Source organism: Chelmon rostratus, chromosome 18, assembly GCF_017976325.1.
Source record: "Chelmon rostratus isolate fCheRos1 chromosome 18, fCheRos1.pri, whole genome shotgun sequence".
Classification (NCBI taxonomy): domain Eukaryota; kingdom Metazoa; phylum Chordata; class Actinopteri; order Chaetodontiformes; family Chaetodontidae; genus Chelmon; species Chelmon rostratus.
Genome location: NC_055675.1, coordinates 6,163,977 through 6,308,155, shown reverse-complemented (window position 1 = coordinate 6,308,155; position 144,179 = coordinate 6,163,977). Strand labels below are relative to the sequence as shown.

At 43.6% G+C, this 144,179-nt stretch overlaps 6 protein-coding genes across 7 annotated transcripts; 4 read left to right on the top strand and 2 right to left on the bottom strand.

Moving 5' to 3' along the window:
- Window positions 1-50,115: 50,115 nt before the first annotated feature.
- kcnk13b (potassium channel, subfamily K, member 13b) lies at window positions 50,116-57,947 on the top strand. Of its 2 annotated transcripts, XM_041959238.1 has the most exons (4): window positions 50,116-50,452; window positions 54,390-54,605; window positions 54,639-55,177; window positions 57,792-57,947. In XM_041959238.1, exons 1-4 carry the CDS (start codon window positions 50,116-50,118, stop codon window positions 57,945-57,947), a joined length of 1,248 nt encoding a protein of 415 aa, XP_041815172.1. The 2 variants fall into 2 exon arrangements, with proteins under 2 accessions (XP_041815172.1, XP_041815171.1); XM_041959237.1 differs by having other exon boundaries at window positions 54,390-55,177.
- A 4,302-nt stretch (window positions 57,948-62,249) lies between these two features.
- LOC121621607 (26S proteasome regulatory subunit 4) lies at window positions 62,250-71,685 on the top strand. Its single transcript, XM_041958103.1, has 11 exons — window positions 62,250-62,270; window positions 62,802-62,855; window positions 63,175-63,271; window positions 63,445-63,569; window positions 63,668-63,853; window positions 64,113-64,241; window positions 64,897-64,993; window positions 68,520-68,709; window positions 69,539-69,690; window positions 69,978-70,132; window positions 71,354-71,685. Exons 1-11 carry the CDS (start codon window positions 62,268-62,270, stop codon window positions 71,486-71,488), a joined length of 1,323 nt encoding a protein of 440 aa, XP_041814037.1. The 5' UTR covers window positions 62,250-62,267; the 3' UTR covers window positions 71,489-71,685.
- A 4,716-nt stretch (window positions 71,686-76,401) lies between these two features.
- LOC121622130 (calmodulin-1) lies at window positions 76,402-88,547 on the top strand. The gene is made up of 6 exons (XM_041958992.1): window positions 76,402-76,537; window positions 81,492-81,522; window positions 82,347-82,490; window positions 86,204-86,310; window positions 86,556-86,691; window positions 87,461-88,547. Exons 1-6 carry the CDS (start codon window positions 76,535-76,537, stop codon window positions 87,487-87,489), a joined length of 450 nt encoding a protein of 149 aa, XP_041814926.1. The 5' UTR covers window positions 76,402-76,534; the 3' UTR covers window positions 87,490-88,547.
- A 28,139-nt stretch (window positions 88,548-116,686) lies between these two features.
- LOC121621749 (breast cancer metastasis-suppressor 1-like protein-A) lies at window positions 116,687-122,600 on the bottom strand. Its single transcript, XM_041958353.1, has 10 exons — window positions 121,435-122,600; window positions 121,104-121,194; window positions 120,497-120,624; window positions 120,174-120,253; window positions 119,903-119,999; window positions 118,974-119,063; window positions 118,763-118,827; window positions 118,624-118,663; window positions 118,219-118,348; window positions 116,687-116,936 (listed from the first exon to the last, which is right to left on the bottom strand). Exons 1-10 carry the CDS (start codon window positions 121,568-121,570, stop codon window positions 116,819-116,821), a joined length of 975 nt encoding a protein of 324 aa, XP_041814287.1. The 5' UTR covers window positions 121,571-122,600; the 3' UTR covers window positions 116,687-116,818.
- An 8,499-nt stretch (window positions 122,601-131,099) lies between these two features.
- On the top strand, window positions 131,100-133,552 carry LOC121621730 (NF-kappa-B inhibitor alpha-like). Its single transcript, XM_041958317.1, has 6 exons — window positions 131,100-131,401; window positions 132,011-132,116; window positions 132,248-132,455; window positions 132,566-132,654; window positions 132,759-133,019; window positions 133,126-133,552. Exons 1-6 carry the CDS (start codon window positions 131,169-131,171, stop codon window positions 133,153-133,155), a joined length of 927 nt encoding a protein of 308 aa, XP_041814251.1. The 5' UTR covers window positions 131,100-131,168; the 3' UTR covers window positions 133,156-133,552.
- Window positions 133,553-135,728: 2,176 nt separating this feature from the next.
- On the bottom strand, window positions 135,729-139,569 carry LOC121621770 (proteasome subunit alpha type-6). Its single transcript, XM_041958388.1, has 7 exons — window positions 139,401-139,569; window positions 138,340-138,434; window positions 137,568-137,649; window positions 137,010-137,165; window positions 136,705-136,883; window positions 136,444-136,538; window positions 135,729-135,941 (listed from the first exon to the last, which is right to left on the bottom strand). Exons 1-7 carry the CDS (start codon window positions 139,474-139,476, stop codon window positions 135,884-135,886), a joined length of 741 nt encoding a protein of 246 aa, XP_041814322.1. The 5' UTR covers window positions 139,477-139,569; the 3' UTR covers window positions 135,729-135,883.
- Between the last annotated feature and the right edge of the window lie 4,610 nt (window positions 139,570-144,179).

The window sequence follows — 144,179 nt, the reverse complement described above, 5'->3', positions numbered from 1 at the left end:
TAAATGAAAGGATGCTTTGCAGTCACTTCATCTTTACGAGTTAACGTTAGCTAGCCATAGACTGGAGGGAAAAGAATTCACTCCACTGTCAAAGGCTACCAGCAACTTTTAAGGCTGAGTGACGACGTTCAGCCTGGTCCAGTTCTGGACGTCTACAGATGACCAGAACCATTTGAAGATGGACGTTAACACAGGCCACAATCTGAACGTCTATATGACAGCCAGATTTAGTTGAAACATGACACTGACTGGTGATGTTCAGCCTCGCTGGTTGTGACAACACGCTGGAGAGATTTTATCTCTCGGCTGGCCTGGGAACGCCTTGGGATTCCCCCGGAAGAGCTGGCGGAAGTGGCTGGGGAGAGGGCTGTCTGGGTTTCCTTGCTGAGGCTGCTGCCCCCGCGACCCAGATAAGCAGAAGAAGACGGATGGATGGACGGAGAAAAAGACATTCAAGCAGACCTGTCTGTTAAGACAGATAGTTGATAGCTGAGAAAGAGGCCCTGTTAGTTACTGGTAGCAATATGTTATATAGGCCTATACCAGGCATGTCCAAACTATTAAATCAAGGGCCATGTGGCTGTTTGGACATGGCTGGCCTATGTCCTTTATCCATGTGTAGATTTGAAGGTCATACAGTATGAGGAACAACTGAAATCCTTAGAAGACATGGAGGAAAACACTGTGGCTAGACTTCAAACTAAATCTTAAATCTTAAAATTGGGTGTTCAAAACTTGATTCAAAATTTGATCCTGATCTTACAAAAACAGGATATGGATTTGATCAACTAATCCTAGCCAGAATTTAGATCAGATATTTCATAACTCCAAGGCGCAGGTCAGGTTGATTTTGATGCTAAAACTGAGGTTAATCCCAATCTCACTGGAACTGATTCAACAAATCTGATCCAGATAAAGCGTTTTGAATTGCTAGGCCCTAGGGATTCCCCTTATTTTCCCTCAGGACAATTACTGACTTGTTCTAGTCCTTGAACTGCTACCAGGTCTAAATCAAGTCAATTCAATGTAACCCAATATCTCAAAGAAAGAAAAAATATTTCAAAGCAATATACAACGTCCAGAAAACTTTCACTCTGGCCACTCTGAAGACATCTTCTGGAGGTACAGAAAAGACTTTTTAACATTTTCTGGACCACTTTTTGCTCAGTGGGAGTGTCCTCTTTTAATCTCAAGTTTATGGTCGTAAATTTTTTTTTAAACTTTAGAGGTGATTTGTTATTTTAAACTCTGCAGAAAAAACAGCATGTCAGTTAGTTGTACAGCTCATTGTAGCCATGCTCATTCAAACTGAGTCAACAGCAAAGCAGAAACAGAGCTTAAACTGAAGGATCCAGCACTTTCCAGCGAAACATGACTACTATTTATAGAAAGATCAACAGGTGCGGACAATGCCCCAATCAACACAAGTGTGAATCATTAAACTAATGACATCAGACTGAACAAAGAAAGAAGCTAATGAGCAAGGACGTCAAAGCAAAGAAGAAAACTGTGCTCCAATACAAGAAAAGGTGGCTTAAACAAATTCTGTTTTCAGACAAATTATTGCACGAGCAGTTATTTCCTCGGATTGACGTTGCTGCATCCAAAACTTCTGTAATTCTATTCTGTTGGATAACTCACTCTCTCTCTCACACACTCACTCACACACACACACACACGAATCCAAGGTGTCCAAGGTGTACATTTGCACTCATTTCTCCCTGCACTTATTCAAACATGCATTCCTCATTTTGGTACGTTTGTGTCAGTTTGAGCACACATTATCTGGAGCATTTCAATTGATCTTTAATTTCTAAGCAGCAGCTCTGGGTCATTCACTTATCTAATTAGTGCAGGACAGTGGTAGTTTATTGTTGCTTATATTACTATATTACATATAAGTTAGTCAATGCATGAGATGTGTCAGTAAAGAGAACTACTTATACAAGTTGTTCTTACTTAATTTTAATTTTTGATATTCAATGTCCTGAAAGTGGCATTATTTACCTCATGTAGGACATCTTCTGGATGTCTGATTGTGTATTTAAAATGTGACAAAATGTCATGACATCAAAAGACGTCCAAAAGAGACGTCTTCACCACATCCAGGAAAGGCATATAAAAAGCTTTCATTCTGGCCCATCTGAAGACGTCAGAGACGTCGCACTTTTTGTTCAGTGGGATGGAGGATGAAATGAAAGTGATGGAAGGAAAGCTGTATACCACATCACAGGTCATGGCCCTGAAGGAGAGGGCGTCCTGGACAAGTGACCGACAGCAGCTTCCTGTTGAAAACAAGAAGCTGCAGGAGAAGCTGCCTGTCGTGGAAGCAGAGAACAAACAGTTGAAGGTCGACCTCCAGAAGGCAAAGGATGAGACTGGACGTAGGGAAGAAGAGGTCGGCCCTCTTCACCGCCATCGCTCTGCCCTCCAGAAAAAAAACCATGCAACCACAGTTGCCTGGAGACAGTTGAAGAAAGGAGGACATTAAAAAGAGAGACGAACAGATCACGTCTCTGCGTGAGAGCCTCAATGTCCAGAAAGAGGAAACTGAGAAGACAAAAGCCTCTTTCACCAGCGGGTTGAAGAGCACGGAGGAGAGGTGGCAGAGGGAGGTGAGCCAGCTTAAGGAGCTCCTCACTGAAAAAGAAAAACAGGTCAGCAAGTCCAATAAAAAAAGACAAGCTCGTACGGATGCTCACATCGACACCGCAGCCCTGCTAAATGAGCGCCAGTTGTTGGAACCACATGGCATATTTTTTCAACCTTTTTATTTTGACTGATTTCATGCACAGTGTGTGCTGTTCATAATATAGTACAGTACAGTACACTTTAGTTTAATCACACATAGTTTAGTATAATATAGAAGAGCATTGTACAGTACAGTACAAACAGTTTAGTAAAGTGTAGTTTAGTATCGTACAGTACAGTACAAGAGTAGTACTATTAGCAGAGATTGGACACATCACGTCTTCTCTTCTATCCATCATGTCTTTTTTCATATTTCTTTTTTTCTCTTTTTTGCAGTTAGCACTCAAACAGCTTCACGTGATCTGATAATGAAATGTAGAGCAGATGAGAGTGTTGACTCTTCAGTCTCAACATCCATTCAGTAAACTGTGACAGCAATGTCTACATCTGGTTCTTTCATGACTGTCGCAGTTTGGTTATTAGCTGATATTAAGGACATCAATTGACAAATTACAATCACAATTGATGTAAAACTGCAAAGAATTTGTTGATTTCATTGTCTGCAGAGCATAATGTCATTAAAAGATTCAGAGAATCTGAAGAATACACTGGCTGGCTGTGATCTTCAGGCCCTCAGCAGCTCTGCACTGAAAACAGACGGGACTCTGTGGTGTGTAGTGAACAAAGCTTGAAATTCTTTTTGGGAATCATGGACGCCGCGTCCTCTGGGCTGAAGAGGAGAGGGAACATCTGGCTGGCTATCAGCGCACAGTTCAAAAGCCAGCATCCATGACGGCGTGGGGGTGCATTAGTGCACAGGGCACATGGGTGACCTGCACATTTGTGAAGGCTGATATGCTGAACCATATACACAGGTTCATTCTGCATGCTACAACAGCATGGCTGCGTAGTCAAAGAGTCCAGGTGTTAAACTGTCCTGCCCGCAGTCCTGACTTGTCACCCACTGAAAACATTTGGCGCATTATGAAACATAAACTATGACGAAGGAAAGTCTGAACTGTTGAGCAGCTGAAATCAGACTTCAAGCAAGAACAGGAAAACATTCCCAAACGCTTCCAGAGTGCAGTTAAAAGAAGAGGTGATGCAGCAGAGTGCGAAACAGGAGCCCGACCAACTGTTTTTGAAACGTGTTGCTGGCATCAAATTCTAAATGAGGACATAATTTTTTTTTTTTTTTTTTTGCTGTCTAAAAGCTCCTGAGGCAAATATCTGGCTCTTTAGCTGCTAAAATCTCCAGCTAGCCTCTTTGTCTGACTGTTGTTTGGTGCTGGGCAGGTAGCATACAGTGGATACTGAGAGCTATACCCTCTGAAAACAGCTGCCCGCTGCAGCCGAAAAACAACACTGCAAGAGCAGCAAGAGTGAAAACAATAAAGCTGCAGCCGGACAGCTGAACAATGAGCTGATCCTCACTGTAGAGCTCTGAAGCTGAGAGGAGCAGATAGTAATACTGCATATTTTTCAACATTAACTCCCATAAAGTACTATCCAAAACCAGTGTTGGACAGTATTCTGTTCCTTTACTTACTTATGTTGTATGTTGAATTTGCATCTGATATTAATTAGCCTTATTCTTATTTAAATTTAGCCCACATTGTGATCAAGTTAGTTAGGCAGGGCTGCTGCTTCAACAAACACGGTGCATTTTCAGGTCAAGGGAAGCGATTGAAGACGCTCAGCTACAATGTGCAAGGTGAGGCAGAGACATCAAAAGACATCTGCATGCTACTTTTCAGCAGCCTTGCTAACTTGGCTAACGTTGCTTTTAATGTAAAAATGTCACCAGTGCCAGTGGAAAAGCATTGTAGTGCCGGTGCTGGCCCTGTCAGTCACTTATCGTGATCCATATCTTGCGCAATGTGGCCATCCATGAAGGGACTGACACACATTTAAGTGGTTTTGTCAAGATAGTAAAGCAAGCAGTAAACACAGCGTACCTCAGAGGCCGCTCGTTGTTTCCTGCTTGTGGCCCCATTCCAGTTTGTCTCATGACTGCATCTTTAAAGGAAAAGGCTCGAGAGGATCTTGAAGTAAATCTGTAATTGCCACTTGTTGACACAGTGGTCACTGCTCAGCAAAAGTTGTTGTACAACCGCAAATATCTTTGAAAGTATATTGATGTGCACCAAAAGCTGACCCTGCCTGCAGACTGATTTTTCAAGCAGCAGTTTATTAGCCGGGTCCTTATAACTTGGAGATAGATGTGTGATAGTTCAGCACTAACTGCAGTTTGATTACCTCATCATAATTTGGCTCGCTGGTGTCACTCTGGACAGACAGAGCGCCAAAGTACTTGATGTGTGTCTATGTGTGTGTTTGCATGTGAGTTTTTGGCCTTGACCGAACTGCGTTTGCGTGCATGAGTCTGAGGGTTCCAGCAGAGGTGTGTGTGCTTGTGCGTGTGTGTGTTTTGGCTGAGTCACAGTGGCTCTGGCAGGGTCGAGGCGGGCTGGGCTGTGATGGGTAGAGCTTGGACGAGGTGGAGGAGCGGACGTGGGAACCCTCTCTCCTGTTCTCCCATCTGTTCTTCTTGGTGGAGGTGCAAGAGGTGATAGTGGTGCTGAGAGTGCGTGTGTGTGTGTGTGTGTGTGTGTGTGTGAAGGGACTTACAGGGACACAAAATCACACAGGCATGTACAGAGGTATACAGGTATGAAGGGGAACACATAAACACACACACACACACACACACACACAGAGCTAATAACTCATGCATGAGGAACTGTTTTTACATGGCTGCATGCACACACATTTGCAATAATTGTAGTATGCACACACACACACATACATGCAAACTCACTTATCAACCAAGTAAAACCACAAAAACTATTTCCCTTATACACACAAGATACACACATTCCTATACACGCGTGCACATACACACACACACACATCTCTGAGCCACAGATGGTAGAGTGAAGGGGTTAGGGCTTCCTGAGGTCTGTGCCTGAGCATCCTGTGGGCAACATCTCTAGAGCCAAATTTCATCTTCCTCCCCCTCCTCTTCACCTCCTCCTCCCGTTCCCCTTCCCTCCTGACATGACACTCATTCATCACCTGCAGGCAGGGATTCTGCGTTGCAGCCATTAGGATGCAGGTGGTGCATCACTCTAACCTTGGCCGAAGGTCCAACTCCTTCAGTGGCACTTTGCCGTCTCTGAGGTTCTGATGTGGTGATGAGTGAACCTTGCTCTGCCATTTTCACCTGTTTAGGCCCTTTATTTAGCCTTAGAGAGTAAGACATTTTAAGGAAAATTCAACTTAGATTCACAGTTTTGGCCTCTATCACTTATGAGTACGTAGAGCTCTCAAAGCTAATTGCTGAGATGAGAGGAAATGGCATTGCAACAGCAAACTCTGACAGGGCAAGAAACACGAGCAGTCAAACGATCAGACAGGTTGTAAACAAGCCAACAGTTTAGCAAGATTATCTAAACCCATGGATAGATTACGGCACAGGCATACTTGGCACAGGCCCAGAGACCAAAGGGGTTCATCAGCCCCAAAACCAGGGCTTCTGTTTGAAGTGACTGTCACTTGGATGTTGTGTTGGAAAGTCAAAAGAGCTCATTCAAATGGAGGAATACTCTGATCACCTTTTTTGCCCCTGTGAATATGAGTCCACATACAAAAATAGTGATTTAAATATGTTTTGCAGCAGCTCTGTTTAAGGAAACTTTAACCTGTATCACAGGTTTTCTCGTGTTTGCTGTTAAGTTTGTGTATAATTCGAGGATCTGCTGAGTCAGCTTTGGAAAGGTAAAGTGTTGAGATCCTTTATTTGAAGTGGAAACAGACAACTTTTGAACTGCTCTAGCGTTTCCAGTTGGCATTATTGTTGGCACAACTGTTAAAGACATGCAGATGACTTTCCATTTTCCTCAGAGCTCAGCAACTGCCAAAAACACAGGATACACTACATTTGTTTCCAAATTAATGTGGCAGGATAGAGACCTGTGGGTGAGCCTGCCTAATTGGCAACATCACAGCCAACCACTAGGGGCGCACCGTTCTATAAAAGGGGTCGATCCCTCCCGGCCAGTTCTCTCTTGCTGCTCCTGACGGTGACGTCATTTCCGGGTCGGACCTTTGCGCGTGGACAGAGCGGCTGACTTGGGGCTTCCAGAGACTCCTGTGTGTGTGTCACCTAGATGGCCTGCTGCGGTACACGCCAGTAGCTGCGCGATTATCTCCTTCTTTCTTTGGTGTGTCATATCCAGCCAACCCTGCTAACGATCCCAGCTGCCCAAGACTGTATGGGCGTCGTTTGCCGAACCATGCGCGAGTGACTTCGGCATCAGCTGATCGTGTGCGCCAGAGTTAAAGGGACACATCGCCACAGCTACAGGGGGCTACTGCTGTTTTGTCTTCGTACCACGCTTTGTCTTACTGCTTTGTCTCCACTCTTTTTGTCTGCAGCTGTGACCACTGCTTTGTTTGCAGCTCTGTTTTCCTTATTTTATGTGTTGCTTTTGGTGCAATGCTTTCTGTTTTGCACCAAGGTTTTAATTGGCATTTAACGCACCTATTTTAATGTAGTGACTGAATAGTGGGGTTAGATCCTCTCTACATTTTCTTTCATTTTTGTGTTCATTACTTTATTCATTTTCTGTTTGCTTACTTAGTTATTTAATTTCTTTGGTTTTGATATTTTGGTTGGGCAAAGGGCTATTCTTCTAGTATTTGTCCTTATTTCTTTCATTTGTGGTTGGTAGTTTGTATTGTTTAGTTGCTGATTTGTATATAAGTTTTGGATATTTCTGTTCATTGAATTTTGTTGTGACCCCACTAATTTCCTTTTGTTTTCCTCTTTAGTTGCTGAGGTCCGGTGGTGGTGGTGGTATCCTGGTGGCGGGGTCCCCCCGTCTCGTGTGCTGTGCTTCCCTGGGTTCTGGGTCTCCTCACTGAGTGTATGCTGTGTGTGGCTGTCACGTGTGCCTGGGTGTTTATATTTTTGGTTGGGGATTCTCTGCACCAGTCAGTAGCCCACGCACCCCGGTAAGCCTCAGCTTTGAATTAGTTCCCCCTGTTGATTTGTCCTCGTGTGAGTGGTGTTTTAAGTGTTTTAAATTTGTCAAAATAAAGAACATGTATGTCTGATTGGAACGTGTCTGCCGTTTTGAGTAAAACGAACTGCGTGCCTTAAAGGTGAGCTTTGTCGAAACTTACTTCCTGGGGTGAAATTCCCCAGGTGGCGTTGTCGGTTTAGTGTACAATCTGACCAGAAACTCTTATACTTCCACTCCAACCCAATCCCGTGTCACCCTCACTCGCCACAATCTGGCGTCGTCGGCAGGATTTACTCATTTAACAGTAGAGACACGTGTTCCTCTGTTTTGTGTTTTTTTTTTTTTTCTCTGTGCCCTAACAATATTTTTCTTTTAGGCACATTGGAGCAGTGGTGTTTACGGAGACAAAGCAGCAGTGGGTCCCCGTCATCCCTTGCGTAGGTTTTGGTGAGAACCCTTCCACACACTTCGCTTGTCAGCCCTATAGCCACGCATACTTATTAGTCTCTTGGGTTTTGCTGTAGTCATGGAGACTGAGCTGCAGGAACTCAAGGAATTGGTCGCCCAGTTAAAAGCTGACAATGAGCGTTTGCGACGTGAACAGGTTGACCCTAGTGCTGTTCCATCCACTTCATCCGCCCCACCTGTCCCTGTAACAGAGAGACTAGTTTTTGTGCCCCGAGATAGGAAGTGTCCCATCTTCAGGGGAAGGACAGGCATAGGGTTGGGTGAGTGGGTTGAAGAAATACAGGCATGCATGAGGGCCCGACATTTATCCCGGTCTGATCAGGCGTTTTTCATATTCGATCACCTAGAGGGAGAAGCTAGAGAGGAGATTAAGTATCGCTCCAGTGCAGAGAGGGGAGATCCTGACACAGTATTGGCCATTTTACAGGAGCTGTATGGGTGCTCTGAGTCGTATGTTGCTCTGCAGGAGGCTTTCTTCTCCAGGAGGCAGCAAGAGGGAGAAACTCTTCAGGAGTTCTCCCTAGCCTTGATGGGCCTCATGGAGAAAGTGAAGCAGCGTGCGCCTAGTCACATGCCAAATTCAGCAGCTCTGTTGAGAGACCAATTCGTTGAGCATGTGCTAGATAGCTCCCTGCGTCGTGAGTTGAAGCAGTTGGTGCGCAGACAGCCTGATTATACCTTGCTTGATGTCCGGGCAGAGGCGATCCGGTGGGAGCGTGAGGGTTTGCCTGGTGGTGCGAGGGGTCGCAGTCACTCCGTCCCCTCTGTGTTTGGTGTTCAGTACGGTGTTCATGTTGGCCCACAGGAAACTGTTGCTTCACCCCCAGTGTCTGAGATGGCTGAGCTGAGAGAGATGCTCAAGCGTCAGCAAGAGCAACTCAGTCAGCTCACTCAAAGCATTGCTCTCCTGCAGACCTCTCACCAGCATAGTCGTCCACCCCGAAATGGTCCAGTAATATGCCGGCGCTGTTACCAGCCTGGTCACTTTGCGAGGGACTGTCGATTGCATGTTCCTCCTCCTTCCCTGTCCCATTCACAGCCTCCATCCAATTCTGCTGGGCGATCTCGTTCTGCGTCAGTGTCGGAAAACTAGTGCCCACCAAACTGCAGAGCCACAGTTTGGGTGGGGCTGCTACTGGCTCACAGGTTGCTTCAGCTAGTTTAGAAGCTTCTAAACTGATTTCCTCTTGTCCCCATTTAGATGTGGACATGGGTGGAGTAAGGGTGCCCTGTTTAGTTGATACTGGTTCCATGGTGTCTACTATCTCTGAGAGCTTTTTCCACCAGCACTTTGAGCCTTGGGGTCAGGAGCGCCTTCAGTCATGCCACTGGTTGCAGCTTAGGGCTGCTAATGGCCTGGAGATCCCTTATATTGGCTATCTAGAGCTAGAGGTACATCTTTGCAGCAAGTCGATGTCACACTGTGGAGTGTTGGTTGTGAGGGACCCCCCTGGTGGTGTGCCTTCACAGGTGCCTGGCGTTTTGGGAATGAACATCATCCATAAGTGCTACCAAGAACTGTTTGGGCAGCATGGCGTAGCTTTGTTTTCCCAGCCCTCTGTCTGTGGGTCCCCAGAGCCTGTTGTGCGGGCACTGCAGCAGTGCCATCGTGCTAGCACTAAGGCCCCACAGGACAGTCCAGGGAAGGTAAAAGTCAGGGGTAAGAGAGCTTGGCGCATTCCTGGTGGTGTCATGAAGATTGTGGCAGCCACGTGTTCCGAGGCATTTTCAGAGTCCACTGTATTGTTCGAGCCATTGGACTCCGGGTTGCCTGCTGGTCTGCTTGCATCCCCTGCTGTGGTTCGAGTGAGCCGGGGAACCGCATACATACCAGTTGTCAATGTGGGTTCAACAGATGTGCTGTTGTACCCCCGCACTGTTGTCGGCACATTAGACACGGTAAATGTCATCAGCCTTCCATCCGGTGTCACCGAGGTTCCGTCAGGGGTGGCCACTGTCTCGTCTCACACTGTATTCCCCACAGTGCAGCAGCAGGTGGACGACATAGACCTGTCCTCATTGTCATCTGAGGAGCAGGGTCAGGTGCGGTCCCTGCTGAGGCAGTACACCTGTGTGTTTTCAGCCCACGATGGAGACTTGGGCTGTACCAACCTGATCTCTCATGACATCCCACTGGTTGATGATGTTCCTGTTCGCCAACGCTATCGGCGCATTCCCCCCTCTGAATATGAGGCAGTGAAAGAACACATCAACCAGCTGTTATCATCACAAGTCATTCGAGAGAGCAGTAGTCCCTATGCGTCTCCTATTGTGTTGGTTAGGAAAAAGGACGGTAGCCTCCGCATGTGTGTCGATTACAGACAGTTAAACAGCAAAACCAGAAAGGACGCCTTCCCTTTGCCACGCATTGAGGAGTCTTTGGACGCGTTGTCTGGTGCCCGCTGGTTTTCGACTCTGGACCTGGCTAGTGGCTACAACCAGGTACCAGTGACTGAGACAGACCGACCAAAGACTGCTTTCTGTACGCCATTTGGCTTGTTCGAATGGAACAGGATGCCCTTCGGTCTTTGTAACGCCCCTAGTACCTTCCAGAGGCTAATGCAGCGCATTTTTGGAGATCAACAGTGTCAGTCCTTGTTATTGTATTTGGATGACATTGTTGTATTTTCATCAACTGTGGAGCAACACTTGGAGAGACTGGAGGTTGTGCTACGCAGACTCCAACATGAAGGCCTCAAGGCCAAGCTCAGCAAATGCTCCTTTTTCCAGCAGGAGGTGCGTTACTTGGGCCACGTTATCTCTGGCGATGGTGTTTCCACTGACCCGAGTAAGATCGAGGTGGTTGCTAACTGGCCGACTCCCACTACAGCCTCAGACTTGCGGTCTTTCCTTGGGTTTGCCAGCTATTACAGGCGGTTTGTGGAGGGTTTCGCCAAGTTGGCAGCCCCTCTGCATAAGGCTGTGGCTGAGTGGGGCCGTGCAAGAACTGGCAGGTCTGGGCATGGTGTCCTTAGCTGTTGGACCACTCAGTGTCAGGAGAGTTTTCAGGCACTGAAGGCCAGGCTCACCACCGCTCCAGTACTGGCTTATGCCGACTTCTCACTTCCGTTTATTTTGGAAGTAGATGCAAGCCATAGTGGCTTGGGTGCCGTGCTCTCCCAGGAGCAATCAGGTAAGGTGAGGCCAGTAGCCTACGCGAGCCGAGGTCTGCGGCCCACCGAGAGGAACATGGCAAACTATAGCTCCATGAAGCTGGAGTTTTTGGCTCTTAAGTGGGCTCTGACGGAAAAGTTCAGGGAGTACTTGTTGGGTCATAAGTGTGTTGTATACACTGACAACAACCCATTGAGTCATCTGTCCTCCGCTAAATTGGCCGCCACCGAGCAGCGGTGGGCCGCCCAGCTTGCTGCATTTGACTTTGAAATAAAGTACCGGTCGGGGAGGAGTAATAAAAATGCAGACGCCCTCTCCCGTCAGCACCCACCTGGCCCCCAGGATGTGGGAGCTATGCTCTCAGGTACTGTCATTCCAACCGCGTTGCAACAAGCGTTGGCATCAAAAGCGCTTGAGGTAAGTCTAAATGCAATTTCTGCCTTACCACAACACACTCCTTCTGACATTCGTGCTCTTCAGCAGGCTGACCCCATCATTGAGGAGCTGTTGAGGTTTTGGAGTAGAAGGCAACGTCCCAGCCATAAGGAGCGGCAACAGTTGTCTCCACCTGTGCTGGCTCTGCTCCGGCAGTGGGACCGCTTTGTTGAGAAGGATGGTGTTCTTTATCGGCAGGTGTTTCGTTCAGACGGTGGTGAACCTGTGTTACAGTTATTGCTACCAATGGCACTGACCGATGAGGTTTTGACTCAGCTTCACCAGGAGCACGGCCATCAGGGAGTGGAGCGAACGCTGGCTCTCTTGCGGGCCAGGTGTTATTGGCCTGGCATATCCTCTGCTGTTGCTCAGTGGTGCCAGACCTGCGAGCGATGTCAGGTTGCAAAGGATGTTCACCCAACAGCTCGCAGCTTTTTGGGGCATCTGTTGGCATCACGCCCAAATGAGATCCTGGCAGTTGATTATACCTGTCTTGAGCCTGCCCAGAACGGCATGGAAAACATCTTGGTGATGACAGATGTTTTTAGCAAGTATACCGTAGCTGTCCCCACCCGCGACCAGCGTGCCTCCACTGTGGCCAAGGTCCTTGTGTCTGAGTGGTTTTATAAGTTTGGCGTACCTGCTCGATTACACTCTGACCAAGGTCGTAACTTCGAGAGCGCTTTGATACAACAACTCTGCAGCCTGTATGGTATTGTTAAATCACGCACTACCCCGTACCACCCAGCTGGCAATGGCCAGTGTGAGCGATTTAACCGCACCCTCCACAACTTGCTGCGCACTTTACCAGTCTCCCGGAAAAGGGACTGGAACTCGTGTTTGCCTCAGGTTCTGTATTGTTACAATACCACTCCCCATCAGAGCACTGGAGAGTCACCCTTCCTCCTGATGTTCGGCCAGGAACCAAGGCTCCCAGTGGACTTTCTCTTGGGTCGAGTTGAGAATCCGGTGAGTGGCACTGTTCATGAGTGGGTCCAGGAGCATCAGGCCCGCTTGCAGGTGGCCTTTGATGGGGCCAGAGGACACTTGCAACAGGCAGCTGATCGTAGAAAGAGAAACCACGATCAGCATGTGAAGGATGTGCCTCTGAGTGAGGGTCAGCTGGTGTACCTGCGTGATTTCGGTGCACGAGGTCCCCATAAAATCCGGGACCGGTGGGGCTCTGCAAGGTACCAGGTGTTGAAGGCTCCTAGGGGAGGTGGTGTTGTATACACCATTGTGCAGGTGGATGATGAAACCAAGGTCAGACAGGTTCATCGCTCAATGCTGAAGGCTGTGGTTGGGGTGGATCCACCCATCTCTGCCTCCGGCCAGATTTCACCACCTGCCAGAGAGTCACTCTCCGAGGATGGCAGTTTGAATGGTGACTTGATGGTTTTGAGGCAAGAGACCATCAGTCCCCCACCTGTCATGCCCTCCACTCGACCAACTGCGGTGACCCCGACAACACCCCCAGCACTCGTGTCACCATCCGACCGAGACACGACAGAGTGTGGCCCGTTGACAGTACCATCATCTGGGTCATCTGCGCCTTTAGCCACCCCTCCAGTCAGCCACGCTGGGCCCAGTGGTGTCCTGCGCAGGACTGCAAGGTCCACTGCCGGTCACCATCCTAATCCCCACCATCTCCCACAGTCAGTTAGACAGGAGGCTGTTGCTCCTCCTGCGGTTGTGTTAAATGCGGCTTCTGCTTTGTTTCGGCCTTGGAGTTAGTGACTGATGCTGGCATCAATTTGTCCATCGTCGGGGCGACGATGCAAGGAGGAGGGGTAGAATGTGGCAGGATAGAGACCTGTGGGTGAGCCTGCCTAATTGGCAACATCACAGCCAACCACTAGGGGCGCACCGTTCTATAAAAGGGGTCGATCCCTCCCGGCCAGTTCTCTCTTGCTGCTCCTGACGGTGACGTCATTTCCGGGTCGGACCTTTGCGCGTGGACAGAGCGGCTGACTTGGGGCTTCCAGAGACTCCTGTGTGTGTGTCACCTAGATGGCCTGCTGCGGTAAACGCCAGTAGCTGCGCGATTATCTCCTTCTTTCTTTGGTGTGTCATATCCAGCCAACCCTGCTAACGATCCCAGCTGCCCAAGACTGTATGGGCGTCGTTTGCCGAACCATGCGCGAGTGACTTCGGCATCAGCTGATCGTGTGCGCCAGAGTTAAAGGGACACATCGCCACAGCTACAGGGGGCTACTGCTGTTTTGTCTTCGTACCACGCTTTGTCTTACTGCTTTGTCTCCACTCTTTTTGTCTGCAGCTGTGACCACTGCTTTGTTTGCAGCTCTGTTTTCCTTATTTTATGTGTTGCTTTTGGTGCAATGCTTTCTGTTTTGCACCAAGGTTTTAATTGGCATTTAACGCATCTATTTTAATGTAGTGACTGAATAGTGGGGTTAGATCCTCTCTACATTTTCTTTCATTTTTGTGTTCATTACTTTATTCATTTTCTGTTTGCTTACTTAGTTATTTAATTTCTTTGGTTTTGATATTTTGGTTGGGCAAAGGGCTATTCTTCTAGTATTTGTCCTTATTTCTTTCATTTGTGGTTGGTAGTTTGTATTGTTTAGTTGCTGATTTGTATATAAGTTTTGGATATTTCTGTTCATTGAATTTTGTTGTGACCCCACTAATTTCCTTTTGTTTTCCTCTTTAGTTGCTGAGGTCCGGTGGTGGTGGTGGTATCCTGGTGGCGGGGTCCCCCCCTTCTCGTGTGCTGTGCTTCCCTGGGTTCTGGGTCTCCTCACTGAGTGTATGCTGTGTGTGGCTGTCACGTGTGCCTGGGTGTTTATATTTTTGGTTGGGGATTCTCTGCACCAGTCAGTAGCCCACGCACCCCGGTAAGCCTCAGCTTTGAATTAGTTCCCCCTGTTGATTTGTCCTCGTGTGAGTGGTGTTTTAAGTGTTTTAAATTTGTCAAAATAAAGAACATGTATGTCTGATTGGAACGTGTCTGCCGTTTTGAGTAAAACGAACTGCGTGCCTTAAAGGTGAGCTTTGTCGAAACTTACTTCCTGGGGTGAAATTCCCCAGGTGGCGTTGTCGGTTTAGTGTACAATCTGACCAGAAACTCTTATACTTCCACTCCAACCCAATCCCGTGTCACCCTCACTCGCCACATTAAGAAACGATCAGCACCACTTTGGAAATAAGAGAGAAGAAAGAAGCATGTTCGCTGAAGAGGTACAGTGAAATTGTCATAATTCTACATGGAGTGATAATAGTGTGAGCATTGCTTTGTCCAAACAAGTAACTACAGCAGGGGTTGGCGCAGAAGAAGACATTATTGGAAAAAGTGTGACTTTATTTGTTTAATCTATAATTTGGAGACACAAAGGCATATAGAGATGGTGCCAGCTGGTCTGGATTGCCAGCCAGCCTTCATTTCCTGGGACATCTTACCCGGTGGCAGACAAAATTACATAGTGAAAGCGAGGAATCTAAGGAACCAATCTAAACGCAGATGGTGTCATTATTGTATAGTCATTAAATTGTGCAATCAACATTTACTTCATAATGATATGTTAAAACAAACAAACAAAAAAAAACGTGTTTGTTGCCATCTTGATCAAAAGTAGCAACATCACTCTGTGGAAAAGTCCTGCAGTCATAACCTCACTGAAAGGTCCAGTGTGTAGGGTTTAGTGGTGAGTTTCGTGAGGTTGCAGGTTGTAACCTGCCTCACCCCTTCCCTGCGGTGGCTGCTAAAATCTGCAAGATGTGAGAAAGTTGCTCTCTTAGCTAATGTTTGGTTTGTCCGTTCTGGGCTACTGTAGAAACATGGTGGACACCATGGACGAGGACCTGCTCCCTCTGTAATGATCTCCATATTTGGAGATCATTACAGAGGGATACAAAGGATGAGAAAATAGCAGGCATCACGGCTGTCTCTATGGCACGGGGACTGACTTGCTGTGGGGTGAGGGGGTCTTTTACATTCCTGTGACCGGGTTTTCATTCCCAGAGCGCCAAATACCGCCGCTTTCTCACACCCCTCAGTATCTTATACAGACACACAAAGTGCCCTTTGAACCCTCTGCATGAGACGTGCTGGGCTTTCAAGTAACAAGCTCAGAGCAGCTAGCTCAGGGCTGTCTAACACATTCTCATCCCAGCGACGCACAAAGCCTTCCTGCCTGAAAGCCTCTCTCACACATGCTTAATGTTGAGAAACGGTCGCAGTTCAGGCTTAGGCTTCAAACTACTTGGTTAGGTTCACTTTCGCTTCCTCATGGGACACGAACCCCGGTCTCTTTCCTCCATTTGCAGATTTTTCTTGCTCTTCATGATTGTCACCTTGTTCTGAGCGTCTCACATTATCACGGATGAGTTTACAATGAAGTCAGCTACCAATGGTTTGACAGAGGAGTGAAAGACGCCATCTATGTCAAACTGGAACCACCGTCGCTGAACAGAGGAGGCGGTCTACGACACCACTTATCAGCCACTTACAATGCAGTCCTGAGCCATTCACACCATGACTCATGTGACCCTAACGACTCACGTGACGGATCTGTGTGACCCCAACGACTCTCAAGGTGTGAACGATCCTGCAAGAGGATAAATGCCTTGGACTCCCCCGCCAGTCAGTCAGAAGTGAAGAAGCCTCTTGGCTGAGAGGCGAAACGTCTTCTGGAAGCTCCAACAAGTCTAGTTGTCTTTTAAAGCACTCAGAAGTCCCACGAGTCAGCTAGTGACACTCTGGGAATGAGACCAGGTTCTCTGTCCATGTGTAAACCATTTTTTTAAGGTAAAACCTCCTTGGGAGCCCCAGAGTATTGGTAATTATCCATCATGGCCTTCAATCTCTCCTCCACTTGGTTTGTCTAACGCTGTATCATCTTCTGATTGCTGATGTTTCTTGACCTGTCTGCATTGTGTTTGGTGATGGCACCAGACCTCAGTAATTAATCAGGTGCAGAAATTATGAGTTATCCTTTACAGGAACGCCAAGCTTGCAGAATAGATTGTTATTGGGATGAACATCGTATGCTATTCTAAAATATTTAGTTGGTCCAGTAGGAAAGGTTGCTCATCCGTTTTGTAGGTCAGATAAAGCAACCCCACCACCTGACAAGGACAACAATACTGGACGATTCTGCAAAACCCTGGATTACATCCAATGCCACGCATGTCTCACTTTCTACAACATCTGCACACCAAACGAGCCCTAACCCTGTAAAGTCGAGGTTGAATTTAAAGATGACACTGGTTAGACACTGCATATCCCTACTTGTAGTATGTTGTAGTGATGTTGAGTGCATCTGTCCATTTTCCACATTCAGCGTCAGAAAAGATAAAACTTTCATGAGCAGTTGGGAGAATTGAGTTGTTGCAGCTGAGAAAAATTGGATATACTGTTCAAAAGCAGCACACATCCAGATATTTGAGGATAATATATGAAAGAACTGCAACGAAAATATATGGAGGATGATACAATAAATTAAAGGAGGCTGCATCTTCTCCTTAGAGAGTCTCGTTATGCTTACTATAAACACATTTACAGGATGGCAGCTGTACAGGCAACATATAGAATCACATTAAACACACATACATGAATCCAACTGTGACTTGATAGAATGACAGACCACATGTCTCGCGAAATTCACCTCCATACCCCCCTCCCACGCACACATACATACCCTCCTCCCCATAATCCCGCCTCCCCTGAGTCTCTCCAAACAGGTGACATCCTGTGCTGTATCTGGTTTGAAATAATCTCATACAACAGATGGGTCCTCTTCCCCGAGCCTGCCAGCCAGCCCCGCACTGCACCGCGGGCACTCGTGGCAGCGAAAACACGAAAGCTACCCACGCCAAGAGAGTGGTCCAATTCTCATCGCAGTGCCCACCAATGCCGCCGCCGCCGCCGTACACGCCACTCCACCGGTACAGGTTTCTTTCCGCAAATACCAGTGGGCGTTTGTTTCACTTCCTGTGCCCTTCTGGGCTGAGGCATTAGTGCATGTGTGTGTTTTTTGATTGTGGTGTGTGCAGCGGGACTCAGAAGAGCTGAGGGTGCGATGTGTGGGGCTGCAGCGACAGGTAGGCAGCAATTTGGCTGCACAATGTAGAAATGGGCTGTAGGCCAACGGATGGGGAAGGAAGGCAGTCAGTATTGTGTGAAAGCAGGTATGTGTCTTGAGTGCAGCTTAATTCATTTTTCCCCTTGGGTTTGCCCAATCAGCTGAGCCCCAATCTGCCTTCACTAACACCATAAGGAAGAAGATAACGAGGAAACTGAGAAACAGAGAGAGAGAAATAGATGGAGATGTCAACTTTAAAGGAATAGTTTGACATTCTGGGAAATATGCTCATCAGCTTTCTCACAAAAGCCTGTTGAAAAAAAAAATGGAGATACTGACGATGGTTAATGAATGGTATGAAAAAGGAAATCTCATTGTTGTCCATAGCCTGTTAATAAACCATAACTTTCGAACATTTCTAACAATTAAGGTACAATGTGTTAATTACTTAACTTTAGAGGTTCTGGTAGGTGAAATTTTGATGTCCACGGTGCCCAAAGGATGATCCCGGTGAATTTGCTCACTTTTCCTCAAGTGCCACCATGTTTTTCATTGTTAAATCTTGACAGCAATTGAAGGTGTTACCATGAAATTTGATGCTCACCAGCATCAATTAATGGTAACTTTGGTGATCTCTTCCATCTGCCATCCTTTTTTCCCCCCATTACTTTGGTTTCTGTTGTTGGTTTTGCTAGTTTAGTGCTAATTATGTTAGCACATTAACAGGCTAAACTCGGCTGGTGAACATTATACCTTGCTTATGCTTTATATGCTTAAAATAAGCACGTTAGCTCTGTCATTGTGAGCATGCTAATGTTAGCATTTAGCTCAAAGCACTGCCGTGCCTAAGAAGACCATCACAAAGCTAGTGCAGGTGGAGACCCTTAGTCTTGTATATCTTTGGAAAGGTTAAGTGTTTGCAGTTTGTGTGTGTGAGTGTGTGTGTGTGAAAGAGAGAGACACTAAGCTAACTATCCCTTCGCTATAGGGTCATATTTAATGGACAGTCGCTGCACGCCTGTATCAACCTTCTCATCTACAGTAACTCTGGGCGAGATAGCAAGTAAGCGCATTTATTGAGCCGCTTTATTTTGATTTGAATAGCATCTCTACTTGTGGGTGCAGCTGTGCCCTTTTGATAAGCCTGAACTGAGGTTTTCATTATGTCATGTTGATACCCACCTGTCAGACCGGATGGATACTGAATAAGGATAAATTCCAGTTGGAAAGGCCATTTCTGTACAACTACTACCTCCATTCAGATGCTGGTGTGTGAGTTTGCGTGGGAGCGTGTGTGTGCGTGCGCGCGCGTGTGTGTGCACGCTGGCCAAAAAAGCTCAGTGCATCCTAAATTAATCACGCCACTTTAACATCTATGTGCTCTCTGCTGAGCCAGCTCTTAAGTTGGAGTGAGTGTGTGCGAGAGAAAGAATGCTAAGCAGCTTCCCAAACTCTTAGCATCACAATGGAAATTCACAGTTAGCGTAGCACTCCTCCTTGTCCCCTTCTTCTTTTGTGTCCCTCCATATTCTTCCCTGAGCCAACCGCCTCCTCTCTTCACCTGCACCTCCTCATCTCACCAACTTTTATATTTCACCATCAATCCTCTGTCCTCCTCCTCCTCGTATCCCGCCTCCGTTGCTTCATTAATATCGCCACAAGTCCTCCCTCCTTCCCAATACTTTCCATTCTCCGCCTCCTCCCCCTATCCTCCCCTGTCCTCCACCCGCATCCTCCTCCCCTGTCCTCCCCTCTCCATGCCCTCTGAGCACTGTTCTGTTACAGCTCAGCTGGCGACGGCGTGCCAGGAGACTGCTCCTTTTGTGCCCCGGCTGAAAAGGACCCGTAGCTTGTGAGTGTGTGAGAGTCTGTGTGTGTGTGTGAATGAAATGGGCGGGGGGGGGGGGTCAGAAAGATTGACATGGGCATCCATCAACAGCGAGTGTGCGGCGTGCCTATCGCTGTCACAGAGATTTCACTCGAGCTTGTCCGCATCAATTATCTGTGGTAGATAACTGGGACATAACTCTACACACACACACACACACACCTACTACAACTGCCCCCTTCCCATGCCAAACACCACCTACTGCAGCTTCCCTTAAATTATATTGATGCCAGCCTCCCTCTCAGCAACACACACACACACACACACACAAAAGCTCAACAACCTCAAACTCATCTCTTTCAGCACCGGCCATGATAAAGACACAAAAGAGGGCTGCGTGTTTTGAAGCCCAGTAGAGCATGACACTGAAGAGGAGAAGCAGCCTTGTTAAAAGCTCCAGCAACTCTGTCTTCTTCTGTGTCTCCCACTAATGGATGGGTAAATTTAGAAGTATAGTCAAAAGAGAGGAGAGGAGAGGGGCGGAAAATGTTTCAGCCGGAGGAATCTTCTTTTCTTCTTTTTCAGTTGAGGATTGTAAAGAGCTTTCCTTAATACGCTGAAAAGGAGTTTAAAAAGAACAACCTGCCCAAAGTGTTTTAATCCAGAGGCGAAGACGCACACTTTTCCTCAACACCGTGTCCTCTGTTGTCATGCAAGAACAATACCTGCTTTAAGTTTAAGCCTGCATGGCAAAATGGCGGCGTGATGTTCCCTATAAAATATGATGAAAATGACAGAAGAAAGAGAGGACCTGTGGGGGGTGATATGATCATAATGATATTCATCCTAATGCACCATCTGGAGTAATGGCTTTTGGATGGTCCTTTGACCAAGCCCCGAGCTACAGTGATTTAATGATTTATTGACAGTGGCATGCCTTATGGCTTTGCGACTAAATAAAAGCTTATAATCACTCAATTCCAAAATCATTATTTCATGCACATGCAATGTAGACGGTCTGGACGGAAAAATGTGGCGTAAAAACTCTGTCCTCGGTCCTGACCGTCGCGCTACATATCGCAGTCCTGGATGACCATCTCCCATAACTCTGACATTTCAGTGTTTGATCGGCTCATAGAAACTCTTTACTGGAAGAATGTTGAAAGCTGCAACTGCTGTGACACAGCTCATAGGTGCAGTTAATTACGTAAAGTAGCAAAGTGAACTGATTTTTGAGGTGTATTCAGACAGGAAGCAAAGCTAATTTTTGCATCTTTTTCACAGATCTGACTACTGCACAGTTTTATCCACTCCAAACAGCCAACGCACTCACTGTCCAGACATTAGCTGTAAGCTTGCTGACAATAGACGCACATTTTTCTCACTACCAAACAAGAGACAAAAGGTTTTGTCCAGCTGTGTGACAAAAAGCTGTGCCTTTATAAATTTATTTGAATAAACCGCAAAATAAATGAGGGAAGAAAATCACAATTTGGATCTTTAAAGCAAAAAACATGTGAAAGGGGAAAAGAGGGGAATGGCTCACCAAGTCTGCATTTTCCATGAGCATGTTTTGCACAGCCAGAGAGATGTCCCTGCAGGACAAGTCACAGCTCACAGATAGCTGAGGCTCATTTTTGATCGGCCCTGTGCTGCACCCGTTTCTTGAGTCTGACCACTGAACGGTCGTCGGAGAGAAAATCCTCCCTACAAAAGCACTTGAGCCTGGCACACTGAGGACAAATGAGCTAATCCTGAACGTATTGATCAAGCTGGCTTCCCCTGGGTTTTTGGAAAATTGCCACAGACATCTCAACGGTGGGTTTTGCGGTGTCCTGTCAAAAGTCTTCATAGAGTTGGTCCACACTGTCTCTGTCAATTTGAGGGCAGCCGCCGGTGAAGGTGAGAACTTCTGATCAGTTTCTGGTTCAGTTTCCTGTCAGTTTTCCTCCATGAACAAATGAGAATTCCTGATGACATAACGGGCTTAAGCTGTCTTGTTGCTTCCACTTTGTTGTTGTGGCTGCAAAGCCCTTTTTCTTTGCATGTTTATTGCAGTAATTGGTGCATTTACACTACACATACAGCTGATGCAGAAGTGGCCTGTGATTGGATGACAGGTGTTCTCAGCCGTGGCGTGATCAGCACATGATCTGCTACTGCTGTTGTTTAGATCTAGGATCTGTAAGAGTGCTGGTTGGTGGCTAGAGGAGAGCAGAGTAGCAGTCAATATACAGAACAAGGCAGGTCCCCTATGGGACAAACAAATTTAGCCCAATATACGGGACATCCAAGCTAATACGGGACAGTTGGCAACCCTAGTTGGAGTGTGGAGGGGCTGGGGGGACAAGGAAAACCCCTGCTTTGAAGTAATATTTAGACATTTTGGGAAACACGCTTATTTGCATGTCTTACTGAGAGTTACATGAGAACATTGATAGAGATAAAGCCTGCAGCTAGTTAGCTTAGCCAGCCTAGTGCAGAAAATGTGTAAAAAAAAAAAGTGTAAAAGTTAGTACTTCCAGCCAAGAAATAGCCCACCACATAACCCCCATATATGTATATATATATACTGTATATTCATAAACCACTGAATGGTGGATGACTGAGTGGTTCAGCTTCCAGGAGATGGCCACCCAGGACCACAGACACAGTAGTGACGGCCGTGGATCAGTGCTAGAAAACTCCTCGAGCTGCACACAGCTGCTCAAACTTTGGAGAAGTGAGCTCACGGAGAATAAGTGGAAGGTTTGACTGTTTGGAAAAATCACTGAACACGTTCTCTCCTCTCTGTGCAGCTAGCGCACAGGTACCCTTGACCAAGGCATCTGTGCCAGGAACTGCTCCAGCGGAGTCGCTCAAGGTCCGCAGGGGCTGTGGCAGGTATGTTCACTCCTGCTACTGAATGAGGACATGCAGGTGTGTTTTCGTCAACCCCGCTGCAGGCCAGAAAAAGGTCTCAAAAACTCAGAGCCTGGCATCCGCAGCATTTTCCACACAGTTTAAAAATCTAAAAAACAAGGCTCTCCTTTGTGTGCATGATCCAAAACTAAAATATGTCACATCTGTGAAAAAGGTAAACGTGGCATGTTTCGATTCATTCCCAATGAAATGTTCCAGCGCGATTGTTATGGTCTCAGCGACAGCCGGCGCACACGTCTCCTGCCTGCCATAAGACACTCCGGCACAAAGACGCACGCCACAGCCATGCAAACAGGATTTTTACACTCCCAGACAAAATGAGATTATTTTTTGCCATTGAGATTATTCCAGGCGAGCGTTCGTGTTGTGTCTCAGCCCCGCTCAGGCGCATATTGCACTTCTGTACATCCAAGAAAAAAATAAAAATCACAATATAATAAGGACGGGAGTCAGTTGGCTGGTTTCACCTACAGGGCAGAGGGCTTCCTCATTATTCACATTATTCATTCTCCCCACGAACGTGTTTTTTTGTGAAAGGAGAAATGAATTCTCTGCTGGGCTGTAGTTTGAAATAAACAAACAGCCTTTTCAGTCCATTTCTAAGTCAGACGTGGTAAGCCCTGGCAGCGGCCACTTTTGCCTGTGGTTGATAAGTGGTTATTGTGGGCAGGGGATGATGCAGTGATGGCGAATGAATGGCTGCAGACAACATCCCATCCTCCCGGCCCCATCACAAACACAACGCTTCATCTCCTTAACATCCCTCCTGGTGAACGTGAACAAATTAACCACCGACTGCGGTTTGCTCTAACTTTGTTCTCCATTTTTTTATTGACCTCCATGCACAGATTTCATCCCAGACAATCTGCACTTCAACCCTCAGAATGCGCAGACAGGACAGAAACACACACTCTTTTTGGTTTGGATGGCAAAAAAGTAAATAAGTGTCACTTTGGTGCATTATCTAAATATCTCGTCCGGTGTTTTTTTAATTTCTTATTTCAGAATCTTTGATCTAAAGTTTCTATGGGCCTCACTAATTAAAAGATCAACATCTAACAGGTATGCCTAGTGGAGACAGCAGCGCAGACACTGTAGTAGTTAATTTCCCATACTACTCCTGTGTGGCTTCAAATTGCAGCAATTGGATTTTAATCTGTGTACCACTGATTAGTCATTTGGCTCCCCAGCCGCTGTGTAATTTGTTCCACAACAGAGAGCGGAACAGGCACGTGTGCACACACATACAGTACACACAGTTAACACACACACACACACACATGCGAGGATGCAAGGAGACATACACACAGATGGTGAGAAAGATGGACACATGAGAGAGACAGAAATGATTGAGAGAGAGAGAGAGAGAGAGAGAGACAAGCAGGAAAGGAAAGTCGCTCAGAGACATGGCGAGGCAAAGAGGAGCAAGAGCAAACAGCAGTTCCTTCCGAGAGATTCGAGAGTATCTCAGCCCCCTCTCGTGGTGACTCGGTGCACTGCCCGCATTTAAAAAGCAGGATTGATTGTCGACACTGAGTGAGCGTGCAGATGTCCAGAGGGGATGGACAAGGTCGTTCACTCGAGTCAATCCGTTTGGACTGTCACAGCAAAGTGGCTGGGACTCCTCCAGCCGCGGGTCAAGAGCCTAGCAGGGAGCCACAATGGACGAGGAAAGAGTTATTTCACCTGACGGACAAGGACATGCGTGTGTGTTTCTGTGTGTGTGTGTGTGTGTGTGTGTGTGTGTGTGTGTGTGAGAGAGAGAGAGAGAGAGAGGGAGGGAGACTGACTTATTGAACGCAACTGACCTTTTATCTTCTTTGTTGGACCAGGAGACAAACCATGTATTTGACAGTTTCACCTAAACAGCTTCAAATTGAGCTTGAAATTATTCATTTTCTTCTTTAAAGCAGTGATTGGCAAATAAGTTGCAGGACGGTTTGAAGTGAGACCACACATAGATTTTCACCCTGCATTAATGCACAAGTTCCAGCATGCTGTAGTTTTTTTATACTTTTAAAACATAAAGTTTCAAATATAAATGACTTTTTGTTCTTTTAGAATTTAGTTTTGGGCCTGTAATTTTCATTGATTCAGAGTTCTGCAAGCAGAAAATATATAAACCAGAAACGTTTCATATGTTCATGACCAACTACTTTCCACTCTCCAAAAGTGGCAGCTAGATAATGTCTTACAGGGAACCTATACTTGTTTTTCCACTCTTGAATCTATTTATTTTTAACAAAGTACTTAAGTTTTCAGATTAGTATTACTATTGATGCCCTGTCTCAGTCAGCATTTTATAAAAATGTTTTTGCTTTTGGATGTGAACTTTGTAATTTGATGAATTAAAGTAAAACAACAACAACAACAACAAAGCAATGGTAAAACTAATGTGAGATAACAATAGAATATGGGCATGATTTCAGAGAAGAAAAAAATGTGAAGATAAGGGAATGTCTTTTGCTGATTTTCATTGCTATTATTAAAGGTGTACTGCACATCTTTAGCCACTAGATGGCAACAGTAATCTAATTTATGCACACTTGTGTTTCTACAGATGTCTGGCATATTATTAGAATTGATTTTTGGTGATTAATACACTCCCCTGGTCTCAAAATGTCAATAATAATTAAATAATATTACATTTACTTTATGAAATAATAAACTTTATGAATTATTACAAAACCACAAAAGGCAATATAAAAAACATGTTATCCAAGTTGCAGTTATTTATAAGTAAAATGTCAAAATGCTAGAGCAACAGGTGGAACTCAAAGTGCTGCTACATGCATGCCTGGAGGTGCTGCTACATTCTTTATTAAACTTGCAATAACTGATTTTGGACCCTTGAGGGCTGCAGAAACAAATTGTAAACACAACATTAACACATGATTGCCTTTAAGTTGATATGGTGCATGTTTAAGCAAACAGTTGTTCATTTACACATTTGGCCAGTCATTTTGAGTCGTTTTTCTGGCCACCTGAACATTAAGCCAATCGCAACCGAGTTTGCTGATGACTGACGCTTCGAATATCCAATGAAATTCTGAACACGCTGACATGCCACTTATTTACAGTTCAGATCATCATCAAGGATTTCTGCGCTAATAGGAATATTACACCCAGTTTGAAGTGATAAATATAATAAATTGCCTCATTATAAATATATATAGGCAAAATATAGGCACAGATACCTTAAATATGAATATAGGAGGCCAAAATTCGAGTTCATGAATATTTAAGAAATTTCAAGAAAAGATTTAAGAAGCAAAATACAGAATATCAGACAATCAGTCTTTTTCAAAACATCACTGTGAAATCAGCAGCTGTTTTATGTTTAAATATTTTTATGTCAGAAATAGATAAGGGACCATTGGTTGCAGCCTACACGACTCCACTCAGCGGCCCTGCTGCAGTGAGAACAATGTAGACGATGATCATTGAGAGTGTGTGTAGCACTTAGCTGCACTACACGATCGTCCGATGTTTTTGTCACTGACACTGACAAATTATCTGACTAACACAGGATTACTAGTTATGTGTCAGGAGAGGTCCTCTACATTGTTCTTGTAGTTCAAGGACTTCATACAAGCTGCTGGTGGAGGGGGACATCCTTACTGAACTGATCAGCATATCAGCAGTCATTGCTGACTGTCACTGTTAATTTGCACCAGGAATTAAACTATATGATGGCATCTGTTGTAGATATGCCAGTTAAATGATAAAATGAATGATAATGAATGATAAAACGTCTTCCCCACAAATGACACCCTGCGAGCCAATAATCAGCATCATCCCTCCAGTTGAACCGTTTATAAAGCAGTTACGGTCTTCCAAAGTTTGAAACTTGGCCAAAGTGCATAACCCCGTCAGGTTTCATCAGAACTGGAACAGTGGTATCCAAGGTATCAAATTTGACTTTACAATTTCGACCTTTAATTGTACAGTCATGTGGAGCTAGCAAGGTTTTTAATCTGTCAGAGTTTGATAGAAAATAGCGGCTTTCGGAGACAGGAATTTTTGACCTTTAATCATGTGCAGTGACATTTTTAAATATTGGAACACAGTGTGTGCGACACACTAAAACCAGGGCAACCACGTCGACAATATCACACAGATAGACGGACAGCCTGATCCATAATGTTCCACTGCATAAGGGACACTGAGAAAGCTGTAAAGGAGCCTGAAGAGTGTGGGCACTTTCGGCGTCACCTGGACGCTGACAGTCAACTGGATATAGTCCATTACTCCTCACACCGTGCATTCCTCTAATGAAACCTGGAATCATATCAGTGTGATTCTAGAGGAATCTCATAAAAACACACGTGTAATTTCCCCAGAGTCTCTCACGAGGGCCCCTCAAGATCACATGATGTTGACACATCATCAGGTTGGGAGGCTGACAACACGCTGCCCTGCTAACCTCTGCCTCTCTGATTGGTGCAAAGTGGTTTGTACATAGCTGGAGTCCAAACCAAGCATGGACATGCAGAATGGAGATTGCACTTCACCATCTTGTATTTCCTTCTCTGTTTCCTTCTTCATTCCTTTTTAAAATAGTTACTAACCTTTTAGTTTCCGTTGTTTCATGCCATATTTCCTGTTTAATGCGTTTAATGCACTATGTAGTGCACTTTAAATTGCCTTTGTGTTTCAAATACCTTGCCATAGCAATTCATTGTGATGCCTGTAGAACACAAAAAGAGAGCATATTAGCACTCAACCTGTCACATTGATTTGTCATTTGTAGAAACCATTGCTTGCATTTCTTCTTCTTCTTTCTACAAGATACAGACTAAAAAGAAAGTTTATCACGTGATAGAAATATTGATATGAATATGATGGAGCTGCACCGCGATCACTCTGAACTAATAAATCTAATTATCTTAGCTGACACTATGCTTGATTATGTCCCCCTAAAGGAATAGTTCAGTGTTTTGGCAAATACTCTCTGCATGGCTGTGCCATAAGTCAAACCTCGAGCTTGGAGGCGATTAGCTTTGCTTAGCATAAAGACTTGTATCAGGGGAAACCGTCAACCTGGCTCTCTGCAGAGTTAAAAAACACACCTCCCAATGTGTAATATGTAGTTTTTTCTCCATTATGTCAACAAAAACGGGCAATTAGGGCACTTTTATCACTTCATCGCATCCTTCACTGAGTCATTATTTACAACCCAGTTTCTGATGCCAGTATATTAGACAGCCTTTTCTTCGTCCAGTGCACATTCACTCACCCATTTCATCAAAGATGTGGTCCCTCTGTCTGCACTCACACAACCTCCTTCTGAATTATTCTTTCATCTTCACCCACGTCATTTTCTCCAACCTTGTGGTATTTCCCTTTGCTGTCAAACTGACCTTTGACATTTTTCTCCAGTTTTCCCTTTTTTGGTTCGCATATGACTCACACAGAGCCACGTACACGAGCAGCCCAGGGATATCATGCACACAGCCACTTTTCTGCTGTTGGCCTAATAGCAACGTAATTGGTTGATCTAGCATTATTTTTTTTTTATTAATTTTTTTATTTCCGTTTCTTTTATGAACTTACTTTATCTAATTTCTTTCCATATCGGGATTCACAGTTATTTGGGGGGGGTTTGAACTGGCAGCCTTTCTAGTCTCAGCTCATCTACACATTCACACACACACACTGGCACACACACTGTAAGGCCAGGATGTTAAATCAGTATACAATCAGTCCCCACTGCCCATTCTTGAGATGCTCAAAAGCTCTGTTAAGACACTCCAGACTCCCTAAGCCAATCACAAGCTTTGTTTTCTCTCACGATGTCACAAGAAGATGTTAATTAGGCAGGCGGTCGAGGTGAATTCCTAAAAATAGCGATGACACGGTAACACCGTTGCCAAAATGTGCTGGGCTTACATCTGGTCTCCTTCAGGAATAGAGGATTTGGGGTATAAGAAGATCGAAATAGCACTCAAGGGCCGAACGTGAACTGCCTCAAACATTCAATCACACGCACACACACACACACACATTTCTATCAGCAATAAGAGCAATTTTTTGTCCTTCAGAGACTCATTTCTCTGGCGCAAGAGTCATTTACGTCTGTCTGTAAGCTCTTTCTCATCATCGTCTCTCGTTATCTTGTTCAATCCAGTTTCTGATCATCATTCATCTGTCTGGCTTCTTTTCAGCTCCTTGCTATATTTCCGCTGTCAAATCCCTAACTTTGTACCTTTGTGCAACTTCCTCCTGGACATGAACTGTCTGAGTAACACGCCAGCTGATATTGATTGCCAAAGAGCCGATTTGTGTTTCAGTAAGCCGAGCTGAAGACAGCGGGGGTGCTGCACATGAGAAGGAATCCTCTTCCTTTCTCTTCTCACTGAACTGCTTTTATTGCTGAACTGTGCATTCATGATTATGGTAGAGTAAATTCAGTATCTTTCCGTTGTTCTTGACACTTTTCTCCTGACCTAGCCCCACCTTCAAACCTGCTGACCTTAATATCACAGGACGGTTACCATGACGCCCTTGAAAAAAAAGCTCAATCAGTGCTTGAGTTCATCTTCAGAGGCCTGCGGAAAGCACCGCCCCCTCCCCTTCTTAACATAGATGTGTCCTCACCTTTGGCCCCACCCCCGCCACAGGGTTGCCAGGCAATGGTGACTCCTTGAAGTTGTGTGGGTGGACAACAGGACAAGTGGAGGGGTGGATGGAGATAGCGGAGCGAGGTGGGGGGTGATGAAGAGCCTCTAGCGCTCAACTCTTTACTCTGCTTCTCTTTTTAATCTTCTTGCAGGCCCTATTGGCAGTTAGACACTGCGTGAGCCCAATTAGACTTCGGCTTTTTCTCACATCACAGGAACTGATGGCTTTGTACCTGTTTGCTATTATGTGGCGGTGCAGAATGTGAGATGTTCTTTGTACATGTTCATGCAGCATTGTTGTGTTCAGAATCAAGCTAATGAGCCACTTGGTGTAAATTCACTTGGTGTTTGTGTGCTTTGCAAAACAAAACAGAGTAGTTCTGCCCGTGTGAAGGAGTAGAGTCATGAACCACCAACAGTGACAGGCTGAAAGGCTCATTCCCCACAGCTGCCACTGTGTATAAATTATAGGCACTTATACTGTAAGCCACACTGGGTAGTATCGTCTTCATATTACCATTCTGTCACTAGCTCCACCCCTGCAGCAAAGCGTGAACACAGCACTTTTTAGCATACGAAAAGCAGGCTCAGAAGTCCCCTTAACATTAACAGTGAGAGATTAATTGGCTCATACATTAAGATATCGAACAAGCTCGTATTCAAAGCTGCTCCGATCAATATTTCTATATTAATGATAGATCAAATTAGTGTGTGCATTGTGAAAGGGGCCACTCCTCAATTGACCACCTGCTGTCCTCTTGAGCCTTAAGGAGCATTTTACAACTTTCAGCTCATTGCTTTTATTTTCCTTTGATTTTCCAACCCGCAACTTTACTGTTTACTGACCATGAGCATCATTTTTTGCTGTAGTAGGCAGCTTTTTCAGTACAAAAGCTTGAAAAGCCACCAGTACCCAACATGCCAAGCACTAAACTACAGGCAGACAAAAGTTTAGGGGCCTTTAAGAGCAAGATATTATCCTCAGGAGTTGGTGGAGACCAAAACAGAGGCCAAAGGGGAGTGAAAAGCGCATTTTGTCAGGTGACTGTAGGGACACGGCTTCAAATGAATACTAATGATGCTCTGAGTCATGTGGTTGTGTAAATAGGCGACTGCTTGCTAACATGTTGGCCATAACTTTGTAACGTTATTTTATATCAACGTTGTGTTCACAGCTTGTTCTGCTGCCCCCAGGTGTTCAAGAAAAGTAAGTAATACAGGTTTAGGCTCATTTCTACCAACTTTTCAACATTTTTTCCCATTAACCCTTCAGTTCCACTACAATGCCAGTGTTCTGCTCACTGAGCGTGCTTACCCCATGAACCATTTGGTGTACATCACTGTCAATCAACCCATCAATAGTTCTGAAATGCCAAACTGATTAGTGACATGTTTGATTTGAGTCAAAGTTGAGTCGAAGCTGCTTTGAGTGAAAGTTTGTTGTTACACTTTATCAGTTTTCACCTGTTCTTAATCGGTTAAGATGCTGTTGTAACCAACAGTTTCTGTCAGTTACACCAAAAAACCTCACATGTTTCACTGACAGTGGGATTACTGCTTTGTAATGGGCCATTATGTTAGATACTTTCAAAATGCATTTTGTCATTTGATTCTTTTAGGTGCATCTACATTTAGAAAAATACAATGATTCACCATACATAGCTGTTTACATCAAATATTTCTTCATTTTTGGCATAGATGTAATGCATTTGCATTTAAAGCAAATAGAAAGACAAAGTATTTGGCAAAGTCCTTACAGCACATTGGAATATTGGGAAATATGCTTATTTGCATTCTTGCTGAAAAGATCAAACCCACGCTCATGTCGGTGCACTGAACATGAAGCTACAGACAGCAGGCAATTAGCTTATCTTAGCATAAAGACTGGTAACAGCTTGCTTGGCTCTGTCCAGAGTTGAAAAAATCTGCCTACCAGTATCTCTAAAGCTCTCTAATTAGCACATTATACCTTCTTTGTTTAATCAGTACACAAAGTCTCTGCTGGTTGCCAGGCTTCCAGACTCAACAAAGTTTCAAGGAAGACTGCTTCCAGTCTCTTTACTAAGCTCACTGCTTGCTGGCTCTTGCTTCATAGCGTATGTGCCACACTTAAGAGGCATCAATCTTCTCATCTGAATGTATAGCATTTCCTTTAAAATGTCACTAAAAGCATGAACACCTGCTAAAATACTGTATTTATATAGCAAATGTTCATGTTATAACCTCTAGCAGTCACTGGTTGCACAAGTGACTGCACTAGAACAACTTTTCTAAAAACCTCAAGTTTGTTCACATCCATTGCACAAATACAAACGATAGAGATCCGGGCACATGAGCGAGGGCAGAAAGACATACCCACATTGTCATGACTATACAGTTTGGGAGCTCGCTCATTTTGCAGTATCAGTCCAATAGCTTTAGATCCCTGAGTCCCCGAGAAGGTTTGTTACAGCGCCGTGCTGGTGGCTAACTGCTGACAGGCTGGATGAGGAAGGGAGGAGTGCTCATTTACAGCTGTTGCCGTGACAGCACAATCAGTGGGGCTGGGAGAGGACATTAATTGCTTCCATTCCAGCTGGATGTTGTGATGATGGTGATGATGATGATGATGGTGGTGGTGATGATGATCATGATGGTTGGTTGGTTAGTTAGCATGTGTAAAGTTAATAACACAGCGTGGGACTGTAATTGAGTTTTTAGTGTTTAATTAGTTGTTTATCATTCAGGAAATGGCTGCTTGAGGCACAGCCAAGCTGCTGTTTGATTAATACATCAAACAATGTTTCCACACCACGTCGTTTAAAATCTCTTTTTGAATGCATAGACGTTCTCTGTCTAACGCTGTTTTTGTGGATCATTTTTAATGCAGCTTGTAATGACGTGTCTTATTGTGCAGGTCAGGTGTGCTATATGCCCAAATCAAATTCTGTATGCATGAAAAAACACCATGTTGTTCTCCTTATAGTCATTGCATCCCACTTGGCATTCACACAACATGTTCATAATTCCTGCTGAACAACACTTGTTCAGCAGTCGTCCCTCCAGGCCTCCATTCTAACAATAAGCGTACATGCGTACGACATCTCTGGGGACTTCTCCTCTTCCTCTCACCTCATCCAGTGTGTCGGAGGGCACTGCAAGGCTTGTTGTTGACTTATACCAGATTGCTGCACAAGCTTTACTCGCACACACGGATGCGTCACTGTCTGAAAAGCTAACAGTGGAAGGCAGGTAAGCATTTTTTATTTTTGTATTTCGATAACAAACAGGAATAGTTTGGTTTCTCTTCAGTGTTGTTCTCACTGGCTGTGTGTTAACTTCACCATGTACCACTGGGGTGTTTTGACCCAGTGCTGGTGTTATTTTTACATTACTGTTGGGTTACTGGATCAAAATAACCCTTCTGGTGTGTGGAAAAATTAACCCCTGTCGTTGCTGTATTGACCCACACTGGATCAAATGAACCCACTGATTTGTGGAGGAAAACTCAGAGGATCACAAAAGTCATTCGTCCTCCAAGGACCAAAAAATGCCTGACTGCCTGACATTGTCATTATTGTAATAAAATAATGAAGAAGCAGTGAAGAAACTATTCTTCTTAGGGTCAGTTTGCCCACTTTATATGTATAAAAAAGACAATTTTTTGCACAGCGTCTGGTACACTGATTCCTTTTGCATGCATAAAAATGACAAACACAGGTAGTCACTGCAATCAGCTCTGAACTGCATGAACCGCGACAGTACAGCAACAAGAGTGTCTGATATTGTTGGTGGAAAGCCAATCCCTCTGAGCATTTTGTTTGATATTGGTCCCCTGTTTGTCAGTCTCTCTCTTCATGTCTGTGGTTGCATTGTGGTCTCTCAAGAGACACTAACGTTACTGACAAACTGCTCGTCTTTGACACACAATGAATGACACGTGTGACAATGCGTGCAAAATGTGGACAAGAATCAGAAGTGCAGAAATACATGCCATGCCCATGTGCACGTACACAAACAAGATGTGCAAACCCACACACACACTCACTGGTAACTGCTCTGATGAAGTGTTCATATTGCGCTGACTTTCACGCTGTTCATTGAAAAAAAGAACCATCTGCTACCACGAAATGATGAGAAAACGAACAGCATCAGTTTTCAACACTTCCTCTGAAACACAGCAACTTTTCAACACCTCCTACTGCGTATGATCTGTACCCTGAAACCATGGTGATAGTATTTATTATTGGGATGCTGTGTCAAATGTTAGATTGCCAATAGCATAACTGTTGCTAATATTTCTGGATCCAGAAGTGATACTGTTTATTTCTTTTAAGACCAAATTGCCCCCTCTTCTCATGGTTACTATTCACCTACACTGAAGCTCAGGCTATAACAGCTCTCTCTGCCTCTCACCCCCCATCGTTCACTCTGACAGCCAGTTCCACCCACAGTCCACCTGTCAAAGGTGGAAACCAAAGCTGGACAAGGTCTACCTTTCTATCAGTAAATTCTTTCAGGATTTTTGTCCAACAAAAGCCAGACAATGACAATTTAATGACTTGTTTTTGTCAATAGAAGCTTGACTAATTTGGCAAAGCTCTTGTGTGATTTCTTCCTTTGAGAGACAACTCATCATAAAGACGCGCTCCCAGAATGCATCTTCAAATTTGCTCAGCGAAACACAATTTGCATACATGTGATTGAAAAGCTCGAATCGGCCCCATATTAATGACTTGATTCCCAGAAGGGTGCCGCGGCTAGATGAAACGTCAGAAGACCGGTGTCAGAACTAATTGGTTGACCAAAGTGAGCAGTGTGGTACAACATGGGCGGGAAAAGCTGCTCTGACACATCAAAGGGAAAGCCACTGGAAATAGCCATGGCAACCGGTCTGCCTCACCATGGCATCGCCACAGAGGGCAAGATGACTGTGTGTGGTCTTTTCGGATGTTTTATGATATGTCTGATTCACTGGGACGCAGAAACGATAAGGAAAAGAAGAAGGAGGTGTTGCGCATCAAACCCTTTGAACTTGAACTTTGTTTGATCTCATGGAAAATGCTGACTTCATATTAGGATAGCAGCACCACAAATGGTCATCAGGAGAGATGCTTGCTTTTTTTCCCCTGGTGCTTTCAGTGACAGAAAATCATTGTCCTCACAACTAATACTAGTATTACAAATTGGAAAAAAAGGGTCTCTGAATTTTGCCATTTCTTAAATCTAATGCTAAGAACTCAGTGTACAAAATCATGTAATACAAAAAAGACCTTCTGGAAAGAAGAGCAGTCCTTCAAATACCAGAAATTGTGCTCCTGTGTCTGCAAGTGTCCGCCATGCTCAAGTTTCTTTGTGTGAAATCAGCAGCAAAGATGCAATGATTAGTGTAGAGAAGACTCTGTGGTACTGAAAGGAAAGAAGCATAGCAGCATTGCCCAAGGTAAGTGCTTTAGTGCCGGACATGCTGAAGCAAGAAATATGTTCACAGCATGTTGCCCACATACTTTTTTCTGCCGATAAGGTTCTTCAACAACTCAAGCAAAGCCGTAAGTGCATTTAAAGACACTCAGGCATTTAACACTTGAGGATTAGGTCACTGTTTGTCAGTCGACCAATGTAAACGTAAGAAATAAATATATAATTTCCATATTTTATTGTGAAATTAATGAAGAAAGACAAGAGGGAAACTGATTTTAACGGCTATGGTTTGGAAAATGGCTGAAAGTATTTTAACATACTGGGTTTTTTTTTTAAATAAAAAGACAAAAAAACACCAACTGGGTTCCTGAAGCATAAATACAGAGCAGCACTTAAATTTGCTCTAAATGGGAATGTCTGCTAAAATTCAGTCACATGAATGTAAAACATATTTTAAGGTCTGTGCACGCCTCCCCCCACTGCAGCAATCACTGACTGAATCATTTGCACAGTGTAATTGCTTCATTATATGATCAGCATGTAAGGCATCATGCAAGTCGTTGTGTCTGTGTGCTTGTTGAAAGGTGAGTTTGTTAATAGCGCTGCCTTTTTTCGATCACATATCTGGGATGCGTTGGGATCCACGCTGAGCAGCAGCCACTGTAAAAATCCTTGAGGGCAATGATGATTCAACCTGCCAGCAGGAGCAATTTGCGAGCCTGTTTTGGAGAGGATGTTGAGAAGCATGAGAAGAGTGATTTCTTTGGAACACGTTCTTCATCTGATAAACCGTTCGTGAGAGGAACACTTTGAACTATCTCAAAAGTTTAGAAGGAAAAGGCCCTGGGAGTTTTCTCTGATGACAACATTCATCAGATTTCCATCTGATTAAAGTGCTATAGAACAGAAGAGCAGTGAAACCTCAAAACAACAAAAGCCTGCTGCATCCAACACATGAGACACTGAGGCGGGATTCATAATCGAGGTCAAGAGGAGTCCAGCTGTAGATGCCTACAGTGTGCAGCAGGTTTGGAGTTATAGTTGAAAGTCAAATCACCCTTTGATAGCACCACAGCAACGCTAGACTCATGTACTATAAATGATCAGACTGTATTGTGCTTTCATTATATTCCCACAGATGTTACTTATGAAACAACTGAGAGTCTTTTTCCAGCTTCCTTCCCAATAATCTCCACTGGCATCAGAAACTTGTAGGAGAAAAGCCAAGCAGCCGATGCTGACCAGTCACAGTTCTTGGGGTCTTCATGCGGCATCTCCGTCGCCACCGTAGCCCAGGCAAATATTTCCAGAGGAGCTTGCTAACATTAGCCGCGTTTATAACAGTGCTTTTTATGTGCATTTTGAAGTACCTCAACAGAAAAGGTTGGTGGAAGTTACAAAACTCAAGACAACGTTTTTGTGTTTGCTTGAGGTGATTTTCGCCTTTTTTCAGAAGAGTTAGTGCATCTAATGGGAGAAAGAAACACTCACCGAACATTTAACTCTGATGACTGATCAGCTGTTCACATCGAGAGAAAAAGAAACTGATTCCATTTTTCTCTCTCTGGGCGACTGTGGCTCAGGAGAAGGACCAGTTGTCCACCTCTCAGAAGGTCGGTGGTTTGATCCCTGGTACCAGCAGCCTACATGTTGAAGTATCCTTGGAAACGCACATACATCGCATTTTCTTTGTCGCGACATTCCTTGCTTTGACAATTCGATGAAAAAACATGCTAGCATACACATGACAACAATGTTAACAGACTGATGTCAAACAGGTACTTGTAATGTTGACCATGTTCATCATCTTGATTTAGCATGTTAGCACGTTGTTTGCAGTATAGTTCTGTCTGTAGTAGTCACAGCAAGGCATGCTGGTCCTATACGAGATACTTGTTCAAGATTCACGGTTCAGTTCCTTCTTTCGCAATTTCAATTAAGAAAAAGTGAAGTCTCAAGCAGAGGTGGGAGACGTTTGATCAGCCGGGGTGACGGCCTGTCATCACCTTTCAAGGGATACTGTCACAATTCGGGACTCAGAGGCTCAGGTGCAGACACAAAACTCGGCAGACACAAGAAGGGCAATATATCAAGGATTTATTTTCAACACAAAACGCTATGCAGGCCAGGCATAGGAAAAAAACAAAATACAATCAACTGAAAACCTACACAGTCCTCTAACAGGCTGGTGGATAACTATAGCGGTGAACTACCTAACACAATACTAACCTAACCAGAACGGAGATACTAAATAACTAACACAAAATCTCTAACCTAAGTTTATTGTAAGGACGAACAGAAATGGTAAGGCACAAGCACACTTAGCAACAGAGCCGGAGACGACGGACTGAATGGAGGGCAGGAAAAACTCCTGGATGTCGGAGGGTGAGGGTAGATGAAGGTGGAACAGGAGCCAGTAGAAGCAGCAGAGCAGGTTGTGGAATGGCAGGAGATGAGATGCAGCACGGACGAGGATATCTGGATCACAAACAAATCAAGGTTAGAGCAGAACCATTCACAAGCCAGAGGACAAAAAGTGCTAGGCATATGCAGACAGACTGACAAAAGAACTTTTATGATCCGGCGTCGAGTCGTGGTCAGCTGGCTTCTTATAAAGTAGGTTGCAGTGTGAACAATGGAAGGCCACTCCTCGCCGCAGCTGTGATCATCAGATGATTCCGGATTGGAAACAGGTGCGCCCCCAGCAGTGAGAATGAGCAGGAACAGGATAACATCTCCACTAGATGGAGCCCGAAGTGGAGGGCATGACAGATTTGATATTGTTGATAGCATGCGGCCAGAATGATGGGCAGGCCTTTCCAGTTAAGCTTTGCTTTTATGCCTCTACGCCTCTTCTGTTTCTGTGGCCGATCACTCCTCAAATGGAAAGCTCATTATCCCTGCTCGACCAATTACAGAGGTGCTAAGAGGCTGTGGTTTGTACTGGCTTTGGACAGGAAAGTACCACAGTGCTAACCCCCCTGGGTTTCACAAAAGACAAAGCTGTGGGCATCAAAGACACTGGAGATGAAGGCCTTCCACACACTCACCAACATTTATACTTGCACACAGTGACGCACACACGCACACACACATACACACACTCCCTCAAAGAAAACCTCTCATGAATACACTAACACACATAAATGTGTAAAGACATTAATGGAGCTACATATGCATCTGTGCTTTTCCCCTCAGAGACATGCACATACAGAAAGCTGCCACAGAATCTGAAGCAGCTAATTGGCTCAAAACTAATCCCAGCTGTGTGTGTCTGCTGATACAGCTCTCGTGGAACAGAGAGGAGGCCTACTGCTTTTGTCAAACACAGTGGACTAGGCAGCAAGGACTGAGTCCTTCCGACATTCAGCCCCTTACACAGTGCTGGGAAAGCTACTTGGAAGGTGTAGTGAGCTAAGCTGCCAGTTACTGACAAATGAAGCTTCACTACACTGAAGCTACCCCCAGAGAAACGCTGCAAGCTGCACAGCAACATGGCAAAAGCATTCTTACGTTTGTGGTAGATGTCTTGGAAGTTGACAGCAGCTGCTTCTTGGGGTTGCACAGTCAGCACCTGAACACATCATTTTTCTCTGCTCTTCCTCTGTTATAAGCTCACGCGTCATAGAAAAGTGCTTCTGTCATCCACACATACTTGTCTGTGAATGGTGGTGTCGTCACTTCCTGATCTTCTGCTGCTTGCGCTACAGAAATGCTTGGGGAAAAGTTTTGTGTGTGGATGCTACTGTACTACTTGATCAAGCTACTGAAAAGCTATCAGATTAGTGGAGTGGCTGCAACCACGCTACTCAGAAATGTAATCAAACTAGCAGCAACGCCACCACCCAACATTGCATTTACATGAGAAGAAGTGAAACTGAGGAGAAATTCAAGTCGTCACCTGGAGCCACAGCAAATGTCAAAAGGGGAAGAATTGTCTCATGCTCCAGCTGCAGTCTGTTAGCTGATCAAGACCAACACATGTTCTTCTTAAATCAATAATTTTCATGCATTTAATATAACCTTTGTCCGTTTTTGCTAACTTGGGTGAACTGGCAAAACCTGCAGTATGTTTTAGAAAATAAGCATCTTTCCATCATTATAGAATGGGAGGCTTAGTCTGGTGTTATTCTACATGTATTTTCCCAAAAGCACCAGAAGCAACAATCCATTATCCTGTCTCTGAGTACTTTCTGATTTACTACTTTCCTGTCTGGGCTATCCAAGCCCATTGGTTCCATGTAAATCTTTAAAATAAAGTCACAAATGCATAGTCATTTTGAAGGAGGACAGTTTACTTTCCTAAAGCAGCTGATCACTGTAGTCTTTAGTCAACACAAGTAAAAAAGAGTACGTAGTGCATTTGTTAGGAACTATTTTCAGCTGTGAATTAATACACACTTGGTGCTCTTGTGAGTAGTTACAGCAGGACAGTGTATGCAGGATGGACTACAGTGCTCATATTAGTGGTAATGAAGGAAATGTGACCCAGTGAAACGCTGTGGCTCATTGGTCAGTTCAGTGGCACTCCATTATGGAGACCCAGTCTCTTCAATATCAACAGTTCAGTGACACTTTACAATAAGGTACACAAAAATGTGAGTAGTTAGTAAGGAAGGAGTGAGGAATGAATCAGGAATTACCTGGAAATGAATTAATCATTGATGTGTACTTCCTGAACAGCTGGTTCGAGGACTGTATTCAGATAATGATGAGTTACTAGAGAACAGACTGGGAGCTGCTATCTTAATAACGCATTAAGTAATGATTAGTTCAGAAATATCTCTGACTCTACATACTGATATATATGTATATATATTCACATCCAAGACATATTGCCTGAAAATAAATGTCTGCTGCCACAGACCTTGCTTTGAACCCGCCACCGGGGCCACCCTGCTGCTACTCTCTTGCCACCCTCTTTTCCGAGATCAAAACAACACGTTTAAAAGTCATTTATTCTGACTTGCATGGAAATATAAGATCAACAGCTGTTGCTTCTGTTAAATCTGTGATTTCCCCTCATTTGCATATTTTGTGACTTGCTGCAGGGGCTGGGAGAGAGCCTGCAACTGTGTTTGTACTGAGTGTGCCCTCTGCTACTCTTATACACATAATGGTATTCAATTGTCATTTGTAGTAGTCTTGTGTACTTTTATTGAAAAGCTGAGTTGAATGGGAGGCATAAAATCTTTTTTTTTTCTGAAGAGATGCTTATATATACATGTAAACTCAAGGGCGAGACATCTAGTGAAAACATTTCATTTTGTTTCACTGAATATAAATTTTACTTATTCATTGCTTAAAGTTTTGCTCTTGGATTTGTACATACATGTGTACAAATACATGTGTAACTACTGTAAGGGCACACAGTCTGTGTGTGTGTGTGTGTGTGCGTGTGTGTGTGCGTGTCATGACCGTGCCCTCTCTACTTCTCTGGATAATAAATGTGCTGATCCGTATTCCTGCTGTGAATGGTGGTGTTCTTCAGCCTGTGAGCAACCACACTACAGCTGCTCCATTAAACTAATAACTGTAACTGTCGTTCACGTGAGCGAGGTCCATGAGGCGCACAAACTCCCCTTTGACAAAATCAGACTGACTTTTTTAAGTTGCGCCACAGTGAGGGCAGAAGGAACTGCCTGTGAGCTCCCAGGAAAAATAACGAGGGACTACTCAGTATGATCAACAACTGAAGTAGTAATAAATGAGTCGCCACTAGTTTGGGCCTCTCAGCTGCTGGTTCAGAGTTAATCAGGCTCACAAAGAAAGTGATCTCAATGTTGATTCATAAATATTAATGGACGATTAGGTAGCTAATTCTTTATTAAAATAGTATATACAGCCTGTTCTCTCGTACTTCATCCTTATCTACAAAGTAGTCTGTGAATCACAATTGTTTAGGAATTACTCATTAATGATGATGTCCTTTTTTCCTTTTTCCTGGGTCCTCAGACTCATCAGTGTGAGTACATTTAGGTAAATAAGTGACAGATGGGGGAATGATGCGTCTCACTATATTTTAACATTTTTAAATGGACATTTTGCCACATGTAGTATGTATGCCACCAGCTGACCCAAATGAGCCCTTAATGAAGTCCATGTGAATGACTGCATGACTGAAAGGCGTGAAATGTTCCTCCCTTATACCTGAAATTACCATTAGACTCTGATATAGCACATTTTAAATTTTTCCAGTTTTGCAGCATATTTCATTTCATTTCATCTCAGCGTGTGCATAAGATCACTGGGGCAGTACTGTTCTGAAGTACAAGAGGTGAATAGAGTATCATGACCACCTGTAGAGTCGTATACATGGGCCCTACACTGTGTTTGACACAGGCATTTCTTTTAACAGTACACACTGAACACTTCAGGAATGGCATAGAGCAATTATATATATATTATATATTAGGTTTACTGATACAATGCAGCTGAATCCTGTTGAATCAAACTGAGTGTGTGTGTTGGAAAGTCAGATCCAGACCAGAGACGACGTGAGGGAGACATGGCAGCCCCTCAGATACAGACACATATCCTGACAAACAAAGCCTTTGGTATTGTGTGCTTGATATTCACCGTGCCTCTCTCGAGCATCTTGTTGATAGAATATCGACTGTCTGACACAGTGCACTGTACGCTCCTGTGTGCTTTACTGTTGTTTATATACAGTACTTTATAACCTAGTTTCTAGTTACTATGGTTACCCCGTGCTCAGTGCATAGATGTCTCCCTATCAGACAGAGAAAGAGAGAGAGAATAAGATGTGCTGTGCTGTGAATATTGTCACCAAAACATGATTGAATCTTGAGATTCAACTGAATCGGAATAAGAATTTAATTTTCTTTATTGCTGTTCAGTTAAAGAAAAGAAATAGCAAAACACAATCATGCTGACAAAACACAAAGCTGGGCAGATAGGGAAGTACCAGTGGTGCAGAATACTGGCGCCAGAGGATAGTGGTATTGTTCAAATTTTCATAGTTCATAGCTAAAACCATGACAAACACTGTGTTTAACATGTCTAAAAACAGCAAAGATGGCAGTAGATCACATTATACATTATAGTCTACTTGGCTCAGGTGAAAGCTTTGCTCGGACTGAGGACTGTCACACTCAACTGGACAAGTTTCTTAGACGCAGGACTACATGCTTTAGTAAGAGTCTACCATGTTTAGCACAGCTATAGGCTACTTGTACACAGCAGTGATTTCAGCTATATGCCAACATCACCAGGCTAAAGTAAATGCTAACATGCAGATTTTTATAATATGTAATGTTTACCATGTTCACCATTGCATGTAAAATTAAGAGTACAGCTGAAGCTGATGAGATGCCATTAGTTTTGCAGGTGTTGGGTCATTAACACAAGTAGATATTTGACATATCTGATAATGCTAGTTAGACAGTAAAGGGTTGGACTCATGGCACAAGATGAAAATTCAGGGGATTACCAAAATGGGCAGGTTTAATCCTTTGTGAACATCAATCTCCGTAACAAATTTCAATAGATCCAGTAATTGTTGAGATAATTCAGCGTGGACCAACGGCCGCACAGCCGCTGCCATAGAGCTGCGCTGCTAGCATGGCTAGAATCAGGCCAAGTTCCCACGTAAAATGAGGCATCATCTTGTTATGCATCATGATACGTTGGGTTATGTACTCAAACTGCAGAAGCATGGCATGACCTGGTTCAAGTGATGGGGTGATGACGTAACAATAGTCCAACATGTGGTGAGATAGCACAGCTACACCTGGATCTCTCATAGCGAAAATTTGTGTTAGAAATTTTCAAGACAGCCTGCTGAATCCAACAAGCATTTCTCTTTTTTTCTTGCCACTCTCCACAGGGAGGTCAAAGGTCAGGATCCAGTACAGAACAGCTACCCTGCAGCTGCAGGAGTTCTCCAGCTCCAGTGATTTGCTTGCAGACAATTCAGCAGTGTGGACACTTCTGGACCCAAGAGCTTAAAGCAGGATCCCGCTTTAGTCCTCTTTTATACACATGTGCATGTGTGTGTGTGTGTGTTTCTGTGCAAATCATTAGAGCACAAGCCTAATGATGCTGCTTATGAACCAGAGCAAAATGAGGTGAAGTGCCCACTTAGAGATTTAGAGGCTGATGACAAATGGCTGTGACCTTGGCAGACTACACGGTAATGGTGGAGTCACAGTCGCCAGTGCGGAAGCTGCAACAGTGTCATCACATCTACTAAATACATGTGCATTGTGAACAAAAAAGCCAAAGAAGATTGCTAGCCACCAGGTTATAGCAGGTCTGCCACTCTGCTTTCAAAATAGCTTAATGCTCAGCTCATAAATAACCCTCATTTGAATATTCCTAATATATTTCCATGGAAACAAATGTCATCCACCAGAAAAAACTACAGCAAATTACATAAAGTGATTACATGCTTCAGTGTCCTATATAATGAATATACCAAGTACTTCTCACAGACTTAGTTCTTTGAACATTTTTTTAACACATTAATCACCGCATATAAGTCATGAAAAACTCACTTTCCCCATAGGATGTGTAACTAAAACCAGAATTAAGAGAGTGACTGTATCTTTCCTTTGCCTTCTAGTAGAGTTTTAAAACCCTTTGTTAGCCAGGTTTCCACTGTAACATGAATTTTAACCGAATTTCCAGAAAATATGCAAAAGAAAATATAAAGGCTGTTTTGTGAATATTAGGAGTGACGGAGGGCGTCACTAACTGTCCAGTTGGTGTCTTTAAACCACATCACCACAGACCCGTCGCATCAGAGACACAACCTGCTCAAACTTGTCCCCTCTGGTGGGCACTACAGAGCACTGTACGCCAAACCGATGAGACGCAAGAGCAATTTCTTCCCGCAGGGCATCACTCCGGTCAACACTTAAATCTGTCATACAGAGTCAGTGGCCCTCTAACACCAAAACATCCATTTACCTCCACTATGGACATATATTTTAAAAGATAATATTTTTTTACGCTCTGGAAAGTGCAATTTTTAACTGCACATGTGCACATGCACGTCATTGTCGATATAAATTCTGCACATGCATAATGTACACAGACATGTGTTCATGCATGTGCTGTGCTTAATCACCTGCTTCGTGTACTTATATTCATTAAACATTTCTTTGAAATAATTGTATTGTTTACAACTTAGAATTCGTGACTTGCATACAGTATAGACTAATTTGTGTTGTTGGTCATTGGTGATGTATACAATGTATGTATACAATGATGTATACAATATACAGTGGCTATTCATACCCCTTGAACTTTTCCACATTTTGTCACATTCCGACCACAAACATAAATATATTTTATTGGCATTTTATTTGAAAGACTGAAAAGTGTGGCCTGCAAAAGTATTCAGCCCCCTTTTCTCTGAGTGCAACCAGTTGCCTTGAGAAGTTGCCTGATGATTGCTGAATGATCAAATGTTGACCTAATGATTAAACAGAGTCCACCTGTGTGTAATCTAACCTTAGTATAAATACAGCTGTTCTGTGATGGCCTCAAAGGTTTGTTAAGAGAACATTAGTCAGCAAACAGCATCATGAAGTCCAGGGAACACAGCAGACAGGTCAGGGATAAAGTTGTGGAGAAGTTTAAAGCAGGGTTAGGTTATAAAAAAGTTTTCCCAAGCTTTGAACATCTCACAGAGCACTGTCCAATCCATCATCCAGAAATGGAAAGAATATGGCACAACTGCAAACCTACCAAGACATGGCCGTCCACCTGAACTTACATGCCGAACTAGGAGAGCACTGATCAGCCAAGAGGCCCATGGTAACTCTGGAGGAGCTGCAGAGATCCACAGGTCAGGTGGGTGAATCTGCCCACAGGACAACAATTCGTCGTGCACTACACAAATCTGGCCTTTATGGAAGAGTGGCAAGAAGAAAGCCATTGTTGAAAGAAAGCCATAAGAAGTCTCGTTTGCAGTTTGCCAGAAGCGATGTGGGGGACACAGCAAACACGTGGAGAAGGGTCCTCTGGTCAGATGAGACCAAAGTTGAATTTTTTAGCCTAAATGCAAAACGTGTGTGGCGGAAAACTACCACTGCACATCACTCTAAACACACCATCCCCACTGTCTAACATGGTGGTGGCAGCATCATGTTGTGGGGGTGCTTCTCTTCAACAGGGACAGAGAAGATGTCAGAGTCGATGGGAAGATGGATGGAGCCAAATACAGGGCAATCTTGGAAGAAAACCTGCTGGAATCTGCAAAAGACTTGAGAATGGAGTGGAGGTTCACCTTCCAGCAGGACAACGACCCTAAACATAAAGCCAGAGCTACAGTGGAATGGCTTAAAACAAAACATATTCATGTGTTAGAAAAGCCCAGCCAAAGTCCAGACCTAAATCCAATCGAGAATCCGTGGCAAGATCTGAAAACTGTTGTTCACAAACGCTCTCCATCTAATCTGACTGAGCTTGAGCTGTTTTTGCAAAGAAGAATGGGCAAACATTTTGGTCTCTAGATGTGCAAAGCTGGTAGAGACATACCCCAAAAGACTTGCAGCTGTAATTGCAGCAACTGTATACACACACATACATACATACATATATCTTTTTCACATAGTAGTGTACATCACAATCCAGACCATTCTTTACCTTTGTTTGTCCAGTATTTTTTGTCCTTGTTCTTATCTGTATGTCTATTCCTGTGTTAGTACATTGAGAGCAATGAAAAAACGGAGTTGAATTCCTTGTATGTGCACATATGCTGATTAGAGCTGATTCTGATTCAGTAGACACAGCACATTATTTCAATTGAGAAAATGAGCATCCCTAAAGCTAAACAAAATGTGAACTTAAATGACACGCCTCTAAATGAGGCAGTTTCTTGGACAAGATTAGCTAATTGAACTTGAAAGTTGTGGAAAAAATGAGCCCATGAATAGGCTGAAAGATGTCCGAAGAAAGAGACAGCTAGAGAAATAGAGAGAGACAGTAGGCGTAGTATCAAAGCCACACACACACACAGGATTTATGTATGCGTAGTTGTGTCTGTGCATAAATAAGTAAATGACATGTCTTCATACCCACACACATGCTTGTGAGTCTGTAATGAAGGCCACATATGCACAAACATGAGCATGCAGAGTGTATGTACGCAAGTCCTGTTAGAGATCGGTGTTTATAAATCATCATTTTATGTCAGTTCATCAAACTAAAATCACTTTAACCAATCGGAAGAAGGGTGGGGCTTGGGTCTCTTCGAATCAGGAAATGTGTTAGGAAACAAGTCACAGACTACTAATGAAACACTTGCTGCTGAAAGTGAACGGACCCTGTCTGCAGGGAACACAGATTTAGAGGTGAGCTTTACAAATTTAATAGTTGCTGGCTCAATACCCATCCATCTACCATGATTTATATTGTTAATAAAGTCACCACAGTGCGATAATCTCCAGTGCTGAATGAAATAAGAACAGAATGGTAAATTAATCTAATATTTCTATGCAGCATAAAGCTAGCTTTTAGTAATTCTTGGCAACAAAGTCAAGTTCTGAGAAGTAAGGGCAGAATCATCTGAAGTATTTAAAAAGAAATTAAGGTTTCTTGCACCAGCAGGACTAGAGGTGCACACAGATAAGTGTGGTGAAGAGGACGAAAAGATCCCCGCGCAAAGCATATTGCTGATTTTCATCTGAGCTCTACAGCTTTGAATTGTCGGCAGACATGTTTTCTACTTTTGCTAGCACTCTCTGGGAAGTGGCATCAAAAGCAGCAACTGTTTAGGAAATTGGCAACAAGACAGACATTAGAGAACCAGAAAGTTTTGGCTGCCCGTCTCTACAGGAGATGCGGCAACTTCCACAAAATCAGGGTACGCTTTGATTCAAAGGAACACATGTGGAGAGGCACGGCTCTCACAGTGAGCAATGTGAAAGACAAATCTTTAGAGGTATTCAATATCCCCGTCCCCAGGGACTCAGTAATTATCTGGTTGTGTTTTAGTGTTGTGGCTTCAGCTTCAGGGCGGCCTGTTTATTCCATGGTAAGGAAAAGACACAACTCGCATGTGAAAGAACACACTGGACTTACTGCTCCTTTTAAAACCTTGACTTTTAGACATCTGAAAGAGAGTATGTTGGTGGTATTATATAGTTTAGCCTCAAATTATAGAATAGCATAGTATAGGATAGGATAGTATAATATAATATACTATAGAATAGTGTTTTGGCTTTGATGTGCAGGTGATCCACACCAGTTGACAAAGTTGGTGATGACTTCCCTGTATTCCAGTTTTGATCCCCTGTGATAGGCATCCAACGATGGCTGTATCATCATCATGTAAACTGCCACATCCGACACACAGTTGTGAAGTCTGTGGTCTGTTGGTGAGGTAGTAGATGGTCCATGCAGCCAGGTGACAGTCTACTCCGGCTCCTTCCAGCTTCCCCCTCAGCAGTGATAGCTGGACTGTGCTGAAAGCACTGGAGAAGTCAAAAAACATGACCCTCCCAGCGCTCCCAGTGCTCCTCAGGTGGGAAAGAGATCTGTGCAACAGGTAGGTGACTGTGTCTTCCACACCAATGCCTGGTCAGTATGCAGACTGTAGGGGGTCCAGCTCGCGGCGCACCAGGTCACGGAGGTGGTTCATTATGATCCTGTCCAGGGTCTTCATCAAGTGGGAAGTTAAGGCTACTGGGCACCCTGGGACGCACAATCTTAGTGGAACTACACAGGAGGTTTTCCACAGGGCTGGAACTCTCTCCAGCCTGAGGGTCACATTAAAGATGTGTTAAATGCACCCACAGAGCTGATCTGCACAGTCCCTGAGCAGTCTGGAGCTGATGCCATCAGGGCCAGTAGCCTTCCTTGCCTTCATCCTCCTGAGCTCCTTCCTCACCTGATCTGCTGTTATGGAGAGGCTGGGGGGAGGGGTCAGTGGTCTGTGATGTGGAGTAGAGGGGAGTGAAGTGGTGTCTAGTCTGGGCTACTGTGGGTGGGGGAGGGAACAGCAGTAGAGTCAAACCTGTTGAAAAACAAATTCAGCTCATTTGCCCGTTCCTGGTCTCCAGATTCAGGGCTCATGCCGCTGTCACTGCTGTGACCTGAGATGGTTTTCAGGCCTCTCCAAACCTCTCTAGTGTTCTCCTGCAGGTGCTCCTCCAGCTTCCTCCTGTAGTTGTTTTTGCCTCACCTAATCTCCCCTTTCAGCCCCCTCTGCACCCTCTTCACCTCAGTTCTGTCCCCTCTTCCTCTCATTCAACAGGGCTTTCAGTTCAGAGGACACCAGGGGTTTGTTATTTGGGAAACACCGCACCTTCCTGCTAGGCACAGTGCTGTCCACACAGAAGTTAATGTAGTCGGAGATGCATGTTGTCAAACTGCCGATGCCCCCCCTGTGTGGACTGCACAACACTTCCCAGTCGGTGGTATCAAAACAGTCCCTCAGTGCCGTACTGGATGTTTTAAGTAGTCCAGAAAAGAGTAAAACGCAAAACACTACTCTCACCAGTTGTACATCCATAAGTACACAATAGTGTAGTAGAGAATAGTGTAGCATGGGATAGTATAGTGTAGCTAAAGCATAGTATAGTAAGTGTATGACTACTGGATGCTCATCAACATGAAATCCTGAATTAAAGAGTTATAGAGTAGAAACACAGCAGGATTATCAGTGTTGTTTAACCTTTAAATGTAAAAATCAACACTATTCCTATTTTGGCTCAGTGTCCTGCTCACATCTACGTTCATTTCTCACTTGCTGAAGAGCTTTAAACAGCCACTCCAGATCCATAGCAGAGGCACACCAAACAACACTAATCTCCAAATAAATGCCAGGGAAACATCAATTCCTTGCTGTGTGTTATGGATTTGGCCCAGTCTATAAAATCAGTCACGAAATGGCTGTAATCAGGCTGTGAGTCGGTAAACATTCAAGTAGATGGTTTACTTTCACTGTTGTGTATTTTATCAGGTGTTTATTGTATTTATCAACAGCGTACTCCTCTTTAATGGCTATAATAACTCTTCCTAACTTGTACTGGTTCCACCCTGATGAAATCTGCCTTCCGTCATGCTCTCAGTTGCTCAAAGGAATATTGCCTTTCTGTTCAGACTTTTGTTTTGTGTCCGTCTAGTTTCTCGTAAATGTGCTTGTCCTATAATAAAACCACCCCATGTTATTGTCTTTATCTTTATTCGCTTTTCCCTTATTCAAATTGTAACTGATTTATATACGAATCACTTCCTCAATTATCAGAGCGGACCACGAAGCAACTTTTCACTACATGCCTGGCCAAAAAAGTTAGGGCTGCTTCCACATCTGGTTCAAACCATCTGTTTAAATCGTGTTGTCTTGTAGCAGCCAGGAACAACCACAGGCAGCTGATGAGCTGCTAGCAGAGGCAGGAGGGTGTTAAATGTTAGATGTCATATTGATCGACCTGCAGAATCATGAACTGTGGATTTAACAAGAACCGTATATAATATAACAATATAATATCCTCTGGGCTTCTGTATTTTTAATATTAAATAATTGGCCAGATTAACACTTTTGGCTCCCTTGTGTATGTTGACTAGTTTGGGCAAATTAAGCACTTATTCGTTATGCGTTATTTCCAAAAGAAGAGTTAACTACATGGTTTAGAACTCGAGTCCTCCATAAGTATAAGTCGTAGTCAGTCGTAATCCTAAACATCAAGACAACTTAGTAAAGTGTGACCTAGAAAGACTGCAGCTCTGTCCACAGGTCTGAGTGGGTCGTGGACGCACCATCATGTTGGTGAATTCCCAGTTTTACAGAAATAGCTCTTTGTTGTCCCTGCGATCCTGAATAATTTATTTCGAACCGTCGTTCCGTTGTGACATTTGCTCACATCGTCCCCGGGTAAGCAGGGGCAGGAGCATGAATCCCTCATCAGAGCCCGGAAAGGTCAAGAGATATTGATCTCACTATGCAAACGCGCTCTATATTGTCAAAATCAAACCTCCAAGGCTGTGATCAGGGCGAACATTTTCAGGCTAGTTCGGGACTCATTATCAGATTCGTCTCTTATTGTGCCTTTAACAAGGTGAAACGGTGACATTACAACTGGAATTCAGCAGATCCGACCAAATGGACCTCGCATACGCTGATGAATGGACAGAGATTGTGGGTTCATCCGTATCTTGGTGCTCAGTCCGCGGTGCGTAAAACGCGCGCTCAGGGGTGGGGACCTCTTTGGAGAGGCAGGACTGGAGAGCACAACAGCACGACTCGCTGCATCCACAGGTTCCTGCGCGGATCTCTGCACCTCCCTGAGCCTCTTGGCAACGCAAAGCCGGTGGAGATGAAGTGAGGAGCCGTTACGGGACGCGTTTGACTGAAAGGTTTGGACTTGGACTGCGCATAGAAGCTCAGGAGCGAAATGGCAAGTCCGCAGCATTAGACAACTCCGTTATTACCTGCCCGAAGAACAATCTAACTGTATTGCGCAGGACCTATCTGTCGTAAAGAAAATACCTCGTCAACGTTTCTTCCGAGGACTGTGCGTTTTGTTCGAGAGCACCATGCCACAGGTCCCCCACTGCAGCTGCACCACGCAGACAACAGCAACATAATGGCATGCAGGAGCGGCTGCTGCTGCGGCTCCGGTCCAATAAACGAGGATAACGCGAGGTTCCTGCTGCTGGCGTTGTTCATCATCATCTATCTCCTCTGCGGGGCCGCCGTGTTCTCGGCGCTGGAGCAGCCGAAGGAGCGAGAGGCGAAGGAGCGCTGGGCGCAGAGGTTCGAGCATTTCAGCCAGAAGTACAACCTGAGCAAGAAAGACCTGAATAACTTCCTCAGGAACTACGAGGAGGCGAACGTAGCGGGTATCCGCGTGGACACAATCAGACCTCGATGGGACTTCACCGGCGCTTTTTACTTCGTGGGAACTGTGGTATCAACCATTGGTGAGATGTGGAGAAAACACATTTAAAAACAGTGCAAAAGGCGCATTTTCTCAGTCAGCTCTATCATACATATCAAACATATACATTTTAAAACCCACAATTAAACCTCTCTCTGTGGACACCATCACTTATAAACTTGTGTGTGTGTGCCTGTGTGTTTGCTTTGTTTGTGTGTGCCTTTGTGTGGTATCACAGCTTTTTTGATTTGCCTATGATGTGATTCACTGTGTTACAAATCGTCTCACATCTTCCTTCTTTTGCAAACTCCTTAACAAACTCTACCGTTTCAAGGCCATTTATCAAGCTACTGGTCTTTACTTCCCGGTAGTGTGTATCCGGAGGGGGTCAGAAGCCAGGTTAGGTTTAATTAAACTTTAACTCATTGGATACAACCTCCTTTCCAGCTGGTAGCATATGCAAATTTCTTTTTATACCATGCACATTTCTGACTTGTTGTAGCAGCATTAATGATGGTCCACGCAGCCATAATTAATGCTTTTGCTTGATGAATTCAAATTCTGTTGTGAGAAATATCTATTCAAGTCAAATCCTCATATCTGCCCATGGATGTTTATTTACTGTTCCAGAGATCCACTTCAAGTCATTTTTAGAGCAGCATCCAGCTGTGCAACATTTCTCAGTCTCGACTTAGTGCTTGCGATTTGATTCACTGAGTTCAACAAAACTAGGCTGAGGAAAAGGGTGCTTTAGTGGCTGCTCCAGAGCAAGATTTGTCCCTGACGACAAGTTCTCCATTTCAGCACTGGCTGTACCCACGACTGTCTGAGAGCACTGGAGGCATCGACGTGAGTACAGCAGACAGAGAGAGAAACTGAGCTCTCCTTTCCAGCGGCAGCACTGTCACACATAGTGATGATAAAATGTTGGTCTTTTCTTGTCAGCATCCCTGATTCATAGTTGCACACTTTTTTTTGTACTGTTTTTTTTTGCTTCTCAGTACCTGATGGTTAGTGCCATTTCAACATCTTTGACTGACGTGAGGTGATTCATGATGATTGACAGTTTGACAGGCCACTGATTGGACAACCAGCTTAGGCCATCACCATTTTTACAGGAGAGTTATGGCGATGAAGCACCCGGCTGTGTCAGGTTCTTAACTGAACACGTTTTATCATGAGGTACTCTCATCTTTCGGCGTCATTCCCTGTGCATTTAGACAGATTTTTCTGGTGAACTGTGGCTTTAAAGAGAGGTGAGCCTATGATTCTCCCTTGATTCCTGAAGCCACTGACAATTTACAACATGGCTATCTGAAAGAAATTGTTTTCCTATAGTAGCAGCTTCCCTGAGACCTCTGACGGTAGTAAAGACTTCATCCCATATTTCATCAAGTAGCATTCAAGTAGCCTCTTCAGAGAAGGAGAATCATTGTTCCGTGTGACATGAAATAAGAAACGCAGGCAGAGTCAAAATGCTTTAGCATATGGCTCCATAGTCATACACTGTACTGCCACAAGGCCCAGTTGGAGGTTGTTACAGTGTAAATAATCTCTGCACTAATGTAGAATCGTACTGAGGCTGCATCCTGTCTCTGATCTGAGCAAATGACAGATGCATCATCAGGAAATCATTTGATGTCATCACTGCTGTAACCTCCTGCAGAGATAAAGTATGCAGTAATATCCCGCCTGTCGCTCTGAATCCAGTTGTGTCAAGTCAACAGTTAAGTAACACTTGCCACTTTGTTTTGTTTCACTCTGGTGTTTGGGGTATGTACAGTATATAGCTGAAGGGACATGTCCTCACAAACATGCCATCATGTTGCATCCTCAGGGAGAGGAGTGTGTGCGTCAGACAGCGTAATGCACGGTCACAACATATGCATGTTTGCACAAAAACGTGTTACTCTTGGATTGTGATAATTGAAACGTATGATAACATGGTACAAAGATGGGTTTGTTGTCAAGCTTAAAGCAATAGTTTGACGTTTTGGGAAGCCTGCTTATTGTCTTGCATGCTGGGAGTTAGATGAGAAGATCGTTAGAACTGTCATGTATCTGTTAAATAGCCTAGCCAAGTAAATTCACTTTTGGGCTCACAGTTGGAGAACTACAGCTTGGATCGGCATCAATTTCTCCCGGTTGATCCATCAGCACAAAGGATTAACAACTGTGTTAGTCAATAATTGGTTCTTTGGAAATAAAAAAGGAGAAAAAAGTCGAAGGTACAAGCCTGTGTGCGTAAAAGTTGACCACGCCCACAAAGACACGTCCAATCACACAGCCTCAAATTCTGTTACATACGCCGCTAATGGTGGAAGCTAAAGATCATGGTGTTAAGAAAACTGGAAACACAATATACTGCAGAAATCAATGTTTGAACACTGGATCAATTTTGCTACTATGCAGATGTGTTTTGTTCACAAATTCAAAGATGCAGAATTCACTACACAAATTTGGCCTGATAGCTTCCTCCCCAGAGCAACATGGCTCATGGGTATTGTAGTATTTATGTGCATCAGCAACAAAAATTACATGAAAAGTACCCTAATGGCTACTAATTAGGGAGCTTTAGAAGTGGTGGTAGGGGGATTTTGTTACCTTCAGACAGAGCCAAGGTAACCGTTTCCCCATTTCTAGTTTTTGTGCTAAGCTAACCAGCTGCTGGCTGTCGAGTCATCCAACTCTCAGCATAAAGTGTTTACGTGTACTTGTCCAAAAGACGAAGTATTCCTCTCAGTGTTTTTCCTCAGTGAGGGAGGTTGCATCTGGGAGAAAGAAGTCAGGACAGCTGAGCTCCCCATTAACATCATGTCATGACACGGATGTCATACTGACACAGCACACTATTTTTCTCTCATTCCTGTCATGCACATTTTATTGACCAAGTGGAATGACTCACCAACATCGCATTTAGGTGAGCTGACGAAACAAGAGGGAAAGAAAAACACGTCTATAAAATCCAGTTCATCTGGCTTTATTGTCGCGGAAAACTGCAGCCCAATTAGCACCTTGAGAATGAACTTGAATGTGGAGGCAATCAAATCCTCCACAAGAAGCCTGCCTCTGCCACAGTGGCAATTAGTCATGCTGCAGAGTATGTTTTTCATGACACGAAATACAGTAACATTTATCTTTGTTCTTCTGGTGAAGCAAGAACGAACAGCTGCTGTACCTGTATGCAATCCGCTCATCGCACCACAAAAAACACCACGAAAACCACGATAAGCATTGAATTTTTTGGACAATGCTATGCCTGCAATAAAGTGGAAAAGGGGAACAGACGGACAGAGAATGCTTCGTTGAGCCTTCGGTGTTAAATGAGGGGTGAGAAAGAGGCATCGCTGAGGTCGGTGCAGTCAATAGAGAGACCTCTCACTTTGACTCCCGTTTTGCTCATCTGTCAGTTCACAAGAGACAAAGGAGAAGTCACGCACAAACAGCATCTCAGCTCCCCTCCGGGTACAACCAGCTGAATGGGCACGAACCCTCGAGAACGAGAGAAAAAGATCAAATTGAGACGTGAAGTGACTCCAGTGGGTCTTTAAGTTGCCAGATAACTACGGGGAGGACGGTGATGTATGTTAGACTAACCGACACTTTGGGACTGATTGCAGTGATGTGCTCGGACTGAAAACACCTCAGCTCTCAAAGTGAGAGATAGAGAGGGCGTGCACGTCACCAATGGCAACCCAGTGGATTGAGGCAGTTGCGTGAGTATAAATTTCACTGAGAAGAAGAGATCAGTAATTAGCCATCTTTATGACCGAGTGGATGTGAGTTTGGCTTAAAAGCTACGTCAGATGGAGGCAATGACCGCACTCATCCTCTTTACAAAAAAATCCTTTCTTTATACACAGTGTTTGTGTGTGTGTCTGTCTGTGACTAAACCGTTTTCAAGTAAAGGTTTTATCTTGAATACGATCAGCGTTAGTGTGCCGATCTCTCCTTATTCTGATGTTTCTGTGTGCATGCAGGGTTTGGGATGACCACGCCTGCCACCATCGGAGGAAAAGTCTTCCTGATGTTCTACGGCCTGCTCGGCTGCGCAGCCACCATCCTCTTCTTCAACCTCTTCCTGGAGCGCGTCATCACCGTCATCGCCGTCGTCCTCAAGTCCTGCCACGAGCGGCGCCACAACAAAGCCGTGCTCCCGCAAAACGGCCGGCGGGTCTCGGAGGGAAACAGAGCGAGTGGAGCCGGGGGAGTTGGAGGAGGAAAAGGAGAGGACCTGGCTGGATGGAAGCCTTCGGTCTACTGCGTCATGCTCATTCTAGGAGCGGCAGCCATCTTGGTGTCCTGCTGTGCATCGCTCATGTACTCGGCAGCTGAGGGCTGGGGCTACCTGGACTCGCTCTACTTCTGCTTTGTGGCCTTCAGCACCATAGGTTTTGGAGACATGGTGAGCAGCCAGCGGGTCGTCTACGAGGGCCACGCCACGGCCGCGTATCGGCTGGGCAACTTCTTCTTCATCCTGACTGGCGTCTGCTGCATCTACTCCCTCTTCAACGTCATCTCCATCGTCATCAAGCAGGTCCTCAACTGGCTGCTGAGGAGGCTCGAGGCCCCCTGCCGCTGCTGTTTCCCCAGGAGGGGTCACCACCCGCATCGGCACCCCCGACGGAATGTGGTGGCCCCGGGTCACCTGCGTGCCCGCAGAGACCCCTCGATCGAGACAGACGCCATCAACGAGAGCGAGACTGACACTGGGCGACGGATGTCTGGGGAGATGATCTCCATGAGGGATTTTCTAGCAGCCAACAAGGTGAGAGCTTCAGGGCCTGAGCAGGCTGTGACTGACAGCTTGTGTGGTATTCTGCCCATCTAATGAAATCACGTGTGTTGTTACACGCAAGGTATTCACTCATCTCCAAGAGGAATTTGATTAGAGCGCTCACATAAGTAGCAGACATAAATTCAGTCAATAATCTCTCATGCATGTAGTCGTGTTTACTGCCATCATTATCTCCTTATTGACTCCGCTCTCAGTCATCTCCCTCATCACAACCAGTAATGCTGTGTTGCTGTTTTTCTGCACGATACTCAATGCAGAAACTCATTATGAACAATAACGTGTGTGTGTGTGTGTGTGTGTATCAGGAACAGTTCAGAAAACCACTCTCAGTAAACACAAACAGTTTGTATCATGATGGCACTGTGTTTTTATTTATGTTTTAGACAGCGTCCCACCTCTTTTGGAATCAGTGTTGTACATGTGATGCTTAAAATTTCCCTGAATACTACATTTCTGTTAATTGCGATCCTACTTTTCAGACATGAGAAACACACAGCACGAGCTGTTGAATGTCAAAACCATGCTCACGCTGCCTCGGATTGCTGTCTCCCTACTCTGGATCATTCTGATGAAAGAGCCTGAGGGTCTTGACTGAGAAAATCAGTAGGCTGTATGGTGTGATGCTACAGCACGAATGTGTTAAAGCAACATAAAACATAAAACCATCGACACACAAACTGAACGGAGCAACAGAAAACATGTTCCTACTAACACACTGTGTAATATAGCTATAGGCCTGCATGGGCAAACCGAACAGAAGTGTTTTATTGTCACAAAATTTAATTATGACAAATTTAGTTGCCAGTTTTCAGTGAAATATCCCCCAACTCTGCTTGGTGGAGTGGATCAAAGTTTTGTAAAAGCATTCATGCATCACTGTTTTTTGTTTTTTTTACGGCACCAGCAGGTTGTCATCTGTGGTTTTGAGTGAACTGTCTCACTATCGGACTATGGGATGTTGTCTCTAGCCTGGTTCCAAAGCTCTGAACAGCTCCCTACTGATTTGTTCAGCGATTTATGTAACATATAATAATATATGAATGAATGAATTGTATGAATCAGTCTGAATATTGAGTTAGTCTGTCTGGACACTCACTCTGAGAGGCGACCTGTAAAGTCTGAGACATTTTGCTTTGTACATGTTGTACTTGTGGAGAGAGGAAGAAGACAGTGAGCGAAAAGGGCTGTGGCAGCAGTTAAAACACTGACCTTTTCATTTCCAGGTGGAAATTGATGATCTGTAGATCTTACAGCCTGTAGAGTTGGGCTGGTATTATGCTGTGAAGAACGTATTTAATTCAAGTAACCTCTCTCCAAACACTGAGTCATCTTCATAAATAATATAGCCTCGGTCAGTGGTCCCGGCACTGAAGATGAGTCCAGGGTCAGACAGGTCCTGAGAAAAATAAACATGATCAACATAATGACACTGGAGTGTGGACACAGTGGGGTCACATCATTGAGCACTTAAACGGCTGCAGTCATTTCAAGTTTAAGAAGATAAGATAAATCAGCACTACTCCACATCCAATATCTCCTTCATACCCCTCATTCACTGTGCACAGGGACAAAAACTGATCATGATATTGTTGATCAAATGTGCAGGTACACTAAGACTCATTGTTTTAGTCACAATGACACAACAGCCATGCTAGCAGCTGTGCTTTGAGCTAAGTGCTAAATTCAGCATGCTAAGATGTTCAGAATGACATGTTGATGCTAAGTAAGTACTGTTTACCACTTCACCATCTTAGCTTAGCATGTTCGCACACTAGCATTTGCTAATCACATCCAAACAATACGTACAGCTGAGGCTGATGGGAATGTCATTATTTTTGCAGGTATTTGGTCATAAATAAGTATTGTATAAATATAGATTTTGACTTGATGATGATATTAGATGAGTTATTACAATTCGTACAAGGGGAACATGAAGTTCTGCGACAAATTTCATGTCAATTCATCAAATATTTGCCAAACATTTCACAAAAAAATGAAAAATATCAATCTCAAAGTGGCATCACAGTGAAAGTCAATGGGTCAGCAAAGTAAGTAGGCTTCAACCTCTGGGGGCTATGAATGTCTGTGCAAAATGTCATGGAAATCCATCCAGTAGCGGTGATATTTCAGTCTGGATCAAAGTGGTGGATGCTTGGCTAAAAATACACTTCACTCAATACACAATTCTGTGTAAAACAGATCCATTCCATTTGATTTAATATTGACTGAACAACAGCATTACAAATCAGCAGTGTACATTCTCCACACATCGCTTTGTGGAGTGAAAATTGAAAGGGAAAGGTTGGTGTGTGAGAGAGTAAATATCTGCTTTCTGTCAGTCACAGTTGTTCAGTTTCTGTCGTCTTTGTTCACTTAAATCGACTCACCTAAGGAGAGGAAAAAACACCATCTGGTAGCCCTGTATCACACCTGTGAAATCAGATGTGCCTGCCGCCAACACATTGTATTAATGCTTGTTTTCTTAAGGCTTCACTGGCTGCACTCACCGCTTCTCCAAACTCCAGACACAGACAGCAAAAGTGTCCTCATCTGTTGATTCCTCTGTCTCTTTCTCCTCCTGCAGGTGAATCTGGCTATTATGCAGAAGCAGCTTTCGGAGATGGCCATTGGGCACCCGCGCCAGTCCAGCTCCAGTTCACGTCAGAACGGATTCTCAGGAGGGGTGGGCGCCCTTGGCATCATGAACAACCGGCTGGCAGAGACTAGTGTGGACAGATAGGGGGAAACAGCCTGAGTCCTTTTTAAAGGATTCAAAAGGCTGAGGGGATGAGATGAGTAAGGACAAATTGACCATTGACTGACAAATTGGCTGCCTTCCTGAAAAGAAAGAATATTTGGGTGGTGCAAAAGACTGTATTTATCACTACGTAATACATCCTTCCCATCGGCAAGCAAGCTGACCCCCAGCAGCTACATCCTAGCATCAAACCCTCTCAGCCCAATTTCCTCTCAAGAACATGGCGACATGAATGATGCATGATAGTTTGCTGGAGTCTCACATCTGGACTGCGCACAGTGCTGGAATGTTACCCCGTGAGGAATTCAGTTTCCATGGTGATAAAAAAGCCTGCCTAGAGCCCTTGTATCCAAGCCTTAAAGACCTGATGCACTACATGCTACTTCACACCTAACTGCAACTTCCACTCATCTTACATACTTCACAATACTCACTATGACTCTACTCATGTCCACTCTACTGTATCTGTCACTGAAAAGGACATAAATGAGAAAAAATAGCTTTAATAAAGTCGGTGTTTCTTGGTTTTGTGTCTAACAGTAGTTATTGCATTCGAGAAGCCCAATTCATGAATAATTGAATGGTGCGTTGACTTACGTTCAATACAGAATACATATTTTACAATTAGACTATCAGTGACATTGTCATTCACAATATTCATGACTCAGACACAGCCACATTATATGCTATTCAACAGCCTCCATCTTTGGCTCTGCTTTCATTTGTTCTGATGACAAACAGAGGATAAAACCCCTCAAATGAAACCTCATCGAGCAGACTTTATCTCATGCTGAATCCCACTCTGAGGTGAAACCTATTATGTGAGACTGCTGTTTACTTGGTGGTTTGTTGCACATTACCCAAGCACCACTGCAGACATTTTCACACCCTGATGTTATCCAGGCCTGTAGGTGGTTGTTATTTACATAAATTCTGTGGAAAAAGTCACTCCAGGGCTCATTATTTGATTTTTGCTTAGCAATTTTAGGTTTATAATTTTTCCGGTGGTCTGGATTAACAACAAGCGCAGTGAATGAATAGGACAGCACTCAGAAAGATGAGATTGCTTATAACATGCCTTGACTCCGGTGAAAGCAGCCAAGAGGGAGGATGACTTGTGGACAATATTATGCATGATGTATGGAGATACTAGTAGAATCACCTTCATTTTCTTTGTAAATGCACCGGAGAGGAAATTACAGGGTGGAAGTCCTTCAGGCTCCACTTCTGACATCACTTGCTGTGCTTTGGTATATCTGACTTAAGTGTCCAGAGAGCGAGAGCGGAGAGACAACCTTCTTCAGCGTTTCCTTGATAAAAGCAAGCGAATCTGCAACGCAGTCGTTAAGAATGCTTTAATGTTCTTCTCCACCGTCATCATGTTGCTTTGAGGATGATTATAATGGTTGTAAGAATACTATATCTGTGAGTCATGTGTTGAAAATTCCTTTTCAGTTCACAGCACATACTGAGAGGAAGGAGGTGAGATCCAGATGGTGTGTGGCACTAAAAACCATATGCAGAGTGAAGAATATATTTGGATAAAAAGAAAGAAACTCAATGTAATTGGCCATTTGCTAAACCCCTCCCCCAAACATCAATTATCCAATCAAGATTGCTGCTGCAAGCTGATTCATTAGCATGCCACATCATTAGCTTCCACCAGCACCATCACATCCACTGTGTAGTATTATGTTAGTTATATCCTGAGTGTGTGGAAGCCAGTCCTGGATGCTATCAGAGTTTAGGCTAACGCTAGCACCCAGCCATGCAGCTTTAGCCTCAGTCTTTTAAAACAATATATATGTGTAGCCCTGAAGTAGAATTACATACAACGTTATCGTATTTTACGATGCTGCAAACATTAAGAAGTCAGCTGGGGACAGCATTTTCAAACAACTCACTGAGCTTACGTTAGCTTAATTAGCTTGCTAGCTGCAGCTGTTAAAATCTACCAATTACATCTTTCATTCAGCCTGCAAAATCGACAGTCACTGGCAAGAAATGAGAAGCCTGCTTTTGTTTTTCTTAAAAATTTTTTTGAGTGTTAAATCTGGCCTCCTTATCACTGTAGTGGGTATGTGCTGTGTGAGTGGGCAGGGCTCAGAGAGCAGTCTATCGCTGCAGCTTTGATTCATCCATCACACAGTCCTTTTGAATGTACTTAATTGCTCTACTCTTCCATATTCAAGACTGTGTAAAGCACTAAGGACGTGAATCAAAGTCTGCTTTGTCTTTATGTGTTTACCCTACATGGTAATATTTTATGATCATCAATAGATGTCAGCTACCAATTCAGCAAGTCAACTCATTAACAGCAGCGAGGCAGAAAATACCACAGACTCTGAAATCACACACAGAATGATAAAGCTGACAAAAATAACTTGAATCTGGCAGCCTCCACTCTTTGCTTTGGAGAAATCTAACCTGAGACAGAATACTCGGACACACCAACTGCAAAGATGTTGCTTTGCCATCGCCGGTGTTCAGGCACATGCACGCTACCCACACAAAATCACACACTGAAGCGCACACACAAAATAGCCTAATAGAGTATCAGAGAATATGTCAGAGAAGCTGTGCCTACACAGATACTTACAGCTTGGAACAAATGCCTGTGTGTTCTTGTCTGTTTGTGTGTGTGCGTGCTTGCACAAATGTGTGTGTATGTGTGTGTGTGTGTGAGACTCGGACAGATGCAGACATACAAAGGCTCTTTGTTAAAGCTTTTTTTCTGAGTCACGACAACTCCCAGAGAGTTACTGACACCGCTGTTGAATCAAACTGAGTAGGAAACAGTTTGAAACACGCTCTAATGGAACAATCACATGTGATTTGACAGTGGTTGATACTGCTGTGCTACAGAGGTGGCCACTCCATTCATGACTTAGCAGGACTAAACTTCACAGGTGGCTATTTTACTGCTGACAGGTGTGTAAACCTGGTAGCTGGGTAAAGATCTGATGAATGTGTGACTACACTGTGAGCAAGTCAGAGGATAAATGAAAGTGGATGTCTTTTCCTTATTACTAGGGTGACATTTGAAAGGAACTAGTAGTGATTTATATATCATACATTTTATACATTGTGTAACATATGCAATATAATACACAATACAATACAAAATAAGAATGCTGACATTGAATTTGAGTCCAGTTAAAGTCAGTGCTGTTAAACAATGGCTTTGCTCCTATACAAGCATGTCTGTCCGGAGGGATTAGATACACAAATAGTGACAGCCCTGAACAATTAGGTAATTATCTTAATGACTTCATTAGGATGGGTGAGATGCTGTCAATATTGCGAGCATAACCATTGATTTATCATGTGCATGAGAGTGACAGAGGAGGGGGGGACAACCAAGCCAATTAAATTGTCTTTGTTAATACGAGGACCCTGAGATCCATGCAGCGCATGGTGATAGTCAAGCTTTTGTCCAGCAACAAAATTAAGACTGTATTATTTCTGCAGCTTTATCCTCTGTGTTGTTGTGTACCAAGATCATGGCCTTGTGCAGTACTGAGGATGGTACCCTGTCCCTAAAGCCATAAATCAATGTCTACCTTTTCTTGTTAAGTTTGTCTTTGTTTCAACCGACAAGTGTTAACATGTTCTAGATGGGATTAACCATGCTGGTTCTTCTGTTCATCTTCATGACACAATAAACTTTTTGTCTTGTTGAAAATACAGGAATCAGCTGACAGTTTGCTTCTTTGTCTTCTCTATTTATGGCCCACATGAACAATAGTCAGCAAAAATGTGCAATAATGTAATGTTAATTAAAATGGATTTAATAAAGTTAAAAAGAAACACTTCATCAAAACAACATACGGTGTGCTATTGTACTGAGTTTGGACCATGAAGTCTTTACCCATTCAGGCACCTTTGGAATCTTAACTGGAAATCATAGACTTAAAGGTATGATTTCAGTAATTTAAACTTTTTGAAGTTAGTCCAATGCATACAGTTTAGTGGAGCATAAGATGTTTTTGATTTTGGTTTCATGTACATGAAATGTCTCATATGTCTCTTCATGGCTGCTGTCATCGTGTCTAAGAAAATATTTAAAAAGAAAAGAAATATAAAAGATAGTAAAAAAGACAAAAGGCTGAACTACTTAAAATCAATGTTTTTATCGAAAACTACTGATTGAACCTTTAAAATAAAATTGTATATAATTACAAATGAAATGTTAACACACTAACATACAGAAAGCATGTTTTCAGGTAGCTTTACGGTGGACTCTTTTGGTCCTATAAAGACCCCGTACTCTGTGACGTCACTTTAAAGCGACACCTAACAATGGTAAGTGAGCAAGCAATTTTCTCTGCGGCTCGTATATTTGTTTTAGTAAAACGTATTATTCGCCTGTAAAACATATCTTATAGTGCTTGTAACGTTTACATTCGTGCTGTCATGTAGATTCAGGCAATTCTATGTATTGTTTGCGATGTAACAACATAATTAAAAGCATGAAAGAGCCTATTAGCCGAAGGCTAACGTTAGCTACATTAAATTGGCTTTTTTTTCTATTGGCAGCAGTCGTTATCCTCGCTCTCATCAGCAAAGTTATCATGTTGTAGAGCAGCTTTTCCCCTATTTCTATAAAGTATGTCATGTTTCTTTGTTAATGACACCCATGTCAGAGTCTGTATTTCCATTGAATTTGGCTATGCTGGCAGGTAACGTAACGGAGAGGTGAGCTAACTGCTATAAACAGCTCGGCTAATGAGTTACTTTACTTAGTCAGGAAAGGAAATCGCTGCCTATAACGGTCAGAATGCATTGGTGGCAACGTTTCTCAGCTTTATTAACATATGCTGGATATTTTTCTAGGGTCAAAGCCAGAGTGGAGGCCACGGTCCAGGGGGAGGCAAGAAGGATGACAAGGTGAGAATGACACAGCTACTACTAGCTAATTCATGTCTGAACGTGCTTGTTTTGGTAGTCAAATATTGTTGTTTTCGGATTGTTTCACGTGACAGTTAGAGCTGTAATATGTAAAAAGCTTTCCAGCAATTAAATCAGAAATACTCTTATGTAGCATCATAAGATATTTTGTTTCACTTCAGCTCTTTTTTTGCTCATTTTCTGACCATTCAGCCACATATGCTGTTTGATGAACACTGGTCTCCTAAAGGCTTCATTCAAAACTCTGTCTCTGGCTATAACCTTTCTGATGTGTCACCCCACTTTGTGCCAACTAAAGGATAAGAAGAAGAAGTACGAGCCTCCAATTCCCACCAGAGTTGGCAAGAAAAAGAAGAAGACCAAGGGACCAGATGCTGCTAGCAAATTACCTTTGGGTAAGTAACTGAAATAAGTTTACGCTTTGTGATGTAAATGTTTGGGGCGGCTTCATATTGACAGCCAGTTTAAGAGTGAAGGCAAAGTCTGTTTGTGGTTGTATCAAACTGGTGGTGTGTTATTTTGGTTTTTATGTAGGCTTTACATATGCTGGCCTGTGTTTGCCTTTCAGTCACCCCTCACACTCAGTGCCGCCTGAAGCTGCTGAAGCAGGAGCGGATCAAAGACTACCTACTGATGGAGGAGGAGTTCATCAGGAACCAGGAGCAGATGAAGCCTTTGGAGGAGAAACAAGAGGTCAGCCCTTGTTGCATATGTGCCTCACTCACTTGCTTTTGTGCCGTGTATTTGGGTTTAATTTAGAAACAATAATCCTGTTCTCATCTTTTTCACAGGAGGAGAGGTCAAAGGTGGACGACCTGCGTGGGACCCCCATGTCTGTGGGCACTCTAGAGGAAATCATTGATGACAACCACGCCATCGTTTCCACCTCAGTGGGATCAGAGCACTACGTCAGCATCCTGTCCTTTGTGGATAAGGATCTGCTGGAGCCTGGCTGCTCTGTCTTGCTCAACCACAAGGTAACATTCAGTGAGAATCCTTATTTTAGGCTAACCTTTCTAAAAATCCATCCATTCTAATTAGGATACCTTTGTTATCAATTCAAATCACTGAAACAGTAATTATTACAGTTAAATAACTTCTCGATACTATTTCCTACTCTGCTATTAACTGCATTAACTGATCTAGAGTCAGCAAATATTCTGCTATTCCCTGAAGCACTTTAAAGGAAGTTTTGGACATTCTTACTAATTGTCCTTCTTTGTGCATCCTTTCTAGGTTCATGCAGTGATTGGGGTTCTGATGGATGACACTGATCCCTTGGTGACAGTGATGAAGGTGGAGAAGGCTCCACAAGAAACCTATGCTGACATTGGCGGACTGGACAATCAGATCCAGGAGATCAAGGTATTTCACAAATACACTTACAACCTACGATGTTTAAAAAAAAAACAAACAGAGCTTAAATTATCTGTAGAAGGATGTACTCGTTAATGATTTTTAAGTAAGAGAGTCAAGCAAAACTATACATTTAAAGAGGCATAACATGCATGTAGAAGCCAAATATGTGTGTTATCTGTTGTGAGGTTTCTGTGTGTCATTCACTGATGTGAACATGGGGTGTCGCTGTAATGCCAGCCTATTTGGGCTAACCTATAAAGGTAGGAGGAACTGTGTTGACGTCAGGTGTTCAACCCAGAAGGGGCAAACGGTTTTTGACCACTGTGGAGTGGAGGGGTTACTGCGAAGCTGTGTGTTTGGTCTTCCAATTTTTCACGATCGGTGCATAAGAAAGCAATAAAAGTATTGTCATGCTGCAACAAGCGCTGCATGTGGATTATTGAAGAAGCAACACAGTCACGGTATCTCAATATAATCAAGACATTGGCTGCTCATTCAACACTGGACCAAAACCATGCAACAATCAACAGTTAAAGTGATACAAGATCCAAAACTGCTGCACAAATATAAAGTTGAATGGTTATGTTGATTGCTTGTATTGGTTAATCACCTTTACTAAGGCACTGGCTGACTGTGCATTTTCTTTGTGGTTTTTTAACAGGAGTCAGTGGAGTTGCCTCTCACACATCCAGAGTATTATGAAGAGATGGGCATTAAGCCCCCCAAAGGTGTCATCTTATATGGACCACCTGGCACAGGTAAGTGCTCCCATTAAACATTTTACCAGCAGCAGTTTTCAAACTCTTAAACTCCTAAACTTTGCCTCTTTAGGGCAAAAACAAATTCTTTTGCAAATGGGGATAAAGCTAACAAGTTATTGGCCAGGCAACTAAAACATGATGCCGTTTATATCATCCCAGGACTTGAACAGGGAGAAGTACTCAGCAAGGCATGTGAGATTATTTAGACATTTCAAGATTTTACTCAAATCTCTACTCTTCAGATACAGAGATAAATGCAAGCAAAATGAAAGCATTCTTTTGTAAGATTTAACTTCCTCGACTTTCTTCAGACAACACATTGATTGTGCCTCAGTTTGACCACCTGTCAATGTTGCTACTGTTAATGCCTTTTGAATTCACATTCAGAGAATGTGAATAAGACCAGGATTAATTTAGAACTTAATACAGCAAGAAGTAACATTGGGCTTTTCCTGTCCAATGTAGACGCACAGCATTGCCTTTGAACTGGCTAAATTGGCAAGACACTGCTTTAATGAAATTTAGAGTGAAGATGGACAGGGATGGAACAAGAACTTACTGCCCCCCTCAGTCCAGTTGAGGTGCTACCTCAACTGTCTGAATACCCTTACCCAACTGAATACCCTGTCTTCAAATAAGCCTGGGAGCAAAGAGACTAATCCAATTTCATGACACTCAAGAAATGTTCAGATTAAACTTCACAAATAGTTGAAGATTTCACAACATAAGCAGTTATATTCTTCACCCTGGAATAGCCCAGTAATAAAAGTGTAGAAAAGGTAATCTTTTGGCATTCTGTTTGTCCAGTGGTATAAGTGTTACAGCTGATCTGTTTACTGATAAAACATTGAAATGTCAGTGCACAGTTCAGCATAAAGGATAAGGCAGACTTCTGGAGATATTTGCAAATAAGAAGTAGTTTAGGGGGTGTATTTAAGCAGTTGCCTGGGGAAGATAATATGGTACAGCGCTATTTTAAATCACTGAAATATAATCATTCAGCTTCCACCTTTCATAAGATAACTTCTAACACGATATATGGCAACTGTGAGAACCTCGAGCTTATCTGGCAGAGAGATTTGAATTTGAACATTGATAAGGACTCTTGGGAAAAGATCATTTCCAGTGCAGGTTGGTGCCAGAGAAGCTCGAGGGAAATTTTATGCAGTATAAGATACTTCCATCTATTTTATTTTACACCTGTCTATCCTTCATACAATATGTTTACCAGAAAATAATTTGTGCTGGGAGTGTAAAAAGCATGAAGACAATGTTATCCTGCCCTCTAGTTCTGCCTTTCTGCAAAGAGATAATTAAAACAATGCAGGAGTATTGTTTGTACTAGCTACACCTATGCCTTTAAATTTGCCTCCTGAGGGATGGTGCATGTTTACCCAAGATCTCTGAGCCAGAAATTGCTCTAACAGGCGCTACTTCAGCTGCTTGGGTTATCCATCATAGCTGGAAAAGCAGAGTTTGACCTGAAAATAGAGAATACAGAGATATGATATCTTTTGCAGTAATGTTCCTCTAAAAAACACAATAAATGTAAATATAACACCAAAGCACCTGTGTGGAACGTTCCACAGGTGAACAGTTCAATGGTAGCAGATGATAGGATCATGATTGGATATTAAAGGGGCATCCTCGAAAGGCTCAGTCGTTCAGAAGCGAGGATGTAGCGAGGTTCACCACTTTGTGAACTGTTTTTATTTACATTTCACACAGTGTCCCAACTTTGCTGGAAGTTGGGTCGTTGTTGACCAGGAATAGGTTTTTTTTTTTTTTCACCCAGCGGATTTAAAGGAGGCAGACAGGTCTTCCAGCTCTGGTGTTTCGCTCATGATAGTTTGATTGACTCACACGTCAGTCAGCCTGTTGCGTTAACCTCATCACATTCAGCTAACGGCTAAAAGTTTCCATGCAGAACTTGCTTGTGAATTTTGGTTGTGTGTTACGTGCATCATTCTGTCATGTAGTGTTTGTGAACCAGACTGTGACCCCCCCCGTACCATGATGGTTCGACACGAGTACTGAAATCAATACTACCTTGCTCCATATTGAGAATTAAGACAGATAAATGAAAGCTGAACAAATGTAATCCACTGACTCATATGCTCTTTGTTAAAAACGTAATCAGCATCAGAAAGTGATCTAGATAATCACCTTATACCCCAACCTTTGATTTTCCACTTCATCACATTAGTTTGAAGTATTTTTTTAGATGAAATCCAGAGATAAAGATGTTGGTACCCCACTTTGACATGACCGGTAAATTCCATTAGGCCATTAGGGACCTTTTGTAAAGGGCACCACAAAAGGGAAGGTGAGAAACTGTCGCTAACCTCCTGCAGCCTCTTGGTAATGCCACTGATAAAAGTGCTCTATTGTCAATGTTCCACATTTATGATGATTCAAAACGGCAATCAACATGCACTGAAATCTGCTTCTTCTGGCCTGAATCGTGTCATGAAAGCAGGATTATGACTAAACTACAAAGGCTGCCTTTGTGTCCTTGTCAACCTTTGTCACAGTGTACAGCATTAGAAAAAGTCATTTTCCAAATCAAATCTATTCTTGACTGAACAGTCTCATTAATGAAGGAAGCAAAGGTTCTGTAAAGCGCACTACACTTCAACTTGGCTGTGACTTTCCGTACAGTCCCTACAGCCGTCTCAGTCCATTTTAAAAAACTATACATCATCACCATTACACATAGAGTAGAAATGAAGTTAGACTTGCACTCAGAGGCAAGGAGGAGACAGGTTTTCAGTATTTAATCCTTGTTGATGGCAGTTTTCAACAGTTTGCCCAAAGATGAATGTTGGCAGAATATGGACAGAATTGTGAGAACTTTTAGACCTAGTACATGTCTACATGTGTGTCTATAATCAATCAAAAAGAACCATCACTTTGACCTTTGTCTCTTCTGATTGGACAGAGAGTTGTTTTTTATTATATCTCAGTAAAATGTAGTTAATAAGTAATTGCCTAAATTAATTTCCTTCAGTGGTGGTGCTAATCTCTTATCAGTGTGAACATTATGTTGCGACAGTGATAGTGAACAAAGGACATGTGATGGTACAATATGATGCTTGTGACCTTTTAGAACTGCTTTTAGGGGCACCTGGGCAGTGGGCGAAATTTGGGTTCCTGTAAACCTTTTAAATTCACATAAAAGACTTCCAGCAACAGGCAATACATAGTGTATTCAAGTAAAGACAAAAAATACCATGAAATAAGATGATTAAATGAGGTATATGAAAGAAAATGTCATGAAAAACTGCTGAAGCCTTTGAAAAGCATTTCTCTAAAAAGTCACAGGAAGTGACATTTTGTTCAGAAGCTTTTCTTCTGTCTCCAAATGAATACATCACAGATGAATTTAAATATCTCAGAAATCTGCCAATTACTGATAACATTCACCTGGATATTAGGCAGCTAGAATAAAAACTAGAGGTGAACAGAGTCTCAGGGGAACCTCTTAACTAACTATACTTAAACTGTTCCTGTTCGTCACCAGGAAAGACACTGCTCGCCAAGGCCGTAGCCAATCAGACATCAGCCACCTTCCTGCGCGTGGTGGGCTCAGAGCTCATCCAGAAGTACCTCGGGGACGGGCCCAAGCTGGTCCGAGAGCTCTTCAGGGTGGCAGAGGAACACGCGCCCTCCATCGTCTTCATCGATGAGATCGATGCGATCGGCACTAAGAGGTACACAGACTGTATCCTAGACTCTATTTTAGACAGAACGTGAGAGACTGAGAGCACGAGAGCAGTGGTAATGTACGACATATGGTGCTGAGGAGTCAGAAGGGGATGACAAGGTGTTGGATTAGTAAGTGTGATAACTGGCTGCACCTTCATATATTACTGTTTTCTTTGTATTCATTACCGAACAGCATATTAACAGTTCAGGTTGAGTAACTTTCTTCAGCATCTAACTGAAAGTGTATTTCTGTTTGGGGGATTTTAAATGATGTAAGCCTATTAAACTGTACAGTATGCAAAGTTTATTCATCAGATTAATTTATGTGAGCCTGTGTTTCAGCTGAGTGTGATGTAATGCAGTAGCTGTAGCTTTTTCCTCTCTCTTTGATTGAAAACAGATGACAGTTCCAGGATCAGTGGCAACACACTAGTGTTGGGTGATATGTTAAGGTTTTCCAACTAGCCACCGTCAGCCAATGACCAGCTATTAGAGCAGGAGTGTGTGCAGTCTGTGCAGGTGGCGGGGAAGACGATGGGTTCTTTAAAGTAACCCTGTTTGTTGGGTTCACCTGCCTGTGGTAGACTGACTCTTGAATGGCTCTTTCGGTTCACTATGAGTTTGTCATGTTCCACAAGCTCTCTAAGTTTTTAAATAATAAATGAACTTGTGCTGTCAAAGTGGCCTTTTAACATCACATGGACAAGACAGCAAACAACTCAGGTCAGAGCAAGACCGCAAGATGGACAAGTGCCTCGGGTCTGAGTCTGAGGATGTAGGGCGATGTAGGGGATTCCATAAATTCTTTAAGTAATTGTTTCCTGTGTTGTGTAGGTATGACTCTAACTCTGGTGGTGAGAGGGAGATCCAGAGGACCATGTTGGAGCTACTCAACCAGCTGGATGGCTTCGACTCGCGCGGAGATGTAAAAGTTATCATGGCCACTAATCGGATAGAAACCCTGGACCCAGCCCTCATCAGACCTGGTCAGTGGGACTCTGAATGGGGCTGATTCTGCCTTTCGATGTCACTGAGTCTCTGCCTGCCTGCATACCTACAGTTTATCTTTTAGCCATTTTGGAAATGGTTGTATTCTGCCGAGTTACGACAGGAAGTAGTAGCTCTTTAAAACAAAGAGCGTGTTTATGAACCAAATGGGTTTTGAGTTATGGACATTTGTCTGCTGAATAAAATGTCATAAACATTTGAAATTGTCAAAACAAGAAGAAGCTCTTCACAGCAGCAGTGTATGATGTTTCTGTTTTCTTCTCAGGGAGAATCGACCGTAAGATTGAGTTTCCCCTGCCGGATGAGAAGACCAAAAGGAGGATCTTCCAGATCCACACCAGCCGCATGACAGTAGCAGATGATGTCACCCTCGATGACCTCATCCTGGCTAAGGATGACCTATCAGGAGCAGACATTAAGGTAAGAGAGAGAATGTCCGCTCACAGCTGCAAAGTGGTTTCCCCTCTGATCACAGCCACTGGATCCAAAATCTTTCAACCAGCCTCGTTGTTCTTAAGATTAGAAAGGATCTTATAAAGGATGGGTAGAACAGTAGAACATGACATTTTCCCACCATAGCCAAAACATCCATGCATGTGATGTTCAGGCGGTGATGGTTCCAGTGAGTCTTTCGCATTCTGTCTTCACTCCTACAGATGAAACGGTGTCTGTAGGAGTATATTGTCTTAACAGAAGAGTGGATTAAGCAGCATGGGCGGGGTTGTGTCCAATCGAACCGCAGCCTGGCACTGGAGATGTTTTCTATCTGGTCTCTTAATTTGCTCCGGCCTGGTTGTCTGACTACAGCCATTTATTGATTGTGTGAGTTCTTGGCAGCGACCCAGTTCACACGGTGGCTCAGCAGAAAGGGGAAACAATGTGAAGCTGTTTGAAGGGTAGCCACAAGGACTGATTTTCTAAGTTATTGCAGCATCAACACTTATTTAATTGAGTCTTGTCCTCCATTAACAAACGTCCAATCTAGAATGGTATTTCTATCTTAAACTCTCACTGACTCGACTCTGCTGCCCTCATGTGGGATCTGATAGCATTACACTTCGAGTGTGTTTGCAGTGTTCTGTATGAAACTTTACAGCAGGTTTGATTTCTTTTACATCATCAACACTTACAATAGCTGGAATTGAGCAGAAAAGGAATTGCCGACATTTCCGATATCCGATACTGTCACTGTTCAAGAACTTTATGTTGACCAAAGTATAAAAGCATTCAAGTGAGGCCTCCGCCCAAACTCTTTTGATTGCCAAACAGCCCTGTGGGCCTGAAAGGTGGCTGTCGCATTAAGCCTGTGGTCTGAACGAAGGCCAGTTACAGAACAAAAAACACCATCACCACCATTTAGTTTAATGTATATAATGTTAATGCAGTACTGTCAAATACATTAATAGTGTTTCTGGTTATTTGTCCAAATCGGCTGCGTCCACATTTTACTAGTGCCCTCTCCCTCTTTGTTTTTGTTTTTGTTTTTGTTTTTTTAATACAGGAGTTACTAGTTTACCCTGTTAAGCAGGAAAGCTAAACACACAAAGTTGAGCTTCCGCATCCTTTTTTCCTGTATTTCTACATAGTGTAATACACCTGACACTTGTCCCTCTACTTTCTTCCTCTTACTCTGTCCACCAGGCCATCTGCACAGAAGCAGGCCTCATGGCTCTGCGGGAACGCCGTATGAAAGTCACCAACGAAGACTTCAAGAAGTCCAAGGAAAACGTCCTGTACAAGAAGCAGGAGGGCACGCCGGAGGGGCTTTACCTCTAACCTTCAAACTTTCACTCACTCACTCTCACCCTCATCCTCGCCCCTTCTCTATCTATCGCTGTGTGAAAGAGAGGAGGCAGCAGTTGACTTGCCTGTCTCCCCAGAGAGAGTTTTGATATATTTTGTGCATTTTACGTCCGGCTTATCCCACTCTCCTGTTACCGTTATGTGTTAAAATAATAAATGTAAGGACACAAAATGAATGGTCCTAGTGTGTTTGTCTGTTTTTATCCTTTTTATTTGCACCCTCTCAAATCTTCTTCGTGCAGAGGTAGTCTCTCATACACAGACCTATCTCCTCACCTCATCTTAGCGCTGTGCCAGTGCTGGAGAAAGGTCTCCGCTGCACCCATTACCACTCCAGTATAGAAGAAAAACAGAAACCCTCTGGCTCGTATTCCTTTAAAGCAGTCGCAATTGTCTTGGGAGGCGCTGAGTCCAGAAAGCAGCGACGTTCGGAAGGGGAGGGAAATGCCAACTGTGATAGTCGGCCAATGGCAGGCTTGTACCCACAGCCTACTTCCTTTGAGTCAGATAAGCAGAGGCAGCATCTGTTGCTGTCTGCTTCTTATTAGATGCCTGTATATTGAGTTCATCTCTGTGCTGTAATATCTGGAGGTAATTAATCACATGAATTATTCAGTTGGTTCAGTCTCTGCGTTGTCGCCCTTGGTGTCACGAACAGAATTGGTCGTATCAATATGCAAAGTCATGTTTGTTTTTTCTTTACTTGTGTCTTCCTCGTATACATTAAGAGGATGATACACCTGTTATTTCAAACAGGCCTGGAGGAACTGCCCATCCCCTCCTTTTAAAAGACACATTCTTCACTAATTACTAGAATATTCCATATGACTCCCACACACTTGATGACAGTGCAGATGCACATAATTAAATCCCTAAATGAAACACCCCGACTAGCATCTTCCTGTTCCTCAGCAATAGGGACAAGTCACTGCACGTGGTAACCTATGTGGCAGGGGGATGAGCGCTTGTGCTGCCCTGTGTTCAAACCAGCCTTTACGTTATTACAGCACGGTTAAGTAAATTCAGCTAAGCTGCCCCTTGCTGCAGTCTTGACATGTGGGGAACAGCAGCGCTGATTTAATTCCTCTTGATGTGGAGCCATGTGTAACTCCGTGCTCAGCAGAAGTGGCCCCGTGCAGCAGGCATCGAACCACTTCACAGGGCCATCTCTGGGCTCGAGTGAGAACGGAGCTACTGCTGCAGCCCCCCTCCTCGGAAACACTCTCCTTATTAAATCAGTCACGCATTTCAACCACGGCGCATACATCGCTGCACGTTCAGCAAACGAAAGAAGAAGAGGGGGAAAAAAAAAACATTTAAATCAAGCGTGCCGTGTTGGACCAGAGAGGCTGGGAGGGTTACAAGAGGAGGGGTGTGCGTTTTAATGAGGCATTTGCCCTGTCAACTCATTGGGGGGAGTGATACAGCAGGGCTGATCATGGTGTTGGCATTCACTGAAATGTCACATCCACATTTTTGCTCATTCACGATGCTCACGAGCAGTGCTCTGCATAAAAGCCTTGTTTTTATAAGTTCACAAACATCACGGGATACGAAAACAATCAGTAACCATATATTGGCTCAAATATTACTGTCATGCAACATTTTTAGATATACTCAGCTACAGTTGCTTTTTATTTGTATTTGATAATAATATAGCAAGGATCAACATAGGATAAGTCTTAATGGTGCATTTACCTTGGAAATTCTCTAACAATCACTAGTATACTTTGTTCTGATGGGCTCAAACTCTTGCATGAGTGCTGACTAATTCTTACCAAATACCTTAGGCCCTATTTTATTCAGCTTCTTTAAAGGGCAACAGGGGGTTCAAGGTGAGAAAACCTAACCATTGCCATTTCTAATGCCCAGGAAATGTAGTTATATGTCGTTACCCTCGCCTCTGTTGGCGGCTGGCTAAACTGGGAAGATCCTCGTTGTGAACGTGACAGCAAAGAGTGAAGAAATATGTGTATGCGCTCGTCTGAGTGAGGAGAGACCGGAGGAGACGCAAAGCAGAGAGAGAAACGTATATCTGCTTATGTAACAGCCACTTCTCCCGTTAAACAGGGCAAAACGCTGAACAAATTCAGTAAGAAGGTCCCGATTAGTTCCAGCAGATTAACACATGAAACAGCTCAACTTGAGTTAGAGGTACTTGACCTGATGAGAGGGCTGCACACAGCCTGGACCCGGACTGAGGCGCAGGGGTTTGACTGCTGTTCGTGCAGATCTTTAACGTAGAAAATGAAGCCGTTTGTTATCCTTCCACATTAGCTGTAAATGCTGCATGTTTCATGGGGTTCATATGATTCACGACATGTATAGGCCGACATATACTCACTGTAAATACACATACATGCAAAACAAGGTAAAGCACAAATACACAGCAACCACACACTTACTATATTCTTGTTATAATAAACTATATAAACCCTTTATCAGTCTGAACCTGTGACTCATTAGAAATCTGTTATTAAAGTAATGTTATTCAGGGATTTCCTGATTAATAATGGTAAGTAATCCCACTGAATGACCACCCTGTACTGAAGCGTGGTGTTCTGTCTGCTGGACAGCTCTCTCATTATCTGCTGTCTCTTGTCTGCTTTCAGTGTCGAGGACAGCGATGCTAACAAAGCATTTACAGCCTTCGACGTGTGTGTAAAACACACTGTGAGGTCTTATCAGCGTGCTCAGAAGTTAATGGATCTTCTGAATCAAAACAGAGAGCTGTGAGTGGAGACACGTTTCAGCCACCCACCAAACTACTAACACATTTCAGTGGATTTAAGCCTAGTCTCTGTGGCTGTGCTCATGTCCAGGGCCCATACGCTCAGATAGGACACAGTAGTGTGTGTGTGTGTGTGTGTGGCACCTCTTCCTTCCGGATTCATACTCTCCACACTCTGTCCACTGGGTGGTGCTTCTGCCAGGTGCAGTTCACACACTCAGAACAGGCTGGAGGACTAATATGTGTGTAGATTACGACAACGCAGCGATGCTATCGGCTTTGCCAAATTCTGCGTCGTCATTCTACCTTAACTTTACTGTCGTGTTCAGGAGGGAGGCATGTTAGCTTGACTGAATGGCCCAACAAGCTCGGTCTTGTTTTCAAGAAATGCAACGCAACCTCCCCCATCCCAGCTGTGTACCGCTTAAACAAGTATGCAGCAGCCTGCCATGCTCCATGGTTAATTTCACGCAGCCCTACCACACTTTGTAGTAGCCAATAGTAAATCTGCGCACTCCCCATATCGAACCTATCAAATATTTACCCCGCACCAATGAAAAGCTGTCGCATTTTCCTTCCATCTCGACCAAACAAATCAAAATAATTAAACATACTAATAAAGCGGAGGAGAGACGGCGCGAAAATGTGCGTTGGTTTTTAAGTTTCCTGTATTTATATTTATTATATTTCCATCAAGTGCCACTGCCTGGTGCATTGCAGGTCCCGTGTAGCCAATCGATGCGGCCGACACATGGAGTATAATATTGCAGGTCTGCAGCGGCCAATCAGAAACGCCATCACACACCGGCACATCAAATTCTCCAGTGCCAACCAGGCTGCTTGCTACACAAGAGGTATCCTTCCGCGGCTGCAAACTAGCGCCCTGTGTTTGGAAAATCTAATCCTTTTCTGGAGTCACAAGAAGCCAGATGGATAGTTGGTTGATTCATAATGCACCACTGGCGATTTACTATTTTATTATGTAAAGTTCATCATTAGATATGTTTAACGAAGAAGTCTCACAATGTTCTGGTCCAACTTAAAGGCACAGTCTGCGTTTTTTCAAGCCTATGGCGTTTGGTTATGGTTCTTAAAATTGCACCATATGGCAATATAATTATAAATAAATGGATAAATGGGGATTTAGTGGATTCATCTATAATTACTAGACTCGAATCTAACTTAAGTTTTGAAGCATAGGCTTGTTCGATCTGTTATGTGATATTATATTTGCGATTACAGTCTTTTTGCCAAATACCCAGCCTCTCCCACATCAGTAACTCTTGGTTTTCGAGTTCTTCTGCTTTGATAGAGACTATCCATGGATTATAATGACTTGTGAGGGTTATCAGGCAGTGGACAGTGGGGAGGAATTCACAGATTACATAAGTTTTTTGAGTTTTCTAGATAAGTGATCATTCATAAAAGCCAGAAAAAAAAGTTGGTGTACTGGTGGACTATCTCTTCTGGCTTGAACAGCGACAATTCAACCATAGTTTTTTGCCTGCTACAGTTCTTTAGGGTCTTTATGTAAACCATAATGCCTCAATAACTATTTGTTTCTAACTTTAATTTGCAGCTTTATTGCCTGAAAAACCTACAACCTCCCAAGGGGCCTACCAATCAAATATCGCTTCTTGCGAGATATGTCAGTCTCCAGCACAAAACAAGGAAACAGATATCAACAAGTATGGGGAACATGGCCTCCAGTATGTGATTATATGGAGAAACCATCCATGTGAGTAAAAGTAGTAGCATTGAAAACACACCATGTCAAGCTTCCCTTACAAAACCTCATCCTTAAATGACTGTGGCATTGCTTTGTGTGATGGAGACCAAAGGCTCAGTAAGATGAGTGTGGCAGCAACATATTAACTGTTGGAAGTTTGGCTGTGTAGCCACCATGTGTTATATGTATCTAGTGATGCAGTGATGTTATAGGCAACATATCAAACATCATCCTACACAGATGTAATAATAGACTGAATATCAACTGCACCCCAAGCCATGTACTTTAAAATGAGTAAAAGGATGCCCTCGTGCACTGCAGGCGTTTTAGCACCGGTGATTGGCATGTCTTCTGGTAGAGGCCTGTACTGCTGCAGCAGCCCTGAATTGCAATAAGGAAGTGAGTGATCAGTGCTAGTGCGGCGGAGGGATACACAGGCAATCCCCATTCTGGCCACAGCCAATATACACACTCCTATCCCGCCAGTGGAACTCCATCTAAGGAACGGCCGCACTCCTAGTCTGCTTCCACAGACCAACAAGCACACAACCTATCCGACATGGTATGTATTGTCATTCATTTTGTGTACTCGGGAAATGCGTTTTAATAGTGAGAAAGCCTGCTTACTACAAGTGTAAACCCGGCGTGGCTTATTACCTTCCTGCTCCTCCGTTAGGCTGTTTGCTGTTCAGTCATTGATTCCGCTATTCGTATGTGGAGAGGAAAACGCCCGCAAAGCGCATTTGATACGTTTTAGCCAGTGCATGGGAGACCGTGAAGCCCTCGTAAAGGACTGTCTTTGTTCCGTCTTTGCGGTCTTTATGTCTGAAATGACGCTCACATTCAAAATGGGACCATATTTCCCCATAACTGCGCAATTCATCCAGCATTATTGGCTATTCGGCTATATCGGGTCAAGTGGCTGGTTTACAGCTGCATGGTGCAGCTCGAATTAATTTCTGGACAGGATTTAGCGCTATCGGAATAACTAGCAAGCTATTCTGAGTCATTACAGCATAATTCTGCGGCCATAAATGCATTAGGGCAGATTTTACAATCCGCCTTACAGGAGCGCAGGCGTGTTGGGAAGCCTGCCTCCTCCTAGTGCGGTCATACGAGAGACATTTTCCAAACGGAGCCGACATGTTTCGAGGCGGTCATGTTTAATTCACCGCTGCTCGCGCGGCTCGAACGCGGTGAACCCGCCAATGACGCCGCTCTCGTGACGAGGGAAGCGAGCTGGCTGCGTTTGGCTTCCCCTTTTTCTGTGTTGCACCATATTAGTGCTAGAGCCGAGCCGAGCCGTGCCGTGATGAGGGGGGGTGGGGGGTGGCAGCTATTGTATCTCGTCAGTGTTCCGCAACGGAAACTGGCCATATTCTGTAATTACAAGGTTATAGTCACGTTGTATCGCCTGGCTTTTAAAGGCTACAAAAAAGATATATATATATATATTAAAAAAAAAAAAAAAACATGAGACGCAGTTCCGCCTTTACTCAGGCCCTGAGGGTTTATCTTAGGCTATGTTATCTATTTGTTATGTCGGCTGATTTGGTTGCCTCTTTGCAAATTTTCGATGTTATGCAAACGTTGTGAGTTGTCCAAGAAGCTCTGTCTGGCACTGGCGGTCACAAAACATCAACAGCTGTGAAGTTAAGTCGACTTTTTCCAAACCACCATAATGCCAAATGTTGTGAAATATTAATGTCACAGGACCATCACGCTGCTCTACAGCTAATATATTTTGTCAAAGGATGTGCATTATCCTGTAGCAGCTTCGAATCTAAGAAACCATAATGTCTCATTAGGCCTCAGTGACTTGCAAAATATATGTGCATGCACATTACTACGCCATTCTGACCAACCTCACCAGATGTTGAAGACACACGTTCACAAGGCATGCTGACATCTGCAACCAGCTAATGAAACAGAGCCCTTCCACGGGCTACGTCACACGAGGAGAAGCTACCAAGTGGAAATGATCTGCATGTAGAAAGGAGGCCTTCAAGCTAATCCATTGATTATCAAGCTTGATAGATCATTAATGACCCGAGGGAGTCAAGAAGCTGTAGACCTTTTTTCCCCCCTCTGCTGCGATCAAATATCCCATATATGGTATTGAGCTGCAATGCAGTTTCACGTTGCAACGCAGCGCAGTAATTGGAGTGTAAAGTGGAATTGTTATGGAGTTAGCCTGCGTATCAGGACCTCTGAAAAGTTAAATCCACAGGCGTAAGCCCCTTGTCTGCATCAATACACCCATTGAAGTGGAAACAGCCTGCCGCATTGAGGGGGAAGTAGTCGGACCATGCTAAGGCCCTATCCTGTTCCTGTTCGTTCTTGTTTGCTGGTGCATGTTTTGTAACTTGAAGGACACCTGATCCACTGCAGTGAATAATTTATATGCTTGGCGGCAACACCTAGCCATGTCCCATGTTCCTAGTGTCTGGGAGCGATAAAGTGCTCTCTGTGCTGCAGAGGAGTACCCAGCCACCTAGCACCATCAGGCCATATGGTGGACCGGCCTTGTCCGTGGGGTGCAGGGAGGCTGGTGTTGTTTACACCCATCCTCTCTCCCTCCTCCTCCCCTCCAGACACAGTCCAGCCCCGAGGACTCGCAGTCTTTTGTTCGGCCTCAAAGAGAAGAGGCGTTCAGCACTCTGTTGAGTCCAGTGCTCCTATAGAAAGGGAGTGTGTGTGTCACACTGACTCTTTGTGTTGGTGCCTGTGTTAGGGAATGAAAGTGTGTGTGTGTGTGTGTATGTCACACCCATCTGTCAGTGTGACAGCTGGTTGTGCACTTTTCACTTGGTCTGTATAGAGAAGCTACCTCAGGAACAGTTTGGGGACCTCACAGTGACAGCAATCAAAAGTGTGCACCGCTTTGAAGAAGAAGAAGGCAATTGCTGGCTTTCTCTGACACCATTTTGCATCCCCTATCAAATTAAACCTGGAATGAACAGGGACAGATGCAGTATGTTTGTGTACACAAGGGTGATATGACATCAAGTGAGAGCAAAAGATATTCCTCGCTGGCCCAGTGAACTGCCTCCCGACTCCCACAGTCCTGTTTGGAGCGCATTGCTGGGGCTTGCTGCCTGGGCAACAGTGGGAGTGGTTGACCTACTCATGCCAGCGAACCGCTGCCAGCATCCCCAAACACTCACACACTCCTATTCTTCTACAAGCTGTTATTACGACTGGACGCTTGGCAGTGAACAGCCCTGTCCATAACACACCGTGGATGGTGAATCACAGGGAGTTTCCTCTGAACAGTATGTCGCATATAGAGAGAGGAACAGAGATACACAGAGGGGAAAGGTCTGGAGGAGGAGGAGTCATATTGGCCGAAGTTCAAGTGCCAGGGAGAGAACGAGAAAAAGGAGAAAAGGAAGGGATGGGCCGGTAGTCGGCCTGGTGGTGCAGCAGCACCATGAGGCCTGAACAGCTTGGGCCTAAGCCAAGGGAGGATCCATAGCACTGAGTCACCAAACCCCACACCCAGTCCACTTAGAGAGACAGTGGGGAACAGAAAGAGACAGCAGGAGTGACACAGCACGACAAAGAGGGTGACTAAGGGAAGATAGGAAGGGACACTGATCAACAGAGAGCGATAGAGAAATTAACATGAGGAAAAAACACCCGAGATGAGAGGGACAGGGGAGCAGAAAACACACAGATGAGAAAGAAAACCGGTCAAGCTGGGTGGTGTGTTAGTGTCGCCAGGGCTGTGTTGTCTCTTGACATTTCTCATAGATGGAAATGGAGACATGAAGAGGGCGCAGGGAGGGAGGAGGAAAGCAAGCGCTGTTGTGTGGGGAGCAGGTTATTGAATCATGCCAGCTAATCTTATGAGCGGCGCTGAAGTTATCCACGAACCTCTCGCTGGCTAGATCAATCCATCCTGTGGCTGCTGCTGCTGCTGCTCAAGCTGTGAAGGAGAGGCCTTTTGTTTCTGAAAAGTTAAAAGGTCAGCTCACAATGTGTCATGCGGCGACCTGCCAAATCGCGTCTGTTCTTACCAAATCCAGTCATTAAATGCAGCAAATTCGATTCGCTGGCTCGATATACAAGATAAAACAGCCTCACCTCAAAACATGGACTTAACCAGGCTGAGATTTGCTTGGCTGTATCCAAAGCTCGATTGCTTGTACAAACACATAAACACGCCGATGGGGTGGAGGAATTTGCTTTCAGGCAGAACTGACTACTCTGACTGATTCACAGGAAACCTGGGGAATGGAAAGTATTGGTGTTGAGGAAGAATGCCATTAAGAGGGACTGTGTGTGTGTGTGTGTGTTTGCATGAGTACACATACATGTATGCTAGTGTGTGAGGGTTTGTGCACATCTGTGGCTGCTCATGTTTGTCTGTGTGTGTTCCTTCCTTGCTGCCAAACACAATGATGTCAGTGTGGCCTGTTAACAATAATAATAATAAAAAAAATCCATTTTAAAACAGAGATGGGCAGGCACCCGTGGGAGTTATTTGCACCAGAAGCTCTGTATTCACACTTTACTACTGAGGGTGTTTGTTTGAAATCAGTGGCTCCTTCACAAAGAGGCTTGATCCATCTATGTAAGAGGCCCGGCAGTTGATGCTCGCTCACCATTTAAAGCGTGTGTGAGTCACTCTGAGCCATTAGAGAGCCCTAGCTAGCAGGGGAGAACAGGCTGGAAGGGGAACCGAACCATGCCAAGCCAGCAGGCTTTTTTTCCTGTTGGTCTGACCATGGAAAACACTCCCATGCTGATATGTCCTGAAACAACCCTGCCTAAACATTTTCTCCCCGTCTGGAGACAGGACTTCATCCGTTTTATTGCACACATCTCGTTGCCCAGCAGTCCCTCTTGTGTGGACCGCCATAGTGTAGCCAACTAATTTGAACATGGTGTGAGTCAATCCCATAGAGCTGCTCATCAGATGGAAATTTAATTGTGTGCAGTATCCTTGTAGAGCTTTCCATGTTGTAACTTTCTGGCAGTCTATCAAACAAACACAACCTTTAAATAACATCTTGATAAGCCTCTGCTATCAGTATTAGCTAAGTCTGATAGCTGATAGTCAGTATCAATTTTATGGCAATCATAAAAGCAAGGATCGAGTCAAGATGGAATCAGTTAGCGCTAAAGTATTACAAGGACAAAGTCAATCCAACATTGTATAACTTTGCTTAGAGAAGGACTTGCCATTCAGATAAGAAATGTAAAAAACATCCAAAGTTGCAAATGTTCCTCTAACTGATGGACACCCCCAGTGCATTGGCTGGTAGCTAACAGGGGCTAGCAGACATGTTAGGGTATTGTCATTGGTAAATCTTGCCAGTGCAGAGAGCAGATCGTAGCTGACAGACCCCTGAACACTGTGGTCACTGTTGAGCTGTGTGGTGGTTGGTGTGTGGGGACGGCGAGGAATGTAGTGACGAAACAGTTTGGGACTTGGAATAAGTGCCTTGTTGAGTAACATCTTTGTTTGTAACCCTCTCCCTCCCTCTCTTTTTGTTTTCCAACCACAGGCTGACCAACTAACAGAGGAGCAGATTGCAGGTAGGAACAGAAAGATTTTTTTTTCTCCTTTACTTCCCCTCATAGCCAAGTCATTTCTTCACATTTACTGGCTACTTTTGGATCAATTCCACAAAATGTTACTCAATAAAGTCCCCTTGTCTCACGAGTAAGGTAATATCTCCGATTAGCTGTTCTGGTTGCTTCAGCATCACTAATGGAGAACATGAAATGAAACAACTTTGAAGGATTTGGTACCAGCCCTCCCTTGGTAGATCATTAGCTTCTCAAAATGAACAGGAAATAAGAGGAAGAAGTATTTACAGCGTGCCGTGAGTCAGGACTAAAACTCATGGAGCCACAGTAGAAAGACATTTTTCCTGGCAAGTTTATGAGTAGTTTCAATCACTGAGGCACCTTGATATTCTTGATAAATGATGTGGTGTCTAAGACTGGAGGCTGCACATTTTCATCTCAGTCAAACCCCCTCTGTGGCTAATTAGCTTGTGCTAACGCTCCAAGGCTAATGTTCCCTATTGTCTGCACTTGCTCAGATGGGTTTTTTGAAGATTGCTCGTACAAAGCGCAAATTGGTGCAGACATTGAAGTTCTTACAGTAAAATCTTTTTTTTTCTCCACAGTATGAGATGAGATCTCTGTAGTTTTACAGTGCAGCACATTTACAATTTCTGTCCACGGTCATGTTGGCCAATTTACAGCGAACATGAACTGAGTTAATAGAGCCCCTGTAGTCACAAGAGATCGATTAACCTTCTCGACCTGACTGCAGCATCCCAACACAACCCATTTCTGTAACTGCACAGCCACAGTAATCTAACCTCTCACTCTTACTTCCACTTCTGCAGAGTTCAAGGAGGCTTTCTCCTTATTCGACAAGGATGGTGACGGCACCATCACCACCAAAGAGCTTGGCACCGTCATGAGGTCGCTGGGCCAGAACCCCACAGAGGCCGAGCTGCAGGACATGATCAATGAGGTGGACGCTGACGGTCAGTAAACATTCTTCATTCACCCGTGACATGAACAGTTGATTTCAGTAGTCCTCTGTTAAAGAGGTCATATCAGGTGCAAATACAGAAACAGAGCTTGTAAATTCCTCTTGATTGGTCCAAAAAATTAAGTTTAAAGAGGTTGAGCCAATATTGATGAGTTTCGCCCTACAGACCTTATTAAATGTTAAATCTTGAGATAGACAACTCAGTCATAATTTCTGTTAAAGCCTTAAACAGACGACTGGACTAAATCATCATGGGGGTGTCTTACATGTCCCCTCTTACTTACAATGTCTTACATTACAAAGACAGCAGAGACTTGCATCTATTTTGTGAATCTTTTTATATCTAGGCAAGTGAAATATGTCCTCTATGTACCCACAAAATTAATGTAAATGGTGGATGAACAGCAATTAAATTGTTAATTTTACTCATATTTGACAGAGACAATGCGTTTTAATATTTAGGTTAATAAGGTGATGCACTTGTTTTCCGATCAGCGGTTGAGCCGATCCTTTGCTGTTCAGCCCATTTTTAATCAATGAAATGACTTGCAACAGTCGCTTCTAACTGCAGAACATTAAAAGCTACACTTTTTTTACAATTCCCGATTTTAGTTCACTACATTGTGGTACAGTTCTTTCATTAGTTTCACTTTGAAGGAACAGAACCATAATTTCACATTACCATTTTGTTGCATGACTTCAGTGATAAAAGCTGTTCCAAACACATAAGGGATTAGAGCATCCATTACTGCCCCATCTCGAAACACATCAGTGGTGTTGTTGCCCACATCCCTCCCTTTTCTACCAACTGTCAACCAACTGTCCAAGCCAACTGTCCAGCCAGCTTTATTTTCAGATGACGTGTCCCTCTGTGTCAGCAGTTTAGTCACTGTGTGTTCAGCTCCATCATAGTTGACAATGTCAGGGATATGGATGCGCAGGAGGTGCTTTCAGTGTTGGTGAGTGGAGCAGGCTGTGTCATGGTGTTGTGCACCGTGCTGAGTGTCAAAATTCAGACCGATTCTTCTATTCACCTTATGGACAGAGGTTTACTGAGTCTTTATCCTCCAGTGATTGAAAGACAGTAATAGAGACGATGACAGACAGAAAGAGAGAGAGAGGAGTCCGAGAAGTTGGCTAGCAGCTCCCCAGCTGGCTGTCCTTGGGCAGTAGAGTCGAGGATGGTAGCTGTCAGTGGGGCCTTTACCCCAGTGGTGCTCTGTCAGCTTATAGGATTTTGTAAATGGGACTGCATTGATCAGGAGCAATCAATTGCGCCGCAGCTTGGCTGCCCCTTTATTGAAACGTCCTCCTACCATCCTCAGTGCCCTCCCCCTCCCCCCCAGTTACACCCAAGAGCAAGCATACACACACACACACACACACATACACACCATCAGTAACATCCCCTTGTTCTGCCTCTGCCTCCCTTGGCTGATGCAATCTAGGTCAGACAGCAATGAAGCTAGTAATGGAAAATAAAAGTGGTTACATAAGGCCTCTCTGCGCTTTGCACATCCAGTACCCACATCGGCAGCCATGGGATGTCAGCTGGCCCATTGAAAATCAGCTTTATTTACCAAACAAGGAGGCTGTGGCAGAGAACTGCAATGAATGGAAGAGAGGATGGAAGGCTTTAGACAGAGAGCTATTAGAAACAGTCTTTTGGCTATTTGATTGTAAAAGCCAAACCACAGTTTATGAACACAGTATTACAGTATCAAATGGAATTGCTGCTGTTTATCTTACAGTTACACAGATCAGGAAACCAGCTAACCACACCTGCTTAAAATTATTTACAGCCTTCAGTATTCCTGGCCTATGAAAGAGCATGCTGAGGTAAAATATGTAAAAGAAAAGCCCATCCAGTATGACGAAGGATTAAACTTGTTTAATAATAGATTGAATAACTGTATGACAAAAATATTAGCTTTATTCCCAGCTCATCACTCATCACCATTACACAACCCTGCCTTTCTCTCTCATCTCAGGGATGGAAGTCGGTTTTATGATGCAGGAAAAAACGATGACCACACACAGAAGCGCAGAGATGCCTCAGCCTTGTATCGTTTGCGTCAGCACCTCTTATGTGTAATCGCACCATCTCCCACTCGGTTCACTCCTTATATTCTCTCCTCTTCACATCTCCCTCATCTTCATCTCCCTCTCTACCGCCCACTCCCTCCCTCCCTCCCTCTCTCTCTATTTTCTCTCTCTTTCCCTCCCACCATTTTCTCTCTCTTCCCGCCTGCCTTCCTCCCTGTCTTCATCCCTCCTTGCTTCCATCCCTCCTTCCGCCACAGCAGCTGGCTTGAGGTGCAGTTGAGCGTATGTAACTCGAGGGCTGCCTTGCTTCTCTCGTCATTGTCCCCCTCAGATCATGGTTTTCCAGTTGCAGTCCGCCCTTTTCCAAGACTGGGACAACCCCCCCCCCCCCCCAACCCCCAGTGGCGGCATGTGTTCCCTTAGCGCTGCTGGCTGTCTCTGTGTGTTAGATAACAGGTCCTTAGATTGTTACCCTGGGCCATGAGATCACCATCTGCCCCATCACATTACTGCATCCCTTTCCTTCCACACACACATCCATTGTCGCTTGTTCTCTCTCTACGTGGCTTTCTGAAGCGTGCTCTGTCATTGGTTAATCTGCACACAATCCCCCCCTCTCACCCCACCCCATCCGTCCCACCGCAGGGCTAATCCCCCTGGGTATTTCGCCCTTGGTGTCCCTGACCTTCAATTCAATCCCATGACTTTTCGGTTTTTGTCACTTTTTAATTATAATGAACCGCCACATTTACTCCCAATATCTCTGAAGTCTTCATAAAAGTGAGTCCTACCACCAGCAGCCCTCCATCCTCCCTCCTGTGGTTGCAGTCGGTGAGCTGGTGAGCTCCTCATAGATCCTACCTCTGTCAAGAGGGTCTGATCCCCTGGTAATCCTGTCTTGACAACTGCAACATGGATATTGATCCTGTTGCACGCATTTATTCACCGCCAGCACAGCAGCTGCCATCAGGACCACCAGAAAGGAAACCATTGAGCCCTTTCTGAATCCTTTTGGACAAACCAAAAACTGTGTTGAAGGGGAAGGGGGACAAAAAATGAACTTAAAGACGGATAAAAGTAGGAAGGAGGGATTGAGTATCTGGAAGCTCCTCATGCGCTTCCCCTCCAGCCGAGGGTTTCTGACAGGAATGGAGCCTTGGATTTACTCAGGGTCCTTGAAGGCCAAGCTGCACAGTATACTATATGTCTACATTATGGATGACTGGCTATGGGTCCTCCATGCAATCCTGCTGCGCTGTGTATAACATACGCAACATTTTTTCAGGGCTTCCCTCAGGAAGAAAGGAAAACACACACACACACACATTCTACCTCCTTCTCTCAGCCTGCAGTCGCTGTGTTTATCACAGGAAGGAAGGTGTATACTAAAATGATTTGAGGGCTGCTCCCCTCACAGCGATTACTAATGTCTCAAGTTGCACTGTGACTGCCAGGAACACCTCTGGAGACGAGTTATGGCCCATATGATAATGTCATACACGAGGGAAAGAAGAGGGCCGGAGGACTAAATTAATATTTTCAGTTGGGTGCTTTTCATCAGCTAAATGCTGGGTTATATTATCTCTGCTTATCTGAGTTTGCTTTTAAGTAATTGCAATTTTTGCTGATTGAATGTGCCTCATTGATCACCCATTCCAGGTAATGGAACCATTGACTTCCCGGAGTTCCTGACCATGATGGCCAGAAAAATGAAGGACACAGACAGCGAGGAGGAGATCCGCGAGGCTTTCCGGGTATTTGACAAGGTAAATAAGGTCAAGGTTTTAAGAGTGAGAAAAAACATTTTTGGCAAGCTAAAGTTTTAGTTTTACTGTTACACAATAGTTTAACTGTTATGTGGTGGAAGACGTGAAGTAAAGTTTACCTAATGAAGTCAAGTGTCATCAGCTTCCGACTTCCTGCTTGTTAAACACCTGCCGCCTCATCTTGCTCATTAATGGGTCTGGTGGGATTTTTCATGTTTCACACTTTTTAAACCCCATGTTTCCAGGACGGAAATGGCTACATCAGCGCTGCAGAGCTCCGTCACGTCATGACGAACCTGGGAGAGAAGCTAACGGACGAGGAGGTGGACGAGATGATCAGAGAAGCAGACATCGACGGAGACGGACAGGTCAACTACGAAGGTAAAATATAGCAGATGGCTGTAAAGGAAGCGCACGCTAAAATGTCATGGTGCACAAATAGCTTAGTTTCTAGGCCATGCTGTAAGCTTTTATTAAACAGGGGGACCAGAGCACTTGATTTTCCAAGCTGTGTATTTCTCTGAGGGCGTCTGTAAGACAAGCCAGCCACACATAATATTAGTTATTAGATAGGGGCTATAGATGGAGCCTGCTGAAACAGAGATGGGAGAAAGCCATCCTTCTGAATCATCATCAGTGTGCCAGGAGCCTTTTCACTCTTTCTTTCTGGCTGCCTCTCTCCCTCTTTATCCCTCCCCCCTACGATTGGTCCCTTGGCACATTACACGAGAGACTGCGCTCATTTTCTAGAAGGCTGTTGATATATTATGAACAGTCCATAAGTCCTGGCTGAAAAGTGCCCTACTTCTACACTCCCATTGTACCACCGAGAGAATATGTGCTGTGCAGACAATGAAAAGCCTGCTCTTATTTATTTATTTTGGAGGTGCGTGCGCATATCGCCGTCCACAACTGTAAGCACAATGCCAGAGCTTTTTAATCAAATGGGTTTAATGAGATGAACACGGAAGCCGTTTGGAAAGGGGACACTAATTAGGATGTGTGTTCTGAACCAGCTCAGCTTGATTAAAAAATTAATAAAGCATTTAACAATTTAGCAGGTGACTGCTCTCACTGGCAACAGGCTGTGCCAAAGCCTTAAACCTGATGTCCTGATTGTCTTTTGTCCTCTCTCTTTCTCTCTCCGCAGAGTTTGTACAGATGATGACTGCAAAGTGAAGCTTGCCCGCCCCGTCCTGTCCCCTCTTAGAAGAAAAAAGGAAAAAAAAGGAAAAAAAAAAAAATCAAAATGTTTTACTTACCTCTTGGGAAAAAAAATGTTCATTTATTCATACTGTTTCTGTATAGAAAATAATTGAATGTTGAAATAAAATATCCTTCTGTCCACACAGGAAAAATATAAAAATATACAAAAAATATCTGCATGAAAATGATGGTTAGTGATCCTGTCCCCTCCCCCCGGAGATCAGTTTAGCATCAGTACTTAACAAGTAACAATAATAACAACAAACCCTGTAACTACTACCTTCAGACTAAAGCAAAAGCATTTGGCGAACTCCTTCCAGTTCCATTTGCTAGTGGTAAATGTCTGGGCTGGCCATCTCTTCTTTCTCTCTCTGTTTTCTGTTCTTCATGCATGCAGCTTGAGACCGGAGCACTAACCCCCCCGCCCCCCCATCCCTCCTCCGGGCTACCAGAGCGTGCTGATTCCACTATAAGCTGTCCTCTTGTTGGTTTGGTACAGTTTTTTTGTATTTGGAGAGGATCCCTGTACTGTTAAGATGAGAGAATATACCAGGTTCTAACTCAAGCGTTTAAGTGGAATGGGACTTAATTGTATGCTAGATAAAAAGAAAAAAACAATGTACAAAAAATACATTTTCAAATGTTTGGCATGTTCTTTTGTTTTTGTTATGTTATTTGGACAGCCATCTTAGTAGTTGTGCGTCCTGCCCTTTTAAAGGAGGGGGGACATAAAGAGTCTTACGGTGAGCTTTCTATTTTTTTCTTTTTCTGTTCTTTTTTTTCGCTGAGATGGAGTGTCTGTCCTCTTTTCTTGCAAGAGAGAATCACTGGCCTTCACTTTTATTTTTCTTCTTCTGTTTCTCGACTCAGACAAGAGCATAGTGAGGGGTGTACTGTGTTTGCAGCGCATGCTGTTATGAGCGTCAGCACACCAGTCTTCGCGACTGTTCATCTGAGTTCAGTTTACATTCATTCCAAGTTGTACATGCTAGTCTTTATTTTTTTTTTCAAATAAAAGACCATGAACTTTATCATGTCTTATGTCATTTTTCTTATCGCTCAATTGTGAAAATGATCTCTAAAGACAGCGTAACAAGTCTGTGCTTTGTTTCCCGACTAGACAAATGTGTCAATAATAAATGAGTCTAAGCATCATTTTCTCCATGTGCAGTGTCATTGGGCGATGTTGAGCAGAGGAGAGACTCGGTGTGTAACACTGAGCTCCATTACATGGCAGCGAGGCTGCGGAGAGAGGGAGCTGCTCACAGGGGAGGGAGAGGCAGCGGAGAGTGTTTGCTCTCGCGCTCAGCCGAGGATATACATACACATCTATGACGCCTCTCTTCTCTCTCAAGACCCGGTCGGTTGCTAGGCAACAGGAACATGCTGTAACTGGGATGTTGGGGGTTTTTGAAAAGGCAAGTGGGAGTTTGAATAAACCCTCCTGCTTCTGCCGATGACTCCATGTTGGCTTGTCCTAGTAAGGCAAACCAGGCCACAACACTACTGCCGTGTGCAGTTTATGAGCAGCGCACGCACGCACACACACACACACACACACACACAGAAAACAGGACAGGCTGGCATGACGGCCTGTGCTGTGCCTCCAACACGATCCTACCCAAATGTCTAAAAAGTCATGTCAGAGCTCCATTGTTTTACTATATTTGGACTGTAATTTGACCATGTTTAGAAAGGAGCAAAGATAGGCTGAGACAGCCCTCCACCCACCTACAGCACGAAGTTAGCACTTCATCGTACTAGGGGTTTGATTTAGGGACATACACAGGCATACACACACCTTCTTCTTTATACTGGGCGTGGTTCCGCTTTCAGCCGGAAAACAACATTCTCTGCATTCCTCATACACTCGTTATCTCTGTAGATCTGTTTTAAATTAGATGCCACTTAGCTACTGAGGAATGAGCCTTGCCAGCATTAATCAGATAAATTGAAGTTTACTGAAGGAAAGGGTGGGCAACACGGAACAGCATGAGCAGCTCTGCCCAAATGCTGGGAAGTATGTCAATCATCCTCTAATTACAGCCATAATGTCTCATTTTGAAAAAAACAGGCAAACTAATGCACTCGCCCTTCCTCGCCCCTCCCTGCAGCGCCAGCCGAGCCAATAAGAAGTGCTGTTGCAGTTGATTGACAGCTGGGACTGAAGCTCTGCTGTTGTAAAGCGCCTAAACTAGTCAGGTGGTCAAATCTTGACATTTACAATGGCAGGATAGTCATAAAAAGCATTAAACTCGGAATTTTTTAGTACATTGTTCATTTTTTAGTTCATTATAGACATTTTTGAATATTTTCATAACTTTCATTCCAGGTTTTTATTATCATTTCACTTTCAATGACAGCATGATTGCTTGCCTCCTCTCCAGCCAATCACAGCCTCTCTGCTGCCACCCACACCTGCTAACCCCTGCGGCCAGCTAGCGAGCTAGCTCCCGTTGGCGTGAGAAACCGCGTGGCTCTAGAACCGCAACACTAGCTGAATTTGCCAGCTAGCTCCAGCTGTCGACACTGGCTCTTCAGTTTAATGCCAAGTATAAACTGACAACACAACCGAGCTAGTTAGCAGGCTAGTCTGACAGCACGTGTAGCCTTAAATAAATAAATAAATAATTTATTGAACAATTTCACAATTTATAGGCTAATTTTTATGTTTTATTCTATCTTCATTTGATTTTTTTTCCATAATGTCTTACTAGTTTACTTAATATCGAGTCGCATATTGCAGAACAGAAATCAATTAGGCTTGGATGTAGGTGTAATGGATGATGGGAAAAAGCTATTTTCCTCCCTACCAAGGACGCCGCCTGAGCTACTGAAATTCAGAGATGTTTTCAGCTCATTTTCAAATATTTAGTGCACTCAGCATTCATTAAATCACTCACATTACACACACTATGACAGTCGTACTATACGTACATATAAACCCTACAAACACATGTATACACACACACACACACACACACACACACACACAGAATAGGTGGGGCACCAAGCAGAGGACAAACCCAATAGGACATGACTCCACTGGTAGGTTTGGGCCGCCGCGCTCCACATGCCAACCAACCAATAAGACACAACTGGACGCACCCTGTCAACCAATCCCAAGACAGAGAGGGTGTTTTTTCAGCGCTGAGGCTGCGGGCTCCCTGGAAAAGGCCTCCCGTCCTATCAGGGGAGGATGGGACACTTGAGCACCCCGGGGGTTAAATTAAGAACATCAATATTTCACGTGTAAATGAAGCAGCACACTGCAGAGGCAGTAATGCGAGATGGATTGACTGGGCAGAGGTATCACGTATCAGCGCCCCTGGAAAGAACAGACACACTTATGAGACAGGCCCGTGACATACAGCAGGAGAGTGTATGTCTATGTGTGTGAGGGTGTGTATCCTGTGTGTGTGGGTGTGTGTGTGTGCGGGTGCAGACATGGCATGTGTGCAGTGACATGGAGGACTGTTTGTTGGTGTTGTGTCCAGCTGTATTAGCAAGTTAAGGAAGTGGATAAGGTGAGCTGAGCCGGGCGCAACATCAATATGCGGATGCTTCTGGCACTTTCTACCACACACACACACACACACACACACACACACAGAGAGAGTAACAGAAGTCCATTAGAGCCAGCTTAACGTGTTTTGGATGTTGTTATATTGAGCTAAACAAGCAGCTTTTTCTTTCTGGTGGCTTGCTAAAGTTAAAGGTACAGTGTCACCAGCACTGTAATAAAGAGCGGCAGGGACGACCTTTCATAAAGCCCTGACCTTTACACTTTTACCCTCACCAGGGTTGGGTATCGAACCTAGTACTTTTAAGTGTATCGATTGAATTACGTTGCTACTACAGAGTACCGATTCACGTTTAATCAAATGCTGCTAAACTTCAGTACCCGAGAAAGCGAGGCTACTACGTCACCCCTGCGGTTTGCTGAAGGCACAGTGAGTCAGCGTGGCTACACTTTGCAAAACTCGACGCAGACAACACTCGCTGCCCACTTGCGATGCAAAATGCAAAGCTGGCCAGGGCAACGCGTCTGACCTGAGGAAACGCTCACATGTATCTAAAAGGCTGAAGATCGCATAGTGTTTGACAGACTGAAAGTCCTCCGCAGCAGCCGCAGCTAATGTTAGCACGCCTGCAGCCAGCGTCGACGACGTTGAACCCTCAGTGAACAACGAAACTTTAGCTGAGGCATTGACAACTTCATTGGACCTGACCCTAGCACTCACTCTGTGCATGTACACACACACCTGAGCACACACATACACACTTGGGAACTTGAAAATATTTGTGGATTTCGCGCTGTATGGACCTCACCAGAACTTTCCACTCGCGTCACTGCTGCATTTAATCTTTTCCCTTCAAAGCCGTCCTTTCTGTTCTTTACCTCGCTCTATTATTCATGCCAAAAAAGCAGAGACACCTTCAGTAATTAGCTTGTATGGATTTGGCCATAACGTTTTTGCAGCCTCACTGCTTATTATGGGCCTTGGAGGGTCGTTTTCGCCGTGTTGTGTTAATGACGACTATTGAGGTGGTGGAGCAAAGCACCGCAGGGGGTTTTGGCTGTTCTTGCTCCTCGTACTCTGCAATGCAGCGCCACCCCCCCACCCCGATCTCAACCCACCACCACCACAACCACCGCCATCCCAACAAACCCAGCTAAGCCCCCCTCTAAATCAGTCCCGGTGCCTTTTCAATTACTGGGAGCAGCGTGGGTCTCTCACTAACTCTTCCTCTCAACCTCTAATAGCCCCATCTCTCGCTTTTTTATCCTCCTCACTCTGTCATTCCCTCCGTCTTGATTTCTCGCTCTGTCTCCCTCTCTTGTCCTCTCACTCTCTCTTTCCCCCTCATTTACCTTGCTCCCTCGTCTCTGCCTGCTCCATTTGTCTTACGGTGCGTTTTCATTTTTATGGACTCCAATCACTCTTCTCGCTTTTTCCCCCCTTCTTCTTCTTCCTACGCCCCCCTTTATGGTGCGTCAGTGTCACCGTCACCGTCTTCGGGCTTTTCCTCATCGGCGCCAGGCCTCCCTCTATTTACCTAGAAAAATAGGCTCATCCATCTTTGATTGTTGTGAAATATTACAGCAGTGTCACGACAACCAAGCCTCCCTGAACTTCATGCAATATTCAGAGCCGATGATATAAGATTCCTGCTAATGAAAAAAACAGCAGGCAATACAAACAGCCCTTTAATAACAGCCTGGCAGAACAGCTCGCTCCCTATCGAGCTTCAGGAGTGAAGTCAGCTGGTTGTGGTCAGAGGCTGAGAGACCCTGTACATCAACAGGTCCCTTGGGTGAAGGCACCAGGACCCATGGACCTGTTTGTTACATGGGGCCCACTTGCGCCACGGGGCTTATCTGCTTAACAGCCACCATTATCAACATTGTAGTGACAATCACCGGGAGATCCGGTCATGCAAACCCTCCTTTAAAATACATATTGTTCCGGCAGGGACGAGAGACATTGTCACAGTGATGGAGAGAGGGCCGGTAAAGCTTTATATCCCTGATGCACACACAACACTGTTAAATGCACAACAAATGCATGCACATGCAAAAAGCCAATACACCCACTCATACATGCGCACCACATATACACATGAGCAGGCATTTTGGGGGCGGGGGTGGGCTTAGTGGCAGTGGATTGCATCAGCAGCTCCTCCAATGGGGATAAACCCCCCCCCGGCTTGTAAAAAAAAAAAAGGCAAACAGCAAGAAAGATCAATGCAGAGGGACCAATTCAAAGAGACAGGAAAGAGATGCAGAAGGGGGAATGAGGAAAAAAGGAGGAGGGAGGCAGAGGGATGGAAGGAGGAGACGGGGGCTGTCAGAGAGAAAGCGCTGAGCTGGGATCCTCCTGCTAGGGATTTCCTCCCACTGATGTACCCACCCCGCCCCCCCTTTCTTTTTACCGCAACGTAATCTTTCCCGGGCTCATCGCATATTCCCTGCCAATACCCAACACTACCTGTACTTCAGACACTACTGCTGCTGCAGACCCACTGAGCCACGTCCTGCCCCGTCTGCACAACAGCTCACTGCCAAGCCCCTGCTGATTGGCACCGACCTCGCGCTGGAGAGAGGGACGACAGGGGGGAAAGGGAAGGAGATGTAAAAAGGCGGGTGTGGGGGGTGGGGGGTAGTGAAAAGGGGGCCAGTCTTGCAGAGGCAATGCAGAGGCAATACGATGCAAATACAACATAATGCAGTGGTGCTGGGGGAGGCACTGCAGATGAGACAGGGCAAGGACATCCAAGGGAAGGCTGCTACTCCAGGCCCCCATGGGCACGAGGGATGATGCTTGAAACGCACCCTTGACCTTGATGGACGTACAGTATAAATTACATATTAGTATGCAATGGAAATGTGCAACAGTAGCTACAAACGCAAGTGAGAACGGCCAGAACTTGTTCCGCAGTCCCAGGCGACAGATTTGATTGACAAGGCATAAAATCCAACTTCTACCGCCCTCCCTCCCTCCTCCAAGCACGTTCATAAACATTCATGAACTCACTCACACAAACACACACACTCTCATGACAATCTACGCAAACGTGCCCAACTGTTCAATAATTAATTACCAATATGCGCACCGTCTGAGCAAAACCCAAACGGCTCAAATGTACCTTGACACAAAAGAATTCATTACAGCAAATAGGCCGGGGTTTAGGTAATGTAGACATGCTGACACAGTTCAGAGTAATACAATTTTCAGAAGTAATCTCGTTTCAAGTCTTGTTAGACTGCGTACAGTCAGGGAGTCACAACACCATTCCCTCTTCCCTCAGCGAACAAGTCTGGAGAATGTTCCCTTAAATGTTAACGTCCTCCTTTTCTGATTTAATAATTCAATAAAGCGAGGCTTAAAATGGTCTGCGCTCTCTCAGGGCTGCCAGGAACAATTCAATTAGACAGACAACGTGTTGTGACAGCCCGGTTTATGCTTAGATCCCTTATTTGCTCGTCGTGTTTGTGTAACCCCTCGGCCCCAGCCACCTCTCCGTCTTTCTCTCCCCCTCTCTTTCTGTCACTTCTTCCTGCATTGACAGTATATCAGAGTGCCAAGAACGCCGAGGCAACTAGCCGACTCAAGACTTTTTCTGCCCTGCTGTGACGAGCTGCGGGCCACATTTTGTGCTGTGGGGGTAAAAAACAACAAAAAAAAACCTGCTGCTGTCAAGGGGTAGTTGGAAGAGCCAGCGGGGGGTGAAATGTGATGGGGATGGCGCGGCTCTGCATTTGTATAATATTGTATGTGAAAGGTGCTGACAGGCGACAGTGAGGGAAGGGCAGAGCACTCGTTCCCAGGATGGGTCGGTCAGCCGGCCGTCAGCGCGGGCTAATCCAGAGCTGTGTTGATTGACGGGGGGCCAACTGTCAGCAAGTGAAAAAGCCTTGTTCTCAACACTACCACAAGGCTTTTCTGCACAGTAGCATCGCCCCGCATGAACACGTGTCATATGTGGCCTCTGCCTGAAGCAGAAATGGGAGGTGACTATTATTTGCAGGTTAGGATATGACCTCAGATGACACTGTGCAATACATACACACACTTGAAGCTTGCTGTTGTTCAGTTTTTCTTGAATCTGAACCAACAAGAAGAGTCAACAGCAATGCTAGCAGCTCTGGCTGCAAATAGTGGTTCCTTGAGCTAAATGCTAACATCAGCACGCTAGCATACTGATGTTTACCAGGTTTAACATTGCTTTCTCTGTTTAATGTTTAGCATTTCTGATTTAGCACTACACCCAAAGTGCAGCTGGGGCTGATGGGTAATCTCTCCTGCCGATAGCCAACACTACCTTTACTTTCGACACTACTGCTGCTGCTGCAGACCTGCTGAGCTATGTCCTGCCTCGTCTGCACAACAGCTCACTGCCAAGCCCCTGCTGATTGGCACCAACCTGACACTAAAGAGAAGGACGACCGGGGGGTGGAGGTAGCAAATTTCATGGCAATCCATCCAATAGTTGTTGAGATATTTCAGTCTGGACCAAAGTGGTGGACTGACAGACCCTCAGTGCAATCCCATGACTCCCTGACAAAAACTGAGATGGTGATTCAGCTATGATGCTGGTTTGCGGTGGCGCTCGTGTGTATTTTACTGAGAAGTGTTTCTACTATTCTGTGTCCCTGTATGTAAATGGGGGCAGACACAATCCTAGCAAATTTAAAGTGATGGTTTACCACTTTGATCGACACTGTTCCCAGGCAGATAATTAAAAAAAACAGAAGCTGTAAATCCCATTGCCCACTACTTGACACAGTTAGCAACTAGCTGGTGAACATAGTGGAGCATTCAGCAGCTAAATTGGTAGCTATTTCCCTCAGGAGCTGGTGGAGACCAAAAACAGAGCTAAAAGGAGAGTGACTGTTGGACCTCGATTACCCAGGTGGACTCCAAAGGCAACTGTTTTCTAAGGTTCACCACAACAACTTCATTAAGAGATAATATACTAATGTCGTGTTTGCAGTATGCTCCCAAAGTGGCCCAAAAATCGATTAATACTGCCTTAAAGACATTAAAATATATTCAAGAGACTAAGAGAATGTGCTTAATGTGTTTTTTAAAATCCTTTATTCTACAGTCGTGCAAAAAAAATCTATGATTCTGAATATGAACATTACAAACACAGTGGAAAAACATTATACAACATATGGAGTGACTGTGACATTGAATGCACAAATCTTTGAATCAACATGTCTTGATGAATTGATTATTTGATTAGAGTAAATCTATTACATTAACTAAACAAACCCAGTTATTTGCTTTGAATGGCACAAAGCTGTATCAGGCCTTATGCATATGAAAGCAAATGTGTGTCTGTACATGCAACCACAGAGACAAGGCAGGAAAGCAGCAGTGTCCTCTCCGCCGTGTCCACCCACACAGAGGCCTAGTCACCAGGTGGGCGGCTGGCAGTCCACTCTCATTGGCCAGCTGAGGCCGCCTGTCCAGTGGAAACAGCGAGAGCATGGTTTTCCCAGCCAAAAGAAGATGATTTCCATCTCCTCATCTCCCCACACCAACGTACCCCTGCCGCAGCGATGAGCAGGGGCTGATTCAGAACAGAGAATTACCTTGATATAAATAGTTATGCCATCATCCTCCTTTGATGAGCCTTCGTCGAGAATTTAAAGCGATGGTTAAGAATTTCGAGAAATGTAAGTGAGTCACCGTGAGCTTGGGAGGCCTGTCAGACCTTGGCTCATTCTTACATTGAAACAGACGCAGTTAATGCAAATGGAGGTCAATGGGGTTAAAAACAATCACACAAGGCAGCATTAAAACACTTCTCTAAGTGGTTTACATCATATTAAACAAGTGGCTTTGGTTGGACAGAAAGTGATTAATCAGACTTTTTGCCACCCTGGACACTCCTTTTAAAACTTAAAAAGCATTAGCGGAAAAAAAATGAGAGAAGCATTCTTGTCTATGCGGTTATATAACCCCACATTCTCTATTCCGCAGTTGAAATACTGGTTTTTATTTCTATTTAACCATTTTCCTTAATTTGAAAACACCTCATGCTCTGTTATTTGAGCAGCTTGCTGAAGTCCTTATGCGCACGTCGTGCTTCTGTCTGTTCGGCTGTCTAGACTAAAGGGAACCAGGCCTCTTTAATCAATTCAGGCCTTTTAATCTCTTAGATTCTTTTTTTTGTTGTTTTTCATTAAACCCTTTGAAAAGCGATCAATTTTGAGGTAAATGTTTCACCACAGACAACATCAAACTTGGGGATGGAGCAACTGGTCAGGCAGTCGTCGTTAAACCTCACTGATGTACAGCACAGAGCTGAGCAGAGTCAGTCACTTCTTCATCCCCTTCCTCGCCCTCTCTCCCTCCGTTTTCTCTCTAATTACTGCCTGGCACACTAATGAGGAGGATTCTTTCGTTAAACACAAACAGCAGCCTGGCCCTTAATTAGCAGCCTCTCTGGCTTGTTTTTTGAAAACACTGTGGCAGAGAGTGGAGCATCTAACAAAGGCCCACTCCTCGCTGACACCGACGCAAATAAAGGCCGCGCCGCCCAGTGTCAAAACGGTGGGGGAAATCATCAAATGTGGCCGGGCTTGCACGTGTGTGTTCATGTGTACTGTATACTGTATGTGTGTGTGTGTATAAGAGACCTGCTCCTGCTCAGTCAGCTGCATAGTACATCATGGTTTGTTGGAAAGGGAGTGAAATAGTCGTAAACTGCTAGTTCCAGGTGAAATGAGCTCCCCACATCCACAAACGTCATTAAATCTTGGAGGATATTTGAATTTCAATTTCTGCTTATTTCTATAGTTAGTACTTTATAATAACAAAAGGAGCTGTTGTGTCCTGGAACACAGGAACAGCGCCACAACAAAGTCTGACATGGCAAGAAGTTAACAGCCAGATGATCAGGTTTGTTCATTAATTGATCTTTTTTTGGTCATTTGGGGGTAGAGGAACAAGTTGGAATTAACATATGATCACCTTGCAAAGTTGATATGGCTAACATGTTAGCAACAATAGCATATTTCAACATCCAGGAGACAAGGAGCAAGTTCATTTGGAATCGAGTTTGTGTGGCGAACGTTCAGTGTTCGCTCATGTAGCTGCTTTTGGTCAAAACTAAAACAAAAATAAGACCTAAGACTCAAAGTATTCATGAAGCCTTCTCAGGAACTAAGTGACGGAGCAGGAGGAGGTCAGAACGGATGTTTTTCTTGGGATGATTGTCATTTGTTTTGGTTATATTAAGAGAATTTCTTAACCAATGCCAACTACAAAGAATGGCATTCAAAGAATATCACTCTGACTTGTCTTCACACACACACACACACACGCAGACACACACAAAAGGCTATACAGATGCATCAAAGCATGTTTTATCAAAGTGCTCAAGGCAAAGTGGGTAGTAATAGAGCTGCTGTACTTAGTGTTGAGAGGCCAATCTAAGTGGACAAAGGTCTGTCCCAATGAAGCCCGTCCAGCTCTAATGGAGGGTCAAAGGCTAAACACACGGAGGCACAGCTTGTTGAACTAAAAATATCCTTCTACTCACATTCATACATTCCTCTGGGTTAATAAAGAGTCGCATTAAGTACACATCTCACTTGTATCTCAGATCCACCTCGATCCCTCCCCACACAGCTTGACTGTTTCCTAAACAGAGGGGGGTAAATGAAAGAAATGCACTTCATCCACGGTTACCAAGGAGACGCACGGGGGACTCTGAAGATGAAAACCTGAGACGACGGCAGTGGCCTGCTGAAACTCGCCACCGCCGGCTGAGGCGTCTTCAGTTTCCGCTGGAGCACCTGTAGCCAGCCTCTCCGACGAGGGCCAATCACAACAGCTCGGCGGCGCCAGCAGGCGAGTGACAGACAGCCAAGGATCAATGGGTCGAGCGAGGGCAGCGGGTGGCGACCCGCTGAAGTCACAAAGCAATATTTGAGGAAGCTGAATGGGCCGCTAATGAGTCATCGGATCCTAAATGATAACAGAGTGTTTATGGGAGGTCACCTGAGATGGCTGATGAATAATAGAGGGGCTGTAGCCAGGTGAGGGCAGGTGAACTCACCAGGTTGTGGTTAGAGCTCAGCTCAGGGCTGGAGCAGCCACAGGCCAACATTTAGGCTCACACTTAGCCACAGGAGAGGGGCAACAAGCCAGAGGGGCAAACAAAGGCCAGCGGGCACAGAGCCAGGGCCAGCGCGACGCACCAGGCAGGACCAGGGTCACAGTGATAATGAGACCCAACAGTATAGCGAGCAGGAAACCAGTAAATGACAGCAGCAGAACTGGGTATTGAAGCTCAATACTTACTGGCACTGATGGAAATGTGCCCATAGCACCGAGTATCAAAACCTGTCTAATTTAAAAAGCCATCATTAAGCGAATCATCTTGTTTACTTACTCGTTCGTCAGATAGTTCCTGATTTAAATACGCAAAAAGCTCTTTTAAAGTGTAGTAAAGATATTTATAGTATATTCCATTTGCAAGGATATAAGAATTCAGGATGCTTTCATCTTCCTGTTCATTTATGTGTAAGTACCACAAGTCAGGTATTATATCACCACTAGTATACCTGAGTCTGTAGACAGTCAATTAATCAATCACCCGTTCGACTGGTTATTACTCTGCAAAAAATGTTAATATATGATGAATTGATTTGAGTCGTTTTCTTACTCTTCTATGATTATGGTAAATTAAAAAGTAAATATCTTTGGGTTTTGGACTCTTTTTTTTTTGGACTGATATGAAAACAGAGCAAATCTGCAAACCCCCACAGCTGAGACATTTGGTGTTTTTGCTTGATTCTGCTCGACTTACGAAATCATTTTGGTTATTAAATCGGCTCATTTCCTGCCAATAACCGAGGATTATTGTCTCGGCGCTGCACAAACACGTCCGCGTTCACACCTATTTGAAATTTAGTTTCCAATTCAGCTCACCTGCTTGTGTAATTTGCTGGAGAAAACCTGACACATGAAGGAAACCCGGGGAGAACATGCAAAGCCTTTCCGAGCAAGCTCCGCACAGAAAGGTCTCAGAGGGGTTTGAAAGCAGGACTCACCACGAGGAAAACCTGTAATACAGATAGTGGCTGATCAGCCCTCACAGCAGGTCGTCTACTGATGCTGCTGTCAGCCCTGACCCGATGAACCATTAATGAGGGCAGGTGTTCTCTTAATAACTCCACCGGAAAATCCAGCTCTCAACCTTTTTGGAAGTGCTCGGTCATATTATTATTATGCATTAATAAGGTAGTTACGTCAGAGTGTGTACAGTTATAATCGCCTCAGAAGCAGAGAAAATTTGTCGCCACAAAAAGCCCATTGGAATGATTTGGACTTGAAAATGATTGGTTGCTGGTGGATTCCATTAGTGCCTCCTCTCTCTTTTCTCTGCATCTTCTTGCTCATGTAGTCTCTCTCTCTCTCGCTCTCTAACCCATTAAAGGATGCATCCATTTCACAATAAAAGCCCTTTTTTTTCCAGGCTTCCTCAGCCCTCTGCATTAGTTCGCTGACAGATAAAAGGAACACAGCGTTTCCTTATAAAGAAGACACAGACACTTCCGCCTATTCATTTCCACTTTAAACATGTATGTGGATGGATGGATGGGTCAGGTAGCTCTGAGTGCGCTCTGTCTTTATGTATGTTTCAGCGCGCAGTCTGCGGGGCTTAACACGGACCCCGGGGCATCACTGAGGCTCAATGAAGCCGGCACATAAAGACAGAGCGAGCCTGCTCCTCTGCTTGGCCTCCTTCTGAGGGTTACATAAGAATAGAAGATGCAGGCATACCGGCGCTGTTGCAGCCGGAGGTGAAAGTAGGCCTGTTAAGCCAAAGGGGTGATAGAGGTGTGTGTGTGGATGTAAGAGAGGACCATGTGAGGGAAAAAAAAAAAAAGTTAGGCAAATGGAGCCACTGCTGGACAGGAAATTCTATTTACTAATTCATAAATAGAGAGCTGCAGGGCTGGTTTTCAACGCATTCACATGGCGTGTGTGCATGTGTGTGCGCTTTCATAAATGTGAAGCAGAGATAATCACTGCACGTACAGGTACATGGAAAGATCCCATAACCACCAGTGTCCATGTCCTCTGAGTGTCACAAACTGATTTTGACAGAGGCAGAAACAGGAACACACACTTTTATGCAAAATGCAGAAGCTTCCACGCAGTCCTGATTGACACGACCTCCCCCGGCTCTCCCAGACGCCAAAAAGGTGAACCTGCGATGAAACATTGATTCGCCTCAGCAGTGCACACAAAGCACCCCCTCTGACCAGCCCTCTGTGGAACAGCACGAGGCTTTTACCAAAGACAAGAGGACCTCATGAATATTCATGTTGCCAACACTGCTGGAGACGCCACAGAATTCGCTGAGATCAGCGCCGAGAAATCCCCATTGTGCGAAAACACACAAGTACACTCGTGCTGTACAGCGTGCATGCGTGGTGCTGCCGCGCTCTCTCTATTTCTCTGTCTTTCTCTGACATCCCGCCCACCCACGCGCACCCAAATGTCGGAACACACGCACATGCGCACGCACAGACTCAAGATCCACCTACATGCTTCCATGTGTACGCGGTCTGGCTGGTGAAAACTGCGGTCCACATCTTCACTTTCCCTCCGCGAGGTCCTTCGCTCAGCAGCCCAGACACAATTTGTGTCATAATTCAGCACTCGATCAGCGCGCGAGTCGGTCGATATTCAAATGTGTAAGTGAGTTTGGATTATTTGTGATGAATCTATATCTGGACAGCTGCTTCTCTTTCACATTAGTGGCCTGCCAACCACACACATGCTGGACTTGTAATTAGCTCGACCTCTGCGCAACCTAATGAATTGATTTGGAGAGGCATCGCAGCACTTGGACAATTTCACAGTGTTCTCTCTTGTGTTTATGAGTCAGTGCTTCTTCATCCTGTCCCCGGATGGCTCCGTGTGCAACACCTGCCTTTCAACTTCCCAGTCGCTGCAGTAGCTTCGACAGTACAGAGGCAGAGTCATGATAATAAATGGAGATGACAGCCAATCTGATGTCAGCTTTGGAGAGCTGTGACGAGGCCAGGCCTAAGGGCCCAGACATTGACAAGTACCCTCGTATTACTGCTGTACTCTGTGATCCCCTGGCAGCGTTGCTCAGCTCACAGCTGTGCATTTGATGTGGCAATATGAGTGAAATGTGGGTGACAAAGGCACAAGTGGAAGTCAATCAAACTGGGTGTAGGTTTCCAGTACACCACTTTATAATAGCATGCCTCAGAGGACAGATTCAACAAGTTAACTGGATATGATATAAATAAAAGTGTACTTCTTATCACTATTTTGATATAAAACTGATGCAAGCCTTCACATCTGCTGTTGTAAACAGTGCGTTAAGTCCTGCTGAGAGAAATCCTTTCAGCGATGGTAGCAACAGTCTGTATTCCTGTAAATACATGAAGTAGAGGTAAAACAATTAGCTGATTAATCAGCACTCCTTCATCATAAAGGCTAAGAGTCTAAAGCCATGCTCTCTGCTCTGCGTTGCTGGTCCTTTGCCATCATGCTAACCATAACAATAACATGCTTACAATGACAATGCTAACATGCTGATGTTTTGCCAGTATAATGGTTCCCACGTTCACCATCTCAGTTTAGTGTTAACACAAAGTACTGCTGAGACTGGTGGGAAAGTTATTGGCTTTGCAGATGATCAGTCAAAGTCATATTACAATTTCAACCTTATGATGGTGCTACAAGAGGAGTCACAGGATCACTAAAGTCATTAGGATTCATCTTCTGGGGATCATGAATTTCTATGCTAAATTTCATGAAAATCCATCCAATAGTTTTTGACATATTTCAGTCTTGACCAAAGAGGTGAACCGATCAAAACTGCCTCTCAACAGCCATGCTGCTAGAAAGACTAAAAACAATCATCATCTAGCTCATTTTCAACCAAAAATGGCAAACCCTCCCCAGCTCCAACTCGCAGTTTTAAGGATTTGCTGCATTTCTTTATCTTGTGAAATGGTAAATTGAATACTTTTGAGGTCTGGACTGCACGTCAGACAAAACGAGAGACAAATGTATGGCATTGCCTCGGATTTCAGGAAATTCTGAAAATTTGGCTTTTTTTTTTTTTACAATTTTCTGACATTTTATCTGGCTTATGTTGAAAATGATGTTTATAGTGTATGCATATATAAATAAAGGCATAGTCATTGTAATACATAAAATAACTAGCTACCTGTTGTGATCAGTCTAAGGCCAAGTGAAATGGAAAAGATGCCAAGTCTGACTTGGAGCAGTATGACTCTGAGCCACTGCACTACTTCACTGTAAATCAATTACAGTGCATATCTGTAGACAGATGCACTTTACTGAACTGTATTCCAAAGAGGCAAATGCTATGGCCACAGCTATCTGAAGCCGTCCTCTTACAGAGGAAATGCCCTGTAAAGAGCTCTTTGTTGCTAACCTATGTTAAAGCATGTGCGATAAGCAACAAGTGTTTGCTGTTTTTACAGAATGGAGAGAAAACAAGACACAGTGACTAACAACAATGCACATTCACACAAGCACATATGTTGTGTTATTTGCTTCATATTATATATGCTATTTATTATATATTATCATTTTTTACGTTTAAAGTATTTGTTTAATATATTTAGATTTTCTTCCATGGCATTACAGACAGCATAAGTTGTTATATCATGATGCTACATTAATGGTTGCAATGAAAACCAAAAGCACTCATCTGAACAGGAAAAAAAAAAGATTACACACATCATATGCTATTTGTTCGGTTGGTATTAACAGTTCAGGTGGTAGAGCTTTGATAAAATTGGAACATCATGTCAAAATGTAAAAGAAACATCAATGAAAGCTCTGACTGCATAAGCCACTTCCTGCTCTCCAACAGAGCAGACACTTCTGTTCTCTGCTTCGATTACATTCTTTCGCTGACAAAGACAGAGAGCTGCCACGATATACTTATATCACTTTTATTATTTCTCAGTGCTGTGCGAGTGTGAGCTCCAAACAGCACAAGCCTTTTTGCTGTGTCTGTGATGGCAAACCTGGGATCAGAACAGAGGCAACATGGCGATCTGTGAGCTGCACAGACTGTGAGCGACTGACTGGGAGAGTTGCACAGCTTGAATATGTGAGAATGGACAATTCAGCGCTGAAAACGGACAGATTTTCATACACAGGATTATTTCAGATGTGGAGCACTTTGACACAGATTTGGCCAACACATTGCCCCGAATGAGTCCCAATGTCACTGGAGCAGCTGTTGAGGCCCCCAAACTAGCCTTCGCTAATGATATTTCTTACTGGCACATCACCGGTGCTAGACCCAAAGCATCCACCCCAGCCAGGACCTGGGCTAACATTGTCTGCCACAAAGGCAAATCCAGCAGAAATTAAATAAGAAGGAACCAACGCCTGCTCCACAACCACAACTCTTATTGCACAATATATTGCTAACTTCCGATCTATTAAAGCCAGAGGAAATACTAGTAAAACCCACACCTGATAAGCCAAACACCATTCTGACTGGGGACTCCATCACCATGCTAGAATGTCAGAATAAAGCATATAAGAATGGCAAAGACTGAAAATCTCACCATGAATGACACATCTGTCAGGGAGCGAACAGAGCTGTTACCAGTCATCCTGTCTACAAGTCCAAGTGACAGGAAGATTAGCATTCACGTTGGATCTTTTGAAATTCTGCGAAGGCAAACTGGCTCTGGAAGAAGACTTTTGCCTGCTGCTGCAGAAACTGAGCGACTGTCAGTCACAACATGAATTCATATCAGGCCCCCTTCAGCATACTCCTTGCCTTAAATACACGGCTGACAGCAGCATGTGTCACCCATGGGATACAGTTCACTGACGATTTCAGTATCATTTTGAATTGTAAAGACTGCTTCAAGCCTGATGAAATACATCCAAACATCCATGTCTCAGTCAGGGAAGCAATGCCCCTGTTCCCCCTCATCATCGCATTATCCAGTGGCCCGCCCCTCTTCCCCACCTCCACAACAACCACCAAACAGTCAGTCAGACAAAAAAGTTGCAGACATGGGTGCTGATATTTAGTATCAATAGATAAGACAGTTTAATCCTGCACCTGAATATTCACAACAACAAAAAGAATGACTCCAAAGCCATGGAGCTTGAGAATTTAGTGGACAGCTTTAGACTTACACAACATGTAAATGAAGCCACTCATCAGCATGGCAACATTCTGGACTTGGTAATAACAACAGTGTTAAACACTGACAATGTTTCAGTATTAGAGTGACCTATTTCTGATCGTCACTGTGTGTTTTTTGATGCCAACCTAATCTTAACAAAGACTTAAAGGGAATTTGAGGTTAAAAAGAGGTTCCTAGATGGCAAGGCTGAAGCAAAGTTCTTTAATATTAAGACATTATTTGAGTCACACAGCTATGACTGCTCTTTAAATGACATGGTTGAACATTTCAACAGTACCATGGCATGTGCCTTAAATACTGTTGCGTCACTACAGGTTAAATAGAGGCAGAATCTCCCCATGGCTAAACAATAACTCTTAGAATGCTGTGCAAAGTTTTATACAACTGACCATGGTATCTGAATCAATCAGCTGTTCAATCATCTTGAACAGTTGGTTGGTCTGTCTGACTGTTTGGTAAACTGGTTTAAAACATACATCAAAGGGAGAAAGTTTCAAGTCAGTCTTGAAGATCATGTGTCTGAGAAACGGGGCATCTGTTTGGGGTTCCACAAGGCAGCTGCCTTGGTCCGTTACTATTCTCATTACACATGCTGCCAGTGGTGAAGTCGTTAGAGAGCACAATGTATGTTTCCATAGTTATACAGATAAAACAAAACTGTTTTTGTGCTGAACCAAATGATACTAAATGTCTTTTGGCAATATATAAATATATAGCAATATACAAATGGATGAGCGATAATTTCAGTTGAGTTAAATAAGGACAAAACTGAAATCCTACTGGTCTGCCCCAAAACAAAAAAAGAAATGCTATTCAATCATCTAAGAAATTAACTCCATGGGTTAAATTTGAGGTTAAGGGTTTTGGTGATATCCTAGATTCAGATCTAAGCTTCAATTCCCACATCAACAAGATGATGAAAGCATAATTAAAACAAAGAATGACCATTTTTAAATCAAGAAGATGCTGAAAAACTGATTCATGCCTCTATTTCAAGATGACTTGATTACTGTAAAAAAACAAACACTTCTTGAGGGGACTTCAGCTCATTCAAAACTCTGCACCTTAGAGCACATCAGTCCAGTTTTAGCGACTCAGCACTGGCTTCCTGTAATATTAAGAATTGATTTTAAGCTCCTCCTCCTTGTATACAAAGCTCTAAATGCTTTGGACAAAGCTACATCGCTAAATACTTTCTGAGTTCTTACCTATTAAGTCTCAAATGACTGACTTCTCTTATAATAAAGGAATAGGAGAGTTTAGAGACGTTGGATGCTTCTATTTTCATCCTTATTTTTCTTATTATTAATATCATCAAGTGGTTTTTACTCTCCATCTTATTTTACATTCATTTTATATCCATGTTTTTATGTTCATTCTTTCTTTTTTCTTATGTGAAGCACTTGATGCATGTGATTTCTTCTTTGAGCTGCAATTCTTGTATGAAAGGCGCTCCACAAATAAAGTTTCTTCTTCTTGTTGACTATGGTTTGCCAAATCATGAAAAGTCAGTAATAGAAAGGTGACTGTGGGATGCCAAATATGAGTCATGTACAACACAGGTAAAAAATTTAAAAGAAAGGCTTCATCTTTAAACACAACATGTACGCAGGGACTAGGATTTAGGAGTGAAAGTGGGTGTAAGTGAGAGAAAACCTGCCCCACTGAGAAAGTGATTTAACATTAAAAAGACAGTTGCGAGGAGGGAGCACAACGAGAGAGGAGACAGAGAGTGTACTTTAAAATGAGAGTTCATCCCATGATGGTTCTACCCATCTGCTTCCCTCTCTGCACTCAGCCAAACAGCAGTTTCACCTTTTAAACTCTCCCTTCAGTAACAGGGAATCAAGGATGCTTCAGCTCCTTTCAGTGCTGAGCCTCCCATGAGCCTCAAACATCAGTCTCGTGCTTTTTGTGGAAGATTCCTTGAAAGAAGAATGCAATTAACATGTTCTGGTACAGCAACACAAACATCAGATTTTATTCATTTCAATCAATTAACTTAACTGTACTTTGGCACAGTGGAGCTAAAGGCAACATGCTCACAATGACAATGCTAGCATGCTAATGTTTAGCACACTTAGCACTTAGATTGTTAGCATGCTAATATTTGGAAACGGGCACTCTAAGATCATTCAAGATAGCTCACATTATAGTTTAATCTGGACAAAAACTGTTCATACTGTTCTGCCAACATCCGAATGCAGCGTAAATGCTGGACTATTTCTGGGCTGGGACCAGTAACTGCAAATCAAATGACATTTAAGGCGCCAATTAGGGAGCTTTAGAGGTGCTGGTAGGTGTTTTTTGTTACCTTTGGACTTTTTTAAGGATTTCTTTTTATTAAAAAAGTAAAAAAAAAAGAAAGAAATATTATACATCACACATTCGTGTTGAGCCTACTGAGGCTAATATTCCCCATGGTATGCCTGCATGGCTGACATCAACTGTAGAAAAAAACATGCCTTTTTTTCAGTGGCATGTTGGAATACACTAGGTCCTGCAATCAAGGTGTGAAAGATTATCTCAATCAGTCTTCTAGAGACAGAGGAACAAGGATTGAACCATGTAAAGAGAGGACGCAGTACAGAGGAAAAGAAGTACATCTGAAAATTTGGCAGGACACCCCTCCCTGTGTCTTTTCTTGCAGGAGAGTTGTAAGTTTTAAACAAAGCCTCTTTTGTTTCCATAGAAAATTTGGGTTTAATGAGTGAATTTTCTTCCAGTAGCCAACAGGAAGAGCACAGAAGATTAAAACCTAACATGAAGGAGTACATCAGTTTTAAGTATTGGTCCACAGGATTTGAGTGAATTTGGGAAATTTGACCAGTGTTCAAAGTCCTTCTCTATACAATTAAATATACCTTGTAAATTTCATAATGCAGTGGAAGATGTATAAGGAAAGATATGAATGCTGAGATACCTGAAACTCTTAGCTATTGGTATATGGGAGGGCATGGGAGTTTGAGATATAACTGAGTTTAAATGTATGAGCGCTAACTTCGTCCAGTTAATTTGATATCGAGATAGCTGTCTGAACAAATCAAATGTGGAAAGTAAAACGTGGTAATGACATACCTGCATTACTTACGTACATAAGGATATCATCAGCATACATTGGTGACTGGTGATCTCTATTATAAAAAGTGTTGGATTGCGGGGATGGATGGATGATGGATGATTCTGAGCCAGAGGGAGAGGGAAAAGTGTGAATGGTAGCGATCAAAGTGGTCTGTCGAGTTACCCTACGTTCCAGGAACTGGCCTCGTGAAATATTGCCTGTGTTGACCACTGCTGATGGTTTCACGGGCAAGACTTTAATCATCCTGACGAACCGTCACAACCCAGAAGCCCTGATGGCAAAAGGACGACATCTCCTTTATCCTCGAGTCTAGACTGACGAACACAATGTGTGTTATTCTTTGCAAACATGGTTGACTGTGTACGCCACATCTACACCTCTTAAAGGCATACAGTGTATGACATAACTTCACGTAAGGTTTGTACAATTTGAAAAGACACCTGAAGGGACGTTACATTCAGTAAATGTATTTTTGAATGAGAAGCAGAGAGAGAAAGAAGTGCATTAAGTGATATCATTGTGACCCATCAAAGCAAAGTGTTGGGTAAAAGCACCCTGAGGCAGCAACCTTTCCCGTCTTTTGACATGGTTCGTTTCAGATGTCCCCTCCCCCTCTTTGACTTGCATCCTGGTGATCTTTGCTGTCAATCAAAAGCTCTGTGTGAGCTTATGCATGCGTGTTCTTCACAGCGCAAGTAAGCCATTATGATGCGTGGTGCTCTTAAATTATCGCCACCGAGAACGTTTGTCTTTCCACATTTCAAGTGCAACGCTAATTAGCACTTTGCAGTGGTGTCTACATGGGTGCACACATCTTCACATGCTTATATTACACATAAAAGGATTCCCAGTGTGTTTGTGTGAATGCTAATTTATCTATATGAAAATACGTAGTTGATAGTGCATATGTGTTCATGTGTTTATCCACCCACACACACACGTACGCACCAACACACACACTCAAAAGCCGAGCACATCACCGAACAGTAAACCACCGAGGCCTGATAAGAAGCAGAGAAGCGTCTCATTAAGGCTGACCTATCTCCAGCCTCCCCATTCCCTTTTTTCTGTATCCAAATGCTAGAAAAACAACAAGCTCTGTAACTTGTCAAAGGGCGCCACTTAAGGTTTTTTTCATGCTTGAAAATGAGTAGAGCAGGGAATTCCTCAGAGGAAATATTTTTCACAAACCCTAAAGATGAAACGGAGAGAAACAGAGTACCTGTCTGTGCGATGTGCTCTGTCAGCATCCTGTCAACAGCACATAGCCAATTAGGAGTGCAGCCAAATGGCTGGCTGAGCTTTCTGTTTCTCACTCCACTGATTCTGCGTCCTGTACAAACATGCACAGCCTGACATGCACATACGTACGCACATGCAGCAAACAAGGCCGGCGCACACTCGAGTGTACGTTCAAGTGAAACATGTATAAATGCTCCTGTTTGCGCACACATGTATGCACACACATTTTTTACAGTAAACAAACACAACATCCCGAAAGAAAGGACACATAGCTACAACCGAATTTGCTGCAGGAGAATCACCCCGACTACCAAGTCTTTGTGGTCTCTTATCCCTTTCACTGATGCCAGTTGGCCATTTGACTACATTTCCATATTGAGCCTGCACTGAGCACTTGAGGCTGAGCCTGCAAGAGGCGGTTAAGTTGTGTGTGTTTATCTGCTTGGGGAGATGATGCTGAACTTGATACCCTTTCTAAAATCATAGCTACGGCGCTGCCACTGGCTGGGCCCATCCAGACACACAAATACAGGCAGAGGAGGACATAAACACACATCCTTTGTTATAGGCACACACACACACACACACTGCCCGTCGGCCTCTGCCATGCTACAGTGGTTGCCAGTGCTACTTTGCATATCAGACCTGACATAATGAGGAGATACTGTATGGTGTCCGAGGACAGTGGGTGTGGAGGTGGAAGGTGATACTGCCACCTCGTCTGGTCAGCTAAATAAACCTGACACATGCAGGCTTGCCAGCCTGTTGGAGCTCCTCAGTTTCAAGCTATCAAGTCAAAATGACCTACTGTATAACTCCAGAAATAAAGCACAGCTCTATTAGAAGATAGGGATGAACTCTAGAAGGAGGTAGAGGTGATCATTTTCAAGTTTTAGGAAAAAGCAATGGTCAGTGTTTAAGAGTTCAGCATAATCCAGACTGTCCAAATGTCATCGATATCTGCTGTCCAACAAGTTTCAGATTCTCATCAAACATTTTGCAGTTTGTTATTTCTTCCTTTCATCACCACACATTTGACAGCTTATTAGCTTATTGGAAGGAATACACATCAAGTCTCTTAAAAAAAAGGGCTCCAACAGCTTGGCCACTTGTCATCATGGATCCCCGCATTTAAAATTTGCATGAAGGCAAGCAGCACTCACCAGGTGCCAAACAAGCTACTTGGGGAAAGTGCAAATAAGCGCAGTATCCAACTCCAAGTGACAAGGCTGTACCAAACATTCACTGAGCAGTAATTTGGCAAAGTGAAATGGTACACCTCACCTTTCTGTGCTGCAGGAGGTGCTGGAGACCTAACAAGAGGGAGTCTGGCAAAGACACCAGCAGAGTCTTCTGTACAGAAAGGACATCAACAGCAACTCACATGGTCATTCACAGGTCATTTAAACCAGTCCCAACATCCAACAGGTAAAAAGCTGATAAGAATGCAGGGCCTCAACTTGCATGGTAACAAGCAGATGTCCTCAACAGATGTTCCACTGAGCAAGGCTGCCGTTATGCTCCTTGTTGATCGTACACAGACAGTCAAGAAGGTCCTTCCAAGACACCCTTGCACGGCCAATAGGTGAGCCTTAGGGGGTTTACTAACAGCACTACAAAGTGCTTATCATGCCAAAGCTCACATGGGGAATAGAAGATGAAAATTTTCATTTCTCTGTCCCCTGTAGGGTTGAGAATTAAAAGCACTGAAACTGAGCCACCCTGTACCTAAACAAACTTCTTATATTTGTTGGCTAAAAAGAATGGTTTTGTCTGACGGAAGCGCCTCTCAAGATCCCTTGACGAAGCATGCAGTTTGGGTGGTACAAAAGGGCACGGAACTTGTTCTCTCTCTTAGCTGTTGTCAGAACATGCAGCAATGCTGTCTTGATGGATAACAGCTTTAGAGGCCCCTGCTCAATGGGAATATACTGGCAATTTTTACTGAGGGGCAGAGGTGTGTACCACAGGATGCAGCCGCCTCAGTCGAACTCAGGAGAGGGTGGTTAAAAATAAACTCTCTCCAAACCCCACATGACAAGAAGAGATCACTGATGCATACACCTTAATAGTAGAATGCGACAGACAGGAAAGGGAGAACAGAACAGACTGGGTAGCTCTCGGGGTCCGCTCCCTCTCCTCACACCACATCTGAAAGCCCAGCCATTTGCCTCGAAAACAGAAATGGCGGACTGCATTCTTGGATGTTTCTCCGTCACTGCTGCAGTCAATCCGAGATGCTCCCTGTCCATCTCAGGATCCAAACAGTGACAGGCTGCCCCTAAGTTGAGCAGTGCGCCAGTCATGCCATTCACCTGTAACAACAATCCCCAGTATTGGGGATTTCAGCTTGCATTAGCATCATAACATAAGACGGTTGCTCAGTCCGAGAGTCTGACTGGTAGTTCCTCTTTTCTGACTCTCTGACAGCTAAAGAATCAGATGGAGGGGAGGCATATCTATTCCCAAGGATGGACGATCTTAAGCAGCTGGCAAGTAGGTGTTCTGCTTTGAGGCATGGTGGTCTAAGGCTGTCACTTCTCTGCCATGCTGCATTCTTTGAACTGACGCCACAATAGCCATCTTCCTGGCTGTGAGCGTCTTTTGGTCACCAAAAAGTATGTCAGGACAGAACTGGGCACTCAGAAAACATCATTATCCCATTGCTATAGGGACTCATTTCCCGCCAGACCTGAGATACTCTAACAGTAGTTTGGGATGTGACAGTAGCTACAACTGTCATTTTGGCCTTTCATCCGCTGTACAAAACAGTTTCTGAACAGATTCTGTTGCGGACCAAAGACCTCAGAGACACCAGCACTTGTTAACTTCATCACAAGGAAAATATTGTTCCATGCTGTTGTTCCTTCTCCTTTCAGAAGGTAGTCTTGGAACAGTAGGACACAGGTGAGAGGTCATGGGTACGTCACAGATACCAAGACACAGAGGCAACGCACCACTGAGTGGATGGATGCCATGGTACAGCATGTCGGTCTTCCTGTTCACTTGTGTAAAGTCTAGGAAGCTGGAATTTGGGGCCATGATGCACTCTGCATGACACTCTGCATGGGAGCGGAGAAGCCCTGAGGACAACTGCTACACACGGCTTTATGTCCTCACCAAATATGGAGCTCCATCATGTGAAGACACTGGAAATTGGCAACCCATTGCTTGCACCTCACTGAAAAGCGGGCTTGGCAACACATGATGCTGACAGATGAATATGCAGGAGCAGCATCTGGTAGATTCTGAATCTTTGTGTTGTGCATATGGTTGCAATGATAACAATAGGATGTACTATTGAGTAATTTCCTAAAAGCAAATAATTGATTATGTTTACTTGAGAAATGGAACAATTGTGGAGAAAATAGAGATGTTTCTGGTGAATAGCGACATGCATATGAAATAAATGTGAAACTAAAATTCAAAATGTAAAGGAATTTTATTTGGTGGGGTTATGTCCCCATTACTTTTGTTCCACTTGAAGCCGCTCCGAAACCATTTTCACTCAGTCAACTCACATGGAATAGATTATTATGTAAATGTAGAATATGTGCAGCGTTAATGTTTGGCATCTAGGCCATGACCTACGTATATATAAGATGGTACTGACACAATAGGCTGCATGAAAACTTACTTTCACAAGTGTGGAAGGCAAATTAAGGCTTTAAAGAAGCGGCAACTTCTTGTAAGAAGACAGGATAGACAGTATAAAATGAAGAAACAGCCATAGCCTGAGTGCTGATGGTGAATTCTAGGCCACTGACACACCTAGAGAGGTGATACTAGGCTCATTTAGATCACAGGGTGCAGGCTGCTGCGCTGTCCACTTGAATCCACCTCTCCCTTTGTCTGTTCTGACGATGAGTAGCTTGCCTCATCCCTTTGATGTTAAGTTACAGATGTATGCGTTTAACATTCTCTTATACAATCAGCATCAAAGGTACACGCCCACGCACAAGCCTGGCACACAGCAACATGCATGCATGCACAAAGAGATTCACATACAGAGTCTCCCTCTCTCGAGAATGCATAGCAATGCACACACACACACACAAACATCACACAGAGGGGAAGGGATATAAAGAATTTAGCACAGTGTGACACTTTCACGGTCTAATTAGCCCCAGTGTTGCAGTAAACACGTCCCAATGACCCTCCAGTTCTGGTTACTCATTAAGTATAGATGGGGCTGAAGATGGCCAGAAACTCGGGGACAAGCATCCAAACTCAATCAGCATCATCATTAAAAAGAATCCATTCCTTTGCTGTTACATGTGTGTATGTTGGGAAGGGTACAGCATGTTATGCCCATTTCTGACCATATTCACACAAACACAAGGGTGCATGTGCGCATCCACAGGAGTGTGTGAAGCAGATTCTAGGAAAGCTCTGAAGAGATGCTGTGCGGTGTGTAGAGATACAGACAGCCCTGTTGCTTGCTTGCTGCTGCTGCCTTTGACGCGGTGATGGGGATTTTCCTCTTTCTCTCTCTCCCTCTCCCTCTCTGTTGCGGTAGCAGACGTGGCCAGCGAGCTGTGATCAAACTGTGCCTTCATCCCTCCTCTCTCTCTCTCTCTCTCTCTCATCAGCTGGAGGGCTTCAGCAGCAGGGTGCCCCAGATTCACAGACCACCTCCCTCCCCCCAACTAGTGAAGAGGCTGCTTCCTCTCCACTGTGAAGCACTACTGACACCTTCTGGCCAAGAGAGTGGTAGTGCAAAAGGGAAGTGCAAGGAGGGCCTGTTTGGTGGTTTGAAATGTAGGATTTTGAGAGTCGTTCTTTCATAAACTTCATTTTGTTGACAGAGGGTGACCATGTGGTAAATTATAGCACAGAACATTCTATATGCTAATTTAACCAACTAGCCTTTTAATTGATTCCTTTGAATTTCTGGTTACTCTGCTGCACCTGATCAACATTCCCAATAGATAGGTTGCAGTGCTTCTGCATGGGGGGGAGCGGGCAAGGAAAGCATAGACCCTGAATCAATACCAGTATGTGGTGTTAATCTAGTGAGTGTTCCTCTGGCAGAAATAAGTGACTGAAAGGTTGAACAGCACAGCAGACCAAAGAGCCATTATCAGATAGGACTAGCTCAGCATGTTTCCAACAAATAAGCCACTTTTTTTTGTCAGAGGAGTGAAGCCAGGGTTCAGCGAACCTCAGGGGTGACTTTGGGTTGAGCACTGTCAGGGACTTTCTCCCTTTGTACATTGGAGCATTATGTAAGATTTTATCTGGGCTTTTTGTGCATGCTGGGCCAAATCGAATGGGATATTTAAGTTCTATGCACAGCTGTGATATTTTTTATCCAAAGCTCTTAAGTCCAAGAAAAGGGAATTAGCTTGACACAAGCTTAGCAGTGCAGGGTGCTACTGTGATCATCTAAATGCACAGACACTTGTCTTTTTTGCTAGGAATGCAGGCAGAAAGCCTTTTTAAGCACAGTACAAACACAATTTCACTTAAGACTCTGTAGTCTCTTAGCATATAAAGGATGAATAATTGTTTATGTGCAGGTTTGAGTCTTCAAATGATACAAACAAAATCTTTAATAAGCTGTACATGCATTGGCACAATGTCACATTTTCTTTTTTTCTTACCTCTAAAGTGGAAAAGGAACCATAATTCATAAAAAGGTTTAAAAAAAAGGCAGAAATGAAAACAACTTCCAACAAACTATCAAAATTTCTACTCTGTGAATGCCACATCAGGCGTCACAGACACATTTATCTTTATGTTACAATACAATTGGTTGGCAGGTAATACTTTGAAATATGTATGCAATGTTCTAAGTATAAAGCACCGTAAATACAACACAAAGCAAGATCCCCTCCACTGAACTGAAGAGCATCATTTCCAAAAACACAGAGGGTTTGATTGGACGGATTGTGCGCACAAAAATCTCGTAACACTGCTCTGTCATCGGACTGTTAATACGGCCATGTTGAGGAATATTTTTCTGACGGCGAGCAGCAAGGCAAAGGGGAAGAGGGAAAGGGAAGTGACAGTTGAGAGGGAGAAGGGAGGATGGGGAACAGGAGATACTTTTGATTTTTCAGAGGTGTAACATTTGCACTGCAGGACTTAACCATTTCCTTCAGCTATTACAGTCATAGCACACACAAAACGGGCTGGATAAAGCCAAAAAAACTGAAAAATGGCATTACAAATTACAAATTTGAGGCAATCTAAGCATGGGTCTTGCCTTCAGTGTTGAGTTCTAGGCACTATCAGACACATGGCAACATGATGGGAGATGGAGGGAAGAGTCACTGAACTTAACACAACAACGACATACAGTCATCTCTATATACAGGGCCCCTCCTATTACTGTGGGCTGAAAATTCAGCTTTAAACCTGTATGTTTTGCTCAGTGAATGGGGCTGGCCTTAGTTTGAACTTAAAATATAGCGCTGTGAGAAAAAACATCAAGAGATCATTTAGTACAGTGGCTCCCCAAGTGGGTTTCAACAAAACCCTGGGGTGTTCTCAAAGAATAGCTTTATCTCATTACGTTCACAATATAATCATTTACTCAAAATTGATTAACCGTTCCCCATCTCCATATCGACACTTGTGCAACTGTTTTCACTAAATCAAACATGATCTCAAACTGGGGATCTAATAGACTTACTAAGCTCTGCGGAGCATGAAAATTCAAATCTCACCGGCGCGTCCAGAGAGGTAAATCAAACACACTGCTGACAGCATCCTCACCTGGATCAGGGTTTCTCACTCACTCGTTCATTGACCCGCTTCAGTCCTCTTGGTGCTAACACAGTACAGAGTAAGGCTTCGCTGATATTAAAAGTTTAGGACTTATTTCATCAGCGTAGGCATCGTCTTGTCTCGAAAAGGCACGCGACTGAGCTCCGCGGTTCACAGTTCGCCACTGCTCCGGTTCTTCGCCCTTCGTTTTTGTTTTATTTTTTTAATAGTTTTTTTTAGCAGCACTTTGCATTGATCTCCATTCCAGAGAAAATGACACTTTGTGACCTTGTCAATAATATCAACATACATACATATTTACAGAGAATGTCATCTCCTTAGACTTGAGGAAGGGTTGATATTTGTTTTTAAGAGTGTTTCTTTTTTTGTTACTTATACACAGAGGAGGTGAAGTGAGGTGTGTTTGTGTGCGTGTGTCTGTACATATGGCAAGAATGTAGGAAGGTACCACACAGAAAGGAGACAAAAAGAGACACAGCAGAGATGAGGGTCTTTGCCTGTGTGCGTGTGTGTTTTTACGAGTGCTTGATAGTGTATTTGCCTTTCTGCAGCTGGGAGATGTACAGCTTTGACTTGGTGCCATCCAGTCGTTTGAACCACACCTCATCGTTGTTGACAGTGGTGATGATGGCGCTGCGTGACACAAACACACAACAACGTTAGCGCACAATCAATTCCCGCAATCCCCTCACAAACAGCACAGAGGATATAACACGTGACACCGGTGTGTGCAGAAGTCACCACGGTCCCTCAGTCAGTGTCTGCCCTCATGTATGTGCAGTACACTGGAAAACAACATGAAAAACTGCTGAAGTGGGAAACAGACGTTGTGCATAAAGGAATCTTGCAAATGTTCTTTGCTCTAAGTTGACAGACTGACAAGTCTTTCGAATGATGGCGCAGCAGGAGTATTATTATGGACAAAAGTGATTTAAATCGCCATGTTCGTCATGTGTGGCTAACTGTGGGCATAGAAAGGACTGTGCATGTGTGACCAATTTCACAATGACAGATTTATAAAAACAGAAGCATGTGTATGCATGGCTTCATAAATCTGGCAACAAGACTGCATATGCACATTTCTGTCTTTGTGTGTATACATAAAGTAGTTTGTATGTACTACATACTAATCATCATATTGTATACTATTCAAGTAAGTATACAAAAAACCCCAACATACTTAACGGCTTAATACTGACAGGAAATTACTCAATTCATGTGACAGCTTTAGACTGTCACTGCCTAACTTCACAAATACAAAGTAAAACACCTTTGGTTCAAGTGTAATTCATTTTGTCACTTTCCTGGTGTGGAGCTACTCACACACACAGACAAACGCAAGCACGCACAGACAAATGGGTGACAAATTAAAGGAAAGCTGATATAAAGTATCATAAAGGAGTTCAGCCACGATGAGGCCCAAGTGTGTGTAACGCAGTGAGGTTGAGACTTCAATTCTGGCTACACTTTAATGTCCACAGACTGTCAGTTGGTATGCTGTACGGATGTCCACGTATTTCATCTGTGCTCATTCACAGCAGCAGCCTGTTGCATTGTGTTATCAACGTAGCACAATGGAGTGGAGGGTGCTGTGCTGTGGCATCACCCTCTATTCACTGAACATCCTGTCCCGACAGCGCACAGAGCAGAATGTGGAATCACAATCATTCAGCCTAATATTCACATTGTCTGTCTTTGTTTAAATCCATAATCATTTCCATTACAAATAAATGCATCATGCGACCACTGCATCTCAGCCACACAGACTCACACGATGAGTCAGAAACGCAAACACTTGCAGATGAGTACACGCTTCATTTAGCGTTGTAACTCACACAGGCTACAACCAAAATCATCACTCTCTCATTATTACAAAGAGCTTTTTAACTCTGCTCCCACACAGACACACACACACCTAGTCGGGTACTCGTCCTTCCTGTTGATGCAGATGGCCTGTCCCCTGCAGTACCACTGGTTGTCATAGAAAAGTCGACCGTCCTCGGAGCGCGCCACATGGTGATGTCTGTCAGGCTTGACTGCAGGAACTGGAGGAGAGAATCAGAAGGAAAAAGGGGAGTGAGGTCATGTGGGGTCGAGATGAGAACAAGTGAGGCAGGAAAAGCATAAACTTAAAAGAGAAAAAAGAAGGACGGGGAGAGAGACAAAGACATATAAGGAGTCAACAGCTGTCTCCTTTTCAACTATGAACTTGAGTACTTCAAGCTGAACGGACTGAATCAACCCCTCCTGTGTGACTGCGGGTCGATCGCTGCACTCAGCCAGATATTGACTGTAACCAAGGACGAGGAGAAACTCTTACCATCCACCTTCACCCTGTGTGGCCCCAGTGATGCCATCGCCTGTGGGGGGGGGGTGGGAGGAAACAGACACAGCTGAAAAAGCCAAATCACAACACAGATGTATTCACCAAGTGACAACTCCGTCCGTTTTGAAAATACCTTTCTTATTGCAGTCCAGTCTTCAAGAATATCTAAATCTTGCAGCATGTAAACGATATAAGGCCGTAATGGAGCGGTTAAGGAACAATACACAGTAAAGTGGTGGGAAGCATCTGTCTTAACAGCGCATCACTGAAACGCTGCAGCAAAATGTGGTGCAGATGAATGATGGGAGGGACGAGACAGGGTGAGGACAAAGGGAAAAGGATATCAGAAACAACAACGGGCTTCTTCTTCTTGACAGGGCAGAATGGGTCTTTCTTCTTGTTTTTCCTTGAGTGCAATCCATCATTCCACAACTCTGGCGAACAAAGAGGACACATTAGAGATAGGAGTCGCTTCCTTCTGTGGGATATTTGCTTCATATTTCACACATCGGTGTCATACATTATCAGTGTGAACTTTGCATCTTGTCGGTTAATATGCCTTTGATCAAATTCTTCTTATTCATTTATTATTCATTAACAACACTTTTAGCACCCTGTATCATAAATGTCTAGTGCATAGGATTTAGGGGGATCCACTGGCAGAAAAAGAATACAATGTTCATAATTATTTTTTCATTGCTGTACAATCACCTGAAACTAAGAGCTGTTGTGTTTTCGTTAGCTTCGAAGCTCTTAATATCTGAAGAGAGAGCAGGTCCTCTTCAAAGGAGTCCACCGTGTTCTACAGTGGCCCAGAACGGACAACGGAATAAACCCTGGCTCTAGATAAGACCTCTTGTATTTTTCGTGGCCACCGCAGGGGAAGGTGAAGCAAAGGGTATTCAGTTGGTTGCAATCTGCAATCTCACCACTAGATGCAACTAACTCCTTCACACTGGACCTTAAAGCATGTTGGTTGCTTACTTGTACTTGACAATTCTTTGATAGGTTTGACACAGATTGTTTAACTTATCGTTCAATAAAAATACTAATTAATTACTAATTACTGCTATAGAAACATGGTCTGGAAGGGTTTTCTCTATTTCATAACAATATGAACTGAATGTTGAATGCTGAATGAAACTGTGAGTTTTGGGAATGCTTGTCAGACTTTACGATAGCACTGTAAAAACCTTTGATGGTTTTTTTTTTTTTTTAATGGATCAAAATAATATTATTTGAGACGTCTGTTGGTTGCAGCCACAGCTGGTACCTGAGGTGATGTCAATACTGTGTCTGTCTTCCTCCAGTCTTCTTATCTTCTCCTCCAGTTCACTCTGCACAGTGTCAAACAGCAGCAACTTCTCACTCTGGGAGAGAGAAACAAGGGGGCAAGAAACACTGGTTGGAAAACTCTCATTAAAAACAAACAATCTAGAGTACATTGGATTTCCTGCATTGTAAAGGCAGGTATCTATTTGAACAAACTGTGGTTTAACATTGAAACCATCACATAAGCCCTAACTCCTTTGTTGACCTCTCACCTCCCAGTGTTGGCAGGCAGCCTGGATCTCACACTCGTGCTTGTTCTTCACCGACTCCAAGCACAGCTCCCTGTAGATCCCTGTGACAAGCAATTAAACATAAACTCAATCTGAAGCAGGCAGTGATGAAGATTGCATTGTCATCCAAGTGTCTATGTGGCCTGTGATGTATCATTTGCTTTTTCCATGGAGAAGTTTATTCTAAACATATGGCTTAATCAGACATCCAAATTTTATCCTTGCTGTCATAGCTGGCTGGAATGTAAAGTTAAAGTCAGTCAGATGCACACAACAGCAAAGCCTGTAATATTACTTTGACCTACCAGCAACTTTGGTCCTGATCTGCATGTTCTCCTGCAGGTTGGCTAAAGGTTCCAGGTACTCCTGGGCACAGCCAGCCATGACCTCCTGCAGCTTGATGTCCACCTGGCTCAGACGCTCCTTGTACAACCTGAGCAGCAAAAAAATAAGTTGGCACATCAGTTCCTAAGCTTAGACTGCCAGCATTGCAATGAGCTGAACAATTTGAAAACATCTTGTGAGCAAATTCAGATCAGTGGTAACAAATAAGAAACTGAACAAAACGGGTGCCCGGAAAGTGTGGAGTATGAAGAACAGAGCACAGCTGCAAGTGATTTCCCAGCTGTCATCGGTGTGCACAGTGACTGAACAGGATGAGAGCAGGATGCTGTGACAAATCTACAGCAGGAGGCTGTTCACTGAATGTGCCTGCCAGTGTGGCTGATGATGTGGCTCAAACTCACCAGCTTGGCTTAGCATATTATGAGGCATTTTCAAATTGAATTTCCCCTCAAAATGATGATCAGCTTCATTTCAAAATTGCTGGTGGGGAAAAAATGAATATGACCTGCAAAATCCAGGACTGCAAGCGATTAGCTGGTGGCTGACAAACACAAGCTAGAAACTTACTGCTCCTTCAAGTCAGTGAACTGCTTCTCCAGGGTGGTCATCTCATCCAGGCACTCCATCCTCCTCCTCTCACAGTCCTCATCATCCATGTCTGTCCACATAAAGACATGACTGGTTTGACATCACCTCATATCAACTGCTTTTCTTTTCATCCACCATCGTCACCAGCATAGCATCTCCACCCCATGCTGCACGTTATATCCACCCTCCCTGGTCAAAATATCCGCTAATTTCCAGAAGCAGGCGTATATTATGGTGCACTCACGTCTGACAGACAAGCATATTTTATTAATTTAGCTGTGGGTTTATATATAAGGCCTATTTTCCCTACCCGAGCTGTCTCCATCTTCAGACACGGACGAGCTAACGGTGTCCTCCTCGTCTGTGCTGCTGCCGTCTTGCTCGGGAAAATCCACCTCCATTTCTTCGTGGTTACTTTCTTTCTTCTCCCGGGAGTGAACCGGCATTACGACTTCCAGATAAGCCGGCGTTTACGGGGAGGAAGGGCTGTTCGTTTATTTTAGCCCGAGCAAAGAGGCGAATGCACCTCACACAGCTAACCGGTTAGCTAGCTCGCATCTAGACAGCTGGTAATGCAAACATGGCCACCGTAGGCCAATCACACGGAGCTTTACTGACTCCGTCCAATCAAATGTTGGAATGGGCAACCAATTGCTACGGAGAGATTTTAGGGATTTGTAGTTCCTGTAACTTCTTCTGCACACGGCATACTTACTGCATATACAGGTGTATAACTACATTAATATGTTTTTGAGGTGCATGAAAAGTCAGTGGGAAGTCAGAGGGCTTGAATGTTAAATGCTATTAGTTTATGTTATACTTTACACTTTATGTTACATACTTACTGTACATAATTTATGTTAAAACCTCTAAACACTGAAAGCAATTTAAAAACAAATCTCTATTACAGTAAAACATGATGTAAACAACTTACTTTCCACACACAGACAACATGAATATTGATCAAATCATAGCAATGCAGACAGGGAATATATACCACAGAGGAAGTATCATATGTGCTGACTGCTGACTCATGAATGAGTCTGTGAAGGTGTTTGTCCTGCAGGTGCAGACATGCTGTCAGTGCCATCATCACAGTGCGTCAGGTAACTTGAATACCTTTTTTTTGGCACTGGGAGCAGACAGGAGGGTTTCACTTTGAAGGCACCCTGTAGAGCTGCAGGGATATGCTGAAGAGGTGCTGGAGAGCCTTTGCTGGCAGATGAGTCAAGCACCCCAGGGTGAAAGCTGTCACAGATCACTGCTTGACTCTCGTCTCACTCACCTGGGTGGCACTGATGGATGGAAAGGCTGGAGCCGTGGTGCTGTCTAATGGTGTAGTGGACAGTAGGAAGCGTGTGACTAGTTTGTTTGTTTTGTTTGGTTTTTTTTTTTAGATTAGATAAGAATTTATTGATCTCACAATGGAGAAATTCACTATAGTTTATAGTGCTGATTGTTTGCATGTCACAAAATTATTATGTTGTGATTGAAAGTATGCAAATTCCGGCAAGAGACAAAAACTATAAATACTTTTTTAACAATTAAACTTATCTTTTGCTCCTTTCTTGACATGTCTCATTTTGAAATTCCAACCTATAGTTTGGAGACTAGGCTAGGAAACAGAATTAACATTTCTAACATGTACATCTTATAAGTTTAACCTGCTTTCTGGGTTTGCTTAATGTGATATAACATTGCACATATTTTGTTTTCATCCACAGTGCTCCTACTTGTATGTATTTTTCAAGAGCTTAAGACTGAGCGTGAGAAGGACATGCGATCCCAGGATCTGCAATTCAAGTTTCAAGCACAGGAGGGCAATGAAGACCTTTGCTAGATGGTTGAACAATAGCTCCCCAGTTCTTCCAGTTGAATGCTTTCCTGAGCTGTATGATTTATTTCTAGTATTGAAGCAGGAATATTTGCTAAGAATTACAAAATACCAACAATAAAATTATCATAGGAACAGGATTAAAGATGAAATGACTGGATATGTGAAGAAATGGATCAATGAAAAGACTGACAAAGACATACTGAACATAAATGCTTGTTATACATGAATGCTATAAAACTGCTCAGTGCTATGAATAATGTGTCACGCCATTTGAGCTTGATGTCCATAAAAGTGAACATCAAGCGTGAAGTCAAACCAGAGTGTGTTGTCATCAACAGACAAAACAAGAAGCTGGACTTTTCCTTGCGACACAGCTGACATAACAGAGGGCCTGCTCAAACCTCGCAAAGTGGAAAAATGCATGTGTGAATTTCAAGCAGTGAAGGATTTTGCTCAGTTGGTCTGCGGTGTGTCTTGTAGTCTCACTATTTCCGTGGTATGTATCTGTCAGTCAGATCCATTTTCACACTGCTGTAAGTGTGTCAGGAAACTTTGCTGGTCTCATTTATATTTAGGGCAGTTCAGTGTGATTGCAGAAAGTCTGAGTTGTCTTTGCGGTTTATTTCATAATACTGAGCTTTTTTTTTTCCCTCATAGTCTCATGCAGCCCAGAGTAGAGACTGCTGGCACAAAGGACTATCAATAAAGCAGCACACAAAGGAATGTAGGAGAAAGTCAAGAATGAGAAGAACAGCCAAACAGTGAAGCATAGTTTATGATCAAATCGCATGTTTTCCAAGTCCTCTCCAGTTTTATTACTGAAAGCAGAAGTTCTTAGTACTGTTTGCATTGTTTTTAACTGTTTTGCATGTGCACTCACAGGGCAGTCAAAATTGTGATAACCATCATGTAAACCCATGAACTTAAACCATACTTTCTTACAGGGGCTGCATGCCCTGCTTTTCTTATCTGATGTGATTTCAGGCTCTCAGTTTCAGAAATATTTCAACCTTTCAAACTGTGTTATAATGTTGTGACTTCATTTGAAGAAATCTTAGAATCTTGGTGATCTTTCACAACAAACGATTATCCGATTATTGACTCAACTTTTGAAGAACAGGTAGAGATGCAAGTGGCGACTTGCTTCCTACTGTTGAAGAACGACGATCAAAAAAACAAGCTGAAGTGGGTTTCTGATGCTTTTATCTCATCTCCTTTGAACTACTGCAGCTCCACCTTTGTAAGCCTCAAAAATCACTCGTACATCTCGAGCTTGTTCAATATGCAGCAGCAAGTATCTGAATTGAGGCCAAGCAAAGTGTTTTGTAAATCCCCAACACTAGCAATCCTCCTCTGCTAACCGCTATGAAATTGCATTGAAATTTTAATTATCATGTGTACACCCATTTAACTCTTGAGTTGCATGACAGAGCTGCACAGACCGCTCCGGCCCTTGTGCGTGCCTTGCTGTTTCATTATCATCTTTACACAAGAGCTGAGCAACACTAACTTTTTCACAAAAGGATTATTGTATCATCTTGGAAGGGGTGGCACTTTTTTGCTTTTTCGATTCAAAAATCAATACCACCCTCTGTATGGCAAATATGAAGCCATAGGCAGCAGCTGGTTATCTTAGCTTAGCATAAGGACTGGGGAAATAGCTAGCCTGGTTCACAGATAGATCATCTGTAAGCAGTACCAGCACTTCGAATGCTCACTAATTAGCATGTCATATCTACTTTGTTTGATTTGTGAGTATAAAAGTTACAAGTTCAGATTTCATGGAGAGCTACCTGCTGGAACTATTTCTTTTAGCTGGGTGCAGTCTCCACTGTTTACCTGGTAGCCTCATGCAGAGGACAATAAACAAAATTTTGTTTTGTTTTTATATTTCAGTTATTTGGACAGAGCCAAGCTAGCTGTGTCCCCCCCGTGTCAAGTCTTTACGCTAAGCTAAGCTAATGTAATTGCCTCTGGGCTCTAGCTTCATATTTACCATGATAGAGTGGTATGGATTTTTTTATTCAACTCTGCAACAAAGTAAATAAGAATATTTCTCAAAAAACCTGAGCCGGATAGCGACACTATGACCGTGAGAGATGCCTGGTGGCAGTAGGGCAGTAGGACAACAGATCATATTGCATACAATTAATCCTTTTGTGTGCGTGTGTGTGTATGTGTGTGTATAACATTGTGGGAATGCCTGGGGATGGAAATAAAGGTATAACCCCTTCTCCGAAACCACCCACGCTTCCCCGAAAAAATATGCATTTGCACATTCACCGTGAAACTGAGGCAACAAAGGGGAGGATCTCAGAGTTTTCGCCTCAGTTTGAAAGTTTCAGTTGATCCCCTTATGTCTTCAGTCGCTTTTTCAGAAGCTATCGCAGAAGAAAGATGCGAAAACGCTCTATTTTCCCCATTCTTCATGCCAGCAAGATCTCATGACCATCGCATGCCACAGAAAGGAAATAACTTTGTTCTTTTCACAGGTACAGAAACCTGTTCGAGCAGCTTTTCTCATTTGTGCTGGGAAACACACAGAATTTGAGACCTCCCATGTACTTTGCTACTCATTAAATGAAATCATTGGATTAGGTCATGAGAATAATAGTCACACACACACTCACATTATGATGTTCATTCATGTCTTCTCCTCATGACTGTTAAAATCATGTCAAATGTAATGGGGTGTACGTGATGTAATTACATGCGATAACAACCACCTACAGTATAGTTTTCTTTAATATGGCATACTTATGGCAAACAAAGAAACAGATGGAGTTATATTGTCAAAGGGTGGGCATGCCTGTTGAAGACACATCATGCAAAACTACCATGCGTTTGTCATACTATAATACTCCTTCTCTTTCTTTTTTCTTTTTTTTTTTTTACATCAAACCACATTGTGAAAACATGAAGTGGGTGTAGTTTGAGTAAACTCTGGGCGTAGAAGTGCTGTGTCACACAGCCCACGCAAGAAATGGATTGGCTGAGGTTAAGTGTCCACTGACTAATTACTGTAATAATGAAGTGATAGCTTCCTTCTGAAACAGGAGGGAACTTGTCATGGTGAATGACAAGCACACATCTGGGAAGCTGAAGCTATTTTTTGACAGCTGGGCTGAGAGCAGCTCACTGACACCAGCTACTGACATTAATGACAGGTTCCAAATGAAATAAACTGTTAACCTTGTCTCAAACAGTGTGACACTATTCACAGAAAGGCTATTAAAATGTCTTATCACTACTCATTTTTATTTCATTTACATTCATCTTAAACTTGAAAAATGTGCTTTGACAAACAGACTACATGAATCTTGCCAGATTTTGAGACGATTTTGTCGTGGCCGATCGTGAACGACAATCGGGCGTCTGTACCCGTGTAGCGTGACATGCTAAACGACCTGTTGTGCGGCATCTGGGACGCCCCACGAAACCCCAACCAAAAGTCTGGCATGTCAGAATTTTTTTTGTCTTGACACGTGTAGTGTGTCAGGTAACCGTGGCGAGGAGGAGGATGCTGTTGTCAGGTGGGAAAATGAAAGAGAGGAAAAGTTTGTTGAACTGTGGCAACATCCTGCCATGTTTCCTCGAGGGAGAATCATGACCGAGTCAAAAAAGACAAACATTGGCGAGAAATAGCGGAAATACATCATCAGCTGGGCGAGAATACGCGTACCATTTCTCCACTAGTGTATGGTTTGCTAGCTGCTAATTCCAGATCCAAACCCAACAGAGCCGAGCCTGCTCCTTGTAGAATAAATAACGACGGACATAAAATCACTATATGTGAAACTTGTTAAACCTGTCCTAATCGTTATCCGGTTGCTACGTAGTAGATGTATAAACAATAACCAAATGGGCCAAAGTCTACACTGCATCCACAGAGTTGGTCTTTTCTTTGTTTTTGTTTTTTTTTTGGTACACAAGACCACCAGCATCACACACAACACTTCTGTCTGTTTGACTGACAGTTGCTTCACCCACCTCCCCGATAACATCTGAACTTGAGCGTGATCGTGAAATAAGACCTGCTGTTATTAGTCGGGGACATACATGTAGTCTCGCCAGTCACTCGATCAAGACATGGCAAGAGTTAGTGGCGCTGTGATCGTTAGATCTGACCATCGTTAAAGACAAAAAGATCACGTCGTCTGATCCCAACATTAGAGGCAAATTTAAAACCCCTACAGTGGCCGAGGACTGACCCGCTCTACGCTGCCTCTGATTGGCATACCCTGATATTCTTACCCTACCCCTAACCAATCATCACTCCTCAGGCCTAAACCTAACAAACCCAACTAGCAAAGGAAACAAGCACTGACCAATCAGAGGCAGAGTAGGGCAGATCATCCATTTGCTGTAGTAGATTCGTAATTTAGCAGCTAGGAGGCTATTAGCTGGAAGCAGGCAGAAACAGCTTCAATACATTATTTAACTTCTGTTAAATCTGCACACAAACAGATACAAGTGAGATACATGTTCGTCTGTATGCTAGTTATGGAACTAGACCCAGGAGGGTGTTAGCTTAGCTTCACTTAAAGATTGGAGCTAGCTAGCTTGGCTGTCTTCAAAGTTTAACAGCATACACTAAAGCTAAAGTTTACTAATGAACATGTTCTGTCTGTGTGCACATTAAACAAGGTGGACATGAAGTAGAGAAGGTGCTAGTACGCATATACATTCTCCTTTGGAAAGACCCAGCTGTTTATGCTTGCTTCCTGTTTTTATGCTAAGATAAGCGAATCGTCTCCCCGCTCTCGATCTACATGAGCGGTTTCAATCTTGGCAAGACAACTAATTTGTCCCAAAGTGTCAAACTGTTCCCTCAAGTGTAAATAGTAAATGCCTTCCAGAAATTACAAATCTTTCAGTTTCACAAATTGGCCATTATGTAATTTCAGTATTAGTAGACTGACCTTTTCCCCTCCCCGTCCCCTGACTTCCTTGTTAGCAGTATTTACCCAGACAGTTCAGAAACAAGGCTGCGCACTTACGAGTCATTTCCTTTATCTGTGTCACGTGGTCGTCGCCGCTGAAATGCCCCTTTAGGCGACATGCGGTGGGTCTGGAGTCCATTTGCTTCAATGGGAGAAGTGAACGTGGGCACAGATTATGACCCATTCTTTCCCCCCATAGCCGCCAAAGTTGGACCCGGTTTTCGCAAGCCACTAAAACGGCATTTGGCAGACAGAGAGGCAGAAAACGAGCTTTGTTTGAGCCTCAGCGTCACACTCTCGCAAGATCTGGAGGAGCATATCAAGCTAACAGATAAAACCGAGGAGCGAAATATAACATAGAAGCAAACATAAAATTTGTACTGCAACAGTCCGGCAGTAATGTGTTAGTGTTAATGTGTGGGCACATATCTTTTCATACTGTTGGTGCAGCTTGTAATGGGTAATCTTTTGGTATAACGTATCTTTGAGTTAAGCTTTGCTAGATCATTGCTTTAAAAAAATTCCATCGCTTACATCTACCAAACTTTTGCTACATATTACTGTAAAATGAAGGTGGCAATGTATTAAAGGTTTCTTTCAACATATTTTATGATGATGTGATCTACTTTATGAGACAGTTAGCAAGGATTTTTCTCTAATTTGCTATACAATTTTTGGTAACAGCAGATTTTTTTCCTGGAGATATTTACTCAGTTTATAAATGTGTACGTAAATCTCCCAATCTGATATACTTATCTAATGCAGCCTAATACAACAGCCGTATGATAAAGGTTCTTGAAGGTTATAATGTTCAGTTTTTACTGAAAGGATGTTTAATCCAAATTAAAGGTAATTTTGGGGGCTGCAGTTTGTGCTGCTGGAAATTGCATTGCATCATGTTGAGGGGTGTTGATAATACTTTGTCCACTCCATTTAGATCAATGAGGCTATAACTGAACAGTGACACAAACTGTAGGCTGCAACGGGATTATATGGTTGAATCAACACTAAGCTACATCAGCAAAAAGTGAACATTACAACGTTCATGGCAGCAGAATTTATTGCAGGGCTGCTGTATTGGACTGCATTGGTTTTAGATTCTGATAAACTGGCAACTAAAAGTCGGTGCAGAGCCCATCTTTTTTCAAAGCATGCAAGGTGAGGTTGGTGTTAGTTGGTCAATCAGGAGCAAATGGGAGAGTTCAGCGCATCACCAACAGGGCGTGAGGGCCGCCTGAGGCACTACACTAACGTAAGTGGTGCTTTACCAACACGCAGACAGAGGGCAATGTACAGCACTTGACGCTGAACTGGCGTCAGTGCTTTCTCAGTGGTTGGTGTCCATAGCAACCAGCGGTAAACACAAGGCAAGAAGAGACAAGAGCAATTGCACAAAAAAAAAAAAAAAAACAACTCAAAGATGTAAAGTGGAAGTTCCAGTATTTCCCATGTTGGGCGAATATCTGAACGTACACACAAACACAAGACGCAATCTTGGCAACTGCAGAAAAAACACATGGGCTGCTGCAAGTACAGTTCGTCCTCAGATGCCTCATTATGATACTTGGCAGACATTTAAGAATGTGTGGAATTCAGTGCCACTCATGTGCCTGTATGACACACACACATACACACACAGATACTTACAGACGGCTGCGTGAGATATGACATCACAGCCCTGCCCGGTGTGTGCATGTGTGTGTTTGGTTTGTACAGCGTCATCCTGACGAGTGTCGCCCCACAGAGGTGTGAATGCTTCACTGCCCTTGGATACTGTTGCTATGTTTACGCCAGCCCTACCTTTCACAGTGTAAACAGAAGTGATCCTGGGAATTTTATCTGAAATGTCAGGGGAGCACAGACAGGTAGAGCTATCACGCACTTCACCGCCATGTTGTGTAACAGAAAGGAATTTCCTTGGTAAGAAAAAGAGCAGCAGTGGGACAAATGCCAATAAGAAAAAAAAGGTCACAAGGTAAGTGACAACACAGGGTGTACAGAAGCCAAAAAAAAAAAAAAAAAAAAAATTCAAAAATCCAACAAAAAGTCACAGTAAATTATACATTTTCTGCAGGACTTAACGCAGTGTTTTCCAGGCTCAAAGCTAATGTGTGCAGGATTTTACCTCCACGTCTGTGTGCAATGCCAGATGAGTAAGTCCAGAATATCCCATTGTGAAACATGCAGTGTTGGTTTCATTAGGGAGTCTCCACGAGGAAACTTCAGAATCTTTCACCTTCCTCCGCACTCAGTGAGCACACAAATGTGGAAATCCTGCCACCTGCCCCCCGAAGAGCCCCGCATTAGTATAATACAATATATGCAGTATTTTCACTTATGCACATCCCATTAATATGTAAGTAACATAATAGGGCTTGAAGGGGTAAAGTGACATGTATCTGGCAGGTCAGCTCATATTAAGATGCTTTTCAGCTCTTTTGAGACTAAAAGTATTTGATGGTGACAAGGAATGCATATCTTAAGCTGAATAAATATCCAGATACATACAGAACACCTAGATTCAGAACATGCATACATATACATGTTTTCACTCGAGTCCATTGCACATTCCTCTTCAGCCACACACCCGCTCAGTTCAATAACAATGTGTTCCTCACTTTTTGTGATATTTACATGTGTAGGAGACTAATGTCGAGATGGAGCAAACACATAAATGTGCTTTGCAAGCGAAATGAGCCTTATCTGTTGTATGGCTGTGGCAGCCACAGACTTCAGAGCAGTTTGTCTATAAGCCGGTGTGGTTGTTTGTGTAGGCGTGGGCTGGAGTTCAGTGTACATTTTCAACTGAAGTTCAAATGTCCCTTTTTCAAAATTCATATTGGAAAATAAATGGAACATGCATGCTGCTTTGGTTAGCCACTTGAAACAGATAATTTCCCCAGAGCAGAAGGGAATTCTTCAAGAGGCTCCCAGGGGCCGTCTCCCTCTCATTCATGCCCATCATGTCTCATTCACTGAAATAAATAATGTCATGTCCCCTAACCTACATCACAGGTGAAAATAGGTGTCTAATAGGAAACTACAAGTTTTCATTCTGAGTGTCTTTGGGGGGGATTTTTCTCACAAAAGCACAGCTCGGTGTGATTTCCCTTCGCTTTTTCGAAGATAAGTCAATTGGAAATCCCCGCCGAGGCTCCGCCCAGCCGAGCGTACAAAACCCAGTGCGCGTCCCGGAGCTGCACGACTCTGCCCTGACCCCCCCAGCCAGACGGAGCTGCTCCCATTGACAGGCGCGAAGTCAACATGGACGCCCGCAGAGTGTCTCAGCACAGCCAAATGGATTATAACTTCGACGGCGTGGATCCCAAGCACGGGAAATCGTTGCATTGCCAGGAGGACCGCTTTGACAGCGGCCTGGACTCCCTGAAGGAGGACGAGCTGGTGAACGAGTTTGAGGACATGAGCGTGAACGCGAGCGAGGACCTCGCGCAGGAATACGAGCCGTGGAGAGCCGCGGTGACCGAGGACGGCGACACGTAAGTGGACTTTTATCGTTTATTCACTTTTTGACTGTTTTTTTTTTTTTTTTTGTAGATTTTTAATAATGCAACTACGCATTTGCAAATTTCATCCATCTGCGCAAATCCAGTAGGAGTTTTGCAACAGAGCGCAGCATCTAAACTCAAGAGCTAATGCATTGAAATGATATGAAAGGTTGCAAAAGTAGTCATGAAAGTGTCGAAGGTTGCACGAAAACAAGAGGCCTTTAACTCTGTGGTGTGTGTGTGTGTGCGCGCGCGCGCGCGCGTGCAGCACAGCGCGTACTCAGTGTGCGCGCGTGTGTGTGTGTGTGTGTGTACTTTGGCTGAGAGCGCAGTCTGGGCGGTGCTTCAGTCCGCTCTGCGAGTTCAGGAAAGTCCCTGGCCCTCTGCCAGGAACTGATAAAGCATCAGATGTGTCAAGCCACAACTGGTGGAAATAACCCGACAAAACTCCATTCTTGCGAAACGCTCCACTGCTCAGGCTTTGTTCTTTCTTATTTGGCTGGAACCATTTCCTCCATGCGTAATTTTTTTTGTTTTGTTTTTTGAGGAGCACTAAGCTATTTTAACTAACCTCCTCTCTCTTCCTTTTTCACCCCACAGGCTTCTCCACTTGGCCATCATTCATGAAGCCACAGACCATGCCCTGCAGATGATCAAGCTGTCTCACAATCACCCCTTCCTCAATGTACAGAACCACCAGAGACAGGTAACGACCCAAATCCAACCCACATGATCCACGATCAGCTGAATACAAACCCCAGCCTTCCTCATCGTACTCAAGCTGCCTTTAAAGCCCTGATAGTAATGATATATGTCCTGTTAATGCTTCCTCCCCAGACGGCCCTCCACCTGGCAGTGATCACAGAGCAGCCTCAGCTGGTGGACAGGCTCCTGAAGGCCGGCGCCGACCCACGGCTGTCCGACGACAGCGGGAACACGGCTCTCCACATCGCCTGCAAGAGAGGCTCCCTCGCCTGCTTCGGCGTCATCACCCAGAACTGCCAGCAACACCTCACCTCCATCCTGTCCTTCCCCAACTACAATGGTGATTAATGAGTTGAAATAGCACCCCTAAAGATGCTCACAGACCACGTGTCACCGAAGCAGCTGTTGAATTGGTTGTTAACTGAGCTTTTCCCTATTTTCTCTTCGCAGGACACAACTGCCTCCACTTGGCGTCTGTTAATGGCTACATTTCATTGGTTGAAAACCTCGTCAAGCTGGGTGCAGACATCAATGCACAGGTAGGTGTCATTAACTATAAAAGCTGGCAGTTTGACATTTTGGAAAAGGGATATCTGAAGGAGAAGCAGCAGGAGGCTAATGTTCTTCTTCTCGTTGCCCGTAGGAACAGTGCAGTGGCCGGACGTCGCTCCACCTGGCCGTGGATCTCCAGAACCCCACACTGGTCCGCTGCCTCATCGGCCTCGGTGCCGACGTGAACTGCTTTAACTATGGCGGCTTCACGCCGTACCACCTCACCTACGGCCGCCAGAACGAAGAGATCCGCTGCCAGCTGTACGAGAAGACGGCGCAGGAGCTGAGGGAGCTGCCTGACAGCGAATCGGATGAGAGCGACATGGAGGATGCTGACCTTTCGGAAGATGAGGTCAGTTTCTGATTTCCGGTCTTCAAAGGCAACATCGGCTTAAGATTTAACATATACCACAGCTTTACATCACAGATTCTAAGGTTTTTTATTCTCTTTCCTCCAGCTGTACGACGACATAAAGTTCGGAAAGTAAACCAAAGCATCCCTCTGCTGGTGGTGTGAACGACAGTGAAGCTGCTACTGGGTCGCCCAGCCACGGCCCCACAACGAGGGACACATCAGTCCACGTCCCCGGTCCAGGTCCAGAGGTGCTGGCCCTGGGATCACAAACATGAATGAAGATGGCGTCTAGTCTGGTCGAGGCCGGTCCGGATCACCCAATGATCTGTACCAAAAAACCATAGCAAGACCATGAACTCCACATAGTCCTTCTGTATACTGTATAAATATATATTGATTTGTATATACAGACATGTGTAATATATTGTATATACAGAGATATTATTTTTGTACCTGTACATATGTTGTGTGAATTTAAACACTATTAACAAAAAGCTGTTGAGAATAAAGAAGTTTATGAATATAAACGGCATCGACTGGTGTCTTTCCTCCACTCAGCACGAGTGTGTAATTTCCCCTCGTGTGACGACTGTTTCTCGGCCTTTCCACATTGTAAACCGAGCATCATTTCTCACTTACGCAGAGTTACAAGGAAGAAAGTCATCGCCCAGACTTGTGAAAGACACACAGACAGAAACGATCACACTCAGCCAGTTGGAACAGTCTGGGATTTCCTTGTTGAGGCGAGGTCACCGGGTCTCTGAGTCACCACACTGAAAGTCCCCCGGTGGCATAAAAGGAACATAATGTACTTAAACATTCCGCCCTACCCTGGAACTGCCGCAGAATGGCAGCTAGGAACTGGCACTTGGAATAAATGCTGAGGAAATTTTGTAGGGAGGAAACGTCTTGTACCAAGACGGGAACATGTGCCACAGAGAGTTAGATTAGTCTGTGTCACAATGACAATGAAACTCTAGGAAACACAAGGTGGTGGAATGGTGCAGGAAGTATTCAGGTCCTTCAGAGAAAGTACTATTACCAAACTAAGTATGATCTGGAAAATGTACTTGAAAAATGTCCATTGTGACTGTTCTACTATTCTGTATGTGATCATTAGCTTATTATTACTCATGCATTAATGTAAAAGCAGGATTTTACTGATGGGTGGTTGCGGTCGAGCTCATTCTGAACTATTCTGTACAGGACAGCATCTAATGATTGCTTTCATTACAGATTCATCTGCTGATGGTTTTCTCCATTAAGTGATTCTTTGGCTTTGGTCACCCAGAGAACCAAAGCGGCACCCTCACAATCAATAGTCCGAACCCCAGTTATTAAAAATGAATTCAAAATGATTAAATTAAAAAAATGATTAAAAGGGAATGCAACAAATCCTCACATTTGAGAAGCTGGAACCACAAAATGGTTTTGCATGAAAACTATCTTCAATGATCAAACATTCATGGCCAATGAAGTTTCTGTCCATCAGCGAATTGTTTCTGCTGTACTTGTACATACTGTTGGCTAGTTTTAATTTGTTTTTAATGAGCTCTTCATATGTTTGGTGTGCAGTCATCTTTAATTTGTAACGTAGCTTGTGGCTAAAGCTAAAAGTGCAATATTTCCCGCTGAAATGGAGTAAACGAAGTAAAGTGGCATAAAAAGAAAAAACACCACTGGCCACTGGTCGGCTGATTTGTGCACAGCAGTCAAGAAATTTTCACAGAGAAATTACCTGAAATGCCCGACACAACCCACTCTAATTCCCGGTAAGAAGTAAACCCGGAGCCAACACTTATGGTACTCTGAAGATGTCCCTGAGTGATCAGGTTTAATAGCAGACTATACTGTATGCAGCCTGTAATTGTCCTCCGGGCTCTGAACATTTACAAAGTTACAGACCTGTACAGGACTGCAGGGGGATTTTCCAGTGGACCAAGTTGTTCCCTTTTGAGGGCACTGGCAATTACAAATGAGACAGAGGCTTTAAACATGAATCAAAGCAGAAAGTCCTCAACATTATCACTGCATTCAGGATGTAAAAGCCTAACATTTTTCTGGTTCTGTAATAGCTAAAAAAAGACACTGGGAGAAGTTGGTGGGGAGGGGACATGAGGTGACTGATGGGAAACGACTGAAAGCAACTGAGAATGACAGCACATCATCATTTTAGGTCATATATCGATTACAAAACCCTTGGTCAAGGCCTTTGACTAGAATCCTTAGCCACTGTTTCCGCCTGACACACACCAGAGGCTGCATGTTGGTTTTGTTCTGAACTATCGAGGGGAACAAATTTTCCCTTTGCAAAGAGAAACTACTCGTGTTGTGTGATATATCCGGTGACTTGGAGGAATCCGTTTCTGACATGCTAACGTGTGTCAAAACGTTGAGAAAAATCAGGTCAAATCAGGTCCCCATCACAGCGTAGTAAAATAAGCTCCTCGCAGCACCTCGGCTTGTCACGTGATTTCAGTGCATTCAGAGCCACAACAGGAAGCTGAGAGGCAGAGCTCTGCACCGCTCACGTTCCTATAAACATTTCACCCTGCGGCTAAATTCAATTGACTGATGACTGACACAGACTTCTGTTTACATGAGCAGAGTACACATATTGATATACGGTACATCTGTTGTAAAAACGCAAACGACGTCATGTGTAATACAATAATAACGTTCACAATAAACAGGTATAAAGACGGTGGTTATTTTATTCCAAAAACTTTTTTTTTTTTTTATTGTTGAATGAAACAGTGGGGGAAATGTACAGCAAACAAAGATAACACCAGTCTCCTTCTGGGAACTGTTTATCCCATCATGCTCTAACTTAATCCAACAGGTGACCCGTCTCTGCTCGCTCAGTCCCGCTCTGCCAGGGACATCAGGTGGGTGTCCACTTCGGTTTCTGTCAGAATCCTGGAGGGAGAGAAGACAAGGAGATGGATGACGATCTGATATCCCCCCCATCCCGCCCCCCCAAAAAATCCATTTTAACTGCAACAAAAGCATTCAGCCATACAACCGACTTGCTGACTGACAGGAAATTAGGGATACTAAAGGTTATTTTTCAAGCACAAATGCCAAACATTAGCTGCTTCCAGCTTCTGAAGTTTGAGAATTTGATGTTTTTCTTTGCAATGTATGATAACTGGACTATTGGGCTTATTCGACCAGGGTTTATATACACTGTTTATTTGTTGAAAAAGAAAATTTAGATGACCTTCACGCTAAATGTGAGCACCAATGACCAACTGATGATTAAAGTGCTGCACTGTAAATTTGTTTTTTTTACATTTTTAAATTGTGTACTTTAAGAAGGTAAGAGTAATTACTGTGATCAACTGCTATTCACATCTTACTAGTGCAATTCTAACAAAATTGCTATATGCCAGATCAACATGCATTGCTGGTCTCTTACCTGAACTTGGGGTCCTGCGTTGTGACAACGCCCACCTCCAGCTCAGAGGGCTTGAAGTCAATGGAGAGAACAGTTGACAGACAAGAGATTGCGGTCTGAGGGAGAGGAAAAAAAAGGGGGGGAAGATTGTGTTTATGATATTGTATTATAACAATTTACTTGACAATAAAATCATGGTTTTAAGATTACAAGCCACACAGCTGGAAACCACCTGTGAGGTAACTTCCTGTATCTTATCTTATCAGCCTGATTTTATTGTACCTCAATAGTTTGTTCGAAGGTCCAGTCCAGTTTCTTTTTGACTTTCTTCTCCAGGAAGCTGGTGGCTTCTGTCTGCTTCACTCCAGCGGCGGTGGCCTTGAAGCCGCAGTAGTAACCTGCTGGGTCGCATTTGTACACCTGGGGGCCGTACTCCTCGTCTATGCCGATCACAATCATACCTGCAGGCAACAGTTACCAGTGAGGATTATGACCTATAGACCCATACCTATAGACTTGTCGAATGCCAAAGAACAACTGATCATGAGAAAAGCTGTAGCTGACTGTAAATTCATCAGCATACTTACAGCAGCCCAGTGGTCGCATCTCAGCGTTCTGCGTGTAGACTTGCGAGATGTCAGCAATTCTCTTACACAGCATGTCCACTGGAATCTCATAACCGTACTTGTACTGCCAGTTGGCTGCCTCATAGCGAGCTCGCTGAACTTGGGACCTGCTGTCAGCTGTAAGAAATCAGAGCAAGAGTGGGGAAGAATGGCTGATTTGTTCAATGCACCCGTTTAACTGTCACACAGTGAAGCCTCCAATGCAACCTTTAAAATGCAGAAACGAAACATGCTGCTGAATATGCACCCTAGGTAAGAAAAATACAAAATAGATCAAGATAAATTAAATGTGTGTTTGTATTGAAAATTGTATTCTTCTAAAATCAATTTCCACCCAGGATGTTTTCTATACTTCAAAAAAAAAATTCAAAATCCAATTTGACTCTCTTCTATTCAAAATAAACACAGATTCCTGGACTGTTATAAAATCTAAAAAGAATAAATAATTTAACTTATTGTTTGTCCACTTTTAAAAGACTGTAATGGTTCCTTCCGTAGAGAGAGAAGTCTCTTTCTTACCTGTCATCCCAGACATTACGCATCCAATATTATCTGTTATTCTGAAAAGGTGGGTCACTGTGGCGGCATCCAGAAGCTTGTCCTGTTTCAAGGAAGAAAGGGTTCAAGAGAAAAGGGATGAATGTGGTACCTGGGACTGTGGCCTCATCTGTTGATGCCATTAATGCACCCAGAAGGTTTACTAGACACTTGACACACATTATTATTAATAAGTACCTTGGGTATTAGACTTTAAAAACACATACAACAAACATATAATACAAAGTAAACACTGTAAATTGCTAAGAATCTTTTGAATACTGGTTAGACAATGTAAACAATTAAAGTTACCACTCCGGGCTCTATAAAAATGATGGACATCTGTTAATATTCAAACATTTTTCATACCAACTAAACAACTGATCTCTATATATATCTATATCTATATAAACGCATCCCCTTCAGATGTGAAGCATTTTATCAGTAGATTAAGAAGGAGAGAATCTGAGGTGGACTGCAATAAATTTCACAAAGAGAGACAAAAGGAAAATGGATGCAGGAGTTACATTTACACACCATCAAATCAATGAACCATTTTGAGTTGCTTTGAAAATATAACAGTTTCACATGTAAAGAGCTTTACAGCGAGTACAGTCAAATGTCAGTATGGATGTTGCCAGGACCAGGTGTTGGTGGATGCACCTTGTTATTCACCACAAACTGTGAGTTTACAGTGCTCACCCTGCTTCCACTCTCACACAAGCATGAAAACAAAGATGTGACATCAACTCACCGGTACTTTTTTCTGTGTTACAACAACTGCGCAGTCCTTCCCCCTGACTGCTACCGATGTGAGTCCACCTTGGTTTATGGCCTTGAAAGCATATTCTGCAAACAAGTAAGACAAGAGGGTGTCTTCAAGTGTATGCATTCATTTGACAACAGCAACAAATGTTAGGGAACAGTTTAAAAAAAAAAAAATAGGCACAACGTTCAGTGGACATGAATGTACAAAACAAACAGCTGTCTCCCTCAGAAGAAAACAACAAGCAAAGAACTGATCAGGGGTCATCTGATTAGCTCACTGACATTCAATCATTGAGTCTGTGGGCTCCCAGAGGTGCTGCTTGGATGTTGCATTTAAATGAGAGTTACTTGTAGGATTTACGGCTGCACATCAGGGAGCATCCCCTGTGATACAGTAAATTACAAAGATGTGTTCCGTTATTTACTGTTTGTGGAACAACTTCAAAATTTGTCTCCTGACTGTCGTTGATCAGATGACAACAACAAAAGTCCCATCTATGTGCAGTTGATCTTAAGAAGAGATTGAATAAAAATAAACACGTTTAAACTCATCTGTAAGTTATAGAAACAATGTGGTCAATAGTTTGTGGCGGATTTTCACTTGAGTCCATCCGCTTGCCGTATTTGAAAACTGCAAAAATAGCCATCATTGCGACAAAATGGCATTGGGATTTATACAGCTTAATAAAAATAAATTTTACATTAACTTTCCAAAATAGAAACATTTGATTCGATAACAAGTCAAAACACACTTTCAGCAATGAATCAGCTTGCTTTTCTGCGATGCTAACCATGCTAACTGGCCAGCTAGCTATTTTGAGACGCGCTGTTTTGTTTTATTGAAGCACGAGCGAATTATACGTAAAATAACAACTGGCACACAACAAGAACGACGTTCATGGTTTTATTTTACACTGCTTTCGCTTTGGCGGAGTGTTATTTACAAGATAGAAAGCAAGCTAACCGAACCATGACAGAGCATTTAGCTAGCTAGCAAACAAGTAAGCCTGCGAGCCGGCTTTTGTCTAAACAGTTCCACACACTGACCGACTTGATAGAGTCTTCCTTCAGGAGAGAAGATGGTGATGTGTCGATCAAACCCCGCACTTGAGCCTCGGGACATTTTACAAGCTTAAGCTGGCCGAGAAGTTCGTCCAAATGAATTTGTAAGTACTTCATGCACAATATTCCCACCCGGAAGTTGAACTGACGGGACCCGAACTACATCCGGTGTGAGAGGCCTGCTTCGTTTCCATGGTGATATAGTACTCACGATCGGTGTACAGAAAATATCTGTTCGGTGTGAATGGTTTTTGGCAAAGTAAAATATACTCAGTTACTACACTCAAGCACTTTTTTTAGGTATCTAAATATTTATATATTATAAATAAATGTAAATATTGATATTTACAGTTGACTGTATTAGTATAACAATAATACCGTATATTAATATATGATAATGTTGCACTGACAAGGACCATTATGTCCTTGCCCATGAATACTATTGATATCTATGTACATTTTTCTGGTAATATTTCCATACTTTTACTCAAGCTGCCATTTTGAATGCAGGTCTATTACTTATAATAAAGGTTTTTTTTTTTTAAACTGTATCCTTGCTATTTGTATTAAGTTAAAACTGGTTATTTTGGTGAAATCAGATTAGTTATAGCTCTCATCTTACAGTAGTAAGGCCACCTTCATCAAATATGCAAGTACAGTTTATGCCAAAGGGAATGATTATCATTATAATTATAATTGTAATTATGAAAGATTCTTCTAATAATTAGTAAGAATTTAAATAAGACAATGAGTATTTGCTAATTTCCTGTATTTGCTCAACACTTACGTACATTGATATCTTGTATTCAAACTGCAAAGCTGTATACAATTAACATGCGTTTTGTAACTGGGATTCAACATGAGATACAAGCAGACATTTTGACTTGTCATGCTGTTTTAAGAAAAACCAAAGCCAGCATGCACAATACATCACCTTTGCTACTATCAATATGCATTCCATGAAAAAGACACTGCATGCTGGCTCATTGACACGGAAAGGTGCCATCAGTAATGTCACTGACACCTGGGGTTTCCCTGTTACAGGAAGTCAGAATGTCTGCTGTGAAAAAGGCCTGTAATACCTTTGCAGATCTTAGATTATTTAACTTTTATCTTTGTCAGGAAGCTGGTGAGTCAGTGTTGGACGGCACGCTTAATTGTTCCTGCTATTTTTTTTTTCAGGAACACTTTACAATAAAATCTAATTCAATGCAAACCTACCCCTAACTACTGCTCCTATTACACACATACATTGACACATCACTTAATTTACCATCTTAACCACTAATTAAAGAAAGAGGGTTACATTAACATTCTATATAAACTGTGTCTAGTTGTGTTAGTGTCAGCCCTGGCTCCCTCTTTCTGTTACTTAAGACTTAATTTAATTATACATCACCTATTTTATTACTAATGCTGTTTAAACTAAGCAGCTTCCTTTTGCCTGCTATAGACGCCAACATCATTTCTGCATAATCTGCACAGAGAATCTTAAATTGTAACTCTATATATTACTGTGACAAAGTGAAGACAGATTCTCATATGATACCACAGGTTTACTTGTGTCCGTATCACATAACAGGCAGAGTGAAAATAATGATAATAATATAATTTGTTTCCCAATTCGTGGAATCAAATCACAGACAGATCACTTGGTAAGAACTCCACTTCCTTGTTCCTGGGGAAAAAAAGTGCATGTGTCATCAGGGATTTTCCCTCTGTCCCCAGGTAGCTCATGCAGCTGAACAGCGGACGTTTGCTTCCTCTTTATAAGTTACTGACAAGTTTAGATAATGACTCATACGCTGATCTCAGATGATCAGGAGCTGAATCTCAGGTGCGCGCATAAAAATATCCGATATGGTTTTATCGCAAGAAGTCCCCGTCTTTCGTTGTCATGTCAGTTTTCTAAAACCAATGCGATATAATCGTACATGACATACATGGGAGTATTTGTGTTTAACCACTGAACCACATTTCTGAAATAGGGCCCAATCGTACACCATCTAAAAATTAATCACCTAAAATTTTAATGTAAAAGCCCAGAATTGCAAAAAGTTCACTCCACTCCTGTCCACTCCTGCACAACCCAAAGTATTCCTTCTTATTAAGCAGTGCTGCAGCGGGATAAACACAACTTCCACCAGAGATGTTGTAACTCCAGAATTTGCAGTTTTAACATCACTTTGGAAAATGAATACGTCCTACAGTCATTGTACAAGTCGGGTCATTTAGATGATATTAATTCATGAATATTAATCTGCCAAATATATTGTTAAGGCCTAATTATGATGTGGTCTGATTTGAATACATGTCTAAAGGGGAAGCAATAAAACGCTTCCTTTATGCTGCGAGAGCATCCTTTGCTTATTTCACAACCTAGACAGCGAACCCCCCCCCACCCATGCCGATGCCCTCCAACCTGTCCTCTTCCCCACCTCTGCACTCTCTCTTCTCTCCCCCTGCTTCTGTTCTCACTCTACAGAAGCATGGCTCACTCTTAAAGGATCAGCGCAGCCTTTGCACACTGCATTCACATATGAAACCAGAAAGACCCCCACCTCCGGGTCTGAGAGAGGAGGCGTGGGACTGAACTCTGGACTGCAGGGGGATCTCCACCATCTATGAAAATACTTTTTCACATTGCAAAGCCACAGTCTGCCTAATGTTTTCCAAGCACAGAAGTTCAGATGTTAGGCAATAAGGGAAACATTATAGTGATGCGGCCTTTCTTTGAAAACTCTCACAACTTAAAATGAATCATTCCTCGTTTGCACTTTTGTGTCAAACATTTTTAACAGCTTTTCTTTTCATGACCAGGGCCATTTTTCAGTTCTTAAAAATTCCCAAATATATTTCTTTGAAGAGGCCTTTATAAGTGGTTTTCTGTACAGAACCACCACGTACATTTGGTTTACTCTAAAAAAGCAACAAGAAGATAATCTAATTTTTCGCACAAACACCAAATACTCGTCATATTTTGCAGCACACAGTTTCTAAGAACCAGAATACTGTGTGCAGCTTAGTATTTAAAGTGAACTAAAACTTGTCTAACGTGTGTGATAACAACGCTGTGTGCCGCTTCCTTTTACTGCAAACATCTTCTTTAGAATTTCTACGTTGTTCCTCGTTGATGATCTGGTGGTTTGTCATGTTGTTGCAAACTCTGCAGTGGCTGCACAGTAGCCTCAATTACTGGTGTTGCACCTGATGCTTAAGGAATTAGTCTCAAAAATGGAAAGCCCATAATGTGATTAAAATGAAAAAGACTCAGGATTGGCTGTCAGTGAGACGGCGGAGCGCAGGCATCTTCAGGGTGGTGTAGTGACAGTGGGGTTTAAAACTAAACCCCCCGGTACTCCACACAGATCAACACAGATGCAGAGAGAGGGTAGATGTCTTTACTCTGCAGCACAGCACAGATGCCAGGCTTTTCAAATAAAATCACACCTGGTTTATTTGAACCTGACCTTCCGATCTCACGTCCTTAATTACTGACACACTCTCCTCACTTGACCTGTCTGAAAGAGATTATTGACACAGACGCTGGAAAGTCCAGGCTGGTGTTGTTTCTCATTTGATATGCGTTACTCCAGCTCATCACTATCTAGGGCTTTACTGAGTTGGTCCGATGCCAACTAGGTCAAATCCAGTTTTTAAGTTTTTGTGAACTACCCGCCAGGAAACGTTGCTGTTGACCTGTGTTTCTGGCACATGTTGATCTTCACTTGTGTACTAGTAAGATAATATGTTTGGCTTTATGATAAAATTCCCATCATTGTTACTATGATTATCTTTTCGGCTAAATGTTGAACTCGCGTTAAAACTTCCTGTAAGTGAAGAACGGGGAAAACAAAACGTACTGTAGTTTGCTCTGAACAGAAAGGAAAACACACAACTCAGCTTTTGCGTGACTGCTGCAATTTCAGTCACTCACAGCAGATGAAGAATGCAAATGCAGCGGCAGAGATTATATGCAATTGAAATGCATGTTTGAGAAAATAAGAAAATGAAAAGAAAATGAACGCAAATCATTATCAGTTTCATCCTTCATAGCTCACTTCAGTCTGCAGTGGGCATTATGGCCCCATTTACTTACCTGGCAACATAATAAGAAAATAAAAAGTTTACAATTTTGAGTGCTGAATCAGGGGTAAAACTGCTAGTTGAACATTCAGATTTCAGATTTTAAGGGGCTGTTACAGCCATAGATTAGCAATGAGCAAGAGATTTTAAAACGATCAGTCAAAATCAATGCAGCAGTGGCCGAGATAGCCTGACTTTTAGTCAGTCAAGTTCCTACAGGTCCTACATTTCCCATAATGCAACTCAGTAGCATCTTTCACAAGACCCCCTCTACCTCATGTCTGTTTTTTCCTCTGTTTTCAAACTTTGGAAAGCTTCCTCCAGAGCCACAGAAGACATTACACAACTGTTTTCACAGAGTAAGTAATAAACTGATCTTTATCTGTAAAGTCATCTGAATTCCCCTTTAATATTTTACATACTGTATCTCATAGAGTTTTAAGCTGAAATAGCGGAGCCATTTTTTTCATCTAAAGCAGTGAGCTTACCCAGGGTTTACCGTCTGCTGGTGAGCAGTAATTTAAAGTAGGCTGCATAATGACCATTTGCAGCATAGGTCCTGCGGGCCGTGCGAGTAGACGCAGCTCGTGAGCCTTCCACAATGTGAAGTAACTCTAGAAGTGTTTATGAAATGTGGTTGATGCATTATAAAGCTTATACAGTCGGCTGAAATACAGA

Coding starts and splice junctions, on each gene's coding strand:
- kcnk13b (XM_041959237.1), top strand. CDS start 50,116: ATGGCATGCAGGAGCGGCTGCTGCTGCGGCTCCGGTCCAATAAACGAG. Junction 50,453..54,389: donor AACTGTGGTATCAACCATTG/GTGAGATGTGGA, acceptor GTGTGCATGCAG/GGTTTGGGATGACCACGCCT. Junction 55,178..57,791: donor ATTTTCTAGCAGCCAACAAG/GTGAGAGCTTCA, acceptor CTCCTCCTGCAG/GTGAATCTGGCTATTATGCA.
- LOC121621607 (XM_041958103.1), top strand. Junction 63,854..64,112: donor CTGTCTTGCTCAACCACAAG/GTAACATTCAGT, acceptor CATCCTTTCTAG/GTTCATGCAGTGATTGGGGT. Junction 64,242..64,896: donor ATCAGATCCAGGAGATCAAG/GTATTTCACAAA, acceptor GTTTTTTAACAG/GAGTCAGTGGAGTTGCCTCT.
- LOC121622130 (XM_041958992.1), top strand. Junction 81,523..82,346: donor AACAGAGGAGCAGATTGCAG/GTAGGAACAGAA, acceptor CCACTTCTGCAG/AGTTCAAGGAGGCTTTCTCC. Junction 86,692..87,460: donor CGGACAGGTCAACTACGAAG/GTAAAATATAGC, acceptor CTCTCTCCGCAG/AGTTTGTACAGATGATGACT.
- LOC121621749 (XM_041958353.1), bottom strand. CDS start 121,570: ATGCCGGTTCACTCCCGGGAGAAGAAAGAAAGTAACCACGAAGAAATG. Junction 120,000..120,173: donor CTGCCTGCCAACACTGGGAG/GTGAGAGGTCAA, acceptor TCTCTCTCCCAG/AGTGAGAAGTTGCTGCTGTT. Junction 118,664..118,762: donor ACTGGACTGCAATAAGAAAG/GTATTTTCAAAA, acceptor CCCCCCCCACAG/GCGATGGCATCACTGGGGCC.
- LOC121621730 (XM_041958317.1), top strand. CDS start 131,169: ATGGACGCCCGCAGAGTGTCTCAGCACAGCCAAATGGATTATAACTTC. Junction 132,456..132,565: donor GTCCTTCCCCAACTACAATG/GTGATTAATGAG, acceptor TTCTCTTCGCAG/GACACAACTGCCTCCACTTG. Junction 133,020..133,125: donor CTGACCTTTCGGAAGATGAG/GTCAGTTTCTGA, acceptor TCTTTCCTCCAG/CTGTACGACGACATAAAGTT.
- LOC121621770 (XM_041958388.1), bottom strand. CDS start 139,476: ATGTCCCGAGGCTCAAGTGCGGGGTTTGATCGACACATCACCATCTTC. Junction 138,435..139,400: donor AGGAAGACTCTATCAAGTCG/GTCAGTGTGTGG, acceptor ACTTGTTTGCAG/AATATGCTTTCAAGGCCATA. Junction 137,166..137,567: donor CGTAATGTCTGGGATGACAG/GTAAGAAAGAGA, acceptor GATTTCTTACAG/CTGACAGCAGGTCCCAAGTT.